This window comes from Dromiciops gliroides, chromosome 4 (genome assembly GCF_019393635.1).
Source record: "Dromiciops gliroides isolate mDroGli1 chromosome 4, mDroGli1.pri, whole genome shotgun sequence".
NCBI classification, from domain to species: Eukaryota; Metazoa; Chordata; class Mammalia; order Microbiotheria; family Microbiotheriidae; genus Dromiciops; species Dromiciops gliroides.
Window position 1 is genome coordinate 415,903,093 of NC_057864.1, and position 119,156 is coordinate 416,022,248.

At 44.9% G+C, this 119,156-nt stretch overlaps 8 protein-coding genes across 26 annotated transcripts; 5 read left to right on the plus strand and 3 right to left on the minus strand.

The window, feature by feature from the left end:
• Nucleotides 1-19,649: 19,649 nt before the first annotated feature.
• Nucleotides 19,650-21,847, plus strand: KLHDC9 (kelch domain containing 9). Of its 2 annotated transcripts, none has more exons than XM_043964669.1 (4): nucleotides 19,650-20,627; nucleotides 20,733-20,892; nucleotides 21,209-21,456; nucleotides 21,579-21,847. In XM_043964669.1, exons 1-4 carry the CDS (start codon nucleotides 20,119-20,121, stop codon nucleotides 21,661-21,663), a joined length of 1,002 nt encoding a protein of 333 aa, XP_043820604.1. In that variant the 5' UTR covers nucleotides 19,650-20,118; the 3' UTR covers nucleotides 21,664-21,847. The 2 variants fall into 2 exon arrangements, with proteins under 2 accessions (XP_043820604.1, XP_043820603.1); XM_043964668.1 differs by having other exon boundaries at nucleotides 19,689-20,627; nucleotides 21,209-21,407.
• A 185-nt stretch (nucleotides 21,848-22,032) lies between these two features.
• On the minus strand, nucleotides 22,033-28,800 carry PFDN2 (prefoldin subunit 2). The gene is made up of 4 exons (XM_043964680.1): nucleotides 28,613-28,800; nucleotides 23,037-23,125; nucleotides 22,813-22,936; nucleotides 22,033-22,332 (listed from the first exon to the last, which is right to left on the minus strand). The coding sequence occupies exons 1-4, from the start codon at nucleotides 28,703-28,705 to the stop codon at nucleotides 22,156-22,158; spliced, it is 483 nt and encodes a 160-aa protein (XP_043820615.1). The 5' UTR covers nucleotides 28,706-28,800; the 3' UTR covers nucleotides 22,033-22,155.
• Nucleotides 28,801-28,821: 21 nt separating this feature from the next.
• NIT1 (nitrilase 1) lies at nucleotides 28,822-31,732 on the plus strand. Of its 2 annotated transcripts, none has more exons than XM_043964667.1 (7): nucleotides 28,822-28,951; nucleotides 29,378-29,488; nucleotides 29,878-30,132; nucleotides 30,225-30,328; nucleotides 30,652-30,785; nucleotides 30,912-31,037; nucleotides 31,202-31,732. In XM_043964667.1, coding segments are annotated over exons 1-7 (1,011 nt in total). In that variant the 5' UTR covers nucleotides 28,822-28,949; the 3' UTR covers nucleotides 31,481-31,732. The 2 variants fall into 2 exon arrangements, with proteins under 2 accessions (XP_043820602.1, XP_043820601.1); XM_043964666.1 differs by lacking the exon at nucleotides 28,822-28,951 and adding an exon at nucleotides 29,005-29,145.
• A 226-nt stretch (nucleotides 31,733-31,958) lies between these two features.
• Nucleotides 31,959-40,340, minus strand: DEDD (death effector domain containing). Of its 6 annotated transcripts, none has more exons than XM_043964670.1 (5): nucleotides 40,191-40,339; nucleotides 34,477-34,865; nucleotides 34,152-34,259; nucleotides 33,644-33,790; nucleotides 31,959-33,119 (listed from the first exon to the last, which is right to left on the minus strand). In XM_043964670.1, the coding sequence occupies exons 2-5, from the start codon at nucleotides 34,799-34,801 to the stop codon at nucleotides 32,743-32,745; spliced, it is 957 nt and encodes a 318-aa protein (XP_043820605.1). In that variant the 5' UTR covers nucleotides 34,802-34,865; nucleotides 40,191-40,339; the 3' UTR covers nucleotides 31,959-32,742. The 6 variants fall into 6 exon arrangements, with proteins under 6 accessions (XP_043820605.1, XP_043820608.1, XP_043820609.1 ...); XM_043964673.1 differs by lacking the exon at nucleotides 40,191-40,339 and adding an exon at nucleotides 40,037-40,066; XM_043964674.1 differs by lacking the exon at nucleotides 40,191-40,339 and adding an exon at nucleotides 40,042-40,060.
• Nucleotides 40,341-40,749: 409 nt separating this feature from the next.
• On the plus strand, nucleotides 40,750-77,066 carry UFC1 (ubiquitin-fold modifier conjugating enzyme 1). 3 transcript variants are annotated; one of them, XM_043964678.1, is made up of 7 exons: nucleotides 40,750-40,852; nucleotides 71,245-71,523; nucleotides 75,404-75,471; nucleotides 75,758-75,821; nucleotides 76,022-76,098; nucleotides 76,335-76,425; nucleotides 76,646-77,066. In XM_043964678.1, exons 2-7 carry the CDS (start codon nucleotides 71,401-71,403, stop codon nucleotides 76,715-76,717), a joined length of 495 nt encoding a protein of 164 aa, XP_043820613.1. In that variant the 5' UTR covers nucleotides 40,750-40,852; nucleotides 71,245-71,400; the 3' UTR covers nucleotides 76,718-77,066. The 3 variants fall into 3 exon arrangements, with proteins under 3 accessions (XP_043820613.1, XP_043820612.1, XP_043820614.1); XM_043964677.1 differs by lacking the exon at nucleotides 40,750-40,852 and having other exon boundaries at nucleotides 71,183-71,523; XM_043964679.1 differs by lacking the exons at nucleotides 40,750-40,852; nucleotides 71,245-71,523 and adding an exon at nucleotides 71,650-72,215.
• A 3,714-nt stretch (nucleotides 77,067-80,780) lies between these two features.
• Nucleotides 80,781-87,335, plus strand: USP21 (ubiquitin specific peptidase 21). 4 transcript variants are annotated; one of them, XM_043963719.1, is made up of 14 exons: nucleotides 80,781-80,905; nucleotides 81,588-82,202; nucleotides 83,021-83,080; nucleotides 83,214-83,337; nucleotides 83,866-83,977; nucleotides 84,199-84,348; nucleotides 84,772-84,801; nucleotides 84,951-85,015; nucleotides 85,210-85,313; nucleotides 85,623-85,709; nucleotides 85,913-85,991; nucleotides 86,250-86,357; nucleotides 86,483-86,597; nucleotides 86,961-87,335. In XM_043963719.1, exons 2-14 carry the CDS (start codon nucleotides 81,609-81,611, stop codon nucleotides 87,049-87,051), a joined length of 1,719 nt encoding a protein of 572 aa, XP_043819654.1. In that variant the 5' UTR covers nucleotides 80,781-80,905; nucleotides 81,588-81,608; the 3' UTR covers nucleotides 87,052-87,335. The 4 variants fall into 4 exon arrangements, with proteins under 4 accessions (XP_043819654.1, XP_043819655.1, XP_043819657.1 ...); XM_043963720.1 differs by lacking the exon at nucleotides 84,772-84,801; XM_043963722.1 differs by lacking the exon at nucleotides 80,781-80,905 and having other exon boundaries at nucleotides 81,219-82,202.
• Nucleotides 87,336-87,916: 581 nt separating this feature from the next.
• PPOX (protoporphyrinogen oxidase) lies at nucleotides 87,917-92,848 on the plus strand. 2 transcript variants are annotated; one of them, XM_044004965.1, is made up of 13 exons: nucleotides 87,918-88,203; nucleotides 88,418-88,512; nucleotides 88,728-88,862; nucleotides 89,062-89,177; nucleotides 89,394-89,526; nucleotides 89,988-90,132; nucleotides 90,236-90,423; nucleotides 90,854-90,914; nucleotides 91,082-91,200; nucleotides 91,285-91,395; nucleotides 91,812-91,961; nucleotides 92,480-92,522; nucleotides 92,616-92,847. In XM_044004965.1, exons 2-13 carry the CDS (start codon nucleotides 88,426-88,428, stop codon nucleotides 92,756-92,758), a joined length of 1,431 nt encoding a protein of 476 aa, XP_043860900.1. In that variant the 5' UTR covers nucleotides 87,918-88,203; nucleotides 88,418-88,425; the 3' UTR covers nucleotides 92,759-92,847. The 2 variants fall into 2 exon arrangements, with proteins under 2 accessions (XP_043860901.1, XP_043860900.1); XM_044004966.1 differs by lacking the exon at nucleotides 88,728-88,862 and having other exon boundaries at nucleotides 87,917-88,203; nucleotides 92,616-92,848.
• Nucleotides 92,849-92,938: 90 nt separating this feature from the next.
• Nucleotides 92,939-99,621, minus strand: B4GALT3 (beta-1,4-galactosyltransferase 3). 6 transcript variants are annotated; one of them, XM_044004968.1, is made up of 8 exons: nucleotides 99,491-99,621; nucleotides 98,145-98,270; nucleotides 97,408-97,681; nucleotides 96,636-96,871; nucleotides 95,552-95,742; nucleotides 95,271-95,393; nucleotides 93,763-93,867; nucleotides 92,939-93,687 (listed from the first exon to the last, which is right to left on the minus strand). In XM_044004968.1, exons 3-8 carry the CDS (start codon nucleotides 97,667-97,669, stop codon nucleotides 93,423-93,425), a joined length of 1,182 nt encoding a protein of 393 aa, XP_043860903.1. In that variant the 5' UTR covers nucleotides 97,670-97,681; nucleotides 98,145-98,270; nucleotides 99,491-99,621; the 3' UTR covers nucleotides 92,939-93,422. The 6 variants fall into 6 exon arrangements, with proteins under 6 accessions (XP_043860903.1, XP_043860902.1, XP_043860904.1 ...); XM_044004967.1 differs by having other exon boundaries at nucleotides 98,145-98,223; nucleotides 99,491-99,614; XM_044004969.1 differs by having other exon boundaries at nucleotides 98,145-98,293; nucleotides 99,491-99,572.
• Nucleotides 99,622-119,156: the final 19,535 nt, after the last annotated feature.

Consider the following 119,156-nt stretch of genomic DNA (forward strand, 5'->3'; position numbering starts at 1 on the left):
AGCCCTGACGTTGCTAGGCATTCCTGATTGGTCTGACAGCAGAGGTCAGGAGGCAGCAGATTCACAGGGGGCTCTTCCAGAGAGATCAGTCACCCTAGGGTTGACAGAAACAGGATCAACAACCCCAGTGGAAAGGGTGAGGGTTGAGGAGGGGGCAGGGTCTGGAGCTATGGGGAGAAAGAAGAGGTCGGGGTAGCTAGGTAGCATAGTAGATAGAGCACCGGCCCTGGATTCAGGAGGACCTGAGTTCAAGTTCAGCCTCAGACACTTGACACTTACTAGCTGTGAGACCCTAGGCAAGTCACTTAACCCCAATTGCCTCACCAGAAAGAAAGAAAGAAAAGGGGCAGCTAGGTGGCACAGTGGATAGAGCACCAGCCCTGGACTCAGGAGTACCTGAGTTCAAATCCGGCCTCAGACACTTAACAATTACTAGCTGTGTGGCCCTGGGCAAGTCACTTAACTCCAATTGCCTCACTAAAAAAAGAAAGAAAGAAGGAAAGAAAGAAAGAAAGAAAGAAAGAAAGAAAGAAAGAAAGAAAGAAAGAAAGAAAGAAAGAAAGAAAGAAAGAAAGAAGGAAAGAAGAGGTCACACTTAGGAAGGGGCCCCCTCCCTTAGCCCACCTGGCCAAACCACTGGACAGAGCCAGACAAAGGGGCTTTGGAAACCTACCTGCAGGAAAATGAGGGGCACAGAAGATGGAGACTTCTGTTTCTCCCCTCCATGGGCTTTTCCTGCCTCAATCTCCAGATGAAGACTCAGGGCATAGTTTCCTCTGGGGCTGAGCACTTACGGGTGACTTCCTAATTCTAGTCACTATCCAGCTGAGCCATCCCAAGGGAAAGGTCTCATGCTCCAGGGTCTTTCTTGTGCCTGGATCATGGCAAAACACTTGCAGGGGTATACACGCACCTGGCAGTAGAGAGAGACTACAAAACCTGGGGACTGATAGAAGGGAAGAGACTGGAGGACAGGGATACTGCGGGGACAAGAACTCTTGGGTGCTGAGTGAGCAATCTCATGGCAAAGAGAGGGAGAGACTGAGGCTGAGGAGGGCTTTGGGGTGACACCTACGGACAAAGACAGGTCCTGAGGGAAATCTCTCTAGAATTCACCCCCACGACGTATTCCCTACCGTGGTCCCTACCCTTACACTCTCTTATCATCCTCCTTCCTGTTTCCTGCCTCCAATCTGGGTTCCTGGGTCCAAGAGGGCCCTTAAACTTATTCTAGACCTACATTTCCACTTTGTGTTCCCATCAACGGTGATCACCGCTTAACACGCAGGCGTCTTTGTCCTGATCAGAGGGTTGGACGTGGTGCAGAACGAATGGGGCACCATGCCCAGGGCTCAGTGCTGTAGGCCCTAGCTCTGCCCAACCCTGAAAGGCCTGCCCCACCAGATCTGCACCTCCCCTAAGTTCCCTGTGCACCAGGACCAGTTCAGTATCTCTACCCCACTTTGCCTGGAGCCAAGGGCCTTGCCCGCTCTCCCCCCACCCCAACTGGAGCATATCAGGGTACCTGGGTTTCCCTCTTGAATCAGCAGCTACTTCCAACAGACTGGGGACAGTGGCAGTTGAGGGATTGAAGATGGCAGAGGAGAGACCAGGGCTCTAAAGAAATGGGGAAAAGGGAATAATAGCCCTCCCAGCTTCCTTTTCCCTGAAGTCCACCCATTTTGCCCTTGCCTGGAAGGTCCCAGTTCACCCCTCAACTCTTCTCTCCTTTGTTCTCTAGTCCCTCTTCCCTACCTGGCCCTCTAGGAAGAGTTTCTTAACCAAAAAATCTTATAACAAGGATGGGAAAAATTATAACTTTCCTCCCCACTAACCCCTGACTGAAATTTAGCATTCCCTTCGATTATAAACATAGGCAACATTACATTATTGTGGGAGGGGGTCCATAGGCTTCACTGGGCTACCAAGGGCACCTATGACACAATAAAGATTAAGAATTCCTTTTCTAGGGACCCGATACCTACCTTGGACCCCTTCTGGCCTTCAGTTTCTCCTCTGAACTCTACCTGTTTTCAGAAGGAAATGAGAACAAGAACTAGGACTCAGAAAGCAGGCATCAGATAGCAATCTCTCACCTGTGATGACCAGCATGTCTGAGGGAAGCCAACTTACAAGCTGTAGGAGTTGGGGTTAGCGGGTGAAGGGTGATTATGGTGAGGGTAGGGAAGAATAGTCATAGCTCTCTCCCTTGTCCTGCCTTCAGTTCTAGTCTCCTGGGTGCCATTATTGCCCACATCACTGGGGGGCCCATCCCTGGAGCAATGTGGCTCACACCCATCTTGTCCATTGAAAGGATCCCAGATCTTAAGGCTGTCTCTGATGGCAAGCTCCTTCCAACCTTAGAAGTATCTCAAAAACTGTACCCAAAGGTCTGGGGAATAGGCCAAGTATACAGTAAGGCCTGGTGCATAATGGGTAAAGTTCCACAGAGCCTTGAAGTTAATTACAGAAAGAAAAAGACTCAAAGAGAAAGATTGAAAGACAGATACATCAAGACGCTGAAGATCAATAGTGACAGAGAGAGAAACAAAGAAAAAAACCCGAGTCAGGGAGATAAAGAGATAAGAATGAAGAAGTACCTAGGGAGATGACAAGCAGAAACACTGAGACATACATGCAACTAAGAAATGGACGATTCCAGCATGCCTTCAGCCTGGTGTGCCTCTGGCCCTTCTAGTAGTAGTAGTGGTGGTGGTGGTGGTGGTATTGCTGCTGCTGCTGGTGATGGTAGTAATTTTGCCATTTTGACATTTCTTTTTCACTTCACCTCTGACCCATTTCCCACTTTCCAACTTGCAAAAAGGGTTGCTTTTGAATTTTTCTAGTTTTGTAATCTTGATCCCCGAGTTTCTCAGCCCTTCTCCAATGTCCTCACCTCACCCTCACCCAATCTCTCCATCCTTCTCTAGCTCCCCACCCCTATGAGAGTCCAAATTACACCATCCCTTTCTCTCATCTCACCTTCTCACTTGGAAGGGCCCCACTCCTGAGGACTGTATTTCTGGCCTCTTCTCTTCCGGCCTGCTTTTGTTGGTCTGTCTCTCATCTCTCTGTTCATCCATGTCTCTGGTTTGGCTGAGATAGAGAATTGGAACGGGAAGCTGGGATCTGAGATCAAGGGACTGGGAGCTTAGAGTAGAGCCAGAAAGGCAGAAGGCCGTAGGAGGGAGATAAAAGGAGTAGAGGGAGGGGCAGCTAGATGGCACAGTGGATAGAGTACAGGCCCTGGAATCAGGAGGACCTGAGTTCAAATCCAGCCACAGACACTTGACACTTACTAGTTGTATGACCCTGGGTAAGTCACTTAACCCCAATTGCCTCACCAAAAAAAAAAAAATGGAGTAGAGGGAAAGGAGAGGAGATACAGGGGAGTAGAACCTGGGAAGCTCTGGGAATGGGGAGTTACAAAGAGTGGGAACAGTGGTGGTCTTGAGGGTGGGAGCTGGAACTTGTGGATCCTGAGCATCTTGAACCAAGGCCTCAGGGTGTTGGCCAGAAGCTAGGAATCAGATACTTTAGTTTCCTCTTTCCAGCACCCCTTTATTATATTTCTCATCTTCAAAGTTCATTCCCAGATCTAACATCCCTCCTTCATGATGAAGTTTCAGTCAGTTAAAGACCGTTTTGGACTTTACCTTTGGGTATGATGTGTGTGTGTACCATGAAAAATATAATAGAGACTTAGATTTGTTGCTCTGTTTTATCTGCTTCTCCCAGGCCTTCTGTTCTGAACCCCTGGTCTAATCTAGGCCCTCATCACTTCTTGTCTGGATCATTGGAATATACTCCTAAGTGGTCTCCTTTCTTCCACTCATCTCCACCCAACGGCCAAAATTATTTTCCTTAGACTCAGATTTTACTATATCACTTCCCTACTTATAAATTGATTTTTTTTGGGGGGGGGAGCAGGGCAATGAAGGTTAAGTGACTTGCCCAGGGTCACACAGCTAGTAAGTGTCAAGAGTCTGAGGTTGGATTTGAACTCAGGTCCTTCTGAATCCAGGGTTGGTGCTTTATCCACGGCATCACCTAGCTGCCCCTTTTTTCTTTTTTCTTTTTTTTTCCACTTCCCTATTTATAAAGGGAGAAAATGGGAGTGGGCTCTAAGGTAGAAATGACCTATCTGGCTGGTAGTTGGAGTGGGAAGGCTTTACATATACCTTACTACCCTATAACCATCTGGGCCCTGGGATTTTTACCAAACTTTGCCTTGACCATCAGACAGATCCAAAACACCTCTTCTCAGCCACCTGGCATACTTCTCCTTTGTAAGTCCACTCCTGTTTCCCACCTCTGGATCAGGGGTGATCACAAATCAACATCAGAATTACCACTGTGAAGAAGCCTTGCAGAGAAAGTTGTGTGTGTGCGTGTGTGTGTGTGTGTGTGTGTGTGTGCATGCAACACACACTTAATCTTTTATTCACCCATTTACTTGTTTGTTTGTTTGTTGGATTTCTTGTGGTCCTAGTCTAGAACAACCCAAGGAAGCAGAAATTCCACATAGTCTTGACTCCCTTCCACATTATAGTATCTAATCTAGGGCAACAATGGACAGAAGTTGAATATCCTCTAGAATATTCCAGGACACCTGAGATCATTCTAATTACTGTCATCCAGAACCAGAACAACTGGACATCTCCATGGTCACTAGGCTGAGCTATATATAGCCTAGAGGGGGTGCAGCTAGATAATTAATTTGGGGTTTAGGCTCCATGAGAAGGGATAGGAATGAGGACTCCAATGGGAATGAAGACTCCATTGAGGGCTGAGTGAGAGGAAGGAGGATTAGTCAGCCAGTCAGTAAACATTTATTAAGCACCTACTATGCGCCAGATATTGTTCTAGGAAGGAGGAATTTTAGCTGGGACTTAAAGGAAGCTAGGTATGCCGGGAGGTGGAGGTAAGGATGGAGAGTATTCCAGGCATGGGGGACAAGGAATAAAAATGCCCTGAATCAGACAATGGAATGAGTGTCTTGTTCCAGGAATAGTAAGAAGGTCAGTGTCACTGAATTGCCAAGTGAACGAGAGGGTGTAAGGTATGGGAAGACTGGAAAGGGGGTGGGGGTGGGTGATGAAGGGCGTTGAATGCTACAGGATTTTATATTTCGTCCTAGAAGTCATAGGGAGTTATTGTACTTCAAAGAGTGGGGGGTGGGAAGGGATGACCTAGACATTCCTCTGTTCTTTTCTCTACTTTCTCTTTATCACTGAGCAGGGCAGGGATGTGTATAAATTGGATGAGGCCCAGGCTAGGAAATAGGAGAGGTTGGAAGACTCCAAGGGTTGAGTGGTCCTAAAAAAAAAGGTGGGGGGGCAGTTAGGGGCCTCAAATCTGGACTCAGACACTTGACACTTACTAGCTGTGTGACCCCTGGGCAAGTCACTTAACCCTCATTGCCCCGCAAAAGAGAGAGAGAGAGAGAGGTCCCCTTCTAGGGGAAGACAGAAAACTTGCTAAAAAATCTGGCCAACAGCCAGAGAAGACAGTTTCCGCAGATACATAATGAAACCAATCAAGATAGGCACAGACAGTCCAATAGGGTTTGTGTAAGAAAACCCACCCCCAATCGGCTCCTCCCTGTAGATCCTGGGAGTTCGACAGATGTACACCCAGCTGTTGGGAGGCTAGCCAGTCAGAGGCCAGCTGGAGGGGGTGGGGAAAGGGAGGAGGCTTGTTTCAAGTTATGGGCAACAATGGGGAAAGGAAATCAGAGATCTTCATGAGGATCTGATGAAATTGAAGTCCTGAGCAGAAGAGAACAGAATCAATTGTCCGACACTAGGAAGGATGAAAGCTTGGGTAAGCTAGAAACATCCCTTTGGGGCTCAGCTTTAGGGGGAGAGTAGGGGAAGGGGGCAACTCCTGGTCATGAGCCTAGCCCATCTTTGGGTTTGGGGTTCAGATCACTTAGTTCCATGCTCAGCTCCATCTTGGACTGGAGCACTCCGAGTGTGACAGGAGGTGGGAAAAGCTGGGGGTAGCACAAAGCAGAGTTGCTGGGGTCCCAGCTGGTCCATCCCATCCCCTTGTGTCAGAAGTGAGGTTCTTCTGCCCTCTAGTGGAAAGCAAGTGATCTTTTCCCCTTCCAATTAAATTACACAAATATTTAGCACGCATTCTATGAATAGTGAGCTAGGCAACAGGGAAGTTATAAAGTTTAGATAAGACACCGTCCTGGCCCTCATGGAGTTTACAGTCTAAAAGAATTGATGTAAACTCACAAAGCAACCTTCTCATTACTGATTCAGTTTCACAAGTACCTTTAAGAGTGTGCTTAGGGGTAGCTAGGTGGCGCAGTGGATAAAGCAGTGGCCCTGGATTCAGGAGGACCTGAGTTCAAATCTGGCCTTAGACACTTGACACTAGCTGTGTGACCCTGGGCAAGTCACTTAACCCTCCTTGCTTTGCCAAAAAAAAAAAAAAAAAGAAGTGTGCTTAGTAGGGCAGCTAGGTGGCACAATGGATAGAGCACCGGCCTTGGAGTCAGGACGACCTGAGTTCAAATCCAGTCTGGACACTTAACAATTACTAGCTGTGTGACTCTGGGCAAGTCCCTTAACCCCAATTGCCTCACCAAAAAAAAAAAAAAAAAGAGTGTGCTTAGTATAGCTAATGAGCATCCTGGACACTGGAAAAGTACATTTTAGGGGGCGGCTAGGTGGTGCAGTGGATAAAGCACTGGCCTTGGATTCAGGAGGACCTGAGTTCAAATCCAGCCTCAGACACTTGACACATACTAGCTGTGTGACCTTGGGCAAGTCACTTAACCCTCATTGCCCTACAAAACAAAAAACAAAAGTACATTTCAAAAATTATAAATTAACAGCAACTATCCCAAGCTGCTCCCCGGACAAAGGCCATTTTTTTTAATGCAAGATGTGTGTTTATATTATCCTTGTAGGTTATGTGCATGTCTGCATAGGTTTGTCTGAATGTGAATTTCAGAAAGTCAAAAAGATATCTCCAGTATCTCATGGGTAGCAGCTAGGTGGCACAGCAAATAGAGCACTGGGTGCAATTGGAAAAAGACTGAACAACAGCAATAACTACTGTGTTATCCATTCCTTTTCTAGTAAGACTTTAATTCCTGCTGGGGGGGGGAGGGGGGGAGCACCTGTCTGGAATACTCTAATCCCAGAGAGATTTACCTGAATAGAATTCTACCTATCTGCCCCTCTAAGTAAGTATCCCTAGTCTAGAGGAAATGATTTTTTGGGGGGGGCTTTAGGAAGCTGATGCCACAACACTGTCACTTAAGGGAAAAGAGTGCCCCCAACCTATAGCTAAAGACTAGATTCCTTTCCTACCCAAAGCTACTTATATAGAGACCATCATTTTTGTTCAGTAATTTTTCAGTCATGTCCAACTCTCTGTGACCCCTTTTGGAGTTCTCTTGGCAAAGAAAAAAATGGCGGTTTGCCATTTCCGTCTCCAGCTCATTTTATAGAAAAAGGAAACGGAGGCAAACAGGGTTAAGTGACTTACCCAGGGTCACACAGCTAGTAAATGTCTAAGTCCAGATTTGAACTCAGGAAGATGAGTCTTCCTGACTTCATGTCTAGCACTCTATCCACTGTGCCACCCAGCTGCCCCTGACTATCATAATAGGGAATAAATCAATTTATTCAAGCTGATAACAAACAGAAATCAGATTCAGATCAACCGAGACAGAAGTCTCACCTAAAGGGAAATTCTCCAAAGTCTCTGGAGGTCAGAGCCATGGTCCAATCCCAGCTCTAGTATCTTCACAAAGTCTTTCTCTTCCTCCAGGCATCTCTCCCTAAAGAGAGTCCAGAGTCATCAACCAGAAGCCAGGAGAACTCCCCTCTCCCAAATGCTCACCAACTCCACCCAAAAGGAAGGCACAGAAAATGGAGTAATCATTCCTTCCACCAACAAGGACAGTCTTATACAAACGCCAAGGCTTGAACCCTGAGATACATTCACACAAATGTTCTGATGAGAGAGATATGATTCCAAATCTTGGAATAATACCACAATTTCTGAAGAAGAGAAGTTGTAGGTGACCCAAGGAACTTTGATGGGAGGGAGAGGCCAAAATGGTTACATTTAGCCTGTCGCAGTTCCAAAGACGACATACAAATATATGAAGTACTCAAAATACTCAAATGGATCTTTGATGTCTTTAGTCCCTTCAGTGGTGAAAGTCACAACACATCCATACCTGCCCATCTTTTATGATTTGTCCTTGTTCTCCCACAAGTTTGTCACAAGGGGTCACTCAGGGTGCTGGGGCACTTCTTTACTTTCTCTTGACATTGTCACGATACCAATAGGATACTCATAAATTCTTGGGGTTTTGTGTTTTTTTGTGGTTTTTTTTTTTTTTTGGTGAAGCATTTGGGGTTAAGTGACTTGCTCAGGGTCACACAGCTAGTAAGTGTCAAATGTCTGAAGCTGGATTTGAACCCAGGTACTCCTGACTCCAGGGCCGGTGCTCTATCCACTGCGCCACCTAGCTGCCCCCATAAATTCTTCAAAGACTTCATCTTCATCCTCTCCAACAGATGTTGAAGCAGCAATTATTTTCATGTTACTCCCCTACTCAATAAACTCTAGTGTCCTCAAGGAGCAAATACGAAACGCTCCGTTTGGCATTCAAAGCCTCTCATAACCTAGCCCCCTTCTAGTTTTTCAGTCTTCTTACACCTCATTCCCTGACATGTACTCTTCAATAAAGTGACACTGGCCTCCTGGTTGTTCTATAAGCAATACACTCCATCTCTCAGCTCTGGGTATTGTCTCTGACTATCCCCTATATTTGAAATGTGTTTTTTTTCTTTTCCTATTTGACTACCAACCTTCCTGACTTCCTTTAAGTTCTAACTAAAATCCCACCTTCTACAGGAAGCTTTCCCCAACCCCTCTTAATTCTAGTGCCTTCTCTCTCTCATACCCTGTTTATCCTGAATATAGCTTGCTTTGTATATATTTGTTTGCACGTTGTCTCCCCCATTAGATTGGAAGTTCCTTGAAGGCAGAGGCTGTTTTTTGCTTCTTTTTGTATCCAGAACACTTAGCATATGCCTGCCACATAATAAGCATTTAATAAATTTGATTGGTGTGCTGACTGGTTTATCAGGAGCAACTCTGATCAATCTGTATCTCCCTTCCTCCTTACCCAAGATAAGATTATAGGTCTTGGACAATGGTCAAAAGGGGGAACACCTCTCAGGGAGAGTTATACCCTACCCCTAACTTTTACTGGGATAACACATTAAAGTGCTCTGATTGGTATTTGGTGAATAAGCCTACCTTCAGATAACTGGTTATTGAAAGTCAAAGGGGACGAACTCTCATCTAAGGAATCTCTCCCTAACATACTCCTGAGAGTGAGTAGTGGAAAGGTTTGGCTTTTGTTCCTTGTAACACACTTTCTCAAATCCTTTAGAAGAGGCAGTTTGGTAGAATAGAAAGATTGTTGAACTTAGAATCATAAGACCTGAGTTCAAATCCTAGCTCTGGGCAAGTCACAAACTCCTTTGACCTCAGGTTTCTCATCTGTAAAATGAGGGAGAATTGAGCTTAAATGACTTCTAAAACCTCTTCCAATTCAAATTACATGACCCTATTGTCCTTTGGATTTCGAGCAAGGGAAAATGGGGACGGGGTATCCCTAGTTCCCAGAAGTAATAATGATATGTTATAGAAACTCGTGGTGGTTCAAGACTTGCTCAGGCAGGCCTGAGACTGGAAGTTCTTGGGCCTTGAGTTCTGGAATGCTCTTCTTTTACCTTTCTCTTTCCTTTTCTGAGAACAATTTAAGTTACTAACCATTGCTAGAATTTCCTGGGTCCTTACTAGCTACTGCATGAATAAGTCTGCACAGGTTACAGACAGGTATATTGCAGTTTATTTATTTATAGGTTTTTTTGCTTTTTTTTTTTTTGCAGGGCAATAAGGGTTAAGTGACTTGCCTAGGGTCACACAGCTAGTAAGTATTAAGTGTCTGAGGCTGGATTTGAACTCAGGTCCTCCTGAATTTAGGGCCGGTGCTTCATCCAACCTAGCTGCACCCATACTGCAGTTTATTTATTCATGTGACACACCCCATTAGTAGTTGATGGCCATCTGTGTCTCACAATTCCACAATTCCTGAGCTACAAGACCTAGAGTTTTGGTAAGATTAGGCAGGTCATGTAAGCAGACCTACAAAGCAGTTTTGGGTAAGATAAGGTAGGGCATGGTAGATAGTATATTTTAACCAAAATTTTTAAAAAAGCTTAAATTATTACTAGGGAAAAATGTACTTTAGCATAGCCACTTACACTAGACCTACTAGATAAAGTGTCTTTTTTGTCAGTTAGTTAATCAATATTTGTTAAGCCCCTACTATATGATTTATTAGATAGGGTAAAAGGGAAGGGAATGAGTTCCTAGAACTGCTCAAAGTCTTATGAGGTTGGGGTTTTTTGGTAACTGTAAAGTGATTGGGGGAAGGGAGGTACTCAAAGAAGACATTCAGTGCATTTATATAATAGTAACTGTAGCACAAAATTGGAGTTGGCTATGTTCTTCCAAAAATTTACTTTTGACATAGCAATCCTGAGAAACATGCTATTCCATCTTCATCGATTGCTTTGTTCATTGTTCCTGAGTTCAGGATTTGGGCTTTCAAAGATCAGAGGGAGAAGATTTCTATAAAAGCACGTTTTTTGGAGAAGAGGACTGCTGTGAGTAGGATTCTGCTCCTGAAGGATTGAAGCCCTGCCACGGTTGGCTGGGAGATCTGGACCTTGCCAGTCCTCCATGGTAATTGCCTTGAGCTGCTTGGGCAATCCAGGTGTAAAAGGGTGACTCTTGCTCATTCCTTTGTTTAGGGCTAGGTCGGCTTCGGAGAAAAGCAGTTGTTAAGTTAAACCCGTTTCACTTTTCATTCTGTCAGAGCATGCTTGCCACAAAGCTCTGAGAGAAGCAATTGCTGGCTGAGTTTTCGGCTCAGAGTTCTGTTTTGAGGCAGCAGTTATTCATTAGAATATGACAAACTGGAACCTAGGGAGAACACAATCTGCTTTAGGGATTTTCATATGAAGAATTAAAGTACTGGATTTTTTTTTTCTTTTTGGTGTGGGCAATGAGGGTTAAGTGACTTGCCCAGAGTCACACAGCTAGTAAGTGTCATGTGTCTGAGGCCACATTTGAACTCAGGAACTCCTGAATCCAGGTCAGTGCTTTATCCACTGTGCCATCTAGCTGCCCCCAAGTACTGGAATTTTTAAAGTTAACTGGGGAAATATGAGCACCAGTTTTGTGATTCTGGGACATGTAATTTACTTGATTATAGACAAAAGATAAAAATTTGCTTACTAACTATCCAGTAAGGTGGGGTCACTTGTAGAGAGGACCTAGTAATTGAACCAATAAAAGTTAGGGAAGGAGAGAGAAAAGTAAAAGAACAGATTTAAGAACTATATGAAAGAAAGTGTGCACTCTCACTTGTTAACAAGCACTTTTTTTTTGGCTTTGAGCCAGGAGTACTCCCTACTGCCACCTGTTGCTGAGAAGAATAAGAAAGGGTAGACAGCATATATTCTGCTTTCTTTGATGGTTTGTTGCTCAGGAGAGATGATATTTCTCGTTGTTGTTGTTGTTGTTGTTGTTGTTGTTGAGAGGTGGCATCCTACAAAGGGGTAGAATTGTAGAGGGTTTATCAACTTTAAAACAAACACTGTTGCTTTTTCTCCAAAGAGAAAATGACCTCAGCTGAAATTATCATCTAAGTCTACAGCTGGAAGAGAGAGATACTAGAGTTCCTGCAAAGAAGTAAGTACAGCTGGTGGTACACTTTGGAAGCAGAGAATCAGAGAAGCCTCCTGTGGATTACATAGCAGATTAAATGGTTTGACTCAGATGTTATTCCCCTTGAGGTGTTAGTCAAAGCACATCATGGATCAGCTCAGTTTAGCAGTGGAAGCAATACAGAAGCTATGTTCATCAAGCAACTTTTATGGAGACTGTTCCACATAAGGGGCACCAAAGTCTTCATTTCAAAATTATAAGTTGTCCCGATCACAAGACTGGTATCCATATTTCTCCAAACAAACAAAGAAAAAACTGTATAATATATCAAATACCTTTGTTACTCACATTTGGGGACACCCTAGACATGATCCATATCAAAGTTTTGTTTTAAGAGATTTTCTGGAGTTTTCTGGAGGCAAACTTATAGACAGAGCCTATCCTCTTTGGGGTCAGGTCCTCCAGGATGTATCTAGGTCTTCGGGAGCCCACAGTCAACTTTGGGGACTCCCTAGACAACAAGGCACATTGGTCTTGAATCCCTAATCAGACAACCCCCAGAATCCTGACTACACTGAATAAATGAAAAGCCAGCACACCCATGAATTTATACTTCCTACCCTAGACATAAGATATTATATGGATAAATAAGGACATGGCCCAAGTATATTACCCTGAACTCCATGACCCCTGGACATTGCCATCTGTTCCAGAACTGGGAAAAGAGCCCCTTCGCTTCTTGCAATTGTTTTCAGTGGGAATATGGTACTACCAAGACTCACATGTAAAAGTGGAGGAATCAAAAGACAGTCTAGTTCAGGTATCTTTGATTATAAAATTATTTCACTAATTCTGAAACACCCTGAGAATGTTAGGATGGATACACTTCAGTTCCACAAGTAGTATGTCCAATTTTTGGTCACTGACCAAGACTAATACTTTTTTTTTGGGGGGGGGGGTGAGGCAATTGAAGTTAAGTGACTTGCCCAGGGTCACACAGCTAGTGTTAAGTGTTTGGAGTAGGATTTGAACTCAGGTCCTCCTGACTCCAGGGCCGGTGCTCTATCCACTGTGCCACCTAGCTGCCCCTAAGACTAATACTTTTACAAGATAGTCTTGCCAGGAACACAGTACTTTCCAGATTGGACCTCTAGAAATGAAAAATCCAATGGCTATGACCCTGATTGATGAACATTTAGTTTACCTTATCTTTTTTTTCTTTTCTTTTGGTGAGGCAATTGGGGTTAAGTGACTTGCCTAGGGTCACACAGCTAGTAAGTGTTAAGTGTCTGAGGTCAGATGCGAACTCAGGTCCTCCTGACTCCAGGGCTGGTGCTCTATCCACTGCGCCATCTAGCTGCCCCTAGTTTACCTTATCTTGCTTAGTCTCATGTCTACAGCCCCACTTCTTGGCCATCTTCAATTCTATCTCTGAGAACAGTAATAAATTTAACACTGCCATCCTTGGTAAGTACCTATTCATCAACTGCCCAATGAAAGAAGGAAACAAATACCTATTATATTCTGAGGCATTGTAAATGCTTTACAAATATTATCTCATTTGAGCTTCTCAGCAATTCTGGGAGATCGATACTAATATTATACCTGTTTCACAGCTGAGAAAATTGAGGCAGAGATTAAATGACTTGTCCAGGGTTCCACAGCTAGTAAGTATCTGATTCTAAATTTGATCTAAGGTCTTCTAGGTCACTGCTCCTCCTAAATACCTCTAGGGTATTTAGAGTAAACACCGTTTACTCTGACTTCCCTATCCACTGCAAGCACTGTCTTCCTTGGATAGAAGCATCTCTGTGCCACAGCGGACAGAAGGTTGGGTCTGGAGTTAAGATCTGGCTTTAAATCCAGAATCAGACAATTACTAGCTCAGTTACCCCTGGACAAGTCTCTTTGTCTCGGTTTTCCTGACTGTAAAATGAGGGAACTAATAGCACCTGCCTCTCAAGGTGGTTGTGAGGATCAGATGAGATCATATTTACAATGTTCCTGGTACATAGTCAGTGCTATCTAAATACTTATTCCCTTTGGAAGGGAATCTCCCAAGCCCTTATGGGTTTGATATCTTTCATGAACAAGTTCTCATATTATCAGATTTTGAGACTTGCAATCTCAGCCACAATACTTAGTTTCTTCTATGAGACAAATGTTGTTGTTTAGTAATTTTCAGTTGTGTCTGACTCTCTGTGACCCCTTTCAGGATTTTCTTGGCAAATACACTGGAATGGTTTGCCATTTTCTTGACCAGCTCATACCATGAGTCAGTTGAGGTAAACGGGGTGAAGTGACTTGCCCAGGGTCACACAGCTAGAAAGTGTTGGAGGCCAGATTTGAACTCAGGAAGATGAGTCTTCCAGATTCCCACTGAGCCACCTAGCTGCCCTCTAGACAAATGAGCCCTTGCCTAAAAGGACAGAACTCTTGAGGAACACCATTTTACTCAGTTCATTGATGACTCTGGTATGAGGAAGGTACATGCAACTGCACCTCAATGGTCACTAATACAGTAATAGTAAAGACCCTGAGAAATGAGGGTCCTAGAAACTGCTCCCAGTGGGCCAAGCTGTTACCATGATTTTGAGAGAGCCTTAAGGAACAAGAAAGACAATTTTTATTTATACTGATTCCAGGACAGTGACCATGGTTCTAGACAAGTGGTACTGGACCCAGAGAGAACAGGACTGGACACTTTAAAGACTCTCCTCTTTTAAATAAGAACCAGGGGAGGAATTTTGTTCATGCTTTCTACAGTATACAGTTCTTTGTAGACCATGCTAGTACATATTAGAGACATCGTATGCCCTTTGCTGAACTGAATAATTAGGTTGATGTTCTTATGAGAACAGCAGAGATTGGGGAGTGAGCCCATCATCAATCAAGACATGGGGATTATGATGCTATGTTTTAGTAGGGGTGGAATTATCAGATCTTTTTAACTAGGGAAGATACAACCACTTCTGCTTAATGACGCTCTTGGTGCCAATCCAAAGCATCTACCTTCAAAAGATTAGCATGCTGAAGGACTTATGAAAAATGCAATCCATCTACAGAGAAAGAACTGATGGTATCTAAATACAGATGGAAGTATATTTTGTTGTTGTTAGTTCCTTTTTCTTTTTTTCTTTTTTTTGCAGGGCAATGAGGGTTAAGTGACTTGCCCAGGGTCACACAGCTAGTATGTGTCAAGTGTCTGAGGCTGGATTTGAACTCAGGTCCTCCTGAATCTAGGGCCAGTACTTTATCCACTGTGCCACCTAACTGCCCCCATTAGTTCCTTTTTCTAAAGTTTTTATGTCTGCTATGTTTTGCATGATTGTACATGTATAACTTATATTGAATTGCTTGAGTCCTTAAGGTGGGGATAGAGAGGAAGGAAGAGAATTTGGAACATAGAGGTTTTTTTTTTCTTTTTGGGGGGGCAATGAGGGTTAAGTGACTCGCCCAGGGCCACACGACTAGTAAGTGTCAAGTGTCTGAGGTCAGATTTGAACTTAGGTCTTCCTGAATCCAAGGCTGGTGCTTTATCCACTGCCCTCTGGAACACAAAGTTTTAAAAATCGATCTTACAATTTGTTTTTACTGGGGGCAGCTAGGTGGCACAGTGAATAAAGCACTGGCCCTGGATTCAGGAGGACCTGAGTTCAAACCCAGCCTCAGACACTTGACACTTACTAGCTGTGTGACCCTGGGCAAGTTACTTAACCCTCATTGCCCCACAAAAACAAAACAGAAAAGAACAATTTGGGGTTTTTTTTGTTTTGTTTTTTGGTGAGGCAATTGGGGTTAAGTGACTTGCCCAAGGTCACACAGCTAGTTAAGTGTCTGAGGCCACATTTGAACTCAGGTCCTCCTGAACTCAGGGCCAGTGCTCTATCCACTTCGCCGCCTAGCTGCCCAACAATTTGTTTTTATATGTAAGGTGGAGAAAAATTCTAAATAAATGAATGAATGAATAAATAAACAAATAGATAAATAAGAAAGAAAGATTAACATGGTTATATGGTTCTTGACTAGCCTCTTATTGGCAAATTGATTATATTGGCCCTTTTCCTTTATCTCAGGGTAAGAGGTTTGCCCTCACTGCAGCTGTTACTTCAGATAGAAGTACCAGTTAATTCTGCCACCCAGAGACCCACCATCGAAGTTCTTAGAGAATACAGCTTTCTTCCTTTCAGTGCTACTTCTACCATCACCTCTGATCAGAGCACCCATTTAACCACAAAGAAGCTTGGAGATTGGGCCTATTGTCATTACGTGGTTCATCATCTTTAGTATCATGGAAACCTGGATTAAAATAGTAGCTTTGTCCTTTATCAGGGTTGGATAAACCACTTTGAAGAAATCGTGTCTTTAGGAGCAGCTAGGTGGTGCAGTGGATAGAGCACCAGCCCTGGAGTCAGGAGGACCTGAGTTCAAATGTGACCTCAGACACTTGACACTTATTAGTTGTGTGACCCTGGGCAAGTCACTTAACCCCAATTGCCTTACCGCCCCCCCCCCAAAACCCCAACAACAAAAAAAGAAACCGTGTCTTTAATAGTTTAGTGCTACACCAAGAAAGGGGAGTGTGTTCTGGTCCAGCATTTTCTTAGATCTGACCTTTAGGAAGACTCACCTGATAAGGATGGACTACTTTTTGACATAATCCCAGTTAAAACCTTCTAACCCTTCCTTATTCCATTTCTTGTGCAGAGTTGCTGGGGCCTTGAGGTTTCTACCCCCTCAGTGTTCTTTACAACCTGTGGAAATGGTTCAAATTCCCCTTAATTGGCAGGTTTCCTTTCCCCAAGGCTGATTCTTATAACTCCTTCCTAGAAAGGGCTTGTGAGATTAATGGATGGAATTATTGGGGGGTGCTTGGCTTTAGAATGCTACAGAGAAGGTAAAATTGTCTTTTTATAATTATAGAGAACAGAAATTCTCCTGGCAGAAAGAGAATCCTTTAGCTGATGGGGTGGCATGCGTGAATCACTTGATGAAGGTGGAGGGGAGTCTTTTTTTTTTTGAGGGGCAATGGGGGTTAAGTGACTGGACCAGGGTCACACAGTTGGTAAGTGTCAAGTGTCTGAGGCCGGATTTGAACTCAGGTACTCCTGAATCCAGGGCTGGTACTCTATCCACTGTGCCACCTAGCTGCCCCCCCCCACTTTTTTGGGAGGGGAATCTTAATCCAACACCACAGAAGGGGGCAGCCTCTAAATGGGCCAGAATTGGTAATGGAGCTCTTGGGGAGGAGAAGGTTTTAATTGGTGGATTGGGGGAATACTTTGTGAGGAAAGGTATGAGATGAGTTATTAATTTAGCCTCTGCCTTGCTATAGATGAACCAATCCTGTAATAGGGATTGGTGATCCTCATCTATTCTATGGACATGGTACTGTTCCTGGACATCATTGTTTAGTTTAGTTTTTTGGTTTTGGTTTTTGGTTTTTGGTTTTTTTTGGCGGGGCAATGAGGGTTAAGTGACTTGTCCAAGGTCACACAGCTAGTACATGTCAAGTGTCCAAGATCAGATTTTAATTCAGGTCCTCCTGAATCCAGGGCTGGTGCTTTATCCACTGCACGACCTAGCTGCCCTGCTTTATTTGAGTTTCATTAGGAATTATATATTTTTTAACTTTGTCCTTGATAAAGTGGTTTTTATTGCAATTTATAAGGAAAGTCCATGAGTACCTTGTTACATTCTTTTTTTTTTTTTTTGGTGAGGCAATTGGGGTTAAGTGACTTGCCCAGGGTCACACAGCTAGTAAGTGTTAAGTGTCTGAGACCAGATTTGAACTCAGGTACTCCTGACTCCAGGGCCGGTGCTCTATCCACTGCGACACCTAGCTGCCCCACCTTGTTACATTCTAAACCCCAGCCTGAATCACCAGACTGGCCTAAGATAGGCTTGGCCCAGAGATGACCCAAATAGACAAAAACTTTATAGCAAAATGTTCTGTTGCAGTAAAGAACTAGAAACAAAATGAGTATTCATTAACCAATTGGGGATTGGCTAAACTAGTATACGAATGTGCTGGAATAATATTGTGCCATAAGACATGAAAGGGACAGACTCAGAACAAGCTGGGAAGACCTGTATTGATATAGAGTAAAATGAGCAGAACCAGAAGGACAATTCATGACACTGCATGTTGTAAAGAAAAACAGCTTTGAAGACTTGACAACCCTTATTCAAAGCGATAACCAGTCACAACTCTGGAAGACTGACTGATGATGAAACATCATTTCCTTAGGTTCAGAATGAGTCACACATTTTCAGATGTTCTTAATATGTGAAATTGTTTTGCTTGATTATACTTATTTGTTATGATCAAACAAATTTATTTGCTGGGGAGAATTGTGGGAAGTAGTAGAAGGTAGTGATAGTGATATTTAAAAAAGGAAAGCAAGAAAAGAGCTTCCAGGAAACATTTAAAAATACACAGAAGAGAACAGACAGAAGTTTGGAAGGGCACACAGACAAGCAGGGCCCTGTTGATCCTACCATGTTAAATTTAATATATACTTCAAAAACCCAGGCTGTTATGTAAAAGATTAATTATTTCATATACAAGTCTCTTCCTCTGTTCTTTATATATGGAAACATTCATTTTGAGTGCTGTTTGTAAATTCATAATAAAAAACAAAGTTGAAAATTAAAAACCAGAACACTGATGGTGACATGACAGATTGTAACTTCAGTATATGGATGATAAAACATGACTACTGTCTCTTGGCAAAGATGTAGTGGACTTTTAAGTGCAGAATGATTCATTCATTTTCATATATGGCCAATGTGTTGGGTTTTTTAACTGTATTTATTTGTTTTTGTCTTTTTTTTTTTTTAGTGAGGCAATTGGGGTTAAGTGACTTGCTCAGGGTCACACAGCTAGTAAGTGTTAAGTGTCTGAGGCTGGATTTGAACTCAGGTACTCCTGACTCCAGGGTCAGTGCTCTATCCACTGCGCCATTTAGCTGCCCCTGTATTTATTTGTTACAAAGGTAGAATTCTATTGGGGATAATGGGAAATTACTAGGAAATGACAGTGATGTTATAATAAAAGAGTAACAATAAAACATGTTTTTAAGCGCAGAAAGGCCTGGAGGAAGACTCCTCCCGTTTTGGGAGAATTCTTTTCTGTGGAGGAAATATAAGAAAACACAGCCAAAAATTGAGCAGGATGACAAGATATAGATAAATTGTGAGCTGCATCTATGGTTGGGAGCACTTATACAGATAAGAGGTCTAAATAAACCAACCTTCTAGATTTAAAAAAATATATAACAGGGGGCAGCTAGGTGGTGCAGTGGATAAAGCACTGGCCTTGGATTCAGGAAGACCTGAATTCAAATCCAGCCTCAGACACTTGACACTTAACTAGCCGTGTGACCCTGGGCAAGTCACTTAACCCTCATTGCCCTGCAAAAACAAAAAGAAAAAATGTATAACAGAAATATTTATTATATATAACAATTTCTTGGTATGAAGAGCACATTTTCTTTATTTTGCTTCAAAATATTCCATACTTCCAGATACTCAAGCCAGCATTTTTGAGTTGTCATTATTTCAACCTCGTGTCCAATAATCAGATTAATTTGAGAGACACCTATTTCAACACCCTCATTTAATCGAAGAGTAATGAAAATGAATGAAGGAATGAATGAATGAATGCCACTGGGAGGTACAAACAAGAAATCAAAGAAAAGACGCCCTGAGAGATGGAGTAATGTATTAGAAGGCTAATGGCAGAGCTAGGATTTGAAACCAGGTTTCCAAATCTCCAGTCCATATCACATCTCTATGGACTGGACCCAGATTAAGAACTCAGAAATCATAGAGAAAGAACCACAGTCTCCAGCTGCCTGGCACGGAGACACTGCCTAGACCTTCATGGCACCGGGAGGACACAGAGGGTTTCCTTGTCCCTTCTCTCCACCCTACTCGTGTTTACCCTACCCCGGCCCTGGAGCTTCCAATTTGTCCTAGGAGGGTCGTTTCCTACCGCCCCTCCTCTTGTTGCCATAGTTACCGATACCCTACTGGACACCAGGTTACTCCGGGGTAACAGCGCTTTGTATTTGCATCCCCGTCGCTATAGTAATCAAGCCTTTCCGGCCTACGCTGTTGCTAACAGCCGTCGTTACCAGAGCGACGCTGAGAAAGGCGGGGCTCCGAGGTCCGGGAGAGCTCGCCCCAGGTTGGGGGAAGGGGTGGGGTGAGGCTAAGGGCGGGGCTCCTGCGAGCCTGGGGGTGGGACGTGGGGCAGCATAGGCAGGTAAGAGGAGGAGAGGGGCGGGGCAGGGTCGCCGGCACCTCCGGGCCCTAGGACCCCTCATGGCCGTAGCCCGGCGCCCTGGGTGGGCCTGGAGGCCCGTGGCGCATGACCCGCTCCTAGCTCGGGCGTTCCACTCATGCACCGTGCTGCGGGATCGGCTCTACGTGTTCGGGGGCCTGTCGTGCGGGGGCGCGCGCGAGCCCCTCGGGAACGCGGTGACTTTTGACCCGGCGGCGGGGCAGGTTGTGCAGGCGGGTGGCCCCGGGGGACCCCGGCGCAGCCACCACGACGCGGCGCCCGTGGGCGGCCGCTGGCTCTGCGTGGTGGGGGGCTGGGACGGGTCTCGGCGCGTAGCGGCCGTGGCAGTCCTGGATGCGGAGCGCGGGGCCTGGGAGACTTGGTCCGCGGCCCCGGGCAGCTGCGCCCCGGCCGGGCTCAGCAGCCACACCTGCACCCGCCTATCGGACCACGAGCTGCGCGTGGCCTGCCGCGAGGGCGGCACTCGCACCCAGCGCCGCTACGGCAGCGTCTACACCCTGCGCGTGGACGGCCCCGCGCGCACCTACAGGTAGGGAGGCCCCGCGGGAAGCCGCCCGCGGCCACGCGCGCACCAGGTCGAGCCCTCGGGTCACCTCCCCGGCCGGGCCGCGGCCTGAGCTGTCCATCCCCGCAGCTACCGCGAAGAGGGCTGCCACACGGCCTCACGTTCGGGCCACTGCGCTGCGCTGCTCCGCACCGGCGGCCCCCAGTCCGGCTACCAGCTCCTGCTCTTCGGGGGCTGCAACTCCCCCGAGGTCGAAGTGGCCGGGCGCTGGGGCCCGGGGCATGTCCAGGTGAGAGACGGCTGCGGGGAAGGGGAGAAGGGCGCGAAGCACTCCGGGGTGTGTGTGTGTGTGTGGGGGCTATAGCCCCGGGCTAGGGGCTCCGACACCCAGGCCAGCGGAGACCTACCAACCTCTCCTCGGAATACGGGTTCTAAATGCATCTTAAATTCCTTATGCTGAAAGGAGGATGTCATTTTTCCCTCCGACCTCCAGGGACCCTTCTCAGAACCCTGAGACTAGTGACTTGCCCAGTCACTAGTATGTCAGAGGTGGCTTCCAGGCCAGCTCCTATCCCTTCCCGTTTCTCTCGGCCCCCACCCTCCAGGAGGAGCCGGTCGTTGCCTCGCGGCTGACAGAACAGCTCTCCCAGCTAGTGAGCAGTGAGCAGGGGTCCCTGGAGGGGCCCCGGGGTCTTCGGCACCATTCCTGCTCGGTGGTAGGGCCCTTTGCTGTGCTCTTTGGTGGAGAAACTCTGACCAGAGCCCGGGACACAGTCTGCAACGACCTCTACATCTACGATTCTCGTGAGAGCTGCCCCGATACTTGGGAGGACAAAGAGAGGGCAGGAAGAAGGCAGGCTGGGGAAGAAGGGGAAATCAGCACAGATTTAGTCAGGAAAGCCAAGAGGAAGGGGATGGATTTAGCTTAGTCAGGAAACTTTCCGGATTCTATAACCTCAGGTGTTTCTCCCACAGGCAAATCAACCAGAAGATGGTTCTGCTTTCCCTGTGCAGATCGAAGCATGAAACGGGTAGGCCATCGAACCTGCCTCTGGAATGACCAGCTCTATCTAGTTGGAGGCTTTGGTGAGGATGGCAGGACAGCTAGTCCGGATGTTTATACACTGGAACTATCTTTCTGAGCCAGAGAAATCTGCTTCCTCAGTTCATCCAAACACACAAAGCATTATCCTACCAGACCCTGCAGTTACAGTTGTTCATTAAATGCTGATCTGGAAGTCAGACACTGACTCTCTCCATCTTTTTGGGGGGTGGGGAAGGGACATTGAAAATCCTAGTAGTGACATTCTGAGTTTTTAGTCTATTATAAGAGCTACTAGGTATCTGTATAATTCATCTGAATGAGTCTTGTCCTGGTCCCTCTTCTTAATTTCTATCAATAATACAGGAGAAAGCCCCAGACCAGAACTGGGCATTGCGACCAAACCATTTATTTAACAAAAATATTACAAGAGCAGCAACAAAGAAAAATAATAATAAAGGGTATGTGTAAGAGGCATGGGAGAAAAAACACACCAGAGGTCTTCGATTCTTAGGAGACTAGCACACCAGCTGAGCTGGCCTTGGCTCCGGACCCCTCCCCATTGTCCTTGGCTGCTGGCTTCTCATCCTCACCCATTAACCGAATATTATGTTTCTCCCTGAAGTCATTCAACTCCCTTCCCTTTGCTTGAAGCTGCTGGGTCAGTGTCTCAATGATCTTCTGAATCTGGTGGGTAAGAATTAGTGTTAAATTAAAATACTAATATTCCCCCTACCTGGTCAGAAATTTTAGAGGTGACATTTCTCCTTTACTTCCCCTATAATCAATATTAAGCAGCCCAGCAGATGAGTTTAGAAAAAGAAATAAGATCACTGTTGCCCTATTACTTTCCACAGCCCAGCCAGGCCCATAAAAAGAATGGGCCTAACTCCAAAGATACTTTGGCAGGTTTTTTTGTTTGTTTGGGGGGGAGAGGGGGTTGGCAATGAGGGTTAAGTGACTTGCCCAGGGTCACACAGTAAGTGTTAAGTGTCTGAGACTGAATTTGAACTCAGGTCCTTCTGAATCCAGGGCCTGTGCTTTATCCCTTGTGCCACCTAGCTGCCCCCTCAAAAGATACTTTGACTCTGGCTTTAACCAAATGTCCTTCCTACTCAGTGATCTCACTTGAAGTTCTGATCTCCTTCCTTCTCTTTCCCCTCTTACCTGCTCCTTGTTACCCTCCAAAGCAGGCAGCACCTCTTTGACAGTTCGCTCCACCAGCACACCCCCAACCATCCGATAGCACTTCCGGGTCGGGTCCACTTCTCTCAGTGTATCTATCACTAGGCTAGGGTAGGAAGGAGAAGGGTCTGAGGGCACAGCCCCAACACAACATAGATTCCCCCATACCCCCAACTTTTCCTTATTTCTTCCCCCAGCCTTCTCACCTGTGCTCATTCAACTCCATTTCCAGTTCAGCTGCTTTGGATGCTAGGCCCCTCTGTTCCTGCCGGAGGCGATTGAAGCCAGCAACCACCTAGGGGAGAAGAGAGATGAGGTGAGGAGATGGCAAGAGAGGTGGTAGCCTTCCTGCTGAGGAAAGAGTACAAACCAGGGTTCCCAATTTGGCCTCACTGATCCCTGTTTGAAATGGTCTTCCCTTGAGGGATGATTCCTTTCAGAGACTATACAGGGTGATGGTCAGGACAAGTACTAACAGTGGTATGTGTTAGAGCAAGTAAAGATGGTCTTCCCTGGGCTTGTGCTCTCTGTACCTACCTAGGGCTGAGCGTATAACCCAGAGAAAGATTAGCCCAAACTCTGACCTAGTCAGAACAATTCAGTACCAAATCTTCTACTCTTCCCTACTGTCTTTCCTAGCAAGGCCCCCTTCCTTCTGCATGCCCACATCCTGACAATGGAATACTATCTCCTACAGGTTCCCTATCTCTGGCGCCTCACTTGTTATGCAATACATCAGTACCTGCTTTGTCCCTGCTTAAAATCCTCCACCACCTTCTGCTGCTCAATACAAGACCTTCCGATTGGTCACGCTACTCTTGGTCTCTCAGCATTTTAATTCATCCTTCACACAGTTGCCAAAGAGATTTTCTAAACTTCAAATGTGACAATGTGGCCCATTCCTACCCTCATTCAATCAACTCCTGTGTTTCCATATAAATAGGCCTCCTTTTAGCATAATCATAATCTGGCCACATCCTCCCTCTCCAGCCTTACTGTACAATAGCTACCTCCATATGCTTGATGATCCAGCCAGACTGGCCTTCTTGGTGCTCATCATACAGCACACTGTTTCCCCTATCCATGCCTTTGCACTGGCTGTCTCCCATACCTGGAACACACTCTCTACTGGTCTCCCCACTTTTGGAATCCTTAGTTTACTTCAAGGTTCAACTTGAGTATCACCTTCTGATGTCCCTGATTTCCTAGTGCCTTCCCTCCCACAAGTTTCTTATATCTACATATATAAGTGTTAGCCACCAACCTTGTTAGAATATAAGGTAGAGACTGCTTGAATTTTGTTGAATCTCTAGCATCTAGCACAATGCCTGACACAAAGTACATGCTTAACAAATACTGATTGATTGATCAGCTTAGACTGCAGCAACATCTAACTGACTCCTGTGTGAACGCAAATGGAACCTACTTACAAGACTCACCTGAAAAAAAAAAAAACCCAACATTTTCTGAGCATACACTCAAAATATATTACTTTGTAAAATAAAGCCAATCCCTAAACCCATGAGGTTAAAACAACTAAGGGGAGTTAGATATTTTAAAAACAAAACAAAATTACTCTTGTTAACTAATGAGAATCAGAGATGCTTCTAGATTAGAGGTGAATTTTCTGTCAGATGCCACACCAAATTAAATTCATTTAAATTTGTTAGAGTAGAGAATTTGAACCATTCATACCTGAAAAATACTATTTTTAGCAGCTACTCAAAATCTTAGCTGCAGATTTTTAAAGAAGCAAAATAATCCAACACTAAATATCTCATGTGAATGCTAAGCCCTGCTCCCAGAATTTTCTATCTACAAATGACCTTTCCTACTAGTCTTTCCTTTTCCATATCCTGACACTCGTATATAACTCTACTTCCCTTTACCTTACACAGTACTGTTCTCATGTTTTCTGGCATGGCCAGAGATGACCAGATTGACAACCTATGGGATCTTTTCCAGCAGTGGTTTATAAAGGGGTATGTGCCTAAAACATACTTTTTTTGGGCCTTAACTTTAGAATCCTAGAAACTTAGAGCTGAAAGAAACTTTAGATATCATGTAATACAGCTTCCTCATTTCACAGATGGAAAAACATACCTAGAGGTGTTGTCACTATCACCCACCCAGGTTGTTAACAATGGAGTTCAGGCCTAGAATCCAGTGTCAAGCACATAAATATTGATTTATCTGGTCTCTGATCAACTCCTTGTTTTATATCGGACAGCTTTAAGTATTGTCATTATGGTCAGGGTATAAGGTGCATTATCATTGTTGGCCACAGCAAGCATTTGTTAAGCACTTCCTATGTGCTAGTCACTGGGGATACAGTGAAAGACACACACGTGGCCCCTGCACTCAGCTCACATTCTAACACACACAGGAGAAGTATATACACTAAAGGGAAATTAATCCCGGAAGCGGGAAGGGGAGGCAGGGCAAAGCTGCTAGCAGACAGTGTCTTGAAGGAAGCCAGAAAAGCTGAGGTGTGGAGGTAAGCATTCCAAGTGAGGGGCAGGACACACAACATCGTGGAAAGAGCCAGCAGGAAGGCCCATGGCCCTGAGTCAGAGACTACACTGAGTAACCTGGAAGAGGAGGGGGTTGGCTTTCAAAGCCAAAAGTGATTTTATATTTGATACTAAAGGGAATAAGAAGCCAATGGACTTTTACCGAGCAGGATATTCAACTGACATGGTCACACTAGTGATTTTTTTGGGCGGAGCAATGAGGGTTAAGTGACTTGCCCAGGGTCACAGAGCTAGTAAGTGTCAAGTGTCTGAGGCTGCATTTGAACTCAGGTCCTCCTGAATCCAGGGCTGGTGCTTTATCCACTGCTCCACCTAGCTGCCCCTATGTTTGGTTGGTTTTGGGGGGTTTTTTGGGCAGGGTTAAATGGGGGTCTGAAAACTTTGTATACAGTTTTTTGGGTGGGTGGAACAGAAATTTGTGTTAGTAATCTTTTTTTTTTTTTGGGGGGGGTGGCAATTGGGGTTAAGTGACTTGCCCAGGGTCACACAGCTAGTAAGTGTTTACACAGCTAGTAACTGCATACTAGTGTTTAAGATCAACTTGTAAGCTTTTTGAAAAAGGAAAAATCAAGATTCTCTTAAGTGCAAGTCTGATGACATCACCCTCCTACTTAGACTCCAGTGGCTCCACCTTGCCTCTAAGGAATAAACACAAAATCCTCTGGCATTTAAACCCCTAAATAACCTTGTCACCCCTCCACCTCCAATCTTCTCACACCTTACCCCCCTTCTTCAATTCAGTGACACTGACCTCTTGGATGTTTATTAAACAAGACTTTCCATCTGGGCTCAAGGCATTTCTCTGGCTGTCCCCTGTGCCTGGAATACTCATCCTCCTCATCTGGTACCTTTGGCTTCTCTGGCCCCCTTCAAGTAACAACTAAAATGGAACCTTCTACAGGAAGCCTTCCCAAAGCCCCCTTAATTCCAGTGCCTTCCCTTAGTCAATTATCTCCTGTTGATCCTGTATTTCGCTTATCTGTGCATGGTCCTTTGCATGGAGTCTTTCCTCACCAAACTGTAAGCTCCTTAAAGGCAGGGACTGTTTCTTGCACTTAGTGGATACTAAATAAATGTTTACTGACTGACAGACGTAATCAACAAGTATTTCTTAAAAAGATATAAGAGGGAGCAGCTAGGTGGCACAGTGGATAAAGCACTGGCCCTGGAGTCAGGAGTTCCTGAGTTCAAATACGGCCTCAGACACCTGACACTTACTAGCTGTGTGACCCTAAGCAAGTCATTTAACCCTCATTGCCCCACCAAAAGAAACGGGGGGAAAAAAAGAAATCTTGCTCTGGAGCTTACGTTTTAGTAGGGGAGGCATATACAGATAAGGACACCCCCCCCAATACATACATACACGTAAATATGTATCTAAATAAACAGAACTACAAGAGAATTTGGGGGAGTAGGCACTAGCAACAGGGGTGATCAGTAAAGCTCATGGCAACTGGTGATACAATACACAGAATGCTAGGCCTGAATTCATATCCAGCTTCAGACTTATTAGCTATGTGATCCCAGGCAAGTCACTTCTGTTTGCCTCAGTTTCCTCATCTGTAAAATAGGATTGTGAGGATCAAATGTATTTGTAAAAAGTTTAGCCAGTGCAGGGCACATAGTAAGCACTATATAAATGTAGCTCAATGGACTGAGCAATGGACCTAGAGTCAGGAAGACCTGAGTTCAAATGCAGCCTCAGATACCTACTAGCTATTCATCTCTGGACAAGGCACTTAATTTCTCTCTGCCGTAATCCATTGGTGAAGGAAATAGCAAACGACTCCAGTTTCTTTGCCAAGAAAAACACATGGACAGTATTGGTGTGCTGTGGTCCACAAGGTCACAAAGAGTTGGCCTCAACTGAACTACAGCAAATCATCATCATCATTGTTATTATTTAGAAGCTAGAACCTGAACTTAGCAGGAGACCAGAGAGGGCATTCCAGCATGAAGGGGCCACTACCTATGCTGAGGGGGATGGAGTGTCCCATGTGAGTAACAGCAGCAAGGACTCAGCACCCCAAAGGCTAATTTAGTCCTCGCCTCTCCTGAGAATGGTTTTGGTTTCATGGCCCTTTCCAGACCAAAGAATTCCTGGCTGTTTGTATTTTCTATATTCTGTACAGAGGGTGCTCTGTGGATACCCTCCCACTCCCCATTCACACCCCTCCAAATTCTCAATAAACTTCAAAGAGCATAAAGATAAGCCGAGCCAGCCAAAGTGCACTCTTAAGTTGCAATATGAAAAGATCATAAGGAAGAATCACTTTTAAGATATCTTAATAAAAAATTAAAAAATATTTTTTTGGGGGTGAGGCAATTGGGGTTAAGTGACTTGCCCAGGATCACACAGCTAGTAAGTTATCAAGTGTCTGAGGCCGGTTTTGAACTCGGGTCCTCTTGACTCCAGGGCCAGTGCTCCATCCACTGCACCATCTGGCTGCCCCTAAAATATTCTAAGAATTAAATAATATTTTAATTTAAAATAGCTTTTAAAAAACCATTACGTATGGGGGGAGGGGAGACCAGAAATCCCTTTCTTTAGGCCAAAAATGTTGAGACCAGTCCTATACCATTGAGTGTTCTAAGCTGCTTGTGGTCAAGCTCGCTACAGTTTTCCACTCCCCCTACAGCAGCTGTTTCCGAACACCAGGCAGGTCTTGAGCATCTGGGTGTTGCTATGGCTCATGTCACCGGTCAATCCCCTCGGGGACTATCCTGCTGCACTACCGGAGGGGTGGACTCGAGAACTCGGGCTGACACGCACCAACTGTCAAAAGATATCCCCCCACTGCCAAACCAGAGGCTGAGGGCGCTTGTCGGCACCCGCGAAGACCACGGAACTTCTTTAGGTTTGCGGATTTCAGGCCTCACGTGGGTCTTTCCCCAGGAGGGCCTAGGCGTCTCCAGGCAGTGTCGGGTTCTTCCCCAGAGCCACTGAGAACTGGGGAGACCCGGGGGGGATCGGCCTCTTCTGGAGTCCCAAGCATGGATGGGGCGGGGGCTGCTGTCCCACACTCGTCGCGAAGGCCCCCCCCCCATCCCAAGCCCACCGTAGTGTCCACACTCCCCCTCCGCACACAGACCCCTCTACCCCCGCAGCGAGGGCCCCAGTCTTGCACATGTCCGTGGCCCGGCGAGCTCGGGCTGCGGCTGCGGCGGCGGGCACCGCACGTGCCACAGACCCCGCCCTCACGGCCCCTGACAAGAGCCGGGATAGCCGTGCGGCCAGCTATGCTCACCTGCTCCGCAGACACCGCCCCCTTGCCCGCGCTGCCAGCGCCGCTGCCGCTGCTACCGCTACTCTTGTTGCCCCGGTTGCTACTCTCCGCCATCTTTACCCGCCCGCTAGCTGTAGGGCCTTAGAAGCCCGATTCTCGTCTCCTCATGCGTCACATCCGGAAGCCTCGGTTCCCAACCTCCTCCGGATTCTGGGGCCTCGAGTGCCATCTTGGTTAGGGGCACTTCCGGTGGGCGGGCCAGGCACTTCCGGATGCCCTATGGCCTCCAAGCTTCAAGACCTTAGGGCGGGAGGCAAGAGAGGGAGCTGCGGACTCTCCTCCCTTAGGCTCCGGCTCCATGTAGGACACTACTCCGTGGTTTCCTCTGCTTGTACCCGGGAGGGATGTGGGAGGAGGGGAAGGTCGAGCTGGGTCAGGGGCAGTGCGTGTCGGGGCGAGGGGCGGGGGTCTGGGCAGTGAATGCGAGGGGGGACGCGGAGTGGTCTTGCCCTTGGGGATTCCCGCGGTCCGAAGGGAGAGGACACCAACACCAGGTCAGTAGGGGACCTAGGCGGAACTGCGAAGGCAGTGCGTGGGCGAGCCGGGCTGGCGAAGTCCGGTGCTCCAGCCGAGCCCCACCCGCTGGAACTGAGCGTCAGGCGGCCTGGAGCCGGGCAGGGCGGGCCTACTTCCGTGCCCTGTGGGCACCGACTGGGCGTCTCTGGGTCACTAGTGTTCCAGAGCCGGAGAGGTGGGAGAGCGTCCTAGAACCCTGCTCTTCCCTAGGCTGAGCTCCACCCTTTGGATGCCAAGAAAGTGCCTGTTGCTGCTGCGCTCTGGATTCAAGCTCCCTGTCCTCGCCCAATTCCGTGACCCAGCAGGCACCAGGCGCGGCAGGTAATGCCCACTCTGCCCGCTTCTCCCCGAGGAGTGGCAGGGGTGGGGAAGGGGACCCGGACCCGGAGGAGCGGCTCGTCAAAGCACTTAACAAACCGCCCCGTGAGGTCTAAGTGCAGTCGTGTGCACTGGACAGCCGGCTGTGCCCAGGGAGGGTGAGGGACTGATTTACGGTCACTTAAGGACACTGTCAGAACCAGCGCTGGCACTCCGATTGAACCCAGCCAAACACCTTAGCTGGTTTTCCTGCGGACCAAAGCCAAGCAAGGGGTCAGGATTGTGTGTAGAGAAGATGCCCAGTTCCCTCCTAAGCTCCCACCTGAGGCACTGCCCGTTTGGGGGCCTCCCTTTTTCCCGTTTGGGATGTCTGAATCTTCTGTTCTTCACAGGCCTGGGACCATGGCTGTCTCCTCTTCTTCTCGGAGTCTGCCCCTGGTAGCAGTGTGCCAGGTGACATCCACACCAGATAAGGAAAAGACCTTCGCAGCCTGTTCAGGATTGGTTCAGGAAGCTGCCAGGTTGGGTGCTTGCCTGGCCTTCCTGCCTGAGGCCTTTGACTTTATCGCTCGTGACCCAGCAGAGACACTTCGGCTGTCTGAGCCACTGGATGGGGATCTTGTGAATCGCTATGCCCGACTTGCCAGGTATGGCAGGGAACAACACTGGGTCAGGAGGCTCAGCTGATTGACAGACAGGGCTCTGAGAAGGGTGGTTGTCTCTTTTGCTTTCTCTACAGGGAATGTGGGCTCTGGATATCCCTTGGTGGTTTTCATGAACGTGGCAAAGACTGGGAGCAGACTCGGCGCATCTATAACTGTCACGTGCTCCTGGACAGTAAGGGTAAGACTGTCCCTGACTACCTCTTAGCCCTTTCCTGCCCTTCTAAGGGGCATTTCTAGAATCCTTTTTCTGCCTCCAACTTCACTCCCTCCACTTTCCTTACCCGGAGACCTTGGAGACAATTTATCAAGCCCTCCAGGCCACTGACCAGTTGGATTGCCTGGAGCACCTTCTCTCCGTCCCTCCTGCCCTCCCCCACCCTTCCCCAAACACATACACCTTGTGGACATGTCTGTGCCTCTGGTTCCTGTTAGCAGCACTCTCTCGGGGACAATGGGGGGAATACAGAATCACCAGCAGAGTGTTCCTCTTCTACCCCCAAGGCTCTATTGTGGCCACATATAGGAAGACACACCTCTGTGATGTGGAGCTTCCAGGACAGGGACCCATGTGTGAGAGCAGCTCTACTGTACCTGGGCCCACTCTTGGGTCACCTGTCAGTACACCAGCTGGCAAGGTTGGCAGGGAGGGAGGGAGGAGGTTAAGGTGGGGAGAGGGAAGTGGAGTACATTGGAGGGGGCAATGGTGTGAAGAGCAGTCAGGACGATGGAGAAACTAAAGATTCCACTTTCCTCCACCCCAGGTAGGCCTGGCCATCTGCTACGACTTGCGTTTTCCAGAACTCTCCCTTGCACTGGCCCAGGATGGTGCTGAAATCCTCACCTACCCTTCAGCCTTTGGTTCAGTCACAGGACCAGCCCACTGGGAGGTGAGGACCTTTCTATCCAGCTAGAAAGAAATGCTGTATCTTAACAAGCTCCCCACAACGGCTTCCAAAGGTCACTGCTCTTCTTTCCATTTGGCTGGCATCAAAGCCACCCCTCCCCACCATAGGCTGGAGCTGATTTCCTCCAACCTTCGTTCTCTCCCCAGGTGCTGCTCCGGGCTCGGGCCATCGAGACGCAGTGCTATGTGGTTGCAGCTGCACAGTGGGGACAGCACCATGAAAAAAGGGGGAGCTATGGACATAGTATGGTGGTAGACCCCTGGGGAGTGGTGGTGGCACGATGTTCTGAGGGGCCAGGCCTCTGCCTTGCTCACATTGACCTGGGCTATCTGCGCCAAGTACGCCAGCACATGCCTGTGACCAAGCACCGAAGGCCTGACCTGTATGGTAATTTGGGTCGCTCAGATCTTAACACCTGCTGCTGACTGAACTGGGGTCCTCTTCTGGACCCGTGAGGATCTGTGGCTTGGAGGCAGGACCCCAGGCCACCAAAGAACCTCTACTCCCTTTGAGGCATCCAGGTTCAACCTGTTGTAAAGCCCCCCAAAAATGCTTTTATGAACTCAGACTTTAGTTGCGTATAGATGGGCTCTTAAATCACTATTTTATAAAAACTAAAGCTACACCATGATCTAAGCTGCACTGACATTGAAAAAAATATAGTCATGAAATCCCAAGTCTCGACATTTCCTTTCGGGGTAGGGGGAAGCTGACTGGATGTAGGTAGTGACAGAACAAATACATAACTTAGTGTCTGTCCCAGCCCAACCCTCAGGATTAAGAAGGAATTGGGGATGTTCACAAGCACTAAAGGCTAGGAAGAGAAAGTCTGTACTCAGTCAAAGCTCACGGGATGTCCCAGCTCTGACTCCACCCCAAGCCAGACAACAGAAGAGATGGGAATGGGCTGCAGGATACATTTATTTTCACTTGAACATGGAAGGAAAAACGGCCCACACCCCTTTTTCTCAGGGAGCATGTGCTACCAGTGACCCCCCCATCCTGCATACACACAGGCACTTGTGCATGAGAGCACACAGACAAGGGGTTCTTGGGCTGTCCCAGGCTTCCCTTCTCACTGCTTCCTAGGAGAGGAGCTGACAAAGGGTAAATGAGGGACCCAGACCAGGAAAAGGGCCCCTAACCTCCATCCCTGGAAGATGGGGGGAGAGAGAGGGAAGCACCAGGGGCCAGGAGTGAGTAGGTGAGGAGGCCATGCCTGTACAAGTGTTGTTCAGCTTGTTCCTTACAATCTCAGCAGGGTGGAGAGAAGGTGGCGGTAAATCCCCACGGTACAACCCTGACTCTTAGCTCTCTCCAGCAAGCGCTCACACCACAGCCCTTTGGTTTCTCAGACAAAACAAAACAAAACTAGCCCTCATGAGGCCTGAGAGCAATTGAGAGAACCTCCCCTTGACCCCACTGCACCACTTCAGCAGCGGTTCCACAGAGCACTCGAGACCAGACTGTTGCTTCCTTTCTTGCCCGGGCTGGAGTCCCAGGCTTGTGGAAGTCAGTGGGTCTGGGAGGGGACGGGGAGACACACCACTTCCGCTTTTTTGTCTTGTCCTTTAAAAAAGGGGGGAGGGGAAGGTGACAGGAGGGGTGTGGAGAAAACCCCAGACAGTGTGTGAACTCCAGAGGTGGGTACCCAGCTGAGGCCCCAGATTTGTGAAAGGTGAGAGGGTCAGGGCAGTGCCTGCAGCATCAAGTTCCTCAGGAGTTTCTGTCGGCCCAGCTCATAGTCCTCCTCATCCACGTTCACCAGCAGCTTGATAGCCTCATGGCCCACAGCCTGTTTAAGGGAGTCCGTGATGAAGACGCCTTTGAGTGCCTCCAGCAAGGAGCCGTTGATGTAGTCGCGCCAAAAGGCATCGAGGTAGGTGAGCTCCGAGAACTTGATGTCACAGATGATGGAACCCAGGTCCCGGGATTTGAGGATGGTGTTGGCCTGGTTGAAGCGCTCAAACTGGCGTTCGAGCGGGTCCTGCTTATTTGAGAAGACGTTGCCCTGCAGAGCTGTCTCATGCTGGCAGTACTCAGCCCTCACCCGGAGTCTGATGTCTGTAGGAAAGAAGAGGTGAGTGCTTAGGCCATAGCTTGCTCAGAAAGACTGATAGGCTGCCCCCCCCCCAAAAAGAAACTGATGGGGTGGAAGACCAAGGCACTACAGTAAGGAGGTAGTGGTGACCCTTCTTCAGTAAGATTTCTCCTATGGCTTCTCTCTGCACGTCTCATCTTGGGCCATTTCCCTCATACACCTCCAAATTTGTCTGAGCCCATGCTTGGGCATGGAGGGAAGAGTTCTTAGTAATGGAGTATAATAAGATCACATCACTTCCAAATCAAATTTGCATTTGGGGATATAGGAATGAACTTTTTCTGTATTAAATAGATGGTTAGCCTTACTGCACAAATTCCTTTCACTTTCTCCCTCCTTGGACAGAAGGTACCATTCTAAAAGGCCAGGGAAAGGGGCAGCGCCTTTCACCATCCCCATCCATCAGGAAAAGACGTGTGCTCTGCCTCTGGACAGTGACCTTGCTGCTACCAGCTCCCTGCCTGGACTGATCTGTAGTCTTCCTTACCGCAGGTCTGTTTCTCCTTGGGGTCTGGTGTCACAGACTTCCGGCGCTTCCGCTGACTCACAAGCGTGGCTCTCCCTCGAGCTGGCCGTTTGACGCACATCTGTTGGCCAGCATTGGGGCAACACACCACAGGATAGTGGGGAGGCACTGGCAGGAAAAGGGGAGTAAATGAAGTAAAGCAGAGACCCATCATCATCAATTCCACTGTCAATTTGTGGGACTGAAGATAAGTTGATAGTTGTTTAACTCTTTGGGAAGGAGGGGAGGAGGCAGAATTAGTGGAAAGTGACAGCAAAGGGGAGGAAGGAACAGCCATCAAACATTTAAAAATAATCCACGCGACCTAAAAGGAACAGCAGAGAGTACACTCAGGGGCATCCCCTTAGCTTTGTGTGGGGCCAAAAGGGGGAAGAGTCAATATCCTTTCACCTGGTTTTGGAAGTTAGGCATAGAGTAAGACTAGAATCCTCTTAGTCAGAGGAACCAAAGGACATCTACATCTTTTCACCTGATTTAGGGGTTTGGGGAGGTCCCGGCTCTGGGTTACTGTGGGCTCTGGGGGTCACGTAACGGATTGACGTTTCCTCCAGGTATTTGTCTACAAGGTCTGGGCACACTGTGTGTGGGGAGAGAAGAAAAGTAAGTCATTCAGGGAAAGATGGGACACACACACCCATACCCATCTAATCCTATACTAGGGGCTGGATATGCCACTCTCATCCAAATGCTTCAGGGCAAGACCCACACCCTGGGCCACGGTGCCACTCCTCCCCGTCCCTCACACACTCCTTTGTTGACCTGCCCATGCTCCCAGCCCCCAATAAACCCCTCACCAGCCCGCCTCCTCTTGAGTGTGACATAGGGCAGCAGGTCATGTCGAGTGATGATGCGCAGCAGCTGCAGCACCTGTCGAAAGTTACTTTCATCACATCGGCCCTGGCGCTCCAGCGCCAGCAAGAAATCCCGTCCACTTCGAATGAGGCCACGCTCGCGGTCATCGATTACGTCGACAAAAAGGAAGGAGAGGACACGCACGTCTCGGTGCGTCAGGTGGGTGCCCACGATGTCGAACATGCGGTGCAGGCTGTATAACCCGTGCTCCTGTTCTCCTCGTTCCTCAGGCCACACTTGACTGGCCCGACGCTTGAGCCCTGCCATGCTGGGGGCTCAGGCACACACCGATCTCCAGAAGCCCTGTTCACTTGCTACGATCCCCACTGTGCTGTAAGAACAAGGGGAACAACAACGAATTAGAGTTCAGTGTCCATCCTTACCAGGACCAGTTCCCCAAGCTCTGAAATCCATTCACGGACAGGAAATAGTTTCCCCTCCCTGAAGCTGGCATTTTTAATGTTGTGTTCTTAGAAGAGATGCTGTCAAGTATCACCTTCATCATTCCCCCACCCGTGTCCCAGACATTTTCCAGCTCCCATTTCATCTCCTACCACAAAGATGCCCCTTCTCATAGCAGTTCAGTTCACCATGAAGAAGATAGGGAAAGCTGAGTCCTAGCTCTAGAACCTAAGATATTTTCAGTCCATTCTTTTATAAAATAAAGAAAAAAAAGCTACACCAGATGTAATGAGTCACAGAATTTTAGCTATGGAAGAATCCTTAGAAGTTATGTCTGATCCCAGTTTATAAATGAGGCTTGGAGAAGTGAATGGAATTGTGCAAGTTCACTTGGGTAATAGTTCACAGCAGATTCAGAGTTGGAGCACAACCTCTGGTAGTGAGGCTCAGCTGCTACTGATAACAGCACGAGCACTCCTCACTTCTCTAGTCCAGTTGTCCTTTCTCTTGCCTGAAACCCAATTTGTCTCACTGTCAGTTAGTCAACAAACATTGATTAAGTGCCTACTATATGCTGGGCACTGTGCAAAGCTACAAAGAAAGGGGAAAGAGAACATAAGAACCATGTACAAACAAGATATATACAGGATAAATTAGAGAGAATCAGCAAATGGAAAGCACTAGCATTAAAGGGAGTCATGAAAGGCTTCTTGTACATTGGGTCTTGAAGGAAGTGATAAAGCAGAGATAGGAGAGAATTCCCAGGCATGAGAGACAGCTAGTGAAAATGCTACAAATTGGGAGATATGGAGTATCTTATGCAGGTATAAAGGTCAAAAAATTGATGTTATTCCAGGCTTGGTTAGATCACGAACCCCTGACCTACATTATAGTTTTGAGAGGAGTGCACACAAAGCTGGTTAGGCTATCAGTCACAATTGCTGCCTGTGAGATTGCAGAGACAAGAAATTCACTTATAAGGTAGAACTTCTTTACCTGCCTTTTTCTGGGAAAAAAGATCTCCCAGCAGGAGTGACTTCAGGTGGTTAGAAACCCAAGAAGAACTAGCCTTTGCCTCTAACCACCTTACTCCTCAATAAAAGCAAGACGGATCAATGGATGGACTAGAAAGTAAAGGAAATTTGAAAGGATTTGTCCAGGCAGGTCCAAGCTGAGCAGTCTTCAAGAATAGCAGGGGAAGTTCCCAAGTTTTCAGACTTCCTCTAGTAAAGTGAGTTCATGACCCAGAAGACCACAGTAAACTTAGTAACACCTGGAAAATCAAGTCCCAGCACATATTTCAGGTTTCTGAGTATCAAAGTAACCCCTTCATTAATACCCTGCTCACAATCCAGACACGGCACCATTAGCAGTCTTATCTGTTGTAGTAAAGCCCAGAAATAGCCTCCTCACTAAAAGAACACCCCCCTCTACTTAGTTTTTACATGAACAAATTTAAGTCCTCAGACCAGTAAAGGAATTAACAAATAAAGTACTCTTTCACCAAAGGTGCTTGCCTGAAGGATCTTAGGGGAAAGACCATGATTGGGGTACTGATTAGCAGGGTCTGCCTCCATCTTTACTATTGTTTCAGGGAATCTAGAAACAAAGAAGGGAAACTGGAACTGGTCTCTATTAGAAAAGAGAAGGGGAAGAGCCAGTAGTGAGAGAATTTGGTACTCTACTAGGGCTTTTGAGAGAAATGTGGCCCATACCAAGATTTGAGAGCTTAGATGCCCCAACTCCCAAACATGCAAAGGGAACCCCTAAAAAAACAGCTACACAGAATCAGTCATAGATCTAGTCACAGGGATGGAAGGTCATCTAGTCTGACAGGTTAATTATCTTTTTTTTTTTTGTCGGGGCAATGGGGGTTAAGTGACTTGCCCAGGGTCAAGTGTCAAGTGTCTGAGGCCAGATTTGAACTCAGGTACTCCTGAATCCAGGGCTGGTGCTTTATCCACTGCGCCACCTAGCCGCCCTCCAGGCTAATTATCTTACCCAAAGTCACACATAGGAAATAGAGCTAGGAATCAAACTTAGGTACCATAACTTCAAGTTCATCATTCTTTTCACTCTGGCTTCCACAGTCCAGCCATCTATCCATAAGCCAGATCTTTTTCAACTCTATTTCACACCCCCAACTGTTCCCTAGATAGGGATAGCAGGAACATTTTCTTGCATCTACCTGGTCAGAAAGCACAGCCATTGAGGGGTTAGTCCTTATGCCCAGCTGTTAGTCGGTGTGGGCCAGAGGATAGGCAGCTAGACAGGTAAATACTTCACTTCTAGTCAATCAGAATAGGTTTCCCCAAGTGTCACCAATTCAGATAATTGTCTGGTTGAGTCCTGAAGTTTTCCCTAAGACAGCAAATATACACATGGCATTATCTCTGTTCCACAACTCCCTCACCTCCCAGCCTGGCTAGTGGGATATGAGACTCCACTCTGTGACTCAGAATTCTTCAGACCCAAGGCATTTTTATGCTAATTTCCTCAAACTCCAAAAAGGAACTCAATCACATTAAGCCCTAGGTCAAAAGGTTACACAGATTTAGACTTGGGAGAGACCTTAGAGGTCACTTTACAGAGGAAACTGAGGCCTAGAAAGGTTAACTGGCCTTTTGCTAAGGACTGTGAAGCCATTCAGCCAAAAGCAGGTGGTGGTCTCACTACAAGCTAGCCAGACAAGTCTGAAGAGGCCTGATGTGAACCCTGTTCTGGGATCCCAGATCAAGCCTCCTCACATTCATTTCAATCTTTATTCTAGACTTCATTGAAGATTTGGACAGTGTGATCTCATTCTTCAATGGCTTACTCCAGAGAGCAGATGGGGTGGAGGGTGGGTTACAAGGTTCCCAAAGATAAGCCCACTGGGTCACAGTGGGTGACCAGAGACAGCCTGACAAATCACATTTGAAATAGGCCACTATTTCCTTCACAATAAGGAACCAGGGATTTGTCCAACTTCATCACTAGCAGAAGTCCTCTCAAAACTAGGGGCCCAGATGCCTGTATCATCAAGGTGAAAAACAATGAGTGAGACTCACTTTCTACATTATGTAAAAGGGAAAGAATGCTCCATTCCAAAGAGAAAGTCAGAAGGATCTCTGGGTCTTAGTATCTGACAAACTGTCAAATGGCATAAGGTGAATACTCCAGTAACTTCCCAAACCCAGTCTTCCTCTTACCCCAAGGCTGGGCTGGTGCCAATAAGAATCTCTGCGAATGATAGCTAGGTGGATCAAGGAGATTGATCCAGCAGACACCTTGGGTTGGCCCAGAGTGAACACTCCCGATATCTCCTATCTAATGAACTGACAATATAACCCTAGAGTTCTCTAGGCTGAGAATGATTGAGGATTGATCCAAACATATTTTCAGTAACCTAGATCTGGTACACCAGTCAGGAAGTCAAGTACCATTTACTGCAACACTGGAATCATGGGGCTCACCCCAGACGAGTTTCTCATGAAGATCAAAAAGCCACTATTCCTTCCCTTGTCCCTTTTCTCTGAAAGGGAGCAAAAATCACTGACAATTTCAGACCACCTCTGCCAGAAGCTTTTCTTTCTCACTCTCCCTAGCAATTGTGTTCAATTACAGCAGCAAAACATAAAACAAGACATGAGTCAATTCCTGATTTCTAACACACAGAAACCCAGCACAGAGCAGCCGCACACGCTGTCCCAAAGACGACAGAAACAAATCTAAGGATCTTTTCACTGAAATAACCTAACCCTAAGATTAGAGACAAATGAAGGGCAAGGTTAACTTGATTTGCCAAATGCCTTCAGGCATCCCAACAGCGATTTCCCCTCAACAAAACCTAACCCCAAGAATTCCTTCTCCTCCTAGACAGACACAAGGCAGAGGTTACAAGTTCAATGACTGCTGGGAAAACTAAGCACAGTGAATACTTAAATGCAAGAATGACACCTCATCTACCCCCAGATTTCATGCTTCCCCAGTTCCCGTTTATGTTGTGAGAGGAGGAAAGACTAATATTGACTATTTCCCACTAACCGCGCCCCCCCCCCACCATCCCCAGAATATGGTGGATTAAGTAAGTGACTACATACAGCCAAAGCATAAGGTCCAGCTGTTTCCCATATCTCTAACAAGGGCTAAGTGAATGGCTTGTCAGAGATATAGGACATGATATGGCTTGTTAGAACCTCTGCCCCTTACATGACACCCAAGTGTTCTATTAGGGCTGCAATACCCAGATGCCAAAATTTCACGAGGCTCTCCGGAGTCTGCATTTTCTACAGACACAGAATGACCACTCCCTCCCTGACACAGCATCATCACTAAAGGGGGAGATGGAGAGACTCACTTTATGGGCCTGTGGTCCTAGACAATGACTGTCCAGTTGTTTTTTTCCCCCATGATCTCCCCTTTCCTGCAACCACCTCCTTCCCACAAAAAACTCCAACCCGGCAATGACAGTTTCCTTGCTCTGCTCCTTTTTGGGTTTTGACTTAAAAATACAAAAGTACTCTTCTTCCTCCACACCCGGATATCACCTCCCCGTCCCCCCGCCCCCAAGAACATTAAAACTGGGGAGCTCCCGGAAAGTCCAAGAGTTGTTCGCCTCCTCCCCCAGTGCTCAGCGATCCCCCAACAGACACGGGCACGTCCCGGGGGGTGCCTGAGCCGGCCGCCCCCTCCGGGCCGGAGGTGACCGACGCAGCCCAACTCTAGCGAGCCCCGGGTCTCGAGCTTCCCGGGACCTCCCCGCACTCCGCTCACCGCCTCCGCCTCCCCCCATTCTGCCCCGGGCCTCTCCCCCCTCCCCCTCTCCAGCTCACACTTTTCCTCCAGCCTCGCCCTTTCCCCATCCGATGCCAGCCGAGACAACTCCCTCCCCCCACGGCCAACTCTCTCCTCACTCCCCCCCCCCTCCCGCCTACCCCCAGCCCCTCCCCAGCCTGGCTCCTCACACTCTCAGCCTCTGCCCCACATGCCCCCTCGGCCTCCCCTCGCGTTTATTTCGGCTCAGCTCCTCCCCTTCCCCTTCGCCTTCTCCCCTACCTCTCTCCCGGTCTCCGCCCCGCCCCGGACCCACGGTTGCCCCCTCCCCTCCCCTCGCCTCACCTCACCTCACGGCGTCCCGACCCGTCTCCGCCCCTCCCCTCTCCTCCCCTCGGCTCCCCCGGGTTGGGCCCGTAGTCGCCACCTCCCCTTCCCCACCCCCAGGGCCCACCGCCTCCCAGCCCCGCCCCTCTCCGTTCCCCCTCCCGAGCCTCACTCTCGGCTCAGACTCGGCGCCGCCATGTTGGGTCCATCAGCTCCGCTCTCCCGGGCCCGTCTCGCGGAACAGCATCCGGGCCCTCGCCGCTACCGCTGCTACTGTCGCTGCCGCTGCCGCCGCCGCCGCCGCCGCCGCCGCGGGCGTGAGGAAGGGGGAGGGCACGGGGACGGGCGGGGGTGGCTTCATCCGGGAAATCGCGGCCTGTAACCTGGGCGGTTGCGACGACTTCGGTACCATTAAGAAGAATGGGGATGGGTAGCCATGTTGAGTGAGGGCGGCCTGGCAGTGACGGGCGTCCCGTGAAGCCCTGGCGTCAGAGTAAGTAAAAAGACTGGAGGCCGGTGGCCATTTTTGGTAGGGGCAGGTTGGGAATGTTGGGCGTTCCTGGTGGCTTTGGCTTCGGGACCATAGAAGGGAATTGGGAAAGGCAGCCATGTTGAGTGAGGAAAAAGGGTAGCACCTGTGCCCGACTCGTACTGGCTTCACTGCTATTGGAGAGAATACGAAAAGGGAGCCATTGCGGATAAGGGCGGAACTTGTGCGAGAGACTGCAAGGCCTGGGATGGGGGGGAAAGGTGTGGGGCAGGGTTCATCTTCCCGGGAACCCCAGACGGAGACTCGAAGACTGGCAAGAATAAGGCACGGAGGTCTCCTCATCAGTGAGTCTTGTACATTCCATCTCTCTTGGGGGCCGAAAGAGTGGGGGACCCACCTGCTGTTGTAGCTGGTTTCAGGACGTGGTCCGATGAAGCGAATAAACTCCTGTCTCCCTCATTGTTTAAAATACAGCCTGTTCAAAGTTAAAACCTAACACACACACACACACACACACACACACACACACACACACACACACACACACACACACACACACTCTCACACTCACAGCAAAAGAAATTCGGTATATTCATTGACAGAAGTGGAGGTAGAGTGGATGGGGTGCTAAGCCTGGAATCAGAAGGACCTGAGTTCAAATCCAGCCTCAGTTAAGTGGTGGTCCTTTTGGTTTGGTTTTGGTTTTGGTTTTTGAAGAACAATGACCTCTTGAGTATTCTGTGAATTAGATTTAAATCAAGCAGAGTTGCTCAAAGTTGTCAGGCTCACTCTCTTCCAGAGTTATGAAAGTCCAGTGGCAGGATGAAAGGGCATGGCCTTGGTGCCTTCAGTGTCGGACCAAGCTCAAAACGCTCCCCAGCGCCTGTTTCCGCTGCCTTCGTGGCTGTTGGAACAGATCGTTCTCCTCAGCCCATTCTGCCAAGGAAGTCTCATGCTTGGGTAGACATTCTCCTAAGTCACCAAAGGGTGTGAGACCCCTCGGTTCCCCTCAGCCTGGTTTAGCGTGTTGGCCCAAGATGGTTTTACCGGAGCGTGACCATTGAGAGTGCTACAGCTTCTTGGAGCCACCCATAGAGGTGTAGACAGGTAGACACCAGAGGTGCAGGAGCAGCCCTGACAAAGGCTAGTCCTCTCTGCCAATCCCCTATACTCCAGATGGAAACACTACCAGCAAAGAAAGAAAGAGAGGGAGGAAAAGAAAGAAAGGAAGGAACCATTAGAACAAGTAGCCGATGTAATAGAATGGCATGAACATAGTCATAGAAACTCTAAAATAGGATGAGATGTTGGAACACTTGGATCTACAGTACAGAATATTGCAAAACAAACAGATGAAATAAAAGAAAGAGACAAAGTTGCATCAGATATTCGTGGTTTGCCAACAGCTACAAAAAAAAGATGATGACAGTGATTAAAACCAAGTGTGGGGGGGCGGCTAGATAGCACAGTGGATAAAGCACCGGCCCTGGATTCAGGAGTACCTGAGTTCAAATCCGGCCTCAGACACTTGATACTTACTAGCTGTATGATCCTGGGCAAGTCACTTAACCCCCATTGCCCCACAAACAAACAAACAAAAAAAAACAAACAAAAAACCAAGTGTCATTTAGTTGTGTGGACTGAAGCAATCATTCATTTCCTCTTAGCAGAGCAACTGGCAAACAAAACCTTCCCTATTACTGAATTTAAAGCAATAGAAGAAAGGGAAATGATGTAGATAGTGAAGAAACTTCCTGCTAGTATTGGTTGTTCCTATCTTCTAAAAATCAAGTTCAGTTACATAATGTTTGATGTTCTGGAGAGGCAGCCAGTGCTGCTGATGATAGAGCAGGTAAATATTCTCATATTTTGTTTTGTTTTGTTTTGTTTTTGCAGGGCAATGAGGATTAAGTGACTTGCCCAGGGTCACACAGCTAGTTAAGTGTCAAGTGTCTGAGGCTGGATGTGAACTCAGGTCCTCCTGAATCCAAGGCCAGTGCTTTATCCACTGCACCACCTAGCTGCCCCCTATATTCTCATATTTTGGAGAAAATGTTCAAAGAATAGGGATTCACTGATCAATGAATTTTTAACATGTATGAAACTCTTATTCTGGAAAAGAATGTCTTCTAGAACTTAATTTCTTTTTTTCTTTTTTTGTGTGTGTGTGTGAGGCAATTGGGGTTAAGTAACTTGCCTGGAGTCACACAGCTAGTAAGTGTTAAGTGTCTGAGGCTGGATTTGAACTCAGGTCCTCCTGAATCCAGGGCTGGTGCTCTATCCACTGCGCCACCTAGCAGCCCCCAGAACTTAATTTCTAAGAAAGAGAAAACAGTTCGATTTATAGTGCTAACATTTTAAATGACAACAATATTTTTGTCATAACAACATAAGCTTGTCTTTAGATACAGTATTCAGTAATTAAATATTTTTGATTTCCATAATTGATTACTTTATAACATACTTAAATCAGAAATGCATTTTTCTTATCTTTTTCTGATATGTTAATAAATACAAAAGAACTTCATAACATTTTTTTCATTGCATATTTCCACAGAGCTGGAACCAATCACCATATTTTAAATATAGTTATAACTTCAAATAGTATAAATTTGAAAAAACAGGACCACTTCATAGGAATTTGTTATTTGAACTAATGATGAACTGGCTATGATCTTTTTGCATGGAGGGATGAAATGGGGGGCTTTGTATATGTATCTTGTATTACTTTGCCTAGTGATTTAATTGGTTTAAGGAAACTCCCTCTATTATTGTAGTTCTGGCAGTTGCTTGGGCTGTTGATTTGTTAATTATACTTCTTTGTTACCTGAGAGAATTCAGTTTGGCATGGGGGGGTGGAGGTGGGGGGGGGCGAGGGTTCTTTGAGAAATGATAGATATATATGAAGAAAGCATCAACATGACATTTTATTTGTTTGTTTGTTTGTTTTTTTAGTGAGGCAATTGGGGTTAGGTGACTTGCCCAGGGTCACACAGCTAGTAAGTGTTAAGTGTCTGAGGCCGGATTTGAACTCAGGTACTACTGACTCCAGGGCCAGTGCTCTATCCACTGTGCCATCTAGCTGCCCTCATGACATTTATTTTAAAAGGAGAACCTTCCACGAGCAGAAGACCATTCTGTAAACATTTAAGTTCCTACTTTGTGCTGGACTAAGTGCTAAGCACTGGGAATACAAATAAGAAAAAGAAGGTTCCTATCTTTTTTTTTTTTGTGAGGCGATTGGGGTTAAGTGACTTGCCCAGGGTCACACAGCTAGTAAGTGTTAAGTGTCTGAGGCCGGATTTGAACTCAGGTACTCCTGAATCCAGGGCCGGTGCTTTATCCACTGCACCATCTAGCTGCCCCTGAAGGTTCCTTTCCTTAAAGAATTTATAATCCATTGGGAGAAAGAAGCTGAAAGGAGGCGGCACCACTTCTTGGCCTGGGGGCATGATGTTCCCCAGAGTAGCTACTGATGGAAAATGGAGAATTACCTGGAAAGTTCTGAAAGTTCTGAGCCCTCCATAAAGAAAAGCTTTGAGAGTTTATTGCTTCATCCTCCTTCCCTCCCATCAGAGGGGAGAGAGACTGAGGGAGTTGAGTAGGTGTTGAGAACCACCTCTACCTCCCCCAATCTGTGTAGTGGCTTGTTCTAGGGGAAGCAGGATGTTCCCTGAAGCTACTGATAGAAAAGTTACCTAGTTATAGTAATTCTTTGTGTTAACTTCGGTCAGTCCTTTTATCCCTCTAAGCAGTTTCCTAATCTATAACAACTAGAGAATTGGACTGGATTTTAAAAGTTCTCTCCAGCTCCGAAATCCTATAATTTTTTGAGGTAGAGGAACTAAGCTATATCATATTTGTTACACTTCAATCTCCTCTGTTCAATGTGGTTAATACTATCCAATCCCAGTAAAGTAATAAAATATGGTGGTGATATTGATGACCAAATAAATGGTTTGACCCCTTGTGTAGTTGTAGAGGCTATAATTACATGAGCTAAGTTGGCTCTGAAAAGGAGATATATGGTTTGTCCATGTGTAACCACAACAGTGGGGCAGCTAGGTGGTGCAGGGGATAGGGTACTGGGCTAGGAGTCAAATCTGGCCTCAGACACTAATTGTGTGACCCTGGAAGTCACTTAACCCTGTTTGCCTCAAGTTACTTCGTTGTCTGTAAAATGAACTGAAGAAGGAAATGGCAAACCATTCCAGTATCTTTGCTAAGAAAACTGCACATAGAGTCACAAAGAGTCGGATATGACTAAAACACCTGGCCAACAAGCTGGAACACTGTCCCCTCAATATATAGACCTTATCTCCAAGTCAGGGCAGGGGGAGATTCATTTTCTGGAGGAGGCAGACACCTTGCAAGCTCAGAAATAACTGCCATTTCAATTTTCACTGCATATCTGGGTATTTCTACCTCTCTTATTCCTCAAAACCTATATTGAAATTTATACTTCAATTTTCAAAGAAATCAAAGCTATATATACTCAGGAAAAGATACTCTAAATCACTATTGATTAGAGAAATGCAAATTAAAACAACTCTGAGGTATCACCTCACATCTATCAGATTGGCTATGATAAAAACGGAAAATGATAAATGTTGGAAGGGATATGGGAAAACTGGACACTAATGCACTGTTGGTGAAGTCGGATGCTGATTCAACCGTTCTGTAGAGCAATTCAGAACTATGTCCCAAAGGCTATAAAACCAGGCATACCCTTTAACCAAGCAATAGCACTACTATATCTGTAACCCAAAGAGATTAAAAAAAAAAAAAGGAAAAGGACCTATATGTAAAAATATTTATAGCAACTCTTTAAGTGGTGGCAAAGGATTAGAAATTGTGAGGATGTCCATCAGCTGGGGAATGGCTGAATAAGCTGTCATATGTGATTTTTATGGAATAGTATTGTGCTATAAGATATGATGAGCTATGTGTTCTCAGAATACCTGGAAAGACTTACATGAACTCATACAAAGAGAAATGAACAGAACCAGGACAACATTGTATACAGACAGTTTTCTTAGCCCTTTGGGCATAGTTCTAAATTGTTCTCCAGAATGGTTGGATCAATTCACAACTCTTCCAACAACACATTAGTGTCCCAATTTTTTCCACATCCCCACCAGCATTTGTCATTTCCCTCTTTAGTAATGTTAGCCAACTTGATAGGTATAAAATGGTATCTCAGAGTTGTTTTAATTTGCTTTTCTCTAATCAATAGTGTTTCAGAACACTTTTTTCATGTAACCATTGATTGCTTTAATTTCTTCTTCTGAAAACTGCTTGTTTATATTCTTTGACCATTTATCACCTGGGGAATAGCTTGTATTTTTATAAGTTTGGCTCAGTTCCCTATATGTTTGAGAAATGAGGACTTTATCAGAGAAACCTGTTGTAATTTTTTCTCAATTTCCTGCTTTCCTTCTAATTTTGGCTGCATTAATTTTGTTTGTTTAAAATTTTTATTTTTATGTAATCAAAATGATTTGTTTTGCCTCCCATGATCCTCTCTCTCTTGTTTGGTCATAAACTCTAGCCTTATTCATAGATGCAATAGGTAAATTTTTCCATGCCTCCCCAGTTTACTTAGGCTATCACCCTTTATGTATGTCACTCATCCATTTTGACTTTATCTTGGTATATCGTGTGAGAAGTTGGTTTACACCTAGTTTCTGCCAAAGTACTTTCTACTTTTCCCAATATTCCCAGCAATTTTTGTCAAATGGCGAGTTCTTGCCCGCCAAACTTGGATCTTTGGGTTTATCAAACACTATAAGTTACTATGGTAATTTATTTCTGTGTATTGTACATTTAATCTAGTCTACTGATCCACCACTGATATTCAGTATTATAAAGAAAAACAACTTTGAAAGATTAAGATCAGTGCAGTGGTCAGCCATGTCTCCAGAGAGCATAGGATGAAGCTTGTTACCCAGCTACTAACAGAGAGGTGATGAAACCAAGATGCAGAAAGAAACATACATTTTTGGGTATGGCCACTGTATGGATTTGCTTTGCTTGACTATGCTTATTTGTTATAAGAGTTTTTTGTTTGTTTTTTAAATAGTTGAGAGAAGATTGGAGAGGAACATAGCAATGCCCTTTGAAAAGAGGGCTATTGAAACATTTTCCAAAATGAATAGAAGAGGGAGGCAGCTAGATGGTGTAGTGGATAAAGCGCTGGCCCTGGATTCAGGAGGAACTGAGTTTAAATCCCACCTCAGACACTTGACACACTTACTAGCTGTGTGACCTTGGGCAAGTCACTTAACCCTCATTGCCCTGCCCCCCAAAACATGCATGGAAGGGAACAGAATGAAGCATAGACTAGCAGGATGGTTTTGAAAGTAATGTGCAATTTATATACTTTTCTTTTAAGCAAGTGTTATGAAATGGAAACTCATAGTTTCATATACGAACCTCTTTTTTGTGTTCTGTATATATGTAGAAATATTCTTTTTGGTACGTTTAAGTTTAGAATAAAGATAAAGTTTAAAAAAAAAGAATTATTGCCAAGAAGTGCCCCACTGGTGACCAGACTGTTAAACATAGATTATTATAGTAACAGAATCATAGAGCACTATACTGGAGAGGGAGGGGGGATAGAAAACTGAAGAATCTTGAGAATTTGACCTGAGGAGATCTCATTTCTGCTCCCTGGGCTGCACTGGGGCTAGAATCCTGACCTTTCTGACAAGGTTTCCATATTCCAGAAATTTTGTCAGCTTGCCATCTGCAAATCAGACTAGAGAGTTCACTCACAGTTGCAGTCTGAGTAAAGAACTTCTTGAGGGGAAGAAGTAGGGCAGCATTTTTTAGCCTGGCATAGGGCCCTAAATTCATTTCTTTGCTCACATACCTACTTGACAACTAGGAACTTGCCTATGAGGAGAGTAAGCACAGACCTTATTATGAGATAAGGTAGATATGGAAATAGAGGCAGACACAGTAAACACTATTCTATGGGGAAGGTACCAGTTTATACACAATATAATTGTGGTTTCCAACCTTTTCAAGTATGAGAATGCCCTTTTAACGTGAAAAAAAATTTCATGGTGTCCTTTCCCCACCTGAGGTGCTAGTTGGTTGTCTCCATTTATTGAGAAAATATACCATGACAAAAACCTAGCACTTTAATTCTTTAAAATTAATTTATAATAATAGCTATTGTAATAAGTGTTTGGGCTCAGTCTTCCAGATCAAGGCCTGCTACATCTACCCCTCAGGGCTCTTTTTTTGTTTTGTTTTGTTTTGTTTTTGTGGGGCAATGGGGGTTAAGTGACTTGCCCAGGGTCACACAGCTAGTAAGTGTTAAGTGTCTGAGGCCTGATTTGAACTCAGGTACTCCTGAATCCAGGGCCAGTGCTCTATCCACTGCACCACCTAGCTGCCCCCTACCCCTCACAGTTCTAAGGGTATACTCAGAGGTTGAAGTGTTGCTTCTGTAATGCTAATGGCTTGCCCTCCTGGTTTTGTTTCTCTCACTTTTAGCTCCTAGTGACTTGTACTCCAGCTCCATTTAAAATAAATTAGCTTGGGGCAGCTAGGTGGTGCAGTGGATAGAGCACCGGCCCTGGATTCAGGAGGACCTGAGTTCAAATATGACCTTAGACACTTGACACTTACTTAGCTACATGACCCTGGACAAGTCACTTAATCCCAATTGCCCTGCAAAAAAAAAAAGAAAGTAAAATAAAATAAATTAGCTTTTAGATAAGGATATTTACTTTGAAGGTATAGCAAGAACAAACATATAAACATTTCTCCCTAACACCCTAGGGGCATGGTCTCCCCCATCCCACCTTGGTCTCTGAGGGCAGTGGCTTCACTCTTAGTTCAGATCCTACATAGCATCAGTCCTGTCACGTTCCCATTCAAAGGTTCGAGATGAGTCCTTGTCTTGGCTCCCTCTGGCCTGGGTCCTGAAAGTCATTCCTTGTCCTTTGGGGCTTTGATGCTGAGCTGGCAGCAAAACCTGGCATGGTTCCCAACTTCCAGATTGCTGGATTCTTGGTGTCTTGCTCTCCCTAACTCAGAACCTCCATATTAATCTTTGCCCTTGGAGAGGAAGGATTCTCCCTTGTGAACATGGTTCCACCACTTCCATGTGGGAAATATTCATTAGCCACACATGCCATGAGTTTGAAAAATTTGTGATTACTTTTTTTTTTTAGTGAGGCAGTTGGGGTTAAGTGACTTGCCCAGGGACACACAGCTAGTAAGTGTTAAGTGTCTCAACCTTTGTTTATACAAGCTTTACAATTTCAGATTTTTCTCCCTCCCTCCCACCTCCTCTAGACAGCAGGTAATCTGATATAGGTTTTATATATATATATATACACACATACACACACACACACATAATAACATTAATCCTATTTCTGCATTAGTCATGTTATGAGAGAAAAAAAATCAGAGCAATGATGGAAAACCTCAAAATAGAAAAAAAACAACAGCATCAAAAACAAAAGAAATAGTATGGTTCATTTAGCATCTGTACTCTGAAGTTCTTTTTTTTTTTCCTGGATTTGGAGATCCTCTTCCATCACGAGTTCCCTGGAACTCTTCTGTGCCATTGCATTGGTGAGAAGAATATAGTCCACCCCGTGATTACTTTTTAAAAATAAAAGTATTTTATTATTTTCAAGTTACATGTAGAGATAGTTTTCAACATTTGTTTATATAAGCTTTCCAATTTAAAATTTTTCTCCCTCCCTCCCCCCTCCCCCAGACAGCAGGCAATCCGATATAGGTTATATATATATATATATATATATATAATAACATTAAACATATTTCTGCATTAGTCATGTTATAAGAGAAGAATCAGAGCAATAAGGGAAAACTTTAAAAAAGAAAAACAACAGCACCAAAAACAAAAGAAATAGTATGGTTCAATTAGCATCCACATTCCACAGGTTTTTTTGTGTTTTTTTTTTCTGAATTTGGAGAGTCTTTTCCATCATGAGTCCCCTAGAACTTTCTTGTACCATTTTATTGGTGAGAAGAATCTAGTCTATCACAGTTAATCAATACATAATATTGATAATACTGTGTATAATGTTCTTCTGGTTCTGCTCATCTCACTCATCATCAGTTCATGCAAGTCCTTCCAGGTTTCTATGAATTCCTCCTGCTCATCATTTCTTACAGCACAATAGAATTCCATTACATTCATATGCCACAACTTTTTCAGCCATTCCCCAATTGATGGGCAACCCCTCAATTTCCAATTCCTTGCCAACAAAAAAAGAGCAGGTATAAATATTTTTGTACATATGGGTCCTTTTCCCTTTTCTATGATCTCTTTGGGAAAAAGACCAAATAGTGGTATTGCTGGGTCAAAGGGTATGCACAGCTTTCTAGCCCTTTGGGCATAATTCCAAATTGCTCTCCAGAATGGTTGGATCAATTCACAGCTCCACCAACTATGCATTAGTGTTCCAATTTTTCCACAGCTTCTCCAACATTTATTATTTTCCTTTTTTGTCATGCTAGCCAATCTGATAGGTGTCAGGTGGTACCTCAGAGTTGTTTTAATTTGCATCTCTCTAATCAATAGTGATTTAGAGCATTTTTTCATATGGGAATAGATGGCTTTGATTTCTTCATCAGAAAACTGCTTGCTCATATCCTTTGACCATTTCTCAATTGGGGAATGACTTGGATTTTTATAAATTTGATTTAGTTCCCTACATATTTTAGAAATGAGGCCTTTATCAGAAGTACTGGCCATAAAAAATGTTTTCCAGATTTCTGCATCCCTTCTAATTTTGGATGCATTGCTTCTGTTTGTACAAAACCTTTTTAATTTAATGTATGTGATTACTTTTTTTAAAAAATTTTCCCCATCTGGAAAATTGGCAGGCATGGGTTTTGAACACATTGTTCATGTCCCCAATCTAAAAGAGGCCTCTGAGGTCTCTGAGGGATAAGCATTGTCCTTTCACTTGCTTCCCTAGCACCAGGAAGGAATTTCAAAACAATCAATGTAGTGCCATCTTAAACACTCCAGAAATGCAGGTGAAAATCAAAATTGTCCCCAAATATAGAGTTATGCAGATTAAAAAAAGAATATTTCACAAAGCTTACCAATAATTTTTACTTTTAGTCTTTAACAAGTACCTGAATTGGTACTGTAAATGTTGTTCCCCAACCTAAAGGCAATAAAGAAAAGTAAATCAGGGGCAGCTGGGTGGCACAGTGGATAGAGCACTGGCCCTGGAGTCAGGAGGACCTGAGTTCAAATCCGGCCTCAGACACTTAACACTTATTAGCTATGTGACCCTGGGCAAGTCACTTAACCCCAATTGCCTCACCAAAAAAGGAAGGAAGGAAGGAAGAAAGAAAGAAAGAAAGAAAGGAAGAAAGAAAAGTAAATCAGCTTCATGTCTCAGAAGAAAACCTAAACCCTACAGAACCCCATAGATCATATGGGGTTCTCCCCAAAGGCATTAAGGACCTGTGATGAACTGGAAGTCAGCCCCTCACTCTCAGGTAAGAAACCAACTCTCCTGGCTGGGATATCCTCCACAGAATTCCCAGGACGTCCTTCTGGGAATCTTCCACTATCCCTCAGTTCACAAGGCTATCCTTAGTGGGTCTGGAAAATTTACTCTGGGTCTGTATTCCAAAAACAACCCCAAATTTCGGCCAGTGAATCTTTGCCACTGTAAAGGCAATCTTGCTGGAATTTTATACTCACCCAATAACAGCACAAGTAGATTCGTTTAGAGAAAATATCACACAAGATCAAATAAATCCCAAAGACAAGTGAGGCTTGCAAGAAAAGGAATTAATCGCTAAAGGTTGATTACTTGGGATGTTTAGATACAGAGACGAGTCTAACCCTATAGACTTGAAGGGCATATGGATCTCAAAATAAGGCAAGTGATCTAGGTTGGTTCAAATGCAAGAAAAATAAAAGGAAGAAAAACATTTTTCAACTAGGCATGAGCATTTTTTTTTTTTTACTGAGGCAATTGGGGTTAAGTGACTTGCCCAGGGTCACACAGCTAGTAAGTGTTAAGTGTCTGAGGCCAGCTTTGAACTCAGGTCCTCCTGACTCCAGGACCGGTGCTCTATCCACTTCACCACCTAGCTGCCCCCTAGGCATGAGCATTTTAATGATGCCAAATCCATGCTTCTCATTTGGATTTGCTTTATTGTGTCTTGGTTTCTCATAAAGTCACTAGCTTCCATTTGTTCAATCCTAATTCTTAGGCAATTATTTTCTTCAGAGAGCTTTTTTTTTTTTGAGCCACCTAGCTGCCCCACAAATAGTTTTTTAAAAAGAAGAAAAAGAGGGGCGGCTAGGTGGCGCAGTGGATAAAGCGCCAGCCCTGGATTCAGGAGGACCTGAGTTCAAATCTGGCCTCACTTGACACACTTGACACTTACTAGCTGTGTGACCCTGGGCAAGTCACTTAACCCCCATTGCCCAGCCAAAAACCAAACAAAAAAAAAAGATCAAAACAGATTGATACATCAAATAATATGATATCCTTAATTATTGTACTCAGTAATACAACATTTTACTGAAGTTAAAGATAAAAATTATAATTCTGTATCATTAATGAATATCTGTTCAAATTCTTAAAGTTCTGTTAAATAGAATACAGTGATTTATATAAGAAACCATTCATCAAGTTGCATTTATACCAAGGATGGTTCAACATTAGGAAAATAATCAACATTATCAATAATATTAAAAACAAAATCATCCTAAACCACATGATTATCTCAATATGTACAGAAAAAGCTTTTGACAAAGTACCATACTCATTTATGCTAAAAACCCTACAAAGTATGTATAGGCAAAGTGATCTTTTTAAAATGTCATAAAAAGTATCTAAAACCAAAATCAAGCATCACAGACAATGGGGATACCCTAGAACTTTTTTGATAACTTAGGAGTAAAGCAAGAATGCTTACTTTCTCCACTGGTATAGTTCTGTAAATGCTAGCAATAGCAATAAGACAAGAGAAAAAAAATAAAGATGGGTAAAAAGAAGATAAAACTATTCCTATTTGACAAAAATATGATGATTTAGTTGGAAAATCTGAGGGAATCAGCAAAAAACAATAGTTTCAGCAAAATTGTAGGTTAGTAAAAAATTTTTTAAAAAAGTTAAAAGCCAAATACTTGTCAATATAACAAAATCCAATAGTCAATAACAGAATTGTCATTTCAATTCCACACCCCGACAAAAAGCATGAAGTATCTGAGATTTGATCTACAAAAACACACAGAAAGCACATATATGTGTGTGTGTGTGTGTGTGTGTGTGTGTTCAATGATAAATTGCTCCTTTAAAAAAAAAAGAATTTAAATAATTTAAATAGCTGGCAGAATATTCAGTGTTCAAGCAAAGTTATTTAATTTTTTTTTTTGTGAGGCGATTGGGGTTAAGTGACTTGCCCAGGGTCACACAGCTAGTAAGTGTTAAGTGCCTGAGGCCGGATTTGAACTCAGGTACTCCTGATTCTAGGGCCAATGCTCTATCCACTGTGCCACCTAGCTGCCCCCTATTTTAAATTTTTTAATGCTATACCAATAGAATTATCAAAGGGACACTTTATAGAACTTGACAAAATAACAAAATTCATTTAAAAAAACAAAAGATCTAGAATATCACAGGAAGTTATGAAAAGAGGTAAGAACAAAAGAGGAATAGCCTTACAGATTTCAAAATGTATTATAAAGCAGCAGTAATTAAAACATCTGATATTGATTTAGAAATAGATAAAATAATAGTACAGACTAGACAAGAATAAATCAGAAATGATAGAACTTGATAACCCAGTGTTTGATAAACCTGAAAACAAATTACTTAGGAAAGAGCTTCCTATTTGATTCAAAACAAAACAAAACAAAACACTGAAATTGAAAAATTAGGCTTAGATCAGCACTTTACACTGCATTCCACAACATGTTATAAATGGATGTGTCCTTAATATTAAAGATCCTGGTATTAAAAAAATTAGAAGAGAAGCACATCATAAAATAATAATAGCTATGAGTAGAAGTAACCAATTATTAGAAATAATTACAAAAGATAAAAACCGGTAACTTTTTTTTGTTTGTTTTGTTGGTTTTTGTGTGTGGGGTTTTTTTTGTTTGTTTTTTTGGTGAGGCAATTGGGGTTAAGTGACTTGCCCAGGGTCACACAGCTAGTAAGTGTTAAGTGTCTGAGGCCTTATTTGAACTCAGGTCCTCCTGAATCCAGGGCTGGTGCTCTATTCACTGCGCCACCTAGCTGCCCCAAAATAGGTGACTTTGATTACACGAAACTGAAAAATTTCTGGACAGAATTAATGCACTTAGCATATGAACAGAAGCAGTCAAATGGGAAAATTTTTTTTTTTATCAAATTTCTCTATTAAGGGTTTGGTATCCAAGATATACAGACAATTAACAGATTTATCTAAGACCCCAAACCATTCCTCAATAGATGTGGTCAAAAGATATGAAGAAACAGTTCTCAAATGAAGAATTGCAAACTATTGTTATTTATCCTTTGTTTTCAAAGAGGAATTACAACACAAGTGAGGCAAGGTTGCACAAAGTTGTCAGCCTCACTCTGTTCCAGAGTTATTGAAGTCCAGTGGCAAGACAAAAGTCAAGACGTCTGGCGGCGATAACCTGGGGTACAGTGGATGATTTTGACATCTTTAATGTCTAACCAACCCATAAGCATTCCAAAGGACTTGCTTCAGACACCTTCATGGCCATTGGAACAAATGCTCTTATCCATCCATTCTGCTAGGGGAATGTCTTCATGACCCACCAGAGGTCAGTAACCCACAAACTGGTTTAGCCCCTCTACTGAGATTATTTACCTACATGTGGCCACGGCCCATGCCACAGCTTCTTGGAGTCAAAGGTGAGAATTGAATTCCAGGTAGATATTACTGTTGGATGAGCAGTCCTGTAAAGGGCTTGGCAAGATGTGTTAGTCCTTGAATACCCCATATACCTCTGCAAATTATTAATAGCCATATTATGAAAGAATTTTTCAAATGTCCTATAATAAAAGAAATGCACAATAAGACAATCCTGAGGTTTTAGCTCATATCCTGCAAATTGGCAAAAATGACAAAATGTGGTAATAGTCAATGTTAGAAGGGTTGTGGTAAGATAGGCCCACTGGTGCATTGTTGGAGCAGCTGTGAATCAGTACCATTTTGGAAAGCACTTTGGAATTATATAAAGTGACTAAAATATCCATATCCTTTGGCCCAGAGATTCTATAACTAGGCTTATACCTCATAGAATTATTGATAAGAAAATCCTGATGTACACCAAATAATTTATAGCAGCACTTTTTGTGATAGTCAAGAATTGGAAACACAATAAATGCCTGTTGATTGAATAATGGCCGAGTAAAATGAATGTAATGGAATAGTGCTGTGATATTAGAAATGATGGATGTGGGAGCAGCTAGGTGGTGCAGTAGATAAAGCACTGGCCCTGGATTCAGGAGGACCTGAGTTCAAATTTAGCTTCAGACACTTGACATTTACTAGCTGTGTGACCCTGGGCAAGTCACTTAACCCTCATTGCCCTGCCAAAAAAAAAAGAAAAGAAAAATGATGAATGTGATAAATACAGAGAAACATGGAAAGATTTACATAGTCTAATACAGAGTAAAGGGAGCAGAGCCAAAAAAAATATACACAACTACAACAATATAAGTGAAAAGAACAAAATACAAAAGTGAAAGTTATAAATTATAAAGAACAAGCATGGCTCAAAATAAGATATTTGAGAAGCCCCTCTGCAGAGAAGGGAGTCCCACAAGTGTTGCACGTTGCACATATTTTCAGAGTTTTTCAACATATTGATCAGTTGTACTGATTTTTTTACTCTTTGTCTTTAAAAAAAGTATTTGTTGGGGCAGCTAGGTGGCATAGTGGATAAAGCACTGGCCCTGGATTCAGGAGAACCTGAGTTCAAATCTGGCCTCAGACACTTGGCATTTAGTGGCTGTGTGACCCTGGGCAAGTCACTTAACCCTCATTGCCCCACCAAAAAAAAAAGTATTTGTTATATAGGATGGCTTTTTGGACAGGGGAAGGAACAGGATACTGTGGGAAATGATGGTGTTTTTTAAAAAGATAAATAAAAACTTATTTTAAAAATTATTATAACTGAAGCATGCTATTTTTCACTTTCATTTTTTTCTTGAGTCCTCTTATACAAAATGACTAATATGGAAATATTTTACATAATTGCACATGTATAACCTATATCTGATTGCTTACCACCTCAGGGAGGGGGAAGGGGAGAAAGGGAGGGAGAAAAGGGTAGAATTTGGAACTCAAAACTTCAAATAAAAATGTTTATTTTTTTAAAAAACCCAAAATTACTATACCTGGCTCATATGGATTCAACATAACATTTGGCATCCAAATTATGTGGCCAGCCCATCAGAAGTGCATTCTCTGCAATAGAGTTTGAATGCTTGGCAGTTCAGCTCAAGAAAGACCACAGTGCCTAATACCATGTGATCTTCAGAATCTTCCTAAAATAATTCAAATGGAAGCAATTCAGTTTTGTGGGATGGAGCTGGTATCCTCTTCAGGTTTCATAGGCATACAACAATGAGGTCAGCACAATGGCTCTGAAGATCTTCAGTTTGGTAAACAGTCAAATACCTCCTCTCCCATATTTTCCTTCAAAGACTGAGCTAGCTCTGTCAGTGCATGTGTCAACCTCATCGTCTATGTGTACACCCCTGAAAAGTATACTGCATGGTGCCAGTTGGTGGAGAACCTCTGTTGGTGTTAGTTGTTAGTCCAGAATTAGCCCAGGCAGCAGAGAATCAATCCATACTTTGTTACAGTCTCAGAGGCTGCATTCAGTGCACAACCATCTACAGACAAAAAATTATGCACCAATTCTTCCTCCACTTTGGTCTTGGCTTGAAGCCTTTTCAAGTTAAATAATTTACCATCATTATATTTGCTGATATTGATGCTGTTTTTAGCCTCATTGAAGACATCTGACAATATTGCTGAAAACATCATGCTAGGGGGCAGCTAGGTGGTGCAGTGGATAAGGCACCAGCCCTGGATTCAGGAGGACCTGAGTTCAAATGCAGCCTCAGACACTTGACACTTACTAGCTGTGTGACCCTGGGCAAGTCACTTAACCCTCATTGCCCAGCCAAAACAATAAAACAAAACAACAATAACAACAAAAAACCATCATTCTAAAAAGTGTGGGAGCAAGCACACAACCCTGTTTTACTCCATTGGTGAGTGGGAAAGCTCAAGAGTTTCATCCTGTGATGAAATAATGGGATTTAGCAGGTACTCAAAGACCCACCTGGAGATTAATCTATACTGATTGAATCAAGTGACTGCTGATTAAGCCTACTTCAAGTTAATTGGATTGTAATCACACCTGGCTATCCCTTAAGAAGGTATTGTTCTCAGAAATTAGACTGTGAACTCAACTTGAGAACACCTTCAAAGATAATGGATTTGGATGACACCAACCAATCACCTTGAAGCAGTGTGTAAGGACCACCTCTATTCTAGACCTATAAAAAAGCTTCCACAAACAGCTTGCTAGTGTGTTCCTGATTAAAGCAGGCTCGTGGAGGAGGACTTCAGGAAGAACCCAACCAGGCTGGAACTCTAGACTAGACTGAAGCTGAAGCTTCTGATTTAAGGCGACCACAATTTAGATTTTAAACATTGCAATCCCTTATCCAGAATCTGTGCAAGCCTGCTGTCATAAAACTGATGTACAATACTGATAAACTTTTCTGGGCAACCAAACTTTGACATCATTTTCCACAAGCCCTTATGACAGACAGTATCAAGGCATTGGTCACATTGACAAACATTGTGTACAGATTTCTGTTGTGTTCCTGGAATTTCTCCTGGAGTTATAGGGCAGCAAACACTATATCAACCATTCCATGACCCTTTCTGAAGCTACAATGGCTCTTAGGTAGATGACCATCTTCTAGGTGAAGCTTATTAAAGAAGACTCTGGCAAGAATCTTGCCAGCAATGACTGAGAGAGAGAGAGAGAGAGAGAACCCCTGTGATTGTCACAGGACGATATATTAACTTTACCTTTATAGAGAAGAACAATGGAAGCATCCTTGAACTCCTGGGGTATAATCTCTTCCCATATAACCTGGAAAATTTCAGTCCCCTGCCTTATAAATTTCAGCTGGAATCAAATCAGCACCAGGCACTTGACCATACAAGAAGAACTTAATGGCATTCACAACCTTGTCATCAGTTGAAAGTTTGGCTAAAGAGAAATTGACTTTTTTTTTTTTTGGTAAGGCAATTAGGGTTAAGTGGCTTGCCCAGGGTCGAACAACTAGTAAGTGTCAAGTGTCTGAGGTCCGATTTGAACTTAGGTCCTCCTGACTCCAGGGCCAGTGCTCTATCCACAGAGCCACCTAGCTGCCCCGAGGAATTGACTTCAAACTGAGGTATACAGTTAGTGGCTTCAGCATTGACTGATGATAGTCTGTTGAGAACACTATGGAAGTGTTCGGTCCATCTCTCCAGGTTCATGTCCTTATCACCAACTGTAACTCCATCAGCACTAAGTAGTTCAGAAATAGCCTTCAGGGAATCATAAAAGCTGTTTGGATTGTTACTATCAGAGTAAAACTGAATTTCATCTGCCTTTTTACTGAGCCAAGAATCCTGCATCTTTTTAAGCTTTGCTTGTACTTTACTTTTGATGGGATTAAACACTGCCTTCTTAAAGACAGATGAACTATTCTGCTGGTAAACCATGAAGACTCCTCATTTTTCGTTTGGCAGTTTCTGAATTTCTCCATCATTTTCATAAAATCAATCTTGATGTTTGCAAGTGTTTTGGCCAAGATAAGTAAATGTGGTGCTGTACACCAAATCTCTGAAAGCTGCCCACTCCTTTTCTGCTCCATTGTTGCCAACCATACATTGACTCAGCTTTCCCTCAAAGTTAGCAAGAAATTTTTCCATTTGGAGAAGTACTCTAATCTGTTGACATTAAGTGTGATAGTTGTCTTGCCTCAGGGCTGCTGCTTTTGTTGAATAAGAATATTTATCTTGGAGAGGATGAGTCTGATCAGTCTAACACTCTTCACCACACATCACCTTTATCATTCACATCCTGTCTTTCTTTTCTCCTATTAAATGCCAATATTTGCTGTGAGGGTGCATTCACAAAGTTTTATTGCATTTAGGTAAAGAGGAGACAGTGTTGGTGATGAGAAGGTCATGAGATGCTCAAGTTTCCATAGTAAGTAACCACTGTTGTTTCTGTTTCTGACTCCATTCCACTCAAGGACTCCCTGCCATGTCTCGTGGTCTGTGCCTACTCTTGCATTAAAGTTACCTAGAATTATAAGTTGATCCTCTTGTGGTACATTGATGATAGAGGTATATCTTTGACCTCATCAGGGTTAATCATGGTAGGAGCATCCACACTCCTGATGGTAGTGTAGTACTTTTCCTTCAAGTGGCAATCACATTGTCGTGAGCCTATCGTTCACTCCTTTTGGTAGACATATAAGCTTGTTGACTAGTTTTGAAAGCAAAACTGATACCAGCTTCATGGTGCTGCCTTTCACTGCATCTACTCCAGAAAAATATGTATCCAGCTAGGACTTTGGTAAGCTGGCCTTATTTCACTCAGGGCTGCTATGTAGATGTAATACTTGCTGAGCTCACTCACAAGAGATGTTCATCTTTCAGATATCCTGGATTTTTTGTTGTCCATAAGCATATGCACATTCTGTGTATGGATCATGAGTGGCATTGACCTGTTACAAGAAGTTTCTAGTTCCTTGCTAGTCATTGAACAGGTTACAGAGAGTAGTCCACTGCAGTTTATCCACTCAAGAGTGTGATACATACCATCAATAGGTGATGGACATGTGTATCTTACAATTCCACAGGTGACACATATATCATCCCTCCTCCTGAGTTATATAAATGTACTGAACATCTCCTTCAATACATCCATTCCCCCCATCACTTTACAGTTACAAAAGAAAACTCATGGGACTTTGAACAGTTCCCCTTCCCCTTTATCCTATCTAATAAAGCATGTAGTAGGGGCTTAATAAAACTTGATTGGGGGCAGCTAGGTGGCGCAGTGGATAAAGCACCGGCCCTGGATTCAGGAGTTCTTGAGTTCAAATCCGGCCTCAGACACTTGACACTTACTAGCTGTGTGACCCTGGGCAAGTCACTTAACCCCATTGCCCCGTAAAAAACAAACAAACAAATGTTGCTTAGAGCACTGTGAGATTGCCCAAGGTGACAGTCCAGTATTTATCAAAGTATATGATGATTAATTTGGAGGGAATTACCTAGTTCTTCATAGGAGGTCTTTATCTCTTCATCCTCTGCAAGAGATATTAATGCATTTGTTTTTATTAAATCCTTTCAGTCGTGTCCAACTCTTCCTGACCCGATTTGGGGCTTTCTTGGCAAAGATACTGGGGTGGTTTGCCATTTCCTTCTCCAGCTCATTTTACAGATGAAGAAACTGAAGCAAACAGGGTCGAATAACTTACCCAGGGTCACACAGCTAGTAAGTGTCTGAGGCCAGATTTGAACTCGGGAAGATTAGTCTTCCTGACTCCAGTCCTAGCACCCTATCCACTGTGCCACCTAGTTGCCCCTTGTTAATGCATTAGCTGCAATTTTATTCTTTTTTTAAAATGGCAAGTTTTGGGGCAGCTAGGTGGCACAGTGGATAAAGCACTGGCCCTGGATTCAGGAGGACCGGAGTTCAAATCCAGCCTCAGACACATGACACTTACTAGCTGTGTGAGCCTGGGCAAGTCACTTAACCCCAATTGCCTCACAAAAAAAAGAAAGAAAGAAAAATGGCAAGTTTTCTCCTACTTTACCTATGGTATCACCTTTTATGTCTAAACTATGTACCTATTTTGACCTTATTTTAGTTAAGGTGTAAAATGTTGGTCTATGCCTAGTTTCTGCCATACTATCTTGCAGTTTTCCAAGCAGTTTTTGCCAAATACTGAGTTCCTATCCCAGAAGCTGGAGTCTTTGGGTTTATCAAAGAGTACATTACTAAAGTCATTTACTACTATGTCTCCTGTGCCTAACCTATTCCATTGATCCTCCACTTTATTTCTTAGCCAGTACCAAATAGTTTTGATGACTGCCACTTTATACTAAAGCTTCAGATTTGGTATAGCTAGCCCACCTTCCTGTGCATTTTTTTTTCATTAGTTCCCTTGATATCCTTGACCTTTTGTTTTTCCAGGTGAATTTTGTTATTATTTTTTCTAGCTCTATAAAAGAATTTTTAGGTAGTCTGATTGGTATGGCACTGAATAAGTAAATTAATTTAGGTTAGAATTGTCATTTTTCTTATATTAGCTTGGCCTATCCATGAGCAATTAATATTTTTCCAATTATTTAGATCTGATTTGATTTGTGTGAAAAGTGTTTTGTAATTGTATTCATAGAATTCCTGGATTGGTCTTGTCAAGTAGACTCCCAAGTAATTTATATTGTCAACTGTTACTTTAAATGGAATTTCTCTTTCTATCTCTTGCTGCTAGACTTTGTTGGTCATGTATAGAAATGATGATGATTTATGTGGATTTATTTTATATCCTGGTACTTTGCTAAAGTTGTTGTTTGGTTGATTCTTGAGGATTCCTTAAGTATACCATCATATCATCTGCAAAGAGTGATAGTTTTGTTTCCTTCTTGCCTATTCTAATTCCTTTAATTCCTTTTTCTTCTCTGATTGCTAAAGTTAACATTTCTAGTACAATATTAAATAATAGAGGTAATAATGGACACCCGTTTCACCCCTGATCTTATTGGGAAGGCCTCTAATTTATCTCCATTGCATATAATACTTTCTGATGGTTTTAGGTAGATACTGCTTATTATTTTAAGGAAAGCTCCACCTATTCCTAAGCTTTCTAGTGTGTTTTTTTGTTTTGTTTTGTTTTTTAGCAACAAACATTTATTTTATTTTTTCCAGTTTCATGTAAGGGTAGTTTTCAACATTCATTTTCATAAAATTTAGAGTTCCAAATTTTTCTCCCTCCCTCCCTCTCCTCCCCCCTCCACAAGATTGCAACCAGTTTATATACGTGCAATCCACAAGTGTTCTTTTTATCAGTTCTTTCTATGGGGGTGGATAGTAAGCTTCCTCATTAGTTCCTTGGGATTGTCTAGGATCATTACATTGCTGAGAGTAGTTAAGTCATGCTCATTGAACAATACTGCTGTCACTATGCACAATGTCCTCCCAGCTCTGCTCACTTCACTATACATAGATGTTCATTAGTCTTTCCAGGTTTTTCTGGGATCATTCTGTTTGTCATTTCCTGTAGCACAAGACCATTCCACTACAATCATATAGCACAGCTTTTTCCAACATTCCTCAATTGATGGGCATTCCCTTGATTCTCAATTCTTAGGCTCCACAAAGAGTTGCTATAAATATTTTTTATACAATTTTCCCCCTTTTCTCTTTTTCATGATTACTATTGTTAACTGCTTCCCTTCCATCCTATTCCGTTCCCCATAATATTTATTCTATTATCCCACTTCTTTCATCCTATCACTCTTCAAAAGGGATTTGCTTCTGTCTGTCCCCTCCCCCAATCTGCCCTTCCTTCTTTCACCCCTCTCTCTTTATCCCCTTCCCCTCCTGTTTTCTTGCAGGGTTAGAGAGATTACTCTACCCAATTGAGTGTGTACATTATTCCCTCCTTGAGCCAATTCTGCTGAGATTGAGGTCTTTGAGCCAATTCTGATGAGGGTTAGGCTCATTTAATGCCCAGATTAAATAGATTACTCCACCCAGTTGGGTGTGTCTGTTAGTCCCTCCTTGAGGCAACTCTGATGAGTTTAAGGTCTTTGAGCCTTTTCTGATGAGTGTAAAATTCATTTACTGCCCTGCTCCTCTCCCATCTCTTCCCCCATTCCATAAGCCTTTTCCTATTTCTTTCATGTAGGATTTCACCTCTGCCCTTTCCCCTCCCCCAGTGTATTCCCCATACCCCTCAATTTAACCCTAAAGATATCATCATGGGGCAGCTAGGTGACACAGTGGACAAAGCATCAGCCCTGGACCCAGGGGGATCCCAGCCAAAACTCAGCCTCAGATACAAGACAGTCACTCACTGTATGACCCCAGGCATGTCTCCCAACTCCAATTTTTGATAGTTCTCTAGGGTCTTGTATTTGAAAGTCAAATTTGCCATTCAGTGCAGGTCTTTTCATCACAAATATCTGAAAGTCCTCCTTTTCATTGAAGTCCCATTTTTTCCTCTGAAAGCTTACGATGAGTTTTGCTGGGTAGGTGATTCTTGGTATCCCAATTCCTTTGTCCTCTGGAATATATTCCATGCCTTCCAGTCCTTTAATGTAGAAGCTGCTAGATTTTGTGTTATCCTGACTGGGGCTCCACAGTACTTGAATTCTTTCTTTTTGGCAGCTTGCAATATTTTCTCCTTGACCTGAGAGCTCTGGAATTTGGCTGTAATATTCCTAGGAGTTTTCCTTTTGGGATTTCTTTCTGGAGGTGATCAGTAGATTCTTTCAATTTCTATTTTAGCTTCTTCTTCTAGAATTTCAGGGCAATTTTCCCTGAGAATATCTTGGAAGATGATGTCTAAGCTCTTTCCTTGATCATGGTTTTCAGGTAGACCAATAATTTTCAAATTATCTCTCCTCGACCTATTTTCCCTTTCTAGTGTTTTCATTAGGAATGGGTGCTGTATTTTGTCAACAGCTTTCTCTGCATCTATTGAGATAATCATATGATTTTAGTTAGTTTTCTTATTGATGTTGTTGATTATGTTGATAGTTTTCCTAATGTTGAACCAGCCCTGCATTCCTGGTATAAATCCCACCTGGTCATGGTGTTTTATCCTGGTGATCACTTGCTGTAATCTCCTTGCTAGTATCTTATTTAAGATTTTTGCTTCAATATTCATCAGGGAAATTGGTCTATAATTTTCTTTCTCTGTTTTGGCTCTTCCTGGTTTTGGTATCAACACCATATTTGTGTCATAAAGGGAATTTGGTAGCACTCCACCTAGTTTTTCAAATAGTTTGTATAATATTGGAATTAATTTTTCTTTAAATGTTTGGTAGAATTCACTTGTAAATCCATCTGGCCCTGGAGATTTTTTCTTAGGGAGTTCATTAATAGCATGTTCAATTTCTTTTTCTAATATGGGCTTATTTAATGATTTTATTTCCTCTTCAGTTTTCCTGGGCAATTTCTATTTTTGTAAATATTTATCCATTTCATTTAGGTTGTCAAATTCATTGGCATACAGTTGGGCAAAATAGTTCCTAATTATTGCTTTAATTTCCACTTCATTAGTGGTGAAATCACCCCTTTCATTTTTGATACTGGTAATTTGTTTTTCTTCTTTCTTTTTTTTAATCAAATTAACCAATGGTTTATCTATTTTATTGTGTTTTTTTTTTCACAAAACCAGCTCTTAGTTTTATTGATTAATTCTGTAGTTTTCTTGCTTTCAATTTTATTTTAATTTACTTATTTTTTATTTTATTTTATTTATTATTTTATATTAATTTACTTATTCAGTGCCATACCAATCAGACTACCTAAAAAGTATTTTATAGAGCTAGAAAAAATAATAACAAAATTCATCTGGAAAAACAAAAGGTCAAGGATATCAAGGGAAGTAATGAAAAAAAAAATGCACAGGAAGGTGGGCTAGCTGTACCAAATCTGAAGCTTTAGTATAAAGTGGCAGTCATCAAAACTATTTGGTACTGGCTAAGAAATAAAGTGGAGGATCAATGGAATAGGTTAGGCACAGGAGACACAGTAGTAAATGACTTTAGTAATGTATTCTTTGATAAACCCAAAGACTCCAGCTTCTGGGATAGGAACTCAGTATTTGACAAAAACTGCTTGGAAAACTGCAAGATAGTATGGCAGAAACTAGGCATAAACCAACATCTTCCAGCTTATACTAAAATAAGGTCAAAATGGGTACATAGTTTAGACATAAAAGGTGATACTGTAGGTAAACTAGGAGAGGAAGGAATAATTTACCTCTCAAGATTTTTGGAAAGGAGAACAGTTTATGACCAAACAAGAGATAGAGAATATTATGAAATGCAAAATTGATTATTTTGATTACATTAAATTAAATGTAAAAGTTTTTACACAAACAGAAGTAATGTATCCAAAATTAGAAGGGAGACAGTGTGGTAAAAAGTTTTAACAGTTGGTTAGCAATAATGGGGAGACGCCAGTTTTTTTTAAGGACCACTCTTTGGGGAGGAGACCAACGGCATGAGCTACGCACGCCAGTCTGCCTGCTAAGCACTCCACTTCTGGGGTGCAAGCTTAAAAGGCAAGGAGAGAACGGAAGTGGGCTCTCTTTCCTGCTCCGCTGGTCCCCTGGCTGCGCTGCACAGAAAGACGCTGACTGGAGTTCGACTCAGCCTGGCTCGAGGTTAGCAGCACGCGCTTGACACAGTCTCTCTCTCTCTCTCCCCAAAGGTGGCCTTGGGCTTTTGGTGAGTTTTATACGGAATATAGACTAAGCTTAGACTTAAGACTATTTGTTTTGTATTTCTACTTTCCTATCCAAAACAACATCACCTGGTAACTACCACACACTAAAAGCTCTAACTAGAAAACCAGAAGCTTCTTCCATTTACTAGTCTGGGAGATAAATTAAGGGAAAGGTTAAAGAGGGGAGATTTATTTGTTTTGTTTTGTTTTTTGTGAGGCAATTGGGGTTAAGTGACTTGCCTAGGGTCACACAGCTAGTAAGTGTTAAGTGTCTGAGCCCGGATTTGAACTCAGGTCTTCCTGACTCCAGGGCTGGTGCTCTATCCACTGTGCCACCTAGCTGCCCCAAGAGGGGAGATTTATGATCTAATATCCAATTTTAAATCTCACAACAGAAAGCTGGGAAACAATTTTTATAGCCAGTACTTCAGATAAAAGCTTAATTTCTAAAATATATCAGGAACTAAATCAAATTTATAAGAATCCAAGTCATTCCCCAATTGGGAAATGGTCAAAGGATATGAACAGAGGCAGTTTTCTGATGAAGAAATCAAAGCTATCTATTCCCATATGAAAAAATGCTCTAAATCACTATTGATTAGAGAGATGAAAATTAAAACAACTCTGAGGTACCACCTGACACCTATCAGATTGGCTAGCATGACAAAAAAGGAAAATAATCAATGTTGGAGAACTTGTGAAAAAATTGGAACACTAATTCATTGTTGGTGGAGCTGTGAACTGAACCAAACATTCTGGAGAGCAGTTTGGAACTATGCCCAAAGGGCTATAAAGCTGTTCATACCCTTTGACCCAGCAATACCACTATTAGGTTTTTTCCCCATAGAGATTATGGAAAAGGGGAAAGGACCCCCACGTACAAAAAATATTTATAGCTGCTCTTTTTTTGGTGGCAAGGAATTGGAAATTGAGGGGTTGCCCATCAATTGGGGAATGGCTGAAAAAGTTGTGGCATATGAATGTAATGGAATTCTATTGTGCTATAAGAAATGATGAGCAGGAGGAGTTCAGAGAAACCTGGAAGGACTTGCATGAACTGATGATGAGTAAGATGAGCAGAACCAGGAGAACATTGTGCACAGTATCATCAACATTATGTGTTGATTAACTGTGATAGACTTGATTCTTCTCAGCAATACAGTGGTCCAAGATAGTTCCAAAGGATTCATGATGGAAAATGTTATCCAAATCCAGAAAAAAAAAGAACTGTGGAATCTAGATGCAGATCGAACCATACTATTTCTATTATTGTTTATTGTTGTTTTTCCTTTTTACTCTGATTCTTCTTTCACAGCAAGACTAATGCAGAAAATATGTTTAATCTGATTGTACATATATAACCTAGATCAAATTACTTGCTGTCTTGGGGAGGAGGGAGGGAGATAAATTTGAAACTAGAAATCTTATAAAAACAAATGTTGAAAACTATCTCTACATGTAACTGGAAAATAATAAAATACTTTTATAATTAAAAAAAGAAAAGAGAATAACAAATGGACAAAAGTAGAAGATTTCTATAATAAGCTGTTTTCTCCATAAATGTCAGTGAATATAGGACATTTGGACATCACAGTACCCCATGTGCTGCATGAATAAATAAAAATGGCCCTAAAGGAAACATAGATAAGAAAAGCTTGATAAAATTATATCTATCCAGAAGAGACCAATGCTGGAGGCTCTCATTTTGAGAGAGCCGAGGGAGCACTTCTTGAATGATTTGAAAGGGAAGATGTCAAGCAACTGCAAAAAAATCACAGACCTTATTACTGATGTGGGATGGAATTTGGGGTCAAATTGATCGTGAGTCATCCCAAAAGAATTATAAGATTCAATGACTCAGTTTCCCAAGTTTTATTGCAATACTGTCGGTGACCACAGGGAGAGAACCAGAATAGTGGAAAGATATCTCTTGAATAGTGAAAGAAAAGACAGTTATATTTATTGTATGGATAAATTGATTATCAGTCTCATTATAATAATCTCCACCTTAGGGAAGTACAGGGGAGGGCCTGTCCTACTCATTATAATAATCTCCACCTTTGGGAAATATAGGGGAGGGCTTATCCTAATTTGGAGTTCCTGGGGTCCTAAGCCAACCCCTGAGGTGGGTACCTTTTTTGGAGTTTACATGTCATAAGGTAAATCTGGGAACAAATTTGGCCTTTTCTGCGCATGTCTCTTTCTGATTCCCATGCTTAGTTTCAAAACATCTTCATTTTTCATTTATTTTTAGTCTAAATTTCTATAGCCTGTCATTTTTTCATTGTTATAGTCTAAGGTCTTCATGGCCTCTCTCCCTCTGTTCCTGTTATGGGTACTGATTTATGTGGGTAAGAGAACTTAGCATCTTGACTTGCAAGTTATCCATTAACTGGGATCTGACTCCCTCTTAGAGCTCATATCTGAACTAGAGCTTGGGTCTTAGGTTTTTCTGTTAACCCCCTTTTGCCTCCTGCATCATTACCACCAAAAAATGAAGATCAAGAGCATATCAATAACTACCCATCTGCCTTATATTCCAATATTTCAGTAAGTCTGTGATCTCATCAATCAAATCAAAATTATCCATTAAATTCCTCCCAGGATAAGGTCATTACTTTTTTTTTGGGGGGGGGCAGGGCTATGGGGGTTAAGTGACTTGCCCAGGGTCACACAGCTAGTAATTATCAAGTGTCTGAGGCCTGATTTGAACTCAGGTCCTCCTGAATCCAGGGCCGGTGCTTTATCCACTTTGACACCTAGCTGCCCCCTAGGTCATTACTTCTAATCTTATCACCATACTACTAACTGTAGCCTTGACTAACAGTCTCTGTCAGCCTCATCTCTCCTCTGATTGGAGCACTTTACTTTCCTTTATAGACAGTAGAAATTCTATTTTCAACTTACTTCACTCTGCATCTGCAGCTCTGCATAGTTTCAACTCCATAAAACAAGATTCTTTCCCTTAACCATGACATGGGGCTTAAGATTAATCAAAAAAGAGTTTCTCCTATGAGAAGCAAACCCAAAGATGACCAGATAACAGAAAGGTCTTATCCAGGAATCAAGGGACTATTTAAGTTTATATTGACCAACTGCATATCAGGACTGACACATCTAAGAAGGGGAGATAAAATTCTATAACAGGATAGTCAATTAGACTTGGATAATACCTGACCTGAGCTAGGAGACAGAGATAACCTCAAAGGTCAGGACCATCATTTCAAAAAAATACTTCTCCACTCTCAGGAATATGACAAGTATCCAAGCTTTCCCCATCTCACCCCAAAAGGGAACTTTCCAGTTTTCTAGTGGATACCCCATCTATCCTCTTTTTTTAAAATAAAAAAAAATTTTTTTTCCCATCTGTCCTCTATAAAAGCTTTTGCTTTCTCTCTGTGGAGGAGGATGTTTCTAAGCCCTTCTCCCCAGGGGTGAAGTCTTTGACTTCCCACTCGGTCACTTTCTCTAGTCCCAAATAAAAGACCACTTTCATTCTAATTGGACTGTGTTTGAGAGTGTAATTCTTTATTGAGAAATACCTAAGGACTCTCACCTCTCCCTGTAATATCCCCTTTCCTGCCTCCTTAAGGGCAGAGACTATCTTTATTAATAGTATTATTATTAGTTATACTTAATAGCACAGTGCCTGGCACAAAGTACGTGTTTAATAAATGTTGATTGGATTGGATTACCAGCTGCTAGAAGTGAGTGCATTAGCATCTCATCCTTCAAAGATAAATATAGCGATGCATCTCTTCCTCTTCATCCTATAGGATTTATGCCCATTCCTCTAACTAATTGTGAGGTTTTCCTCAACCCTTAGATACAAGTGATTTAACAGTAGTGTTAATCAGTTTGTAGACTACAAACTGTGATTTAAAATATTTAGATATTCTTTAGCAGCTTAAGGAAATGATAATGAAGTAAGATAGATATTGAAAGGAGCTAATGCAAATGCTATATTGTCAACTTGTCTACAACTTACCTAAAATTCAACTATCTCAATTCCAATTGTGGTTAGGTATAGCTACCAATAAGTTTAAAGGTTAGATACCTAAAATAGTAACTTCTGAGCTATAGCGGACCAATCAGAGTTGGTGAGAAGTTGGAAAGCCAAAATTAAACCAATATGGTGGAAATTCTTGATAGCAGAGAAACAACTCAGAGAAATACAGGCCAGAAAGGCTGTGTCTGGGATGGCAAATACAGATTCCAATAGATATCTTCTTATGTTATGAACCTGTTACTTAGTAACAGGGTTATTTTAAGTAAGGTATATAGAATGGCAAGTGACTCTGCTGGTATCTGGCTGATGGTTTCTTTCTTCCTATTGTATTTGTGCCCCTTGGATTATGTTAAATTGTGAGAAGAGTCATTGTATATAAATATCCATGGATCCTGAGGCTCTGAGTCTTTGGATCCTAGACCTGACAGCGGCTTTATTGTGAAACTCTCTCAATAAACCTGTTTTATTTTGGCTTGGAGACTGTTTTTTCTTCATCTACACTGCAACTTAGAAATTTTTGCAACATAATCCAACCAAATTGGGGGGGGGGTTACTCTTGTTCTCTTTTATTACATGGATATCAATGCATGGAAGCACAGGCTCTTGCTGTGTGACCAGTTCATGGGTTTTTTTGTTTTTGTTTTTGTTTTTTCTGGTTATAAATTTCTCTTAATATCCTTTACACTGGTTCTCCAACTAGATGGTATAGTGGATAGGGGGCTAGGCCTGGAGTTGGGAAGATATGAGTTGAAATCCAGCTTTACTTCTTCAAATTTTGGGCAAATCATTTGACCCTTGAGTGCTTGTGCTTGTTTTCTCAACTGTAAAATGAGGGTAGTAGTAACACATTGTAGGGTTGTTGTGAGGATCAAATAAGAATATGAAGCAGTTAGCATAGTGCTTGGCACATAGTAGGTGCTTAATAATTGCTTGTTCCCTTGTCTTTCCTTCTACAGCTATTTTATACTTTCTTGATCTGAGAGCCATTGAATAAAATTGTTTTTGTTTTGCCTTCTTCTCTTGTAGAATCTTAACATATGCATGAAAGATAACTTGGGAAAAAAACCTTTCAGGCTACATTTTGTTCTTCTTTACTCCCTCTTTCTCAATATCCAGTCAGTGAGCAATAAGCATGATACAGTTTGCATCTTTCCCATGGTAACATGTGGCTGCAATCTAGAAGGTCTCAAAATTTGGGGTAATCCAAGGCTACAATGGAGAGAAGCAGAGTGGGCAAAGTGGGCTGCACTCGGCACTTCCCGAGATGTTTGGAGAAGTAATAAGAGTAAAGACATATATAAGCAGAATAGGAAAGTGAGCCATTGGGGAAGGGAGAGGGCAAGGAATGACAAAATGGATAGCTTTCCCACTGTGCTACATTGGTACCCACCTAATGTCAGAGATCAAGGTGCGAACCCCCTGTGAGAGAAGGTCCACTAGACGAAAAGGTGTGCGTAAGTTGTCATCTGCAGCAAGTGAGCGAGTACCTATATCCATGAAATCTGCAAGAAACCCTTCCCGGTTCCCCTGAATGCCAGTGCCTACCCCGGTAAAGCTGCCTCCGATTCATCATCTCGGTCTACATCGAGATTTGTATGCCTCCCCCATTAGCCTGAACTCCTGGAGGGCAAGGGCCGTTTTTGCCTTTCTTTGCATCCAAAGCACTTAGGACAGTGCTTGGCACATCGTGGGCTTCTAACAGATGCTCGCTGACCTGAGAAATCCATTAAGGGGCCCACGTGTACTTGTTTGGGCACAGGGACTCTAGGATATCATAGGACCAGCGCAGAATTGCCTTTGGTTGGTTGATTGGGTCTAGCTCCGTCCCAGCGTACAAGAACCGGGTGTGTGTGTGTGTGTGTGTGTGTGTGTGTGTGTGTGTGTGTCTGTGTCTGTGTCTGTGTCTGTGTCTGTGTCTGTGTCTGTGTATATTTTACGCGCTAGAGGGTGGAGAAAGCGCTTTATAAACTTTGTTTATCCTGCGGATCTTGGGTTCGAGAGAACCAGTGAATTGAGATGATAGAATTGCGGCGAAGCTGCCACGTTTACTCTTGCTGTAGATTTTTTTTCTAGGAAGAGCTTTACCGAGCATGAGCGGAAGTCGTACGTCATGGGGGGGAACCTCAATGACAAGCCTCCGTGAAAATACCTTTTTCGTCTCTTTCCATTCACAGGGAGAGGGGCAAACACAGGTACATGTCGGTGAAGGGCAGTACAATCGAACGAGTATCACTGCCCAATGGCGTTCTAGCTTCCCTTAGTAAAAATGGTGGAGGCTAGGGAGACCGAGAGGAGGAATGCTTCCGGGTCGCCGTATGCCCTGATCTAAGATGGCGGACGAGGCCACCCGGCGCGTTGTCTCCGAGATCCCGGTGCTGAAAACGAACGCCGGGCCCCGGGATCGGGAGTTGTGGGTGCAACGACTCAAGGAGGAGTATCAGGCTCTTATTCGGGTAGGTAACGATTCCTCGGTCGTCTGTGTTGGGAGAGGGGGAAGGTGGAGACATAGGTTCTTCAGGAATAGGCTCCGGGCAGCAGCTGCTTCCGGTTTTGCTTTTTTGGGGACTTCCCCTCCAGACCCTCAAGATGCGGCTGTTTGAGGGAAACTGGAAGAGTGGAAGAGAAGGCTTTCTCCCCCCGAGCCGAGGGCCTCGCGGACCCTGATCGTCTCCCCGCCTAGGCGTTAGTGGGGCGCCTGCGGGAACGTGACGTGTCCCTCCTGCCCTCAGTTCTGTGGTGCTCAACTCCCGGTGCCCCGCTTCTCCATTTCCTCGGGCCGAAAGGCTGAGTAACGACCTGGGAGGCCAGTAGCCTCGGGCAGGGAGCTCCCAGAGAGCCCGAGGGAGGGGAGGGTCCAGAAAGAGGCGTGGCGCCCGCTTCGGCCGGCTGAGGGGTTTGGTCCGGGGGGCGGCCGCTCGGCCCTCTTCTTGAGCCTTGGACGGATCGATGACCCCCCCCCCTTTCCTCGCCCCGACCTCGTCTCCAGCTGCACGCTTGGCCGCCCACTGGACGTTTCACCCAGAGGCCCCTGGAGGAGAAAGGCACCGGGCAGCCCAAAGCAGACGTGTCCAGAGCAGAACTCATGGTCTTGTCCGTTTCACCCACGCTTTCTCCAGATGTTCCTGTTCTGTGCCGGGGCCGAAAGGTTTCCTCGACTCTTACGTCGCCTCTGCCTTCTCTTAGTATTCGGTCACTTGACAATTCTGCCTCCGTAGCGTGAATTGGCGCCCCTTTATTTATGTGTACAGCTCCTGTGGTCCCCAACCTCCGACTGGAACATCCTCCCCATTTCGGTCTCCGCTTCGTCTATTACCCCACACGGCTTGCCAGTTAATACTCCTAAAGTATATATGCAGCCAAAACCATTTCCCTCCTCAAAATCTTAAGTGATTTCTTCCTGCTCTAAGATAAATACAGAGTTCTCAGACTGGCTTTTTTTTTTTAAGTGAGGCATTGGGGTTAATGTGACTTGCCCAGGGTCACACAGTAAGTGTTAAGTGTCTGAGGCCAGATTTGAACTCAGGTACTCCTGACTCCGGGCTGGTGCTCTATCCACTTCGCCACCTAGCTGCCCCTCAGACTGGCTTTTAAAGGCCTCTGCAACTTCATTTTATTCCTTTCACACTGTAATTAACAACGATAATGGTAGTGGTGTTTTGTAATATGTTATTTTATTTATATATTTACATAAAATTTACATAGCACCAACTATGTGACAGGCACTATACTAAGTACTTTACAAAAACCTCATTTACCTGAGATAGAGGTGTTATCATCTCCATTTTACAGTTGAGGAAACTAAGGCAAAGTCTCTATTGAATTAAATTGAAGGTAGGCTCTTCTCTAGTAAAACAGGAAGGTAGCTGGTGTTGTTTTAAGTGACTTGTCCATGGTGACACAAGACTTTCTGATTCCAGGCCCAGCTTCTCTATCTTTTGGGGCTACCTCAATGCTATATGCTTTAGCCAACCTGTTTGACTCCCTGTATAACATTTACTTGTCATCACCCCCTTAAAGACTTAATTCGATCTCTGGTTAGTGTTGTTTTTCTCCTAAACATATCTTGTAATTATTTGTCTGCATAAATATTGTAAGGTCCTCATTCTGAGTAAACTGTCATTTTTGTCTTTTTATTCTTAGCAACTCAGTGCCATACATATAAATCATATTAAGTATCTATTGAGTCAAACCGAAGCTGGGTCCTCAACTAGTCAAACAGGAAGGTCGCTGGTGTTGTGTATAGATCACTAAACTGGGAAGTCAGAAACCTAGTTTTCCTTTTCTGCTGTGTTCCTAGATAGCTGTGTGGCTTCACCTTTAAGGGTCTTAATTTTGCAGTCATTTGCTGATGGGTCTGCTGGCCAGAAGTCTCTTCCCACTTCAGTCATCCCTTCACTCAGCTGTCAAGGTGATCTTCCTAAAGTGCAAGTCTGACCTTGTCACTTCTCCACCCCAACCCCTACTGCCCCCAGTCAATTCCAGTGGTTCTGTTACCTCCAGGATCAAATATAAAATCCTCTATTTGGCCTTTTATCTCTCTTTCTTTTCAGTGAGGCAATTGGGGTAAGTGACTTGCCCAGGGTCACACAGCTAGTGAGTGTTAAGTGTCTGAGGCTGGATTTGAACTCAGGTACTCCTGACTCCAGGGCTGGTGCTCTATCCACTGCGCCATCTAGCTGCCCTATTTGGCCTTTTATAACCCACTCTCCCCTTCTCCAGTCTTCTTGTACCACACATCTCACCACATACTCTTCAATCAAGTGACAGAGGCCTCTGTGTGTTTCTTCAAACAAAACATTCCATCTCCTGACTGGGCATCTTCAAACTGGCTGTTCCCCATGCATGGAATACTATCCCTTCCTTGTCATCTTCAGCTGCTGCCTTGGCTTCCTTCATGCTCTGACTGAAATTCCACCTTCAACAGGAAACCTTTTCCAATCTTTCTCTCTCTCTCTCTGCGGGGCAGTGAGGGTTAAGTGACATGCTGAGGGTCACACAGCTAGTAAGTGTCAAGTGTCTGAGGCCGGATTTGAAGTCAGGTCCTCCTGAATCCAAGGCCAGTGCTCTATCCACTGCGCCACCTAGCTGCCCCCAGCCTAATCTCTCTTAATTATGGTGCCTTACCTCTGTTGATTATTTCCAATTTATTTCCTGTATATAATTTATTTTTGCTTAGTTTGCCTGTTGTCTTCCCTTTTAGTTTGTGAGCTCCTTGAGAGCAGACTTACCTTTTTTTCTCTTTTTGTATCTCTGATACTTAGCACAGTGCCTGACACTAGAGATAGGCTCTTAATGTTAATTGGTCCTTAGAATAGGTTTCATGGAAAAGAGCCTTTTGCTATAAGAAATCTGAAAGTTATAAGGAGTTGGAGATAGCACTAAATTCTCTCCTCACCTTCCCCTCCAATTCCCCAGATGAAATTTCCCATTACAGTGAAAGTGTGGAGTAGAAATTCTGTGGCTCCCTTGTGTTTTAGGTGGGCCTGTGACTGTCAGGGTGCCAAGCTGGCCCAGAAGAGCTAAGTTAAATCCTAGCATTGCCACTTAATACTTTACCTCGGGCACTTCACTTAATTGCCCCACTCTTCAGTTTTCTAATTTTGTAAAAAAAACAGATTATACAATTTGGAGTACTTGCCTCACATAGTTGCCAGCAAAATGCTTTGCAAAGCTTGTAGTGTGTGAAATATCTGTTGTCATTTGCAGAGCCTAATCATTGTCTAGGTGTATTGAAGAAAGGTCTCTTGATTTTTTCAAAGGGGTATCTGATTTATAGTATGAAACCAGGGCGAGGGAGAGGTTAACTCATCTTTTTAGTACTTTCTGAACATTTTCTCATTTGTTCCTCTAAATGAAGTGGTGCAAATATGATTATCCCCAATGTACAAGTGCACAGTCTGGGAATCAGAAGATTGAGTAACTTGTTCATGGCCATATAGCTATTGAGTTGAGGAGCTAGGACCCACACTTAGACTGAGTGCAAATCAAGTACCACATCCCCATCGATCTGCTCTATCTGATGGGAAACCCTCCCACTTCTGTCTGGGACCTCAGCCTTAGCACAGGCAAAGGTCACGGCCAGAGGAATTGTTAGGCTACTCTGAAGGGACATAGAGGCACATTTCTCCAAAGTGAGAGGAGGAGAATAAGAGAATTCTGAGCTGCTTCAGTGTTTTCCAGTTTCTCATTGCTGGAGATTCTCAAGTCAAGGCTGGATTACAACTTGTTGGTAATTTTGTAAATGTTCCAACAGGGTTTGGGTTGGACTAGATGACCTTTGAAGTGCTTTCCAGCTTTTAAGTCTCTGATCCCATAACCCCTTTGTACCTCTAGTATGTGGAGAATAACAAGAATGCTGACAATGACTGGTTTCGACTGGAGTCCAACAAGGAAGGGACTAGGTAGGTATGACCTCTGGGGAGTGGTCGAAGGGTATTTGAGTGGGTGTGACTAGGGGTCTGGCACCCCAAATATCACATGGAGGGCTGCCTTCCCTCTTCCCCCTCCTTCCTAATTAACCCAGTGTTAATTATGTCTGCAGCAGACACAGTTCCCAGGTTTCCATTTTACCCTAATTCTTACCCCACAATAGGCTTTCCAAGTCTGTAGGCCAGCTAAAGAGTCTGTGTGGTATGGGTAGGAAAGAGGGAAAGAAAAGTGGGTCTGAAATATTGGAATTTGTTACAGATGGTTTGGAAAATGCTGGTACATCCATGACCTACTCAAGTATGAATTTGACCTGGAGTTTGATGTGAGTGTGGTGGGATTGAAAATGTGGGGGAGGGGGAAATAGGGGAACCCTCAACATGCAGACTAGACTCTTGGGCTGGGAAAAACTATGAGAATGAAGGGATGAAACTGGGATATGAACAGATATGGATACTTTGGGGCAAGCATTGCTAACCAACAGCCCACCCCATAGGAAAGGTTGTAACTCTTTTATTCTTCCAGATCCCGATTACATATCCCTCTACTGCACCAGAGATTGCTGTCCCTGAACTGGATGGAAAGACAGCAAAGATGTATAGGTTGGGACTGAATTGGAGATGGGAAAATGTTGGGAGAAGGGGAGCTCAATCCGATTTCATGTCAGGGTTGTTTTGGTTTTTTGCCAAGAATGGGATGGGGGAAGTTCATTGGCCCTTTTCTTGGCCTAATTTACTAGGCAAGGGAGGGACATTTCTCTTCATTTCTTTCCCAGTTGCTATTATATTCTGTAGTGTGGGAGTCTTGAGTCTTCTCACTTTTCTTATCTCTCCCTCAGGGGTGGCAAAATATGTCTAACTGAACACTTCAAACCCTTGTGGGCTAGGAATGTGCCAAAGTTTGGACTGGCTCATCTCATGGCTCTGGGGGTAAGTGTGATGGTATATGGTGATTCTCTTTCTCTCTCTCTATCTATTGATTGTATATATAAATAGGTGTTGGGGAAAAGGCCAGAGATTGTGTAAGAAAGGTATCAGAGAATTACAAGGGGTTGGAAATGAACTGGATTTCCCCAAAGAATCTCTCAAGATCAGAATTTCTGTTGGGGTCAGAGTGTAGAGTGAAATTTATGGATTCCTTATTTTGTAGTTGGGCCCTTGGCTGGCAGTAGAGATCCCAGACTTGATCCAGAAGGGGGTGATCCAGCACAAAGAGAAGTAATGCCTCTGCCTGAACTTCTGATGTACTTGGCTCCTGCCTCCTTCTGCTCTCACCACCTTCACCCACCCAGCTGATAGAGTTGGCCTTCTCTGCCTCTTGCCATGACGTTGCAGTGACTGGGCCTCTGGGTTGCATTGCTACAAATAAGCTTTGCCCTTACTGTATGCTGGGACTCATAGTCTGGCATCACTTGGGGACAGCTGGCAGACACTGGGACCATGATTCCACCACTTCCTCATTACTTGGAAAGATGTGAAGATCCTGGAGAGATGCAACATGAAAATTTATGTCACTTTATCTGCTGGAGGCAGTAGCTATGTCCTCCTTGAATAAAAGCTACTTCCCCTGACTCCTGTCTCATTCTTTTTTTTTTTTTTTTTGCTTGAGGAAGAGGGAGGGCAGAGGGAAGAGGTGTCAGCAATTAACAACTGGGAGTGTACACAAAGTGGGCAAACTGCAGGGACTGCCTTTGACCCAGAGGGTCAAATACACATACTTCAGCCTGGCATTTAATTAAGGTCTTTAACTTTCCAAAACTACTTTTTCAATCTGACTTAATACTGTTTTTATCATATTCTACATTCCAGGCACAATAGACCATTATTAGTTGTTCAGGAACATTCTGCTTTCTGCTTCCACATGGGTGCAATGCAAGCTTTCTCCCATGCCTAAAATGTATTCTTTCTCTGCTAAAACCTTCTGTAGATTCAAATTCAGCCTCATACACTTGACACTAGCTGTGTGACCTTGGGCAAGTCACTTAACCCTCATTGCCCTGCCAAAAAAAAGTATACTAAAAAAAACAACCTGTAGAGAAATTTCAAGACTCTATCTGAAAGAGAAAAAGGAGCAAAAAGCACAAAAATATAGCAGCTTTATCTGTAGTGGTAAATTACTGAAAACTAAAAGGGTGACCATTAATTGGGAAATGGCTTGACATGTTACAAATGTGATGGAATACCATTATGCTATACGAAGGGGATGGTTTCAGAGAAACTCAAGACATGAATAAACTGATGGAGAATAAACAGAACATTGGCAACAACATTGTAAATACAACTTCGAAAGACTTAAGAAAAACTGATCAAATACAATGACCAATCAGAGAACTCATCAGTGATGAAGTATGCTACTCACTTCCTGACAGAGAGGTTATGTACTTGGGCTACAGAAAGAAACTTTTTTTGGACGTTGCCAATGTGAGAATTTGTTTTGCTTGATTAAGCATAATTACAAGGATTTTTTTTTCTTTTTCCTCAGATGTGGAGGGAGGAGCAGCAAGAAGGAGGAGGCAGACAGATTTTTGTTACTTGAAAAAAAAAGTTGATGCTCAGCTCAGGTGGTATTGTCTTCATAAACTCTTCCCTGATACCCCCAGCTGAAAGCATCCTTTTCAAATTGTTGTAGAAATCATATGAAGCTAATAAGCTTTTGCATAAACAAAATCAGTGCCACTACAAAAAAAGGGAAGCTGTTAAGTATTCCTGATTCAAGTCATATCTAAAGAGCTAGACATGTACAAATACATGAGAATGACCTATCCTAAATTGAAAAATAGTCAAAGAATAAGATTAAGCAGTTAAAAAGACATTTTATTGATGCCTGTATCTTTATATTAGCATTTCATACCTCTCCTGCAATTCAAACCCTCTTAGAAAAATGCTTAATTGTGCTGTAAGAAACAATGAGCAGGCAGATTTCAGAGAAACCTGGAATGACATACATGAACTGATGCTGAGTGAGATGAACAGAGCCAGGAGAACACTGTATACAGTATCAACAACACTGTGTTTTGATGAAGATCAACTGTGATACACTTGACTCTTCTCAGAAATACAATGGTCTGGGAGCAGCTAGGTGGCACAGTGAATGGAACATGGGCCCTGGAGTCAAGAGTACCTGAGTTCAAATCTGGCCTCAGACACTTAACACTTACTAGCTGTGTGACCCTGGGCAAGTCACTTAACCCCAATTTGCCTCACCAAAAAACAAAAACAAGAAATACAATGGTCCAAGATAGTTTCAAAGGACTCATGATGGAAAATGCTCTCCAAATCCAGAAAAAAGAACTGTGGAATCTAGATATATACTATTTCTGCTTTTTTTGAGGTTTTTCCCTCTTGTTCCGATTCTTCTTTCACAGCATGACTAATGCAGAAATATGTTTAATGTGATTATACATATATAACATCAGATTGCTTACTGTCTTGGGGAGGAGGCAGGGAGGGGAGAGAGGGAGAAAAATTTGGAATTCAAAATCTTATAAAAACAAATGTTGAAAACCATCTCTACATGTAAATAGAAAATAATAAAATTCTTAAGCAAAAACATAATGATGGCAGCTGATAATATACACTATGTAATGTCCTGCCAGTGCTCTGTTTTTCTGTGGTGTTTTATTTTTTATGCTCCTCTCTGACAGAGACTTTAATTGATTTTTCAGTTACTCAGATTGAACAGGGAGAAGAAATACAAACCATTAACAACCATTTGATAGTGTTCCAAATCCCAATTAAACTATGGCTTCACTTAATATCCATCATATTGGCAAAGATGACAAATGGTGAAAATGGTAACATGTAGCTATGGCTGTGGGGATATGGGCACTTCAGTACCTTGTTCAATCTAACAGTTCTAGAAAACAATTTACAACTATACTAGAAAAGTCAACAGAGTGTATACACCCTTTGGCCCAGCCATCTCACTACTATGCATACATACCCTAAGGAGATCAAAGACCAAGGGAAAGATCCTATACGGACAAAAAATGTTTATAGTAGCTCGGAAATTGGAGACAAAGCAGATGTCTATCAGGAAAAGGCTAAAGAAAATGATGAAATTTGGCAAGATGTGCATGAAGTAATGCAAGTTACCTAGAACCAAGGGAACAACAGCCTTCTAGACCAGGTCTTCTTAAAACTTTTTCCACTTGCCTGAGAAATTTTTATTTTATTTTTAAAATTCTTTTATTTATTTTTTTGCAGGCAATGAGGGTTAAGTGACTTGCCCAGGGTCACACAGCAAGTAACTGTCAAGTGTCTGAGGCCGCATTTGAACTCAGGTGCTCCTGAATCCAGGGCCGGTGCTTTAACCACTGCGCCATCTAGCTGCCCAATGCCTGAGAAATTTTTACTCGACCCCCACAAATAGGTACACAGACCAAACATTTACTGTCAAATTTTTTGGGAACCCTACATTGTTACTCAACCCCATATGGGATCGAGATCCACAGTTTAAGAAGTTTTGTTCTAGACGGCAACAAAAGATATGGCATGTCTTCTCAATGTAGTTACCAATCCTGACATTGAACAAGCCCCCTACCCCCTTGTCAGAGGTGATGGATGTGGAATGAGGCAGGAACATACTTACATGGCCAATGTGTTGTTGGTTCGTTCTGGGTACCTGCACAGGCCTTTGTTACATGGGAGAGTCCTAGAGGTCTGAGTTCAAGATGGGGTACTGTCATTAGAAAGGAACCAGGGAAGAAAAAGCTTCAGGAAAAAGCAATTGGCGGAGATCACTGAATCTCTCGTGTCCCTGCTCAACCCTACTTTGCATTTTCCAGCCACTTATGTCTGGATTTCGCACCCCCACAGAGTGTCATCTGAGAGCAGGCTCTTGCACACCAGTGGGCACTTCCCAAGTGAGTGAATGAGCGAATTCGCTTAGACGGGAGGATTGGCCTCTGCTGCACCTCCGGCCCCTCCTGGCCCGGCTCTGGTTTGACCAGGTGAGATGAGACCTGGGTGAAAAGACCCACTCTCTCCTAATGACTGACAGCTCCCCCTACCCGGGCCCGGCAGCCTGCAGTTCCCTGTCTGTCAGAGAACCCGGGCCCTGCGGTCCAGCCAAGGCCCTGGAGACGTCCGGCTCTGGGTTCAGCTACTACAGTTGGCAGCGTTTCCATGGCACCCACCGCGGGACGCAAGGGGCGGGGCGACGCCAGCACCGCGAAGGAGGCTGTCCGAGCGAATGCTGCGCTGCGCAGGCGCTTTCGTCCCGGCTGAAGCTCGGGCCCGGGCGCCGGGCGGGAGGAACAAAGATGGCGGTGGCGCCTGCGGCGGGAGCGGCCTCGGCGGCGGCAGGGCCAGCAGCCGGGCCCGCGGGGGGGGTTCTCTGGGGCAGGAGGGGGTGGCCCTGAACTGGGGCCCGGGCCCGCCTGGCCCCCTGCCGCCTCGCTGGGGACAGGTACAGGCTGAGGGCCCGCGGGGGTGGGAGGGGGATGGGGGGAGGTGATGCTGCCCTCCCGCCGCTGGAGCGCCGTCGGGGTCTGGGGGTACGGGCCCGTTTGCCGGCGGCGGCGGCGTCGGGGGAGGGCCGCGTTCACCGTGGCTGGGCTGGGGGCGGGACGCCGCCGCTGAAGTGGGAGGATGGCCGCCGGCCTGTCCGTGGCGGCCCGGGAGCCTCCTGCACCCGCAGCCAATCAGCGGCGACTACATGCCTGGCCCTGGGCCGAGGCACCTAGGGGGAAGGGGGTGCTTCTCTGCGGGGAGGGGGCGCATTTGGGAGGGAGGTGGCGCGGGCCGGGGCTGGAGGTCCGAGAGACGGGGCTGAGTGTGGGGTGGGCTCCCTGGGCTTCCGTTCCGTTTGCATGGGCCGAAGGACCTAGAGGAGCGCGTCTGCCTGTCGGGGACGACCCCTGCCAGGAGCGAGACCCCAGCCCCTAGCACGGCCTGGGGCTCGTGGCTGTGTTGCCCCGGGGGGAGCTTAGGCAAGTGTGCCAAGGAGTTCGGGCAGTGAATGGGGTGAGGAGCTAGAGCTGGAGCGAGGATGCCCAGCCATCAACCCGGCCTCCCGGAGGTCAGTCCAAATGTGAATGGGCACCACCCCCGAGAGGGATCTTGGGGCTGACCATTTCCTCTCCTCCCAGGGCCTGCCCCGGGTCTCCACTATGCCCCAGGCCTCGGAGCACCGACTGGGCCGGGCCCGTGAACAGCCCATCAGTGTCCAGCCTCGGGTGGGAGCCAAGCTACCCATCGGCTCCAGGGCGAGGAGCAAGGAGCGCCGAAGCCCAGCGCCTGCGCCTAACCCCATGCTAAGGCCACTGCCCCCTCGGCCCGGACCCCCTGAGGAAAGGTTCAAGAAGCTGGAGCTGGGGCGGGGGAGAAACTCAACCCCGCGTCCCAGGGGCCCTCTCCGGGCTGATCATGGAGTGCCCCTGCCCGGCTCACCACCTCCCACTGTGGCCCTGCCTCTGCCGTCCCGTACTAACCTGGCTCGTTCCAAGTCTGTGAGCAGTGGGGACTTGCGGCCGGTAGGGGCTTTAGGTGGACATCGAGGCTGCGGGGAGCTCGGGGCCGCGCTGAGCCGCCTGACCCTCCGGCCTGAACCTCCGGTGCTGAGACGCAGCACCTCTCTTCGTCGACTTGGCGGCTTCGCTGGCCCCCCTACCCTGATAACCATTCGCTCAGAGCCCCATCCCACCCATGGCCCCTTTCTCACGTCTGCCCGGCCCCTGGAGTCTGTCCACCCTGATGACAAGATGGTGAGGACTCTTTTACATAGACCGAGCTCCCCCATACCCCTGGGCTTCTGACTCCATTGGGCTCCCTGTTCTTGCCTCTTTCTCAGTCCCTTTCCCCACTCCTCCATCGTTCTTCATGTCCTAGGTAGGCAGTGCTAACTGGCATAGCCCCCTTCTCTCCCTTCCCCTTACTGGGCTCTTGAGACCCTTTTCTGGGACACCTGAGGCCCTTCAGAATCTCCTACCATATGGTCCTGCATCAGCCTCTAGGGATTCAGTTTAGCTATTTGGGATTCTTCTTTAAGTCCCTATGCCCTTCATTCCCCAGTGACCTCCCCTCTCCACCCCCCCCTACCTCTTGGCTTGTGGCTAATTAATCTCTGGGGCTAAGGTGGGGCTAGGAATATCTGTGGGAGCATGGGATAGCTGAGTAAGCTATTGCTGTGCTAGCTGAACTAAGCATAGTTGGGGCCAGCAAGGGAGTCTGCCACGGGGGCAGGAGGGGGTCACAGGGGCAGGAGGGTGGAGGCAGGGGGCAACTGGGGGGTCATGCCGGTGCTAGGGGAACTGCCCCGAGAACTGCAGCGCCGACTGGCTGGGCAGAACCGGAATGGGCTAGGAGGAGGCACAGCTATGGCAGAGTCAGTGATGCACACAGCTGTGCTGGGGATACTGCTCATGGCCAGTGAGGTAGGGGGACAAAGGGATCTGTGGAGGGACTGGGTAGAAGTCATGATAGGAAAAGGAGACCCAGAGAGTCAGCTCTCTTGGAAGGGGAAGTTAGGGTTTCTGTTGTGGCATCTGGGAGTCCTCAGCTGAGCATCTTACCCTTTTCCTAGGCTCATCACACACTGCTCTTGGGGTCTGGCCATGTTGGTCTTCGGAACCTGGGTAATACGGTGAGTGCCCCTCAATCCCTGGCAACAAGAAAAAGGGGAGGAAAGTGCCCAAACTAATGACTTGAAATCAGCAGAAGAGTGGGCCTGCCCTATTGAAGGTGGGCCTGACTGGAGGGCCTGGTGTGTTCCACAGTGCTTCCTGAATGCCGTGTTACAGTGTCTGAGCAGCACACGACCACTTCGAGACTTTTGTCTTCGGAGAGACTTTCGGCAAGAGGTGCCTGGTGGGGGCCGGGCCCAACAAGAACTTACTGAAGGTAGGGGAACGTACCCTGATTCATTTGCCATAGCCTTATTTTTTCCCCGTATTAATAGCATATAGTAATACACTTTATTATTATTTTATCTGTGATTGATGATACTAGCATTTTGTATTTGTGTGATGCTTAACAGTTTTTCAAATTGCTTTCACATCTGTTATCTCATTTGATTCACAATATTCCTGTGAGGTAGGTAGAGCAGGTATTATCCTCATTTTACAGATGAGGAAACTGAGGCTCAAAGAGATTAAATGACTTTCCCAAGATTGCCCAGCTAGTAAGTGGCTGAACCAGCATTAGAATATAGGTCTTCTTATTCCTAGCCCAGCAAGTCCCTTTGCTTATTCCACCCCAAATTCTCCAACCTTTGAAAACTACCCTTGATATCACTGCCACCTTCGTCAGCAAATACATGTAACTGGCCCCACCATATGTCCCCTAATCCCAGAGACAACTTCTCTCCTCTAGTGCCCCTTTCCCAGCTCCCTCTTCACTGTTTCAACTTTGTCCCTCATCCCATAACAGCCTTTGCAGATGTGCTGGGAGCTCTGTGGCATCCTGACTCCTGTGAAGCTGTGAACCCTACACGTTTCCGCACCGTCTTCCAGAAATATGTCCCTTCCTTCTCCGGATACAGGTGGGGGTCTGGGAGCCAGAAGAGCTTCCCTCTGGCCAGGTTGGTGAGGGGTAGGGGTGGGACAGGGCAGGGCAACAACCCCAAGCAGAGGTAAGACCCGAGGCTTCCTAAGTTGTCATTCATGAAATCATAGCTAATCCATATCCAGGTGTGGGATGCTGTCTGGGGAGGGGGCACAGGGAAGGTAGAGTCAGTGTCCGCCAGTCACTGTTTGGCTATAGCCAGCAGGATGCCCAGGAGTTCCTGAAGCTCCTCATGGAGCGGCTACATCTAGAGATCAACCGGAGGGGCCGACGTGCCCCACCCATCTTGGCTGATACCCCAGCCCCCTCTCGACGAGGGGGGGCCCTCCTTGAAGAGCCTGAGCTGAGGTAAGGGGAGAACCTTCTTTCTTACCCTATGTCCCTCCCTTCCTTACAAATCTATTAGTTTACCCACATTTTCTTGTTTGTAAGCTCATTAGACTTGGGAATGCAGGGTTAGAAGTGACTCTTTCTGGAGGTGGGGAGGAAGCAGGAATGCAAGAGTGATTTGGGAAGAAAGGGGCAGGGATGGAATGAAGTGGGGAGAAGGTGAGGTTACAGAAAGGAATTGAGGGGAGAGTGGGGAGTGGCCCTGGTTGAAGCTTTTAGGGAAAGGGAGCAGACTAAGCATGGAAGGGTTAAGAGAGAGCTAAGGATTCCTGCACCTCAGAAATGGGGTAGAAGAAATGAGCAACAGAAGAAAAGCCTTCTCTCTCTCTCTCTCTCTGTGTTCATGTCTTTATCTTTGTTTCATCTTCCTTGACCTATGAGACTTTCCGTAATGCCCTTACCTCCTACAAGGTTAGTGAAGAAGCAAGGAGGGAGAAAAGAGCACAAGGCTCACATGGGGTCGGTTAAGAGTGGGGCCTGTTATAGTGCAAGAGAGGGTAGCCTGAGGCTGGTGCCCTGTTTTCCTGGGGCCTCAGGGCTGTTTTCATGGTCTGTGACAGTGACGACGAGCGAGCCAATCTCATGTGGAAGCGTTACTTGGATCGAGAGGACAGCAAAATCGTGGGTACGAAGGCAGGGTGAATGGGAGAACATAATAGGGACGAGGTGGAGAAATGGGGAAGTGGGACTGGGAGGCAGTATAAAAAGCTGGGGGCCAATATTAGCAATAGAAATGGGGTGCTCAGGGGTGGGGCATTTGGTAGTTGGCTCAGAGTTTCAGGCGTAAAACGTATCTCCCTGATACCTTTTGTTTTCTAGACCTGTTTGTTGGCCAGTTGAAAAGTTGCCTCAAGTGCCAGGCCTGTGGGTATCGATCCACGACCTTTGAGGTTTTTTGCGACCTGTCCCTGCCTATCCCTAAGGTGAGGATTTAGGAGGTGAATGGACCCCGTCCCCAGCCTGCCATCTTGGGTTTTCATTGCTTTGGTTTTTCTGTCATCTGGTAGTGATGAGTTAGCACCTATCTGTCTTTGCCCTTGTATCACTTGGCACTTTTTATTGTATATCCTTGGACCTTACTGAACTTACTCCCTTACTCCTTTAGGTTTGGAGTGAGGGCATTGGCCCCCTGGGGAAGGGGGGAGGGTACCTGAAGGTGATGTGTGACATCTTGGGTGAGTCCTGGTTTGGAGGCGGTCAGATTGAGGTTAGGTATTTCCCTTTTTCTCCAGAAAGGGTTTGCTGGGGGGAAGGTGTCTCTTCGGGATTGTTTCAGCCTCTTCACCAAGGAGGAAGAATTGGAGTCAGAGAATGCCCCGGTATGTAGCTGTGGAAAAATGAGTTTCCATATTTAGTGAAAGGGGAACTGAGAGAGGCTTCCCTAGTTGCCCCGATTATTCTTGGGGGGGGCCCATGAGGAACAGATGCCAGGATGAAGGGAGAGCACAGACACCTTAAAATAAAGGGAGATGTCTTTGACTTGTTTAGGATCTGGAACACCTTAGCTTCATTTCCCATGCAGGTGTGTGACAGATGTCGGCAGAGAACACGAAGCACCAAGAAGCTAACTGTGCAGAGATTCCCTCGGATCCTTGTGCTTCGTATCCTGCCCTTGGAATGGCCTCTCCACTTCTCCCCTCCCCTCCCTCACCGCTCTGTGAGGGTGCCTGTAGTTTCCGTAGATACTCTCTCCTTGGGCCCTTTCATACCCTTTCATACTGGAGGGATTGCTTTAAGAGGAGGGTGTGAAGTGGGTCTGTGTGTGACATCCCACCCCGTGCTCTTCGTGGAGAGTCAGTAGTTTTAGTCTGCCAACCTCCCACCTTGTTTCCCCTCCATGATCCTTAACTGGTGCCTAGACCTGAATCGGTTTTCTGCATCTCGAGGCTCTATTAAAAAAAGCTCTGTTGGTGTTGACTTCCCCCTGCAGCGACTGAGCCTAGGGGACTTTGCCAGTGATAAAGCTGGTAAGTGTGGTTGGGTGGCTCCCTAGGAGGCGGAGAGGGAAGGAAGGGGAGCTACCTGAGAGGGAGGAGGAAGACCAGGGGGAGGCAGTCCTGGGGGAAGATCTAAACTAGCTTGAACTCCACAGGGAGTCCTGTGTACCAGCTGTATGCCCTTTGCAACCACTCGGGCAGTGTCCACTATGGTCACTACACAGCCCTCTGCCGGGGCCAGACTGGTTGGCATGTCTACAATGACTCTCGGTGAGAACTACTCTTCTCTAATTTTTTTTTTTGTGGGTCAATGAGGGTTAAGTGACTTGCTCAGGGTCACACAGCTAGTAATTGACAAGTGTCTGAGGCCTGATTTGAACTCAGGTCCTCCTGAATCCAGGGCCAGTGCTTTATCCACTGCGCCACCTAGCCTCCCCCTCTTCTCTAATTCTTATCTCAGAATTTCCCCCACACTCGTGTGTGAGGCTCAAGTCCCAAACAGGAACCAGTTTGGGGAAGGGAGGGAAAAGGGAGGAGGATCTGGCTTTTAGGTGGCTGGGATTCTTCTGCTCTCCCCTGGTGCCTGGGGCACTGGACCACCAGCATCTCGATGACCTGCCGCCCCCCCCCCAGTGTCTCCCCTGTCAGTGAAAACCAAGTGGCATCCAGTGAGGGCTACGTGCTGTTCTACCAGCTGATGCAGGAGCCGGCGCGGTGCCTGTGACCCCCCTCCAAGTCCCGGGACCTGTGAAGCCCTCTTGATGCCCATAAATCCCAGGCCTCCCATTTACCTCAGAGACGTCTATTTTTGTGTCTTTTTAATCTGGGAGGGGCTGTCTCCCCTGTATTTTTTTTATTAAAACAGAAACAAAAACAACCCCTTGACCCCTGGAGGCTTCCCGGCCTCCCAGACCCGTGTACAGAGCTGCCCGACCTTTTGCCCATGTACAGCCCCCGTTCCCGCTGCGGTCTCACTTTTTGTGAATAAATTTAATAGGAAAAAAAAAATCCAAGTGTCTGTGTCTGGTGGAGACTCGGGGAAAGGGCCCTTCTGCCGGATCCCTGCAGCCCAGGCCGTGTCCTTCTCCACTGACCGCCGGGAGATCCGCGGGGCTGTGTGGGGTGGGGGGGGGGGGAGGGTCGGAGGCCGACCCTCGGGCTCAGGGCCAACGGGCGTCCTTGCGAAGCCTGGGGGCCCGGTCGGCCCCTCCGTGTTGACAAACACCCGCTGCGTTGCCCGGCGCCCTTGCCTCCCGCAGGCCCGGCCTGTTGCTAACATCAGTCAGCTGTTTATGGAGCCCTCTCCCCACGGTCCCGGCCTCCGGTGGCCCCAGCTACTCCGCCACGCGCCCTGTCCCCGAGGGCGCTCTCCCGCTCTCCCGCCGTCCCTAGGGGCCCCTGGCTCTCCCGGGCTACCTTTCTGACCTGCAGCCCTAGTGCGGCCGGGCACGGACGGGTTAAAAAAAAAAAACCCGCCGGCAGTTGGCCCCGCCCCCCGTAGCAGAAGCCCGGTGACTCGGCGTTTTTATTGGTACAGCCTTACGGAGGGGTTTCTGACTCCGCCAATCGGAACCGACGAAAGTACCCCGCCCCGGGGCGAGCCTCCCGAGAGTGAGTGGACGGCGAGCCAGAAGGGACCGCCGAGGTCCTGAGGGAACGGGAGGCCTCTCGGCCATGGGAGGAGGTCGGGGCCCGCCCTGCTGGGACTTGAGCCTCCGGTCGGGCCTCCCTGGATCCTGCAGGGTCAGATAGCGGGGGGCGCGGCCCTTATCTGCTTCCCCGGCCAGCGGCGCGGGGGCGGGGTCGCCGGTACCCAGCGACCCCCTGTTCCCTACCTCCCCCTGCCCCTGCTCATTCTGTGTCCGGGCTTCTCTCGGTGAGTCTTGGGGCTGCGGGCTTCCCAGGGGTCCAGGAGCGGCCCCGGCTGGGCGGGTGGAAGGGTCCCGGTGGTGAAGGGTCGGGCGCACGCTGTGGGCCGGGGAGGGGGCGCCCCCAGTGTGGGGCAGACTGCCCACGTGCGGGGCGGCCCCGGGCGCGGGGGACAGGCGAGCCTCCTCGGCAGCGGCCGCCACTTCCCTCCCTCTCCTCAGGCTCCCCGATGGCCCGGACCGTGGCCGTGCTGGGCGGCGGCATCAGCGGCTTGGCCGCCTGTTACCACTTGAGCCGGGCCCCTCGGCCTCCCAAGGTAAGTACCCAGCCCCGGCCCGTCTTTTCCGACTCCACTCCCACCCCCACCCCCCTTCCATCCCATTCTTTCGAAAAGCGCAAGCTTGCGGTCCGCAGCCCCCTCCCCCCATGAACCCCAACTTTGCCCTCAGTGGGCCTCGCACCCCGAGGCGGGCTGCCCGTGAGGGGGGGCCGTGCTCGTGTCCGTGGGTCTCCCCCGCCCCTCTCCCCCAGGTGATCCTGATCGAAGCCAGCCAGCGCCTCGGGGGCTGGATTCAGTCAGTCCGAGGGGACGATGGAGCTATCTTTGAACTTGGACCCCGAGGAATCCGTCCTGCCGGAGAGTTAGGAGCCAGAACCTTGCTCATGGTGAGGGGGTAGTCAGAGGCCGCCCTGATCACTGTGAGGGGGGAAGGATTTCCCCGGTGCTTAAGAGAAGGGAAGATACCCCTCCCCCCCTTGCAGCCCCCGCCCCTCCCCGCCCACCTTCCGCTGTTCTCGCGGCTCGGTCTCTTCCTTTAATTTTTCTGATTGCCGGGTGTGGGTGTGGGGCGGGTGTTGAGGGCAGGTCTCGGAGCTTGGCTTGGACTCTGCAATTTTGCCTGTTCCCGGGAACCATCCTGCTGCTCAAAACCGATTCCTGTATGTGAGGGGGACCTTGCATCCCCTGCCTACCGGCCTCAGGTAAGTTTGACTACCTGACCCTTGTGTTGAGAAAACTTTTTTTGCCCCTCTCCTTCAGCAGGTCCCACGCCCCATTTTCTGCTTCATTCTCCTTAGCTTCCAATTCCTTGATTTCCGTATGTCAAACCCTGTGATGTAGAAATGATACTCTCGGGTCTAGGAGCCTTTCCAGGTGACCCTTCCTCATCCTGCACTTTTTTCTCTGTTGGAAAACAGGGGACTGTTCCTTCCCTCGCCTCCTTTTACCAAGCCCCTGTTCTGGGCTGGGCTTAGGGAGCTGACTACTCCTCGAGGCATGGAACCTGATGAGACTGTTCACAGTTTTGCAGAGAGGCGCCTGGGACCCGAGGTGACTCCACTCTAGAGCTCCCTTAAATTCTCTTTTCTGAAACGAAACCCAATACCAGGACACCATGCCCACTGTCTAGCACCCAAGTCTCCCATCCACATCCTTTGGGAACATTTCCCCCACTACTAACCTTCACCACACACCTTTGCCATGGGAAACTAAAGCCCCAACCTGGAGGTGAACATTCTTTTTTTTTTGGTGAGGCAATTGGGGTTAAGTGACTTGCCCAGGGTCACACAGCTAGTAAGTGTCAAATGTCTGGAGCTGGATTTGAACTGAGGTCCTCCTGAATCTAGGTCCAGTGCTTTATCCACTGCTCCACCTAGCTGCCCCTGAGGTGAACATTCTTAACCAACCCTTCTTCTGTTTGGGAAGAAAGCTATTGTTGAGGGAAGGCTAGGATGCAAAGCCGTGGAAAACCAAAGGCCTGACCCCTTTTCCATTCCTGTCTTTTTCTGAAGGTGGCGTCCATTGCTATGGACAGTCTTTGTCGAGGAGTATTCGCAGGAGATAGTCGAGTGCTCAGTGTCCGCTCCTGTTTCCCCAGTCTCTTTCAGGCTGAGCAGACTCACCGATCTATTCTGCTTGGGTTGCTGCTGGGTACAGGTGAGGAGGTGTGACCCTGAGGGGACAATTGGTGAGGGTGGAAGCCTGGAGCTAAAGGGGAGACTTGGAAAAATCTGCAACCAATGTTCCCTGACTCTTCTAGGGCAGAGCCCCCAGCTAGATTCACCTCTGATTAGTCAGGCCAGAGCTGAGCGTTGGAGCCAGTGGTCTCTTCGAGGAGGGCTGGAGACACTGCCCCAGGCCTTGGGCACCCACCTGATTCATAAAGGAGTCACTGTTCTGAAGGGTCAGCCAGTTTGTGGACTCAACTTCCAGTCAGGTCGATGGCAGGTAAAAATGGTTCTGGAGAGAACTCACCCCTTGGGTCTGTGTGGATGTGTCTGTTTCTCATTGGGTCTGCCTCTGTTGCTTAGTGGACTAACTAGGACAAAGAATACTGTGTATCTACTGATCTCAACTTAAGTATTTCTTTTCCTGGTTCTGACCCAGGGTCCCTAAACTCTGAATACCTGTTAAGCAGACAGCCCAACATATGTCCCTAGGATGAAAAGTGCATGTGAGAACAACAGGAGTTTCAGTAAGGGGCATCTATCTTCTCTGCGATGTGCAGGCACATGACTGTGAACATCAGAACATGATGTTTGTGAGGGAAGATGAATGTAGGAAGGGCACTGCTGTAGAGTACAGGCCTTTCTCCACTCCCCCAGATCTCAGTTATCCCTCTAACTTCCCATCTGCTTCCTGTCTCTGTCTCTCTCAGGTGTCTCTGGGAGACAGCAGCCTGGAGGCTGATCACATCATTAGTGCTGTCCCTGCTGCAGGTAGTGGGGTGAGAGGGTGCTCCCCCTGGGTGGTGGTGGGGCAGCATTCTCCACACTCTCTGGGGGTGGGATTGAGGAGCAGGCCTTTTATTGTGTCATCTCTCTTTTCCTGCAGGGACTTGTCAGGAACCAAGGTGCCAAATGACCATGTGCTTCTCTCCCTGCAGTACTAAGTGAGCTGCTTCCCTCTGAGGCCGCTCCTCTGGCCCAGGCCCTGGCCCCTATTCGTGCTGTCTCTGTGGCTGTGGTGAATTTGCAGTATCAGGAGGTTCACCTGCCCGTCCAGGTAAAAGGAAGCAGGGCTGGGACTTTGGAATAAGAAACGGGTGTCTGAGACCCTGCCTTGCTGACAGGCCTGCCCTTTTCCCAGGGTTTTGGACACTTGGTGCCGTCCTCGGAAGACCCTGGCGTCCTGGGAATTGTCTATGATTCTGTTGCCTTCCCTGAACAGGATGGGAGCCCTTCTAGCCTTAGAGTAACGGTAAGGAAGCGTCCCGGCTGGGGGCTGTTGAGCAGCAGAGGGAGCTTGGAAGACCTGAGCTAGTCCCCACTTCTGCCACTTACTTGCTGCGGCTGGTTCAGCTCACACTGGACTTTTCTAAAGAAGGAATGAGGGGCAGCTTGGTGGCGCAGTGGATAGAGCACCGGCCCTGGATTCAGGAGTACCTGAGTTCAGATCCAGCCTTAGACACTTAACACTTACTGGCTGTGTGACTCTGGGCAAGTCACTTGACCCCAATTGCCTCACTAAAAAAAAAAGAAGGAATGATTGATTTTTTTAAAAGCAGACAAACTTAGCTGAAGCCGTGAGCCCAGACCAGATGACCTGCTATTTAAAGAGATCTTATGTTGGGCTTTGGGGGAGACAGGTGACTTGGTGTTATTTCTGGTGCTCAGGTGATGCTGGGGGGAGCATGGCTACAAGCACTGGAGGACAGGGGGCACAAGTTACCTCAGGAGCTGCTCCAACAACAAGCCCAGGAAGCAGTTGTCACACAGCTGGGACTAAAAAAGCCACCAACTCAAAGCCTGGTCAGCCTACACAAGGTAAGTTAGGGTAGAGGGGCAAAGGGGATATGGCTAGTGTAATGATTGGAATGATGCCACCTACTGGAGACTTGCTGTGGGAAAGCTCCACCATGAGGAAAATGTCTGAGACATTGTGGCTTTTCCTTGGCGTCAGGAAATGACGTTTGCTCATGGGTGCTGTCTATCAAGGCTACCAGCCAATCAACTTGAGGAGCCTCCTATTTTCTGGGAGGAGACAGGAAGGAGGAAAGGGAGCCTGCGCGGAGAGCTCTCTCGCTTTTGGGTTCCTGACTGGGTGGTGGCGGCAGAGGACTTCACAGGAAATTTGAGGAAAGATAGGAATGCCAGGCTGTTGGAATTCTGTTCTCAATCTTTTTCTTTCTATTTTCCAATAAACCCTTAAAAACCTAAACTCGTTTTATCAGTGATTTTAGTCAGTTTCCCCCAAAACTGGGGGAACAGATTAGAATCCACATTTAGAATCTTAAATTACACATTAGGAAGCTGCTCCTCACTTCTCGATCTTCTTTCCTTAGAGCTGCATTCCCCAGTATACCTTAGGCCACTGGCAGAGGCTAGGTAAGTTGTGGAAGAGGGGGAGACACACACAGTGACAAAGGGTCAGGAAGTAAAAATTCAACTATAATATTGCCCGTACCTTGTCTTTTCCAGAGGTAGCTGCCCAATTCCTGGCCAACCACCAACTGCCTCTGACTCTAGCTGGAGCATCTTATGAAGGTGTGTCAGTCAATGACTGCATCGAGAGTGGGCGTCGAGCTGCTGTTCATGTCTTGAACACCATGCCTGACCTTTGACCTATAGCCTTTTTTCTTATCCCTGCAGGCCAGGGACTCCAGTCAAGACTAATAAAACTGCTCTAATTGAATAGTAGCTACTTGTTTTTCCCATGATAAGCTTCCTGTCCCTGCCAAAGAGAGACCAGCCCTTGGGATTAGGTCCAAAACCTAGGTAAATGAGTTAGAGAAGACAGCAAAGGAGAGACACAACAGAGTCCTTTATTAGAAAATATATAAAAATCCCAGGGTTCCCAGACAGACCTGGTGGGGAGAGAGACACCCCAGAAGAGAATCCCGAAGGGGAGGAATCATGCCCTTCCCAACTGACACATTCCCCCAGGGGCCATAAATAAAATAAATATTCACAGGGGCCCAGGGAGGAGGGTCATACCTGAGCCCTCTTTTGGGGATGGGAGGTGAGGGGGGAGTAGGAGAACCCTAGGGCCCAAACCTACTCCTACCCTAGTGGCAGGGGACTCCCACAGAGGTGAAGAGTCAGCATTATGTATAACACGTCCATGAATCACAGTCACGTGCCCTGTCTTGGGGGACTCAGAAGTAGGGCCCTCCAAGGGCTGCAGGAGCCCAGCTCCAGCACAGCAGAGGTAACCCCCTTAGGCAGCAGTGAAAGGGGACCAGGAGAGGACACACACCCTCTCATCTCAAATGAGCTGAGGGGTTGTCAGTGGGAACCAGTGTGGTTGGCAGGAGGCAGAGGACCAGGCCGTGCTGGGGGCCGGCGCTGTAGCATTTCATGGCGAAAGGCCTGAGAGGAGCCAGGTGGAAATTTGGGACCTGAGGGAGGCCGCGGGCCACGGGGATCAACCCCAATGTCTGCTGTAATATTGGTATAAAGTGGGCCCAATTCACGAGCCAGCAGTCGGTATGTCAGTGAATTCATCCCATCCTGTGTCCACGATCGCTGTGTCCGGATCAAGAGGTCAAACCTGGGGATCAGAAGTCAAGAGCTAAGACACCTGAAGGGAACCGAAGTACAAACCTCTCTAACCCGCAGCCCCTACCTGTGAGGGTTTTCTTCATTCCCTTTGTCTCCTCGATGTTTCACCATCTTGTAGTGTCCCACAGAGATGGGTGGTCGAGAGATCTTCATCCCAGCTAGACGAACCCTGGTGGAGAATGTGGTATTAGAAGGGTAGACAGCTGCCAACCTATCTCGTTCAGTTTTTCAGGCCTGTCTGACTGTTTTGACCCCATTTGGGATTTTCTTGGCAAAGCTATGGGAGTGGTTGGCCATTTCCTTCTCCAGGTCATTTTGCAGATGAGGAAACTGAGGGAAACAATTAAGTGACTTGCCCAGGGTCACACAGCTAGCAAGTGTCTGAAGCCACATTTGAACTTGGATCTTCCTGACTCCAGGCCCAGCACTCTCTCCAGTGCACTCCCTAGCTGCCTTGCTATTGTAGATAGGTCTGGGAATAGGGAAAAAGACATCTGGGAATGGGAGAGCAGGCCAAGGAAAAGGACTGCTTACAATAGCCAACTACGAAACAATTATTGAGTATTTCAAAGGGTTTTTATTCTTATAAAAAAGATAAAAGATTATGACTGGGAAACTAGGAAAAGGAACACATGTTCTGAATGAAGAAGAGGTGGAATAAAAGGGAAGAAAACAACTGAAGCTCCATGGAAGCTAAGGCACTTTATGGGCCTGGCAGGTATTGCTGTTCAACCTCTTTGCCCTCATTTCTAAAAGGCCTTCACAAACCAGAAGTTGCCCTTGAGGTCTGAAAAAGGCCAGCTGCAAGTCCTGTGTTAGGAAAAGAAAGGCCAAACCCAGGCATTCAAGAACCAATCAGAAGGCCTACGCTTTAACCCGGGTTGGAGCTATGAGGCATACCATGACCAGTGACCCGGATAAAGGAACTTTTTGGAAGTTCAACGGTGCAGGGAGAGTGACTAGTTAACAAAACAGCAACAGAATTCTAAACCTTGGTCTTTGCAAATTGTCTGAGGGGGGCAGGGAGAAGAAGAAATGAATCCAGGACAGGGAGCACATAATCCACTAATGCTCTCATATGACTGTGGGAGAAGGGACCAGATGACAGCAGAGGCGTGGGGTCAGCAAGCAATGTGATTTCAAACACAGGCAATATGGTCTCTTTGTAAAGACTTTAAAATAATAAACCGCTTTATAATGTCCATCTTTGGAATTCTCAAAGTAGGGCAGACCTGATCCTGCCCACCCCTCCACAAAAGGGTTTTCAGGTATAATCTTAGCAAAAGGTAAGAGGGCATGACCTTGAGGGTCCCTTTCTGGCGCTAGAGGGAGATGGTTCTGTCACAGGCACAAAGCCAGCCAGAACTGGGAACAAAAGGAGAGAAAAGGGCAGGCCCCAGTGGAAGCAGGGAATAAAGTGGAGAAGGGCAAGTAGGGAAGCAGGTGACCTAAAGAGTCTGGGTGGATTAGAAGAAGCAAGCTGGGGGGGGGGGGGGCGGGGGGAGAGGAGAAGAACGGGGAGAGACTCAGAGAACTAGATATGAGATGTCCTGGGGTCACAACCAATCTGACCTGGTGGCAATATCGTCATCTTCTCCACCCCAACCCCAATACTCATTGGGAAAGCCATTCATCTTCAGGTACTGATCGGGAGTAAGAGCTGAGACTCCCCCAAAGTACTGGGGATATGGGAGGCTAGAAGGAAACAGAGACACTCATAAAGCACAAAGGGAAAACATCCCTTGCCCAACCAAATCTGTTCCCCTGGGCACCCACCCCAAACTGTAGCACTAGTATCCCTGCTGCTTCTAGACCCCCTGCCCCTCCAAATCCCGAGTCATTAAAACACATACCTATATCCAAACTTGTTCATGGCAACAGCAACATGCCTGGGCCCCCCAGGGTCACAGACATAAAGATTGTGATCATTTTCAGGCAGCAAGTCCACATCGTGCAGAAACAGGCAGTCCCACTCTTCATCACGAAGAGCCTCCCGAACCCCCACGTTCAGCAGCTTTGCCCTGTTAAATGTTCCATTTCCAGCCTGAGAAACAAGGGAAGGGCATCATTGGGAATGGTCAAGGAAGGCATGAAAACAGAACAAAGAAAGGCCAATGGAAGAATATAATCACCCTGAGAAGGGCGATAAATGAAATCGGCCAGTGGTGGACATTGAGAAGCACTGTTTTAGTCTCCCCTCCAGGAGTTTTATCTGATTAAATTTCATTATCCTAATAGGAAATATAAAGCAGAGTTAGGGCTACAGTATACACAATGACTACAATTTGGTAAAAGAAAAGAAGTACTGGCACACCTCACTACATTGTTGCTTTTCAGTTGTTTGGGCTTTTCTTGGCAGAGATATAGGAGTGGTTTACCATTTGCTTCTCCAGCTCATTTTACAGATGAGGAAACTGAGGCAAACAGGGTTAAGTGATTTGCCCAGGGTCACACAGCTAGAAAGCATCCGAGGCAAGATTTGAACTCTTTTTGGTGAGGCAATGGGGGTTAAGCGACTTGCCCAGGGTCACACAGCTAGTAAGTGTTAAATGTCTGAGGCCGGATTTGAACTCATGTCCTCCTGAATCCAGGGTCGGTGCTCTATCCACTTCACCACCTAGCTGCCCCAAGATTTGAACTCAAGAAGATGAGTGTTTTCTGACTTCAGGCCTGGCATTCTATCCACTGTGCCACCTAGCTGCCCAGTACTATTTGAGTGTAGGGAAGTCACACTACCAGTGCGGATAAAACAACTATTTGTCAGTTTAGAGTTTCAGAAAGTTTCCTGGGGGTGCTGCGAGGTTAAGGGATGTGCACAGGGTCACGCAGTCAATGATGTATCAGAAATATAACACACAGAGAAACGGCCCCAAAGCTCTGCTATCCTATGAAATGTTGCCAACAACATCGAGTATGAAGGAGCATCTGGGAGGGTACCTGGTGGATGACATAGATGCCATAGGCGAGCTGCTGACGCTGCAGGAAAGGATGCAGGTGGTAGAGTAACAAACGAAGATGGGGCTCCCGAGCCCGATGTGGCACAATGATGGCGGTTCGAGAGCGAGGCTCACAGTCCCCTGGATGGTAGCGGCCCCCTAGCTCTACTCGAGGATTCCTCTCCAAAATTTGTGCCATGGATGGCACGGGGCTAAAGGACACTGACACAGGACCCACTGTTTGGAGGAGAATAGTAAGGTCAGAGGAGCTTACGCCTCATCTTGCTTTGGACCTAAGATTCCAGAAAGGTTCTGGAAATTCTGACACCTGGAGAATCTTAAAAACAGGACAGACATTCATCAAGCTGAGAGTTTGGCTCCTGAACCTCAAAGTTCCATCTAGCTTCTGATTTCCTCACTTACAGGACCCTCCTCTCTGACCCGGGGTCCAGCTGATGGGGAGAGCAAGTATGGGAGGCGGGGAGGTTACTGGACAAATACTCAGGATTATCTGTGAGGGGAGAACTTTCTAGGGCTGGGGACATGGTAAACCCTGAAAGTGAGAAAGAAGCAGGAAATGAGATACAATGAGTTCCACCAGAACTCAATTCAGTTTCCCATTTCTTCTTCCCATGCCATCCTCAGATCTCCTATTGGACCTCATCTTTCTAGGTTGTGCCTCCAGACCCACTTCTCCTGGCTACTCAAACATGTTTCCTCCCCACCCCCAGTGCCCTTTTCCCTACTCTGTGCCTTCCTCCCTCTCAGCTCACCTAGGAGGGGAGATCGCTCAGGGCAGTAGGGCAAAGCCTCTGGAGCCACAGGAGCCCCTGGGGCAGGAGGGGCCCCAGGCAGGCGGCTGAGGTTGGTATAGACGTCATGAGGTCGTGAATAATCGAAGGTGGGGCCTGGGTCTCGACCAAACAGGGCACCAAGGCTACGGAAACCACCAAGGGACAGGTACATCATGACAGCCAGCTGGGAGCCCACAAGCAAGGCCAGAGTGCAAGGCCGATCTAGAATCCGACGAAACATCCTGGAGTGTGACTAGAAATGGGCAGAAAGAGATGGCGTCTGAGAAGAGGTAAAGAGGGACAAAGCAGGGGAAGATGCAGGAAACCAGGGGGTCAAGGTGAAAGTAACTGAGATAAAGTCAGTGTCCTGGGGACAAAAAGCAGAGAAACAGGCTCAGGACAGTCAAATGGGCAGAAAGTAAGGACACAGCAGGCAAAAAGAGGTGGTCAGAATAACAGGAATGGGAGCTAAGTAAGGCGAGTAGGAAAAACCCAGGCAAGGACAGAAGGAGATCTCCAACAGGCCCAGAAATACCTACTATTTCCTGTCCAAGCTGAACTTTCCCACCAGACCTCTGCCAACATTTCCCATTCCCAATCCCTACCTCCAAGAATTCTCCCCGTGCCATCCCTACAGAGAATGTCATAGAGTCAATTCCAGACAGCTCTTTTAAGAGAGAAGAGTCACTGACACTGACGGAGAGGAAAGGACTCACCTGGACGGACTCAGGCTGTCGACTGAAGGGAAGTAGGGGGTCCAGGGGGCTCTGGAGGGGTAGGTCTGTGAGGCATCATCTAAAGTTGGGCATGGTGGAAAGAGGAGAAAGAAAAGTTCTCTCCATCTGTAGAAAGACAGTTTGGTGTCCTGAAATGAGGCAATGGACTTGGAGTCAGACCTGACTTCAAATCCAGGCTTAGATGCTTACTACCTGTAAGACCCTGAGCAAGTCACTTTACTTGGAGCCTCAGTTTCCTGGCTTGTAATGTGGGAATGATAATCCTGACCCTACCCATTTCACAGGATTGCTGTGCAGAAACCTGAAAGTACTACATCAATGTGTACTGTTATTAACAATAGGATCAAAAGGGACAAACGGATTCTGCTCAGGAAAAGACAAAGTACAGGTCTTTAGCTTTCTTTAGGATTAAGGAAATAAGATTGGGAGGGGAGAAATTGGACTGGGGGACAGTTCCCGAGTTGGGAAAAGTCTGTTTTCCAGGAGGTGAATGTGGTAGATGGGGGTCTGGGAGAGGGGATAAGGGAGAGATCGCAGATGCCTTGGGGAATTTGAGTAGGAGTGGAATGTCTCCTTCCCCTAGAAGCCAGATCTCAGCTTTTAGGTTAGGACCCAGAGAACTCCTAAATACCTCCCCTCCCCCATTCCCAACAGGACAGACCAGTTTGGGACCAAGGACTCAGGGTACTCATTTGATGAACTTGTGCCCCAGCTGGAAGGAGGGGGATGGGAGTCCTGGCAAAAGCAGAGCCCCAGGAGGTAAGAGCTTGGGAGTCCTGGGCCCAGAGGAGCAGAGCAGCACCAGCTTCCCCTTCTCGTGCCCCTCTCCCTCCCCTCCCCAGCTTGGCAGGTGCCACTGGGGAGCCGGAGTGATCGGCAGCCCCCTGAGCCCGGAATGTTGGGGCAGCGGGGACCACCCTCACTCCGACTCGCAGGGGGGTTAGAGCTGGAGAGGCAGCTAGGGGAAGAGGGGTGAGGGAAGGGGAGGATGGGGCCCCGGCGCCCCAGCATCCGGGAGCAAGCGCCAGCTCACCTGGAGGGGGCGGACCCAGCGCAGGGTGGCGGCGTCCAGGGAAGACCGAGAGCCTCCCCGCCCCCCCCCACGGCCGCCCTCCCCAGCGCTCGCCTCTTCTCCTGCATGACCCCTGCGGGCCCCCGTCTGTCTGGGGACAGCTGACGACGCCCCCGCCTCCATCCCCCCTCCCCCAGTCCCTCACTGCCCCCTCGCCCCCGACCCTCTGACTTTTAGGGGCTTCCTCGCCCTCTGCTCCCCATCTCGGACCTGGGCTGAAGTCCCCTTCCTCGACGCCACCAATCCCCGATACCTGGCCTTCTTTCATATCCCCCTTCACCGCCGCCCTGGAAGCCAGGACAGAGCCGCCACCGCCATCTTGGAAAAGGGCTGAGGGTGGGGGGAGCGGATCTCGCCTTCCGGGGACCTGAGGCAGGGTGGGGCGGAGCCTGAAGAGAGGGGCGGAGGACAACCAGAGCGGAGCCTCGGGAAGGGCGGGGCCTGTAGGCAGGGCGGAGGCGGGGGAGAGCAGGGCCTGGGGGGCGGGGTCAGTAGGCAGGGGCGGAGCCTCGCTAGGTTAAACAACCTGAGTAGTCAGTCCCCTCCTTTAGAAGTCCCCAGGAACAAAATTCCAAGAGTAAGAATTGCTTTGGAGGCCATCATTCCACGGGAAAACGCCATCTCTCTCAGGAAGGACAGATTCTCTCCCGGGAAGGACACATTTTCTCCCTGTGAACCATTGGCAGAATCGTAGGTTCAGAAAGCTCTAGCTTTGAGAAGAAGTTGGGAATAACCATTTCTTTAGCCCTGACTTTGTGCCAGGCACTGGGCTCAGTACCTTTAAAATATCTCATTTGATCCTCACGACAACATTGTGAGGGTAGGTGGTACTATTAACAGTTGAGGAACCTAAAACAGAGATTAAATGACACTTAACACACTTAGTAAATGTCTGAGGCAGGTGTTGAATTCAGATCTTCCTGACTCTGACTCTTGTAATTCATTCGCTACTTCAGTGGATGCCTGTAGATGAGAATTAACAACAACTAACATTTATATAGTGCTTACTACCTGCCAGACACTGTGCTAAGTGCTTAACAAATATGATCTAATGTGATTCTCATAACAACATTGTGAGGGTGGGTGATGTTATTAACTTCATTTTACAGTTGAGGAAACTGAAATAAACAGAAGTTAAGAGACACATAGCTAGTTAAGTGATGCTAGATTTGAATTTAGGTCTTCCTGACTCTAGCACTGTGCTACCTGGCTGTTGGAGACTAACAGCTTTCAAACTATTCAAATTATTGAGGACCCCAAAGAGCTTTTGTTCATGTGTGTTATACCTATTGATATTTACACATTAGAAATTAAAACATCTTAGTATTATTATGAATAGTTTTGACCTTTCAGACTTCTGAAAGGGTCCCCAGGGTTCCCCAGATCCAACTTTGAGGACTACTGACTTAAGTATAAACAAATAAGACATCATAAAAAATTGATGGGTTAAGGAAGAAATTACCTTTCAGATCTAGGGATAGGATAAGAGTTCATGACCAAACAAGGGATAAAAAGGCTCACAGAAGATAAAACATAATTTAGATTATATAATTTTCTTTTTTTTTTTTTTTTTTTGCTGGGCAATGGGGGTTAAGTGACTTGCCCAGGGTCACACAGCTAGTAAGTGTCAAGTGTCTGAGGCCACATTTGAACTCAGATACTCCTGATTCCAGGGCCGGTGCTTCATCCACTGCGCCACCTAGCTGCCCCTATATAAATTTTTTTAAGTATTTGCACAAACTAAACCAATGCAACTAAAATTAAAAGGGTGTTGCCCCGAAGCCAACTTAACTTGTTTTCTTGAGTCGCCATATTTTCTAGAAACACTGGACCAGGGGTAGGCAGAAAGTTCTGAACAAGTCAAAGATGAAGCACTTCCCTTCCCCTCAGCTGAGATAATTTGTTTGCACCTTTTCACTGGACTCTCAGTGTGTCCTTGAGGTCAAACCAGCTACAAGACAGATACCAGTCAATCTGCTCCAGACTGATAAACTGTGCATCTGGGATCCTTGTAGATAAGTAAATCATCATATCTTCGTAGTCTAGCAGTTCCCGAGGGAAAAGAATGATGCTTTTGCCATACTACTTACTCCTGTTCCCCCTCCCTTTCAGCTCCCTTCCTCCTCCCATACCAATTTGGGGGGTGTGGGGATTGCCCTCTATTCCTCCAATGAGACTTCCTCCCTTCTGTAACTCATAATATTCAACCTTCTGCTTGGATTGTGAACTCCTTTGCACCAGGCATAGGAGTTCCACATGTATATACCTTTTTACTAGTAATACATCTACTTGTAATGCATGTCTCATTGACTTGTGTTATGTATATATAATATATGGTAGCAGTGGGATATAATAAGAAAAAGTGACTCTGACTAGAGGCTTCAGATGCAGGACTAGGTACCTTCACGAGTCCCTTTGTGTCCCAACTGTCTCTGATTTCTGGTTTCTTGAGTACTACCTCTCCACTCACATTTTGGACTTGAACCATTTTTGGTTGAGTTCACTATTACAAGAGAAATCACGTTGTCCATGGCTAAGGGGAAAAAGGTAAGGTATTTTTTAAAAGGGTACCCTAGCCAAGGCAGATTTGAAATTCAGTCCAGTTTTTGGTGTTAGGAAACAGATAACTGGGGGGAAAATCTTTGCAGTAAATTTGCAGTAAATTTCTCTGACAAAGTCCTCATTTCCAAGATATATAAAGAACTTGTTTATAAGAATTTATAAGAATAGAGGGCAGCTAGGTGGCACAGTGGATAAAGCACCGGCCTTGGATTCAGGAGTATTTGAGTTCAAATCTGGCCTCAGACACTTGACACTTACTAGCTGTGTGACCCTGGGCAAGTCACTTAACCCTCATTGCCCCACCAAAAAGAAGAAGAAGAACCATTTCCCAATTGATAAATGGTCAAAGAACATAAACAGGCAGTTTTGATTGAAGTTTTTACTCCCTAATACATGGTCAATTTTAGTGTAGGTGCCATGTGCCACTGAGAACAAGTAATATTCCTTACTATCTCCATTCAATTTTTTTCCAGAGGTCTATATATCTAACTTTTCTAAAATTCTATTCACCTCCTTAACTTCTTATTAATTTTGTGGTTAGATTTATCTAGTTCTGAGAGGGGGAGGTTGAAGTGCCTCACTGGTATAGTTTTAATATCTCTTTCCTCCTCTAACTCAATTAACTTCTATAGAAATTCAAATGCTATACCATTTGGTGCATATATTTTTAGCATCGATATTATTTCATTGTCTGTGGTACCTTTTAGGAAAATCTAATTTTCCTTCCTTGTCTCTCTATTTAAAAAAATTTTGAGGGGGTGGGGCAATAAGGGTTAAGTGACTTGCCCAGGGTCACACAGCTAATAAGTGTCAAGTGTCTGAGACCAGATTTGAACTCAGGTCCTCCTGAATCCAGGGCCAGTGCTTTAACCACTGTGCCACTCAGCTGCCCCCACTTATTTTTTTTCATTAATCTATTTTTGTATTTGCTTTGTCTGAGATTGCTTTTATTATTTCAGCTGACGCATAATATATTCTGTTCCAGCCTTTTACCTTTATTCTGTGTGTCTCTCTGCTTCAAATGTGTTTCTTATAAACAACATATTGTAGGATTCTTATTTTTAATACACGGTTATCTGCTTGTGTTCTATGAGAAAGTTCATCCCATTCACATGCAGTTATTATTTCTGTGTACTTCCCCCCATTCTATTTTTTCTCTTTTTATTTTTCTGTCTCTGTCTCTGTTTCTGTGTCTCTGTTGCTCTCTGTGTCTCTGTGTGTCTCTCTCTCTGCCTCTGTCTCTCTCTGCCTCTGTCTGTCTCTGTCTCTGTCTTTCTCTCTGTCTCTTTCTCTCTCTCCACCTTGTCCCCCTTCGTCACTGTTTTGTTCCTGACTACTGCCTCCCTCAATCTGCCTTCTCTTCAGCAGCGCCCGCCCCCTATTTTTCTTTTCCCCTTCCCCTCTTACTTCCCTACAGGGTAAGATAGATTTCTATACCCAACTGAGTGTGTATGTTATTCCCTCTTTGAACCAAATCTGATGAGAATAAGGTTCAAACAAAGATCATTGCCTTCCCTTTTCCCCTCTCCTGTAATAGGGCTTTCGTGCCTCTCCATGTGATATAATTTACCCCATTCTGCTTCCTCCTTTCCTTTTCACCCAGTACAACCTTTTTTTTTCACCCCTTAATTTTTTTTATAATATCACATCAAAGTCAACTTATACCCACACCTTCTCTGTCTATGTATACTCCTTCTATTTCTTTGCATTATTCACTTAAGAAAACCTTGTTTCCCCTAGCTATTCTCTGGAATTCTGCATTCAGTTGGTTATATCTTTCCCTTTCTCTTTTACCTCTTGCTTTCCTTTTTTGCTCACCTATTTGTAAAACTTCATTCATTTTGCTTTCTCGATCTTCTTTTTCTTTGGAATCTTTTTTTTGTTGCTGCCTTCTGTACAATGTTGTGAACCTCTATCCATAGTTCTTGAGGCCCTCAACCTACCAAATCTCATCCCTTAAATCTATTCATCACCATTTCATATTCATAAGGAATGTTATTAAGGTCATACCTATATAGTCTGACGGTTTTCCCTACTTTCCTCAATTTAAGTCTGAATTTTGCACTAAGAAGTTCATGATCTGAGCCACAGTCAGTTCCAGATCTTGTTTTAACTGACTGTATAGAGTTTCTCCACGTTTGGCTGCAAAGTATATAATCAATCTGATTTCTATATTGACATCTGGTGATGTCTATGTGTGGAGTCGCTTTTGGGTTGCAGAAAAAGAGTGTTTGTTTTGACCAGCAAGTTATCTTGACAAAACTCTATTAGCATCTGCCCTGCTTCTTTTTTTTGTATTCCAAAGCCAAACTTGCCTGGTATTCCAATTATCTTTTGACTTCCTACTTTAGCATTCTCTATGGTGAGTATGACATCTGGAGTGGGGGGTAGGGGGCGGAAGACCAGCTCATTTTACACATGAGGAAACTGAGACAAACAGGGTTAAATAATTTGTCCATTAATGTTTGATAAACTCAAAGATCCAAGCTATTGGGACAAGAACTCACTATTTGATAAAAACTGCTGGGAGAACTAAAGTTAGTATGGCGGGAACCTGGTGTATAGACCAACATCTCACATTGTATACTAAGATAAGCTCAAAATGGGTACATGATTTAGACATAAAGGATAATAACATAAACAAATTAGAGAAGCCTGGAAAAAAATTACCTGTTAGATCTATGGATAAAGAAAGAGTTCATGATGCACAAAGAGACAGAGAGGATCATTGGAAGTAAAACAGATAATTTTTATTACATTAAATTAGAAAAGTTTTCATAAACAAAACCAATTAAACCAAAATTAGGAGGAAGGTAGGAAACTGGTATTGTGTTTGTTTTTTTAAATAGGAAGTTTCTCTGATAAAGGTATCATTTATCAACTACATAAGGAAGTGAGCCCAATTTATAAAAATAAGAACCACTAAATCGCTATTAATCAGAGAAGTGCAAATTAAAACAACTCTGAAGTATCACCTCACACCTATCAGATTGGCTAATGTGACGAAAAAGAAAAATGATAAATGTTGGAGGAGATGTGAGAAAACCGGGGCATTAATGCACTGTTGGTGGAATTGTGAAATGACTTGGAACTCTGCCCAAAGGGCTATAAAACTATGCATACCCTTTGATCCAGCAATGCCACTGATAGATATATATCCCAAAGACATCCCAAAAAAAGAAAAAGAGGAAAGGACCTATTTGGTGTTTTTGTTTGTTTTTGCGGGGCAATGAAGGTTAAGTGACTTGCCCAGGGTCATACAGCTAGGATGTGTCAAGTGTCTGAGGTTGGATTTGAATTCAGGTCCTCCTAAATTCAGGACCAGTGCTTTATCCACTGTGCCACCTAGCTGCCCCCATTTGTTTTTTCTTGGTAGTATTTTATTTTATTTTTCAATTACATGTATAGATTGTTTTCAAAATTCATTTTTTAAAAGATTTGAGTTCCAAATTTTTCTCCCTACCTCCCTTCCCACCCCTCTCCCCACAACAGCAATCAATTAGATATAGGTTTTATATATATATATACACACACACACACACACACATATATATATATACATATACATATACATACACACAATCATGTTATACATATTTCCATATTGGTCATGCTGTAGAAGAATCAGAACAAAAAGGAAAAACCACAAGAAAGAAAAAAATAAGCACAACAAATAAAGTGAAAATAGTTAACTGTGATCTGCATTCAAACCTCAAAGTTCTTTTTTTCTGGATATGAAGAGCATTTTCCATCATGAGTCTTCTGGAACTGCCTTGGATCATTGTGTTGCTTTCACAGTTGATCATCAAACAATGTTGCTGTTACTGTGTACAATGATCTGCTGGTTCTGCTCATGTCACTCAGTATCAATTCATGTAAATCTTTCCAGGTTTTTCTAAAATCCACTTGCTCATCATTTCTTATAACACAATAGAATAATAATAATAAATAATGGAATACCATTACATTCATATACCACAACTTGTTCAGCTATTCCCCAATTGATGGGCATTCCCTCCATTTCCAATTCTTTGTCACCACAAAAAGAACTACTATAAATATTTTTGTACTTGTGGGCCCTTTCCCCTTTTTTATAATCTCTTTGGGATACAGACCTAGTATTGGTATTGCTAGGTCAAAGGGTATTCACAGTTTTGTAGCTCTTTGGATATAGTTCCAAATTGTTCTCCAGAATGGTTGGATCAGTTCACAACTCCACCAAAAATGTATTAGTGTTCCAATTTTCCCACATCTCCAACAATTATCACTCTCTTTTTTTAGTCATATTAGACAATCTGACAGCTGTGAGGTTGTGTCTCAGAGTTCTTTTAATTTGCATTTCTCAAAAAATGAGAAAAAATTTGCATTTCTCCAATCAATAGTGATTTAGAGCATTTTTTTCATATAACTATAAATAGCTTTAATTTCTTTATCTGAAAACTGCCCACTCATATACTTTGACCATTTTTAAATTGGGAAATTACTTGTAGTCTTATAAATTTGACTCAGTTCTCTATATATTTTAGAAATGAGACCTTTATCAGAAACACTGACTGTAAAAATTGTTTCCCAGCTTTCTCTTTTGAAAAGGATCTATTTCTACGAAAATATTTATAGCAGCTTTTTTTGTGGTGGCAAAAACCTGAAAATTGAGAGGATGCCTATTAATTGGGGAATGGCTGAACAAGTTATGATATATAATTGTGATGGAATATTATTGTGCTATAAGAAATGACAAGTAGGATGATTTCAGAAAAACCTGGAAAGACTTATATGAACTGATGCAAAATAAAGTGAACAGAACCAGGAGAACATTGTACAGTAACAACAATATTGTTCAATGAATTGTCAATGACTTCTCTAGTCTGGGATACCACTTTCACCAGATTTTTTCCCCCTAAGATGCTTCTTGATTTCTTGTCTCTGTTTTCCATATAAAACTTCATCATAGTGTTATCCAGTTCTATCAAATTTCTTGAGGTTTTGATGGATATTTCATTAACTATGCAAATTAATTTGAGGAAGATTGCCACTTTCGGCATACCAGTCTGACAAATCTGTGAATACCAACTGTTGTTAAGGTCTAATTTTATTTCGGTTATTAACATTTGAAGGTTGTCACTAAAATGATCATGTATATTTCTAGATAGGTTAACTCTCAAGTAGTTAAGGCATTTATTACTATTGTAAATGGAATTTATGATGTCTTCTTGATCATTATTGTTAGTCAATAAAAATGTGACTTATTTTGTTGATTGATATCACATCCTGGAACCTTCTAAACTCATTTATTGTCTTCATTAATTTTCTGGTTGATATAGTTGGATTTTCTAGAAAAATTTTCATGACATATGTAATATTAACAAACATTTCTAATGTTATTCGTACTAATAGCTTTTTCCTGTCTCATTGCAATTGTTAGAATTTCCAGCACTACTCCAAATAAAAGTGATGCAAATGGTCATTCTTGTTATTTACCAGTTTTTGATGGGAATGTTTCTAATATTTCTACATTACAGGTTATTTTGGCTGTTGACTTAAGGTTGTTGTTCAGTCGAGTCTGACTCTTTGTGACCTCATTAGGGTTTTTTTTGGCAAAGATACCAGAGTGGTTTTCCATTTCCTTCTCCAGGTCATTTTACAGATGAGGAAACTGAGGTAAATAGAGTTAAGTGACTTGTCTGAGGTCCCAGAGCTAGTAAGTATCTGAGTTCACACTTGAACTCAGGAAGTGAGTCTTTCTGACTCCAGGCTTCACACTCTATCCAGTACACCACTTAGCTGCCCTTGACTTAATGTATATGCTTTATATTATTTTTTTAAATCTCCCTATTTTTCTCCATTATTAAGAAATGTTGGGGCAGCTAGGTGGCACAGTGGATAGAGCACCGGCCCTGGATTCAGGAGTACCTGAGTTCAAATCCGACCTCAGACACTTAACACTTACTAGCTGTGTGACCCTGGGCAAGTCACTTAACCCTGATTGCCTCACTAAAAAAAAAAAAAGAAAGAAAGTAAAGAAATGTTGGAGGCAGCTAGGTGGCGCAGTGGATAAAACACCAGCCCTGGATTCAGGAGGACCTGAGTTCAAATCCGGCCTCAGACACTTGACACTTACTAGCTGTGTGACCCTGGGCAAGTCACTTAACCCCCATTGCCCTGCAAAAAAAAAAAAAAGGAAAAAAAAAGAAATGTTGGATTTTATCAAAGGCTTTGTTTATATTTATTAATAAAATAATGACATTTTCTGAAAAAACAAAACAAAAAAACAAACCGCCCCCTCCCCAGCCCTTTCACCCCACCCCTACCCCTATCCCTGCAAATCTGTAAAGCCTGTCAGGTTGGTTTTCTAAATCTGAGAGGTCTTCCCTTTCTCAAGACACAGAAGGGCAAGTCAGCAAGTCTCTGAGAGATTTCCCTTCTGTCTAGCCTGTAGATGGCGCTAAAGGGTAAGGCAGCCTTTCCCTAGTGGTCTTTTCAAAGACTGGTTATCCTAATGAACTGCAGGGCTTGTGGGTCTCTAGCTGGGTGTTCTCAGGTCAAGGCGCTACCACTAACCTTGCCTTTCTCCCGTCTGCTTCTGCTAATGATTTAGCTCTGTCTACTTCTACGTTCTGGCTTCTGTATGCAGCTCCTAACATTGGTGACCACCTTCTAATTCCACAGGTACCTCCAGCTCTCCTGCCTTCAAGCAGGACCTCCAATTTAGGTTAAGAAACCCCAAATCCACCTTTCTGTCAGATTTGACACAAATAGGCAATATACGAGGGCAGCTAGGTGGCACAGTGGATAAAGCACCAGTCCTGGATTCAGGAGGACCTGAGTTCAAATCCATCCTCAGACACTTGACACTTATTAGCTGTGTGACTCTGGACAAGCCACTTCACCCTCATTGCCCTGCCCAAAAAAAAAAAAAAAAGTCAACATGCAATTGTCCCATTGTTCCTAAACTGCTCTTTGCGTTTGAATTTCCTGGCAATAAACTTCAAAGTACTATTAAAAAAAAAGTCATATGTAATTAGATGCTAGTCAGTCAATAAACATCTATTAAGCACCTACTATGTTCCAGCCAATGTTCTAAGAGCTAGAGATAAAAAGAAAGGTAAAAGTCTCTTCTCTGAAGGATCTCTCAGTCTAAGATGTACAAACAAGCTATTTCCAGGATTAGTTAGAAGTAATTAACAAATGAAAGGCGCTAGGAATAGGAAGGTGGGAAAGACTTCCTGTATATAACATGGCTGCCTTAAGGGAGCTTTAGATCATGCTCTCTCTTCATCCCCTACTGTGTGGAAGGGAGTAGACTGAGATAGTCTCTCTTCTCCTTCACTCTCTGTCCTGTTGCACACAGAGGGTGAAGATCACAGTTTATCCACAGCTCAACACTTCTTTTTCTTGCTCACCCTCTCTTTTACCCAGGTGCCAAAAAATGGGTCTGGGGGGTTTTGTTTCCATTCTGTTTCATTGGTCAGTGATCCCCACCAGACTTGGTTGTTTAAACCACGGCAACCTTAGGAGCAATGTTGCGACCAGTCAACTGGCAGGAACTTGAGCCAGGTGGAGTTGGGCTTGGAACTGTCATGAGGAAAATAGGGTAGGGAGTTAGGGAAAGGGATAGGGGTTAGGGGCTTGGGGTTCTTAGGAATTCCTCTTTAAAGATAGTAGTTTATTTAGGGGCAGAGGAAGGGAAGGGAAGAGAAACCAAGAGAGAAATCATTGGACTTCCTCTCATGGGGAGAAAGGCATGGCACAGAGCATGGCTCTGAGATACCAGTCTCCTTGAGCAGGAGACTGGCAGGTACTTTTATAGAGGACTGATGGGGGTGACCATCTGACTGTGGAAAGTTCCCTTAGTGAGGGAGGACCATCCCCCACTGGTGGTGGCTGGAGGAGTTGGGTAAGGGGTGGCTGTGCATTTGTCAAGCCATCTCCTCAGGACACAAAGGCAGCGCCACACCTAATCTTATCTCCCCAGGGTTGAGGGAGACTAGAATGAAGGTTGGAGGTCCCAAAGCTAGTTCAGTCCAATCTGGTAGCACTTATCTCTTTAAGGGTATCTGTCCTTTAGTTTAGCTTCTTAAGGAGAAGGTTCCTTGATGTACCCCAGAGAACTTCTGGGGTGCTCTGGGCCCATAGCAGAACTTGGGAGTGTGTTCTATAGGAATTGAGCTAAACTGCCAATTTCTCTCCCCAGACACAAATGAAGCAAGGGTGTGTGTGTGTTGGGGGCGGGGGGGGGGGGGAGGTGAGGGTAGAGATGGGAGAGTGTTTGTACATTTGTGATTATGCTCTTCAAAGTAAATATTATGGGGCACCTAGGTGGCACAGTGGATAAAAGCACTGGCCCTGGATTCAGGAGGACCGGAGTTCAAATCCAGCCTCAGACACTTGACACCTACTAGCTGTGTGACCTTGGGCAAGTCACTTAACCCCATTTGCCTCACCCAAAAAAACAAAAAAAACAAAGTAAATATTTCTTTGTAAAAGCCAATTTGCATCACTGTTTTGAAGGGGATGGCATTTGGGGAGGGGCAGAGGATAGGGTATAAGATGACTGGAAGTATATGGAGGTATGAGGGAAAATCAATCTGCTTCTCAAGAATTCTCGGGAACTTAGTAGCAGCAATGTGTCAAAGGCTCTTTTATTTCCTTCTTGTGAGGAGGCACCCTAGTGTGCAGCTAGTGGATGCCCAGAAAGGGGGTTCGCAGGCCCTGTTTTATACCCTAGTCCCTAACTCGAATGGACCCTCCCCTTTTCCATCATTGGTCTGATTACTCAAGGGTTACAATCTACTCTCAGAAACTAGCTAATTGGAACTCAGTATTCCCACCTCTCTTCCTTGTATGGGCATAACTAAGAAGTGGACTTTATACTTCCTTATATGGACACAACTCCAGAGTGGACCTTATTGAGATCAGGGCTCCTTGAACCATGTGATTTTGTTAGCCTGAGGGGGAGGAGGGGATCTGAGACCTTTGTCCTACAAACAGGTCAGGAAGAGTATGGTTGACTGTCATGTCCTTATTGAGAGGAGACAACTACCCATTTTCTCACTGGGGGCAAGTTATGAAGTGCTTTGAACACCAAACAAAGGGTTTTACATTTGATCCTAGAGGTGATAGAGAGTCACTAGAGTCCATTAAGTAGGGGGATGATGTAGTCACACCTGCAATTTAGGAAGATCATTTTGATAGCTGCATGGAGGGTGGACTGAGTGGGGAAAGACTTGTGGCAGGGAGACCAACCAGCAGGCTATACCAGTAGTCTAGTCATGAGATAATGAGGGCCTGTATCCAGATGGTAGCAGTATCAGGGGAGAGAAGGTGGCATAACCATCAGTCAATAAATGTACTTCAGGGCAGCTAGGTGGTGCAGTGGATAAAGTACTAGCTCTGGAGTCAGAAGGACCTGAGTTCAAATCCAACCTCAGACAGTTGATACTTCCTAGTTGTGTGACCCTGGGCAAGTCACTTAACCCTCATTGTCCCACCAAAAAAAGAGTCATATTTGTACTTATGGCTAAGACTGCTCTGTATCCATGAGGAACAAGAGTGGAAGACTCCAAGAAATCCCTGAGTGGTTGGAGGGGCAGCTAGGTAGTTTAGTGGCTAGAGCACTGGTCCTGAAGTTAGAGGGACCTGAGTTCAAATCTTGTCTCAGACTCTTACTAGTTGTGTGAGTTTGGGCAAGTCATTTAACCCCGTTGCATTAAACATCTAGGGCCATTTCCACATGTTCTTTTTACTAACCCCTATTATACTTTAATAAATGTTTAATGCCCAAAGACTGGTTCTAAAGCTTCTAATTTAAGGTGACCATACACTAGATTTTTAGACATCACAGTTAGATTTTAACCATCACATCCTGATATATCTTGCCACCGGACCCAGATGGCTCTAGAGGAGAGAGTGAGGCTGGTGACTTTGCACAGCCCTGCCTCACTTAAGTCCAATTCACTGCAAGTCATGACATTACCCTGATGTCATGGTCCTCTTCAAGAATGAAGGACAAACAAGAACAGTAAGAGTGGTTAGAACTCACAGCGGGGACCTCAGAAATCCCCTGTTGCAGTATGGTGTGGCAGCATTCAGACCAGGACATGCCAGGGACTTGAGGTCCCTTGAATTATGTCCAGAGACATTCTAGAGGGTCCTGAAGACCCAGGACTCTGAACCCCCAAAAGCCAGGAGGTGAGATCAGTGCAGGAACCCAGGTAAACTGGGCCAACCCCCTCGGTGGAAACCATAGCAGGGGTCAGAGACTATCCCTGGCACACAACCCTAGTACAGGAACAAATCTGGAGTGATGAGTAAACCAAGAACACCAACCCCTTAATGAATTATTGTAGATGTACAGATTCCCCAACATCCAGCCCAGCAAAAGAGAGTAACTCCATAATAAGAGCAAGAAGATAGTCAAAGGGGGAACCAAGATGGCAGATTGGAAGCAACCCAGATGAATTATCTCAACCTTCCCTTCAAAATAACTTTAAGATAAATAGCTCAAATCAAACTTTGGAGTGGCAGAGCCAATAAAAGGTCACAGCAAGGCATTTTTTTTCCAGTCTAAGAAAACTTAGGAGGTTGGCAGGGGAAGTTTGTGATACCAGGGTGGAGTCCTGTCTGGAGGACACCTGTCCATGCACACAGTGACAGCAGCAGCAGCAGCAGCAGCAGCAGCAGCTTTGGGAGCTTTTGGTCCAGAGGCAGTAAGGGAGTCAGACAAGTGATCAGAAAGAGATTATAGGAGATCATTTGCTGGCATGGGGCTCAGCTGGCTCTGATTAGCAACTCTATTATGAAACGAAGTTCTGGGTCACAGTTCCAGGGCAAAGAGGAGTGCTGGAGGTCAGTCACAAGGGAGCAGGGGCCCCTATAAAAGTCCCAAGGCAAAGAGAAGCACTAGTGTTTGTGGGTGTAGGAACCCATCTGTCCCCAACCCAGACACATGGTCCAAACTGGGCTCAGTACTGCGGGGAGCCTGGCCTACTATGAGAGGGATGCTACATTTCCTTTTCTCAAATTCTTTAGCTCATTAATCCTCTATACCAGCACTTCCATTTAAAACTTAGGTATTGGCTCATGGACCTCCCCAAAGTAGGGAGTAGAAATGTATCATATGAATCAGGTATAGGGCAAGTAGTTTATTCTTACATATAAAAGAAATGTTAAACATAAGAAACTCACAGAATGTACTGACAAAATGACATAAAACAGGATTCAATAACTTATAATTATAGTTATCATCTGTTGGCAAGCTGGTATTTAAACCTTATCACAACATAAATTGGTTTGCAGGACTGCTGACTAGGCATTTTACATTTCACCTCAATTCGGTACAGTCTTCCTTAAAGTTCTTATTTTCAGGCAAACCCAGGCAAGGTTCTTGGTCTTCTCTTGTTGGTGGTCATCTCAAATGAAGAAACTTTCCTTCTTCAGCTTTATTCAAGGGACACAGGAATTCTGGACCTCTTAGATGCATGAGGTCACTTCTAAGCCTGGATACAACCTACCTCAAGAATAATGTTCAGAATAGGGATAGACTTGGCTCTTCTCAGCAGTGCAACAATATAAATCAGTTTCAAAGAACTCATGATAGAAAATATTCTCAACATCCAGAAAAAAGAACTGTGAATTATGAATACAGATTGAATCATACTGTTTCTACTTTTGGACTGTTTTTTTTTTTTAATTTGTTTCTTGTCTGAGGTTTTCCCTTTGTGCTCTGATTCTTCTTTCACAAGATGACTAATGTAGAAATATGTTTGATGTAACTGTACATATACAACCTATATCAGACTGCTTTCTGTCTTAGGGAGGAGGGAGGGAAGGGAAGAGGGGGAGAAAAGAAAAATTTGGAACTAAAAATCCAGTGTAGGAGCAGCTAGGTGGCGCAGTGGATAGAGCACCAGCCCTGGAGTCAGGAGTAGCTGAGTTCAAATCCAGCCTCAGACACTTAACACTTACTAGCTGTGTGACCCTGGGCAAGTCACTTAACCCCAATTGCCTCACTAAAAAACAAAACAAAACAAAACAAAAAAAATCCAGTGTAAGCAAATGTTGAAAATTATCCATAAGGGACAGTTAGGTGGCGCAGTGGATAAAGCACTGGCCCTGGATTCAGGAGGACCTGAGTTCAAATCTGACCTCAGACACTTGACACTTAATAGCTGTGTGACCTTGGGCAAGTCACTTAACCCTCATTGCCCTGCAAAAGAAGAAGAAGAAGAAGAAGAAGAAGAAAACTATCTGTATATGTAATATGTAACTGGAAAATAATAAAAATAAAATAAAATAAAAATAAATGTTAGGAAGGGCAAAAAAAAAAAAAAAGAATGATGTTCAGTCACCTAGTCAAGGGAAACATAGAGTGGAAAGGGTAGCGAAGGGCACAGGCACAAGCCTACCTAACAGAGTTCTCTTACTTTAATTGCCTCATGAGAGCTGTCAACACAATGCTAGAAGGCCAAGAATTAAATGATGTCAGTTGGAGGATTGAATAAAGGAAAAGCCAACTGGAAGTTTTCTTCTCCTTTTAATTGATGCAGCACCATACCCCACTGCCACTGTCACAGGTGAACTAAAGGACCATGCTAAGTTTTTTGTTTGTTTGTTTTGCAATGGGGGTTAAGTGACTTGCCCAGGGTCACACAGCTAGTAAGTGTCAAGTGTCCGAGGCCGGGTTTGAACTCAGATCCTCCTAAATTAGGGCCAGTGCTTTTATTCACTGTGCCACCTAACTGCCCCCTCATGCTAAGTTTTCTGCATCATATCAAAACAAGTCCTTTGAATGTTGGGCTACCACATGACCTGGCCCAACAGCCAGGAAGCCTGTCATCCTTAAAAGGCCCAATCACTGAGTTACCAGATCCATGGAGTCCCTAGTTGTCTCCAGGGGAGCTTCAGGTCTACATTCTCTGGTTTGATTCTTATATAACAATTTTTTTTTCAGGGCAATGAGGGTTAAGTGACTTGCCCAGGGTCACAGAGCTAGTAAGTGTCAAGTGTCTGAAACTGGATTTGAACTCAGGTCCTCCTGAATCCAGGGTTTTATCCACTGCACCACCTAGCTGCCCCCTCAGTTTACTTTCAGTGGAGATGGCCATGGAGAAAACTTTAAAGAGGAATCCTGAGAAGCATCAAGAAGTTGCCTGATTTCCTGAGGAATTAATTTGCTCATTATGCGCCTGACTAGAGTTGAGGAGGTCAGAAATATTCCGTCATCCTTATGTGATTCACTTCTGGTGATTACTGTGAAGATAAAAATATTGCCATTAGAAAACTGAAAAGGGTCCCTAGAGACTAAGAAGTCCTGGGAATTAATTTGAAGGATTTAGAGCACAGTTATGGTTTTGTCATTTCTTCCAGTTAAAGGTTGGGATTTTTGAAGAGAAACAAGGATACGGGAAGTGAGCCTCTGACTGTGTTGAAGAAGTGATTAGGTTTTTTTGAACCATGGCTAAAACATTGAAATGATGGGCTCTTTGCCAGGGATAGGATACATAGAATGAAGTTAGGAAAATATATTTGCTTGAAGATTCTCTAGTGTATCTAATCCAAGAAGGCTTTAAACTAAAAACAGAGGAAAAAGGGAAAAAAATCCCCAGATATTTTTAAAAATTTAAATTTAATTCTAAACTTAAACACATTTTAAACTTTTTTTTAAAGAGAGCCTTTCTATATATACAGTAGACTAAAGGAGGATTGTATATGAAACGAAGTCTCCATTTTATATCACTTGTTCACACACATATACATATATATGTGTGTGTATATGTATATATGTATGTTTGTATACATATGTAAGTTTGTATTGTAAGGGGCTAAAATTCTAGCTATACAGTCTAAAATAGCTAATGAGTGGTCGTCATTAAATTAGAAGCTTTAGCAAAAGTTTAGACTTTAAGCATTTATTAAGGAGAATAAGAATTTGGTGAAGAGAGAGAGAAAAGGCAGAGATTCAGCTGTCTATCTCAGGGAACTAATGTCTCCAGCTCCGCTCTCTGTGAGAGTCCTCACAAAAGAGAGAGAACCACACCTCCTTCATCCCACAAGCCTCCTGTGAAACTGGGAACATCCCATCCACTTGCACACACAGCTCCAGGCTAAATGGCTGGTAGCCTTGATTGACAGTACCCATGAGCAAATGTCACTTCCTGACGCCAAGGAAAGCTGCATGGCTTGCCCTCAGATGCTTTCTCCTCAAGGCAGAGCTTTCCTACGGGTAATTCTCCAGCAGGTGGCGTCATTCCAATCTTTACAGTATGTTTGTATGTGTGCATGTATGTATGTCCAAATATTACTTTCGAAGCTGCCCTTCTTGTCTGGGCTTTCTTCAGAACTTTCTTCTGTCCTCTTCTATTCATTTAGCAAATGTTCCATAACTCCTTTTTTGGGAGAAGCATCATTATTGATGTCCCTTTCCTACTAAACCTCTCCAATTAAAAACCAGAGAAAAACAACCCTTTTTAAAATCATAAATGTATTTTATTATTTTCCAGTCACATGTAAAGATAGTTTTCAACATTTGTTTTCATAGGTTTTTTAGTTCCAAATTTTTCTCCCACCCTTCCTTCCCTCCTCCCTCCCCAAGATGGAAAGCAATCCGATATAGGTCATATATGTACAATCCCATTAAACATATTTCTGCATTAGTCATATTGTGAAAGAAGAAGCAGAATACAAGGGGAAAACCTCAAAAAAGAAAAAAAAACAGCCAAAAATTAGAAATGGTATGGTTCAATCTGCATTCAGAATCCACAGTTCTTTTTTCTGGATGTGGAGAACGTTTTCTATCATGACTTCTTTGGAATTGGAAAAACAATCCTTTTAACAAGAAAGCATAGTCAAGCAAAACAAATCTGCACACTGTTCAAATCTCAAAAAGTATGGCTTTTTCTGCACTTTGAGTCCATAATCTTTTTGTGGATAACATGTTTGTATCATTAGTCCTCTGGACCAACATGGTTGGCCATTGCTTTGATCAGAGTTCTTGAGTCTTTCAGAATTGTTTTTCTTTACAAAGTTTTTGTCAGCTTATAAATTGTTCTTCTGGTTCTGCTCACTTTACTCTGTATCGGTTTCTATTTCCCAGGATTCTCTGAAATTGTCTCTTTCATAATTTCTTATGGCACAATAATTTTCCATTACATTCTTTTTTTTTTTTTTTTTTGGTGAGGCAATTGGGGTTAAGTGACTTGCCCAAGGTCACACAGCTAGTAAGTGTTAAGTGTCTGAGGCCGTATTTGAACTCAGGTACTCCTGACTCCAGGGCCGGTGCTCTATCCACTGCACCACCTAGCTGCCCCTTTCCATTACATTCTTATGCCACAAATTGTTTATCCATTCCCCAGTTGATTGGTACACCATTCCTATTAAATCCTAATTTTTTTTTTTTGTTGTTGTTGTCTTGCCTTTTTCCCCTCTTAATTCTGTCTTCAGGATCAGGAAGGTTGTGTTGCTTTTGACTATTCCCTCTCCAATTTTATATTCTCTTTTACTCCCATCCCATTTTCCTCTCACCTCACTTCTTTCACTATTGACTATGTATGTATGTATGTGTGTGTGTTCAACCATCTGTTGTCTGTTTTGGATAAGTGAGGTTTATCTGATACTTAATTCACCTTCATCTTCCTCCATGTTAGCATTTTATCTTCCTCTCTTGTTATTCAGTCATTTTTCAGTTATGTCCAACTCTTCATGGCCCCATTTGGGGTATTCTTGGCAAAGATACTAGAGTTGTTTGCCATTTTCTTCTTCTTCTTCTTCTTCTTCTTCTTCTTCTTCTTCTTCTTCTTCTTCTTCTTCTTCTTCTTCTTCTTCTTCGGTGAGGCAATTTGAGTTAAGTGACTTGCCCAGGGTCACACAGTTAGTAAGTGTCAAGTGTCTGAGGCTGGATTTGAACTCAGGTCCTCCTGATTCCAGGGCCGTTGCTCTATCCACTGTGCCACCTAGCTGCCCCTGCCATTTTCTTCTTTAGCTCATTCTGCAAATAAATAAACTAGGCAAACAGGATTAAGTGACTTCTTCAGGGTCACACAGCTAGTAAATGTCTGAGACCATATTTGAACTCAGGTCACTCTATCCACTGTGTCACCTAGCTACTTCTTCTCACACACACTCCATTTTGCGAAATAACAACTTCCACCCTCTTTCTCCCTTTTTTCCACACTAGTGGAAAACAGAACTAATCAATTCCTAGGTTATCTGTTGTGTTTTTTTTTTAACTTCCTCAATATACTTTCAAGATGCTAAGATTTTGAAGAAACACATTTCTTCTTTCCCTATTAGAATGTCAATGCTATATCATCATATAGCCCTGTCTAATTGCTCAAATAAATTCACCTTTTTAGTTTTCTTCTGGTTCTTGTGTTTGCATTTCAAAGAGTGCCTACTCAACTCATCTTTTCATCAGAAATGCAGGATAATCCTCTTTTCCAGTTTTATTTTCTCCATATGGAATTATATTCATCTATACAGGGTAAGTTATTCTTAGTCATGCACCTGCTTCTTTTGCCTTCTGGACTGCTGTATTCCAAGTTCTCTTCTTATTCATAGTGGAAGCTGCCAGGTCTTGTGTGATCCTGATTGTGGTTTCTTGGTTTGTTAAACTCCTTTAGGGAGGATTTTTTCTTTTTCTTTGACATGAGAATTCTGAATTTTGGCTCCCTTCAATTATTTCCTCTAGATTCCTTATTTCACTTTTTTTTTCTTTTAAATCTCTGCTTGCAGCTATTTTAGTGATACCTTTTCCTAGGTTGGATTTTTTTAGCCTCCCTGGATCTATAGTAATTCTTTATAGTAGTTGGTGTTCAATTTCTCTAGGACTTTCTTGAGGGAGGACTCTTTTCTCCTGCCTTCAAACAAAGCGTTGTAGGCTACATTTGTCTTTGGCTTGTCTTTGGTTGAACTGGGCAGCTACTAGCTATTTGCCAGCCAACACCTGGCCTCAGTTTTGTTGTAGATCCCCTTTCCTATTGATTATGAACTTTTGGCTGACTTTTGGTGACATTCTGGAGTGGAAGAAATCACTCACTATAGTTTCTCATTGAGTTTTTTAATCATTATTTGGTCTGGAGTGAATTTCAACTTTTTTTTTTAATTTGTTTGTTTTCGCCAGAGTATGTATATAGTAGTTGAGTAATCTGCCCCTGTTCAGGCAGCCATATGGGCCAGAAACTTCTCATTTGTCATCTTTTTGCATTTAAAGAACTTCACAATCTAGATCTGACCTGCCATCCTGGGATGTAGGAGCAACATTTGCTTCAAATAGCCTAGGCTTGTTTTCCCCTAAAAGGCAAACTGTCCTCAACACTTAATTGATCTAGGCGACAAAATCTTAAGCCATGGACTTAACATCC

Excerpts from the sequence above, each read along its gene's own strand:
- B4GALT3 (XM_044004968.1), bottom strand. The coding sequence starts at position 97,669 with ATGTTTCGTCGGATTCTAGATCGGCCTTGCACTCTGGCCTTGCTTGTG. Across the intron at positions 96,872-97,407 it reads TGAGCGATCTCCCCTCCTAG|TGGGTCCTGTGTCAGTGTCC; the intron begins GTGAGCTGAGAG and ends TCCTCCAAACAG. Across the intron at positions 95,394-95,551 it reads ATGAACAAGTTTGGATATAG|CCTCCCATATCCCCAGTACT; the intron begins GTATGTGTTTTA and ends GTTTCCTTCTAG.
- PFDN2 (XM_043964680.1), bottom strand. The coding sequence starts at position 28,705 with ATGGCGGAGAGTAGCAACCGGGGCAACAAGAGTAGCGGTAGCAGCGGC. Across the intron at positions 23,126-28,612 it reads GGGCGGTGTCTGCGGAGCAG|GTGGTTGCTGGCTTCAATCG; the intron begins GTGAGCATAGCT and ends CTTCTCCCCTAG. Across the intron at positions 22,937-23,036 it reads ATGGAGTTGAATGAGCACAG|CCTAGTGATAGATACACTGA; the intron begins GTGAGAAGGCTG and ends TTCCTACCCTAG.
- PPOX (XM_044004965.1), top strand. The coding sequence starts at position 88,426 with ATGGCCCGGACCGTGGCCGTGCTGGGCGGCGGCATCAGCGGCTTGGCC. Across the intron at positions 90,424-90,853 it reads TCCAGTCAGGTCGATGGCAG|GTGTCTCTGGGAGACAGCAG; the intron begins GTAAAAATGGTT and ends TGTCTCTCTCAG. Across the intron at positions 92,523-92,615 it reads AGGCCACTGGCAGAGGCTAG|AGGTAGCTGCCCAATTCCTG; the intron begins GTAAGTTGTGGA and ends TGTCTTTTCCAG.
- KLHDC9 (XM_043964668.1), top strand. The coding sequence starts at position 20,119 with ATGGCCGTAGCCCGGCGCCCTGGGTGGGCCTGGAGGCCCGTGGCGCAT. Across the intron at positions 20,628-20,732 it reads GGCCCCGCGCGCACCTACAG|CTACCGCGAAGAGGGCTGCC; the intron begins GTAGGGAGGCCC and ends CCATCCCCGCAG. Across the intron at positions 21,408-21,578 it reads CCTCTACATCTACGATTCTC|GCAAATCAACCAGAAGATGG; the intron begins GTGAGAGCTGCC and ends TTTCTCCCACAG.
- UFC1 (XM_043964678.1), top strand. The coding sequence starts at position 71,401 with ATGGCGGACGAGGCCACCCGGCGCGTTGTCTCCGAGATCCCGGTGCTG. Across the intron at positions 75,822-76,021 it reads AATTTGACCTGGAGTTTGAT|ATCCCGATTACATATCCCTC; the intron begins GTGAGTGTGGTG and ends TTATTCTTCCAG. Across the intron at positions 76,099-76,334 it reads AAGACAGCAAAGATGTATAG|GGGTGGCAAAATATGTCTAA; the intron begins GTTGGGACTGAA and ends TCTCTCCCTCAG.
- NIT1 (XM_043964666.1), top strand. The coding sequence starts at position 29,072 with ATGCGAGGGGGGACGCGGAGTGGTCTTGCCCTTGGGGATTCCCGCGGT. Across the intron at positions 30,786-30,911 it reads TCAGTACACCAGCTGGCAAG|GTAGGCCTGGCCATCTGCTA; the intron begins GTTGGCAGGGAG and ends CCTCCACCCCAG. Across the intron at positions 31,038-31,201 it reads CAGGACCAGCCCACTGGGAG|GTGCTGCTCCGGGCTCGGGC; the intron begins GTGAGGACCTTT and ends TTCTCTCCCCAG.
- USP21 (XM_043963722.1), top strand. The coding sequence starts at position 81,534 with ATGGGCACCACCCCCGAGAGGGATCTTGGGGCTGACCATTTCCTCTCC. Across the intron at positions 85,016-85,209 it reads AGAGGACAGCAAAATCGTGG|ACCTGTTTGTTGGCCAGTTG; the intron begins GTACGAAGGCAG and ends TTTGTTTTCTAG. Across the intron at positions 85,314-85,622 it reads TGTCCCTGCCTATCCCTAAG|AAAGGGTTTGCTGGGGGGAA; the intron begins GTGAGGATTTAG and ends CTTTTTCTCCAG.
- DEDD (XM_043964670.1), bottom strand. The coding sequence starts at position 34,801 with ATGGCAGGGCTCAAGCGTCGGGCCAGTCAAGTGTGGCCTGAGGAACGA. Across the intron at positions 33,791-34,151 it reads TCCCCAAACCCCTAAATCAG|TGCCTCCCCACTATCCTGTG; the intron begins GTGAAAAGATGT and ends TTTTCCTGCCAG. Across the intron at positions 33,120-33,643 it reads CAAGGAGAAACAGACCTGCG|ACATCAGACTCCGGGTGAGG; the intron begins GTAAGGAAGACT and ends TCTTTCCTACAG.